The following is a 144,179-nucleotide window of genomic DNA, read 5'->3' as shown; positions in this document are numbered from 1 at the left end:
TATGGAAGCAGCCCAAGTATCCACTGAAAAATGAATGGATACAGAAGATGTGGTATGTATATACAATCGGAATAATACTCAGCCATAAAAAGAAGAAGATCTTGCCCTTTGTGACAAGATGCATGGACCTAGAGGGTATTAGGTGAGGTGAAATAAGTCAGACAGAAAAAGCTAAACCCCATATGATTTCACTTATATGTGGAATCTGGAAACAAAACAAATGAATAATCAAAGCAGCAAATAAAAAACAGACCCTTAAATATAGAGAATAAACTGGTGGTTGTCAGAGAGGAATTGAATGGGGGGATGGGCAAAATAGGTGAAGGAGATACAAACTTTCAGTTATAAAATAAATAAGTCACAGTGATGAAAAGTATGGCATAGGGAATATAGTTGATAGGATCATGATAACATCGTACAGTTACAGATGGTGAACATGTGGATTATAGTAAGCGTGAATGATGTACAGAATTGTCAAATGTAGAAAATTGTTGAATATGTTGTGTATCTAAAAGTAATATAACATTGTATTTTGATTATATGTCAATAAAAAATAAATAAAAATAAAATTACTGTTATTATTTTTAATCAAATCAAGATATTTTCAAAATAGCCCTATCTATGAAAGTTTTTATTAAATCTGTCAATAGGAAATTCTTTCAATCTAAAAGCAAAGAGCACTATTATTAAAGTAGTTTAGCTTAAAGTCTAATTCTCTTTCAAAATGTTTGGCTACTGGTGAGAGGTTATATCACCATCCATCATGGAAGCTAATAATTCACTTGAACTACAATTGAGTTTATGTATTAGGAATATCTACATATGAAAGAATTTGGAATTAAAGCAATTGCCTCTTTTATCTTTAAAGAGTTGTGTGTTTGAAGTAAAAGTGCCACTTTATTTTTTTAAAATTTGTATTATGTTCAGTTAGCCAGGATATAGTACATCTTTAGTTTTGAGGTAGTATTCAATGATTCATTAGTTACGTATAACACCCAGTGCTCATCACTTTACTAGAACCATCGAAATAATTTGTTTCTGCTGCCCTTCTATTTGTCAGTGTATCCAGAAAATTTGTAAATAAAATCATTTTATTCAGAGTCCAAACACACACAGACACACACACATGAATACACACATTCATATACATCCGTAACCCCTACAATTAAAATAAGACCATTCCTTTCAAAATAATTCCGGCCTTTAAGGTAAACCACCAGAACGCTAATGTGTTTGTGGATGAGTTAGAGAAAGAGCAGCTTCCCAAACTCGTGTGTGGTGTTTACAAGCCAGTGCCATCTGTTTACCCCTAAAACATTTCCTGAGGCCACTTCCCACCGCTTTTAAGACACTCCATCAAAGGGAATATCCAACTACCATTCTGAAATGTGAATGTTACAAATCATTCCACTCTAGCAAAATATTTTGCTCTTCAAATTCATGTTTGAAAAGTCACATAGCAAGGGCAGAAACAACAACCCAAAAGGCATAATTTCTAAATAGCAAAAGTAACAAATTCTCATTGTTGCTCTCATTAAGTCATTCAGCATAATTCTTTCTTCTGCTTCACAAAAGCTCTGGCCAGCCATTCACCAATAATTGTCAAGATGTCAGCTAATAAAATTTATTTTAACCTTAAGTGCAATTGGATTTTAATGTGAGATTCTAAATGAATTAAAATCCTTTAAGACTCACAGAAATAAATATCCTTTGGAAAAATTTCAAGCATCATAATCATTGGTAAAAGACTATTTGGAGTAGGAACCTTCCCAGAAACCACTTTCTGAAAACATTCTCCTAAGTGACTCCATTTCACTGAGCTAGGGGCCACAGGGTGGTGGAAAAGAATCCTGTATTGGCATCAGAAAAAACTGGATTCCAACAGCAATTCAAGTGTTGATTACAAACAGGACTAGGGACAAATGATAAAACCTTTCTAATCATTGGTTGGATTAACTGCATAATAAAAGAAAGAATATTTATGTCTCAAGGATATTGTAACAGTTGAATGTTTCAATGCATATGAAGTTTCTGGAGGATAGTAGGTGCTTAATAAATTAAAATTAATAGCCATAGCATTCACCCATTTGCTTCTTCAAGTAAATGTCAGAATGTGATCTGTATTGTCATAATTTTGGCTCTTTTTCATAACTATAGTTTAACATTCCATTATTTAGTATTTATAAATTTGAAGTGAACATAACAGAAACTGATTGCTGATGTTGCTCTGTTTTTTATTTTTTAGAGATTTTATCTATTTATTTGGGGGTGGGGGGGCAGAGGGAGAGGGACAAGCAGGATCCCCACTGAGCAGGGGACCAGACAAGGAATTCCATCCCAGGACCCTGAAATCATGACCAGAGCTGAAGACAGACCCTTACCCAACTGAACCACCCATGTGCCTCCCATTGTTGCTTTGTTATTGTGGAACTTTTTCTCAGTGATTAAAAGTATGTCTTTTGCCCTCACACCTGTCAGAATGGCTAAAATAAAAAACACAAGAAACAACAAATGTTGGTGTGGATGTGGAGAAAAAGGAACCTTCTTACGTTGTTGGTGGGATTGCAAACCGGTGCAGCTCCTGTGGGAAAGAGTATGGAGGTTTCTCAGAACTACCCTATAATCCAGTAATACCACTACTGGGTATTTACCAAAAAAACCCAAAAACATTAAGTCAAAGGGATACATGCACTTCGATGTTTATTGCAGCATTATTTACAACAGGCAAACTATGAAAGGAGCCCAAGTGTCCACTGATAGTTGAATGGATAAAGAAGATGTGGGATATATCCCACATCTGATGTGTGTGTGTGTGTGTGTGTGTGTGTATGTATGTATATATATATATCACATCTTCTTTATCTTTATAATATATACTAATATATATGTTTTATATATAAATACATGTAAATAATATATTAAAAATATATTTTTTATCTTTATCTTTATAAAATGTATATATGAGAATATTAATATACAATAAGAAAGAATGAAATCTTGTCATTTCCAACAACATGGACAGTGCTAGAGAGTATAATGCTAAACAAAATAAGTCAGTCAGGGAAAGACAAATACCACATAATCTCACTCATATGTGGAATTTAAGAAACAAAACAAACAAGCAAAGGAAAAAGGAGAAGTGAGACAAAGGAAAAAAGAGAGTGAGACAAACCAAGAAACAGAGTCTTAACTATAGAGAAAAAAACTGATGGTTACCACAGGGGAGGCAAGTTAAATAAGTGAAGGGGATTAAAGAGTATGCTTATCATGATGAAACAAATAAAATAAAATAAAATAATTTTAGAAAACATGTTCTTGCTAAGCCCTTTCAACTTCTACTCTGTAGTGGCATTTTGGATAAAACCAGAACAATATCATTGACTACTTGGATGTGAGTGTAAGCGGTACTGGAATTCTACATGATTCTGGAATCAGATTTTTTTTTTTTTTTTTGTATAATCCGAGAGCTAAGTGAAAATGGAAATACACACAAAGAGGATTTTATATTGTGGACAAATTCAACATCATAAAAGTATGCCTCTATTCTATAAAATATCCATGTTCAGTATCTAAACAGCACTTTTTTTTTAATAACTAGACAGTCCAAAGAAGGGAGACAATGGAAAAGAAATGATTTTTTTTTTTTGCTTTTTAAAATTTCTATTTGGAAGTAGCATTGTCACCAAAAAAATAAATAAGTAATTTACTATTTCATGAAGGGATAACTTAGCAGGAATTTTTTCATAAGCCATTTATGCACAAATTATGGATATCTGATTATGATATTTGCATATATATTAAGTTCTTCTCCAAAAAAAAATTATTACTAATGATTCTATTGTTTTGTTTGTTCTACTTTGTTTTCCTAGTGAGTCTATTATAAAGTTCATGAACCTGTGGGAGTCTGGTTGATATAATTTCTGTGAATAATTTTTTTGTGGGGTAAGAACAAAAATTCTTACCATTTCAAGTTTTTTATATGTACCAGATACTGTTCTAAGCACTTCATTTAATCCTTAGAACAATCTGTAAGATAAGTATGACTATTCTCATTTTTAAAAGGAGAAACTGATTATTTCTAGAGACAAAAGAGACCCATTTTTCCAATATCACAAATGTAGGGCCAAGACCCAAATCTGGTTAATCTGATTACAAAGCTTTCATTCTCCTTATATGGCCATGAGCTGATACCAGTGATCCCATTCATCTTCTGTATAAGATAGCTTTTATAGGGTTCTCACCTTCTCTGGGAAGCTGTTGGTGGAGCTGCCAGCCTTGGTCATGGTCAAAGTGCGAAGAAAAGTCTCTTAACGTCCAAAACAGCTCTCATAATAGCCTGCCAGGGCTTACTATGTGCAAATCTCCAGAAAATTAGGAAACAAAGTAAGAGCTCTACCTAAAAAGAAAAGAGAAAAAGAAAAAAAGTCATATAGGTGAAAGGTATGGTGAGCTGACAATAGGTGTGAACAATTATGTGTGTTTGGTTTACAAGAGAGAGACTGGTGTGTGTGTCAGGGCTGAGGGGAAATTAGGTCAGCATAACAGATAGATGTTGATTTTTATCAATCATTATAGCTTTCACTGGCATCCCATTATGCTTTCCAGGTGTTTCCTCATGGCCATCCTATAAAGCAGATAGAGCCAGAATGACCCCTTGTGACAAATTAAACATCAAACTTAGGTTGAACATTTGACTTACCTAAGATTTTATCACCATTTGGTTGATAAGATAGGGTAGAAGTTCTCAAACGTCTGGTGTGACTAAAATTTAATAGGAGATCTATTAAAATTCAGATTCCCAGGTGCCACTCTAGAGATTCAGATTCCTGGATGAAGCCCCAGGAGCTACATTTTAAATGTTCCCTCAGCTCTTTTTTGTGATAAATGACCCAGTCTGTGTTTGAGAAACAGAGTCTGTTGATGAGCTTTTTTGTCTGCAAATGTTAAGCTGATTAAGGACACTCTTGAGGAAGAATTGTGGCCTGGTGTTTCCTGGAGTGTCGGACTCCCGTTGGAAATATTACTTAAAGTATTTAGCAAACTGTTTATAATGGCTTAAATCAAGCCATCTGCCAAGGAACTAACTATCCAGGACAGTGGGCAAAGAAAGGCGTCTCAGATACCAGGTCCTAGGGACATCACAGGGAAGCTCTGTCCACAAAGGAAAAAGTATTAACTGATCACACAGCTAAGTTCTCCAGCCAGACCAGCCTCCTTGCTTGGTCACTATGAGGTAGTGGGGATACCTAGAGCCAAGTCCTCCGTCTGGTCTCCCTCCTTCTTTCGGTCTTAGGGATGGCTAACTCTTTAATGAAAATTGTTCTAAGGGAAATTTTTGGTGTTCATAAGAAACAGAGAACTAGGGCGCCTGGGTGGCTCAGTGGGTTAAAGCCTCTGCCTTCGGCTCGGGTCATGATCCCAGGGTCCTGGGATCAAGCCCCGCATAGGGCTGTCCACTTAGCGGAGAGCCTGCTTCCTCCTCTCTCTCTCTCTGCCTACTTCTGATCTCTGTCTGTCAAATAAATAGATAAAGTCTTTAAAAAAAAAAAAAAAAAGAAAAAAGAAACAGAGAACTAAACCAAAACTCTTTCTAAAAAAATTTTGACATATTTTCTTATAAAGACTTTCCTGATTTTGCCAGCTGAAAGCAATCATTTTTTCCCTTCATTTCCTATTGCATTGGATGCTCAACCCAATCATCACCATGATTGCTCTGTGAGGCATGTTAATTTATGTGTCTTTCCTATCCCTCCATATAACTATGGGCACATTATGGACAAGACCCATTGTGGATTCACTGTTTTATCCCCCAAGTATGTGTGGCACATACCTGGAACTTCTATGCTATTGTGTTCTGGGGATTTGAGTTAGTGAAGTTTTCAGAGACTAACTTCTTGCAGAACTGTTATCAACAGCCCTGAAAAGATAATTTGAGATTCTTGCCAAGCATGTGATATTCCAAAACTTCTTGCCAAAGAAAGAACAGAGTGAAAATCTCATGTACCAGATATGTTTTTCCTCTGATCTGAGACTTACGATATCATAATTTGTGAAAACAGTGAATCCAACTTGAAGTCCTTAGAAAGAAAACCATTGTCATTAGGGAAAGTAGGATTCTAGGATTTTTAACTCTCTTCAAGAGACAAGAAGCAGAGTTTCCATGGACATGGACTTGGCAAGAAGAAATTGGTTAAAGGTCTTAGCTTACTTGCCAAACCTTAACCTGAGCTTGGTTTGAGGGGAAGGCAGTGCACACATCACCACAAGGCTAAGTGCGTTCATTTAGTCTAAAGATCAGTTGTCAAGCAAAGATGAAGAGGAATCTTTTTCATCTATTGCAACAATAAAGACTTGTGGGTTGGGTGTGGTGGTCAGAATGGACTTATTCCCCTTGTGCATTTATTGAAGGTTCATGGAATCTAGTGTTGTTTAACAACTGGTGAGCCCTGTGACTTCTGTTTGTGGCCAGTTTTGCATAGGAGTGTCATGGTCGATACTAAAGAACTGTGGTTTGGTCTCAGTGATACCTTGGTCCAATAGTGTATCTTGGCCCAGTATGATGCATATTAGACAATTTGGTTAATTTCCCTAGTATGCTGCTCTAGAGGCAAAAATTTGTGGTGCCTTAGCAGTGCTTGGAACCTGGTAATATTTTCCCCTTGTACTTCAGTCAAGATGAAGTTTTAGTTAGATAGTCAGGTCATAGTAAAAGCTTGTAAAGCTCTCACTGACATGTGTTCTAGTATCCCAGTTACGATAGCTTTTAGACTATTGATTTGGGTCAATATGTAGGATTTAGAAACAACTCCATAATGTGATTTGTTTGAGTAAGGGGGGCAACATTAGCTTTCTGGTCAGTTTTTCCTACAGTTGGTAACTAACGCCCCACTTAGGAGCTCTTTTACCCCTGTGGGTGATGCCTACCTAAGGGGATCCTAGGCCTGGTAATCAAAGTCTAATGAAGCCCTGGTTCTACGGCCCTTAAATTATGAGGCCTTTGTCTGGTAATGGGAAAATAGCACAACGATGAATTTAGAAGGTCTTCAAATATATTGATAAAGCCTGTAGAGTCATCAAAAAGCCAACAATTCCCAAAGAATTCTCAGTGTCTACTATTGTATGCACCTGGACACTTGCATTTAAAATGTGAGAAGAGATACCAAAACTCCCTGCCACTTTTAGAACTTGTATTATTTCAGAAACTGTAACAATGGGAAGTTTGCCATGGTGACTCCATTACTCTCTAATCATTATGGTGACTGATAATAGTCATGTAGGTCCCACATTTGGGACCTGGTGATAATATCCCAGTAATTACACATCGATGTTACTGTGTGTAATGGAGTAATGGTAGAGCTCATCAGTTAGATAGTCAAATATAGCCATAGCTCTGGACACCTGAATCATCTTGGTGTTGTAGCTGTATAATTTTATGAGGAAGATATAGTACTGGCTACATTTTATATAGATTGTAATGTGTTTAGAAGGTGACTAAACATGAGAAGCTGATGTTTTTGCTTATCTGGGAGCCCAGATTTCAACTGCTTTGTTAAATGACAGGTATATTTTGGTTTCTGCCAATCACCTATCTTTCTCAAATATCACATTCCTATTATGGAGTGAAATTTATCCAGTGGATATCCAATTTCTGAATATCCAGAAATTTCCCAGAATATATGTAACATAAGTTTTTGGTGTCCTACCCAGATTCCTTTTACTGAGGCACTGTATTTACCCTTCAGAATCTGGAGAAGTTTTCTGTTAACAGTTCACATCAACACCTTCTCCAGAACACCATTAGAGAATGGGAGCAGTCTCATCTGGAGATGCATAGGGCTGCTCCAGAGCCAATGATGAATAGAACAGGGATCTAATAATCCAGTCTCCCTTGCCCATGGCCAGAGCAACCTCTGTAATGTGATTCATGCTCCAGAGTGTCCTGTGGGTCAGTCCAGACTTTTGTGGAACAACATGCTTGCCTAGTTTCTTCTTGATCCATCCCGTTTTCCTCATTCCCTTCAAAGTTCTTCCCAAGACCACTCCATCAGTAAGCTACTCATATAGGAATCTCAATCTCAGTTCTCTTTCTAAACAACTGGAATTGGGATGCCTGGGTGACTCAGTGGGTTAAGCACCAGACTCTTGGTTTTGGTTCGGGTCATGATCTCAGTGTTGTGAAATCAGCTCCTTGAGGATCTCAACTCTTAGCACAGTGTATGCTTGGGATTCCTTCCCTCTTCCTCTCCTTCCTTCCCTGACCCCACCCACCACCTCCCACAAGCACATTCCTTCTCCCTCTCTCTCTTTCCCTCAAATAAATAAAATCTTCTAAATTTTTTTAAATAAAATAAACATGTTAAATAAAACAGATTAGAAGCCAGGAAGACTGAGACAGAAATGAAAAAAAAAAAAAAATAGGGAATTTATTTTAGAAGAGAAAGATGTAATTGTGGCCACCAAGGCATAACCAGCCAACTCATCATATACGTTTATCCTTTTTTGACCTATTAAACAATGCTTTCTCTATGGACACAAATCTATAAGATCTATAGCTAGGAAAAATGTTGTTTTTTATCAAGGAGAATTGCCTCCTAAATAAAATCACACTCATACACTCACTGAAATTCACAATCAGCAAAAAATAATATTGGTGTGAATTTATCTGCTAAGTTAAAACTTATGGCAGAGTTATGGGCGCCTGGGTGGCTCAGTGGGTTAAGCCTCTGCCTTCCGCTCAGGTCACAATCTCAGGGTCCTGGGATCGAGCCCCTCACCAGGCTCTCTGCTTGGCAGGGAGTCTGCTTCCTCCTCTCTCTCTCTCTGCCTACTTGTGATGTCCCTCTGTCAAATAAATAAATAAAATCTTAAAAAAAAACAAAAAACTTATGGCAGAGTTAATCAAGAAGAAAGTGGAACAGTGTTAATTAAAAAAAAAAAAAAAAGTGTGGGTTATGCATGTTTGTTTCTATCTCATATGAACCGAAGTATTTTATTTATTTTTCCAGAGTGCTTTTGAGAAAATATGGACACACACAAATAAGCAGTTGTAATGACACCAGTTTTAATGACTCGCTTTGTAATCCCAGTACACTCTTCAACTAACTCAAAATCTTGGAAAAACTCCTAGTAAAAAGTCCCTGTTTCAAAGTTGAATCATTTAAAGTCTAAATCGGTATACTTTACCTATAACAAACATCGACGATCACTACCAAATACCAAATTGTCATAATGAGAGGTTATTAGAATACCTGTTATTTCACAAGGGAAATTAAGGGATGATTCAATCATCCATAGAATAAGTGCCCTTAGTATTTTTTCTCGGGTCATAAATATGGAAGAAATGTTTTTTGTTATTGTTGTTGTTGTTGTTTTGTTTCCCTTAGCAAGTATGTATTAAACCTTTTTGTTCAAAAACAGTATAATAGTAAAGCTTATTTAATCAATGTTACATTTATTAGACATTTAAATTTTTATAAAGATGCTACAGAAAAGGGCACCTGGGTGGCTCAGTCAGTTAAGCATCTGCCTTTGGCTCAGCTCATGAACTCAGCGTCCTGGGATTGAGCCCCACATCGGGTTCCTGCTCACCCGGGAGTCTGCTTCTCCCTCTGCCTGCCGCTCCCTCTGCTTCTGCTCTTTCTTTCTCTCTGTCAAATAAGAAAAGAAGAAAAGATACTACAGAAAAAAAAAAATGACAATGCTCTTTCCATCAGAAGAGGTTCTCTTAAGGGATGTGCAGGATCAGGGGGTGAGGGATGCCTTTAAGAATCAGATCTGAGGACCACGATCCAAAGAAATTTGATGCAACCCAGTGTAAAACCCGAGTATATTCTTCCATGGCCGTGACCTCCAGCCAGATAGTCCATAGTCCTTCTCAGCCTTATATTCATACTGAACATTATGTTCCCCATTCCTGATTAGAGACCTGACATCACCCTGGTATTACACAGGCCCATTGCCCATGTACAGTACATGTCAACCAATAAGACCTGAGAAACCGCACAAGTAAATGAATTGCCTAGGTGTTGAAGTTACCTAGCGTAGGAATTCTAGTCAACACTCTTTGTATCTACACTGAACAGGAGACTTTGATGGCCCTTTCAGTATGTCCCAGATTATTTTCTGATTACCCTTCCAAATCTATTTCTCAATCTTTTTCTCTCGACTCTCTATCTTTGGAGGCTAACCTGTATGGACTATATTAGTAGGCATCGTTGCCTTCTGGCTTTTGTTGGATTCGGTCAACAAGAGGAGGTAAGTTATTTACCTCCACAGCTATCTTCTGTTGTGGTTGCCTCAGACTGGCTGCATTCCTCAACCAAAGGGCAAAGCTCATGGCTCCTTTCTGCTGGATAACCCTGTCTATAGGCTCTTTCATCCCCAGGTTCTAGAAACTGATCTCACCTCTTTTCTGCACATGCAGGCTCAACAGTTACCACTGTCATTATGCCATTACCACTCCCTATCTTTTGATTCCTCACATCTTTCCCATTCATTTGCAAACAGTTCCTTATTAAAGCTTCCTGGAATGATCACCATTAAAATGCGTCATTTATTTCAGGCTGCCTGGCCTGATTGATAACTAGTACCATGCGCACTTTCTATGGAATTTTTAACATAGCTGAAGTTTCTCCCTGAGCTCAGGGTTTTAGGATTATATTTATATATTGTCATAGTTAAGTGGATTTGATTTCATTCATTAGAAATTTTAATATCTATGCAAGCTAAAATTGAGCAATGATTTCTGGATACCAATTATTTTCCTAATCTTGTGGGGATTTAAATCTAGGTATCTGTCTTTGGAATTGAGATAATTTAACTGAGGTCTGTATAAAGAGCCCAACACAATTCTTAATGCCGTGGCTGGCTGGGGGAGAGGTTGGAGGAGATGGATAGATGTTGAAAGAGACCCACTGAGTGATGCTTAGGAATGTGGTCACAGTGCGGTGATGGTGATAGGGGTACGTACATACAGGAAAACACACTGGACAAAAATTACTTTAAATGGTGATAGCACAAATTAAGATGAAAGGGGGAAAAAAGTCAATACTTAGTACAAGAACTAGTGATCCTAGACCTCAAGATTGAACTTCAAGTAAAAGCTTTTATTTTATGTGGAAAAAAATGAAAAGAATCTCAATGAATGCTACTTGAAGGGCTGGTATTACGTTCTTTCCTGGAAAAAGTTTCTCTTGGGGAGTGGAAAGGGAAGTGAATTCCAAAACAAATGGGTCTAGCAATTAAGGACACAATATAAAGAATTTATTCTCCATTGATTTCTAACATACTATTTTCATGTGTTACTTGTTATTGGAATGGACTATTTTGTTGAATTGGGCAAAAGAGGCAACATTCATTTCTATTAAGGGTAATAAGACAAATGAAAACTACATTTTGCCAACGTTCCAACCCCTTGGCCAATATGAGTGTCAAATGTGGTTCAAAATTTTTCATCTAAGTTCAAGTACAAAAGGGGAAATAGTTCTGTATTGACCAAGGTATTGGTGTAGAGTAGCATACAGATATTGTGGCTATAAAATAATTATTAGAAACTATTTTATGAGTTGTGTATAAATAAATAAATAAATAAGAAACATATGGCCTGCATTTCCCTGGAAATACAGTTGGATTTGAAAATTAAAAAGAAAAAAATAACCACTTTGGCAAAAAGCTGACAAGAGTTTGCCAAACCCCAACAGTTGGAAAAATAGCTTGAAACATTTGAGGAACCCAAACATGGATGAGTTTGCCCTAGTTAGAAGGCCTTTTACGGTCAGATGAATGTGGGTAACAGTGGAGGAGGGAGGACGGAAAAACAAATCACGAACAACACACAGTTTGGCATTTGTCCAGCCAATTTAATAGGAAACCAGATTAAAATATTCCACAGTACCTGACTCAAACTTTTATACCAAACAAGATCGAGAATTTCCCAGGTGGTTGACCTAATTTGAAATTACAAGTGTTAACAGCTTGGTATACTCACATCGTCTGGTGTCCTACTCTTTCAACCGTACACTACGAGCCTTAGTGATTACGATTTCAAAAAGCTCAAGGAAAAGTATATGAATGACCATACGAACAGGCTCTCTGCAGGGGAGGAAGAACTGAGAGGCCAGGTGATACATCAGAAGTAATTAAAAATTCTGTCCATGGAGAAGAAAGGAATGATGTCCCCAAGGCATTTCACAAATCTGGACAGAGAGCCCTTGGTTACCTGAGTATTTGCCAAGCAGAAACATAGAAGGGAGCATGCTGGTTACTAGGAAAAAAATTATAATGGAAAAAATTAATGAAGAGATGGAGCACAAAAATTTCTCTTTTGAGAAAAGCTAAGAATCATAAAAATGTATCATTCCCTCAACAACTATTTATACTCCAAGTAAAAACCAAACAGATGAGATACAGAACAAATTTGTGTAAATTTCAGAACTGAGATTCACAGGGTAGAATAAACTACCATCATATATGTTGTTTTCATTTTCCCTATCAGAGGAAGTAATTATCATACTCATGTGAATTCATTTCATTAAAATTTGAGCTTCAAATTAGCAAAAAAATTAAATATATATATTTATATATATGCCATATATTATATATATGCATGGCATATATATAATATATGGCATGTATATATATATGCATGGTGGATAGATAGATAGATAGGTAGATAGATAGATAGCAAGGGACATTAGCTTTTCAACATGTTACAGTGTCTAAGCCTGGTAAATTGTGTCGTAAGGATCTGAGCAAAACTACAAGAAGAAAAGCCAAGTCCCCATAAGTAACCTTTGGTAATTCATGGGAAAGAGGAGAACTGACAGAGAATAATATGTTTATTTTCATTTCCAAACTGCTTGAGAATGCAGAGTGAGGATTTCAGCATTGATAAACTGGTAAACTTATAGGACGTACTTGCAATACCTTAGAATATTAGCTCAAGAATAGTTCCCATCTTGAGAAATTTGACGTATTGGAAGTTTTCTAATGTGTAGGAAGTAACAATCACTAGATAATGTCTCTGATTCACGGTTCTAGGAGGGAGTTTAGAAGAGAAGAAATAGATATGAAAAGAGATGTAGAATAGTAATTGATAAAAATAAACTAATTTCAAATAAAATGCTATGGGGAAATTCAAATAAAATTTTAACGATCAAAAAATAAAAATAATGTGATGACATTATTTATGAAACAAACCATAAAATTCAAGCTCTACAGAAAGTCAAGTATACCAGAAGTATAACTCCTAGAGTGAGACATCATGCATTTGTTTATTCAGCATAAGGAAAATAAGAGCCTACTATATGTTAGAACCCATCCTAACTACTAGAGTACTCTAATTCTTAGTTTTATGTGTTCACTAGGCTATATTCCTCCATTCTTCAAAGAGCGATCTAGGTATTTCTATGAAGGTATTTTATATAAGTGATTAACTTCTATAATCATTGACTCTAAGTAAAGGAGATCATCTTTGGTAATCTGTTGGGCCTGATTCAATTAGTTGAAGGGCCTGAAGAATAGAACTGAGGCATTTCTGAAGCACACAAACTTTGGACTTCACTTCAGAGGGTGCTTGAAAAGTCCAGCCTGACTTCTAAAAGCCTGCATTAAGGATTTTTAGAGTGATAGAGCCAGCCACCAGAATTGGAAAAGCTGGTTCCTTGGCAATAAACGTCTCAACGTATATATCCTATTCGTTCTGTTTCTCTGAGGCAAGGTTAACTGATACAGATTTTAGTTCCAAAAAGTAAGATATTGCTGTAACAAATAAGTAAATCTCTGGAAGTGGCTTGGCAATTGGGTAATTGAATATAATGTGGAAGAATTTTGAGACACTTACTAGAAAAAGCCTAGACTGCCTTAACCAAACTGCTGGTAATAGATGTTAAAGCACTTCTGGTAAAACTCAGAAGGAAATAAGGAGCATGTTATTGGAAATTGGAGAAAATTTAATTCTTGCTATGTGATGGCAATAAATACAGCTCAAATGTGCCCTATAGTTATGCAGAAAGCAGAACTTGTAAGCCATGCACTTTGCTATTTACCTGAGGAGATTTCAAGCAAAATGTTGAAGATGCATCTTGGTTTCTTCTTTCTACTTCTAGTAAGATATGAGTGAAAAGAGATAATTTGAGGGAAAAAATCATTAAACAAAAAGGAGACCAGTATTTGATCATTGAGGGCATTCTTAGCCTATAAAATTATAGGTTTTAATTAGCAGGTTCATTGTTAGGAAACTGTGCTCCGAAGAGAAGGCACAAGTGTGGCCGGACAACTTTCTGCTCGTGCAAAGAGATGAGGCATAGGACTCACGGATCAACTTAGCCTTCTCAGGAGAACATAGGGAAAAAGATTGGATTGCACAGGAAAGATATCTGGAGGACAATTTTGCATAAAGGAGTGAATCCACATGACATACACCAGAGAGCCACAACATTTCTTAAGAATGTTATTTCAGGGGTGCCTGGGTGGCTCAGTTGTTTAGACATCTGCCTTCAGCTCAGGTCATGATCCAGGGGTCCTGAAATTGAGCTCCACATTGGGCTCCCTGCTCAGTGGAGAGTCTGCTCCTCCCTCTCCCTCTGCAGCTCCTCCTCCTTATGTGCACTCTCTCTCTCTCTTTTTCTCTCTCTCTGTCAAATAAGTAAATAAAATCCTGAGGAAGAAGAAGGAGAAGGAGAAGAAAAAGGAGGAGGAGGAGGAGGAAGAGTGTTATATCAGAAAAACAATAACAATAACAAACTGTCAGGACAGAATGAAGGAGGGTTGCCAGACTCCCAAAATTCTAGAAGCAGGAAATAGGCTGATAATATGATTCAGTTGCAGACATGTGCTACCATTCAAGAAAAATAAAATACAACTCCAAAAGCATAGCCTTTGTCCCAGAAGCTACAGCCACAGTTGGAAAGGCTGGAACAATGGGCACAGATGCTGGAACCATAAACCCAGGGATTGGAGCCATAGACCCGGAGGCCAGAGACTCCAAATCCACAGGGGATTATTCCCAGGCCTTGAAAGCCAAGGGAACATGCCGTTGGTTTTCATAATTGCATGAGACCAGCAACCCCTGTCTTCCTTTCATTTTCTCCATTTAGGGATAGGAAGTTTTATATCTACCATACTAAGTCTGGCCCACCATCATATTTGGTGAACAGGTCACTTCTTTTCTGGCTTCACAGTTGACAGTAGAGAGGATCAAGTTGGATCATACCCAGAGTCTCATCTATTCCTGATTTAGATGATTTGGGTGATGACATTTGGGACTTTTAATCTGATGATATTTGAATAAGATTTTTGGACTTGAGTTGATGCTGTAATGAGGTGAGACTTCTGGAAATGAGGGCATGATGTGACCGTGTTTTTTGTCAAGATGGACACGACACTTCGGGACCAGAGCTGACATAGTGAATTGAATAGTGGTCCCTTAATCCCTAGAACCAGTAAGTGTTACATTATTTAGAAAAGAAAAAAAAAAGTTACTTGCAGATGTGATCAAATTAAGAATTTTGAGATGAGGAGATTATCTAGGATTATGTGGACAGGCCCCTAAATCCTATTACACATGTCCTTGTAAGAGGGAGTCAAAGAGATCGGACACAAACAAGAAACGGAAAAGTGACCAGAAAGGCAACAGATTGGATGGTAGGGCTACAAGGCAAAAAATGCTGAAAGCTGGCAGAGACACAGAACAGATACCCCTCTAAAACCCACCAAGAAAGCACATCCCACTGTCACTTTGATTTTGGTCTAGTGATCCTTATTTTGGACTTCTGGCCTTCAGAACAATGAGAAAACAAATTTCTGTTGTTAAAGACACCAAGTTGTGATCATTTGTTGATGAAGCCACAGGAAACTACTACTACAGGTACAAACAAAAGTAGAGAAGATTTCTTCCACAGCGATTATCACGGTTTTATGGAGCCAGACACATGCCAAGCCCTTGCAACAAGGTCAGGTGCACAAAAGAGGTTTCTCCTTGGGCAAAGGAGCAGATCACAGCAATAGTTTTAGCTATAATTATAGGTTATATTCATCTTCTCCAGATAAATAAGAGAAAGGAAGTCATTAACGTAGCAGAAATAAGAAGTAAAAGGGCGTAGGGGCAATGAAAGTCTATGAGGTGTTTGAAAAGCAGAAAGCGATCCTATTCAACCAAAATGTGAAATGAATATAAGGAAAGCCAGCGATGAGTATCAGAGGCAATCTGGGGGCTTATAGTTGATGGTCTTTGATTTGGTACTGAAGATTTTAGACTTACTCTTGTAAAAAACTCTGACACAGTTAGTCAATAGGAGTTTATGATATATATATATACAGATAGATAGAACACAGAATGATATATATATCATTCTGTGTTCTCCCTAGAAGCTATACAGAGAAGAAGCTACAGTGAGGGCTGACAGATGAGATCACTTAAAAAACAAATGCAACACACCAGCTGAGATAATATGACAAAGGTGACAGAGAGGAAGAGATAAATTTCATTATTTTTTAGAGTGCAGATTACCTGGACTTTCTGACCAAATTAAATGTCAGGAATGAGGAGGAATCCAAGGTTTTGTTTTGTTTTGCTTTGTCTTGCCTTTTTTCTGCCATGGATTGGATGGATGCCAATGTTATGAACAGAAAAAGGAAAGATGGGGGAGCTTGCAGACTGTTTACTCAATTCATTCATTCATTTTATAAATATTTACTGTCCACCTACTTTGTCCAGGCTCTGGGCTGGTGACGTTCAGCTTGGGGTGATTCCAGGACCTTAAGAAGGTCAAGCAGCACAAGAGGAGTGAGGAAGGAAACAAGTCACTCAGGCAATGTTTAATTTTTTGTGTTTGTTTATTTCACTTTGGATTTTGAGTGGGTTGGCAGTGTGGAAAGTAAAAGATAGTAGGTGAAGAGGTTGTAGATTAGACAGGAGAGGTGGTAAATGTGCCATTAAGAAGGTGAAAGTTTGCTCAAACAAGAGGTGAATTGGTTGTCAATAAAAATGTTCTATCTCCTTGAGCACAAATGCAACATAGTAACTTTTTAATGATTGATTGACTTTGAAATGTTTTGGCTTTAAATATACATGGCATTCCATATGAGTCTACTCCTCCTTTTGTATGAATTTCTTAGACTGTAGCACTATATAACAATGTACAGTGATCTATGGATATGGACATCCGAGGATGTGAACATCAACTAGATAATGAGGCACACTCAGTATTGAGCTTCATTAAAATTCCAGGAGCAAACTTAACAAAGAAGTTCAAATAAAACTGCATTTGTAATTTAGTAATTCTTACACAGCAAAATGGTATATATAAAATGATACACATTTATATATAGTGAGATACTTATCACATTTATATGCGGTCCAAACACATTTAAAAAAATGTAGCAGTCTAGGAAATAAACCAGAATATTCCTCTCTTTTTCCCCACCCATGATGCAATGATACAGGATCACAAAAATAAACAATGATTATTTTCTTATTTTCTTTTTTGCTTGAAAGGCAGGGTCATTCTTTGTTTATGGGCTTGGTAATTCTTTTCTATTGATAATCAATCAGTGTCCAAAGCTTCACGGGCTAATGACCACATACAAACATCTCACAAGTTTGATGTCTTTGTTCAAAAGAAAGTAAATTGAAATAATAGAGAAACTTTCCATAGCAAGAATTATGTACATGGACTTGGCATCCTTTTTGTTCGGTGAATGGTTCCTTTTCATGAATGTAAATACGGTCCCATTCATATCCTGAGCTGAGTTCTAACTTTATCATATCCTTTTGGGAGGTACTCCACAACATTGCTTTCTATAATTTTGCAACAGAGGAAATTTTTTCTTTTTCTTTCCCTTTGTTTTTTTTGGAAAGAGAGGGAGAGAGAGCATGCAAATAGAGTGGGGGCACAGAGGGGAAGGGAGAAAATCCCAAGTAGTCCACACCCAGCACAAGCCTGGCAGGGGCCCCCAACCCAGGACCCTGACTGAGATCATGACCTGAGCAATTTCTAATTATTAAAGGCTCCAAAGTATCTATAAAAATAACTTCTATTTCACCCAACATTGCTGAAGAGAAATGTTATTGTAATAGTTATGGAAACTGGTAATTTTCTCATTTTAATGGATGAAGAAAATGTTATTTTGGACATTTTAATAGATGAGGAAATTTACCTGGCAGAATGGACTTTCAAACAAAACACGTGATTCTTCAACCCCAATGCCAAGCTATTCCTAGCACAGCAAACTACTTCATAAACACACTATTTAAAATAATCAAATAATTAAAGCACATATTTTGGGGTGTGTTTGACCCAGACTTTGTTCTTTGAGAAAAAATACAATTTTTCTATGACAAACAAACTTCAGCAATTTATGGATGTTCCTTTTAGTTTGTTTAAAGGACGTAAGTAGAAATCATGTTCATTTCAACTACAGATGCTATATCTTTGGAATTCAAAAATGTATCAATTTATTGATTTTTTTTATGTTATGTTAGTCACCATACAGTACATCATTATTATTTGGTGTACTGTTCCATGATTCATTATTTACGTATAACACCTAGTGCTCCATGCAATACATGTTCTCCAAATACCCACCACCAGGTTCACCCATCTCCTCATCACCCTCCCTTCTAAAACCCTCAGTTTGTTTCTCAAAGTCCGGTCTCTTGTGGTTCGTCTCCCCTTCTGATCCCCGCTTCACTTTTCCCGTCCTTCTAATGTCCTCCATGTTATTCCTTATGTTCTACAAGTAAATGAAACCATATGACAATTGACTCTCTCTGCTTGACTTATTTCACTCAGCATGATCACTTTCAGTCCTATCCATGTTGATGCTAAAGTTAGGTGTTCATCCTTTCTGATGGCTGAGTAATATTCCATTGCATGGATAGGCTACATCTTCTTTATCCATGTGTCTGTTGAAGGGCATCTTGGCTTTTTCCACAGTTTGGCTATTGTGGACATTGCAGCTATAAACATTGGGGTGCATATGTTCGTTCTTTTCACTACATCTGTGTCTTTGGGTTAAACACCCAGTGGTGCAATTGCCAAGTCATAGGGTAGCTCTATTTTTAATTTTTTTGAGGAATCTCCACATTCCTTTCCAAAGTGACTGCACCAATTACATTCCCACAAACAGTGTAAAAGGGCTCCCCTTTCTCCACATCCAAAATATACAAATTACCACCATACTTCATCTAAATAAAACTCACAGTATAGTAAGTTAGATGCGTTTTTTAGATAATGTTTTCATTTAAAAATTATTATTGTTGTTCTTCAACCATGCAAGATTGACCACATGTATTTACAGCCTCTCCCTTACCTTCTCAAGAATATACTGAAATAAAAATACTAAGCAATTTATTCTCCTACTTTCCTGCCTCATAGATTCCTCTCTCCTCCAACCTCTGACACCTCTTTCCCTTTCTTCGCTCAGCCAAAAAACTTGCTTCCCGCAAATTAAGAAAATGGGACTTTTCACAAACTACTGATCATATCCAAGCTTCTATTTAACTCTTAGGTATGGATAGGAAGGCGATTTAAGAGATCAATCTTTCGCTACTATAAGAAGTCATTGTGTGATTATCAAAACTGGTAAATCATTATTAGCCTACCACCAATCAATATGGACACCAGCATCAAAAGAAATAACTAAACATTTTAAAATAGTTGCTTCTGAAAGGCAGAACTATTAGGTGTGGAGGCATGGGAATACTCTTTTTTAACTCTAAGGCCTGTAGTATTCACTTCAAAATCTATATACTAAAAAACAAAATTGATAAAATTGTAAAACTAAAGGCTGGAATAAAATACACAAAAATTATAGTTGCCTTACTATTAAGATGTTATTCTGGGTGATAATTTTACCATGTTTTTCTCAATATTTCTAAATGCTATATAATTCATCAAATTTTCCAACAATTCCTTATACCAAATAAATTGTTTTTTATTCTATTTTAGAAAACATTTTAAGCATTTGCAAAAGAACTAAATCAGTAGTAGAAGAGGAGAGAGTACATAAATTTGTTGGTATATATTAAATCATACTCCTGTAGCCAGGATAAGAGATTATTCTCTTGTGGGCCCATCATTGGACAGAACACATGATGAGAGGGGAAAGAAACATTTTCCACGATTAACAGAGCTGCTGACTTTATCAGTAAATGTAATATGCCAAAGAAATTACATATCAAGGAGGGTTTCCAGATCTGAAAAGTGAGTGTGCCAGGACAATGAAAGATCCAGTTTCTTATCTGCAAAGCTAATGATCCAATCTTAGACCAGGAAAATTCACGAAGGCAGTAAGAATCTCCCAAGGTTTCTTGGTAGATAGTAAGCTGGTTTCAGAAGACAGTCCATTCACACCTCAGAATGATATACATACCATCAGAAACATCAACGAGAATTGTTTTTGACAAGGATGATGTCAAGGCATAAGGAACTGATTAGATTTCTGAATCTCTGATTTTAGGTCAATATCACATCGTCTATACCAAAGAATCAAAAAAATAAAGATGATTGAAAAAACGAAGATGAAATTTCTCTTTCAAAGACTTTGCCTTCTACTCGATCTTTTTCCTCAATTGTTATAAGATACTCGTTAAATGTATAGCTAACCACATGGGTTGTAAATGAAATGATTCCAGTTCCCTTTTGTTTTCCCATGGATGCCATGTTGTAATAAGAGGATATTTTCTAATCAATATCCTGATGCTCAATTTTTTTTCATAAAATGATCAGTTTCTCTATAAAACTGTTTCTCATTAAATCATAAATTTCTATACTGCACAGTATAGAAGTTGAGCAATATGGAGACGTTAATATACTTGAGTAATGCACTAACCAGACACACAAAAATACTTAGTTTACTGAAGGTATAATTCATAGAAATACTTTGTAGATAAAAGCAACCAAGGACCTCTGAGGGAATAACAATATTGTCTCTTAAGGATCAAGATCTGGAGTCAGGAAACTTGGATTAGTCTCCCCTCTGCCACATACCACTCTTTGTTTTTGCCCAAGTCACACATCATTTTCAAGTTTTAACATACCTTTAAGCAAAATAGAATTTATAATGTCCCTCTCCTAAATTACTTAAAAGATTAAATACATTCATCTAAATAAAATGACGCTATTGCGACTGTCACATGGAAAGTGCACAGTAAATATTTGGCTGTTGGTACCACTTGGTTAAAAAATGAAAGAATATGTTCACAAAGGTAAGTAGTAAAGCTTTTCATCATGTATCCTTTATGATTTTCATTAATTGTTGGTAAGGAAGACTTCAGGCCAGAAGTCAAAAAGAACCTGGGCAGAGGGAACTGTATAGGCGTGAGGAGGCCATCTGAAGTCTTAAGTGTTGGTTCACGTCTGAAAACAGACATTCTCAATTACATAACCATGCGTGGCCTCCTGCCGGAGCTCTGAGTAGTTGGCGGAACACTGAGCACGGGACTTATCAGTCCAATCAATGTAAGTGAGGAACCACCTGTTGTTTAAAACAAGTGCCTCATTGAACTTGTTAGAGCATGGGAAAACTCAGGGAAAAAGTGAGATCTCTGAGGTAAAGGGCACAGTCCTCCCCTCTACTTTCTAAGAATCCCCTTTGCCACACCTGTATCTGGTCAAAGCATCTCTGCTAAGCTTCCTCTTTGGAGAGGACTGGGAAGTGGGGGCTAAGGCTTCCTATGGCAACCCTTTGCCTAGCCTCTGCCTTCTTGAGGATCACTCTACAAAATTAAACAGGGAAGTGTTTCTCTTCAGTTTCATGTATAAACTATACTAGAAAGCCCTATCCTACATACTTAGCCTGAGTGCTGTCCCACATATAGACATTCAAACTTTAATTCAGTTTCCTAAACCAAACACCATCACCATCCAAAAACCTGTTTATTTTTCTCTTTCCCTTCAGCTTAGCTAAGGGAAATCTCTCTCTCCTTCTCTCTCTCCTCTGTCTCTCTCTCTCTCTCTCTCTCCCCCTCCGCCACTCCAGTTTTATTGAGAAATAACTGATGTACCTCACTCCTTAAGTTTAAGTTATACAGCATGATGGTCTGATTTACAGATACTGTGAAATGATAACTATAACAGGTTTTGTTACCAGCCATCGTCTTGTATAGATGCAATAAAAAGAAAAAAAATTCTCCTTGTGACGAGAACTTTTAGGATTTAATCTCTTAACATCTTCCCTGTATATCACACAACAGTGTTAGCTAAGATCCTCATGCTGTACCTGACATCCCTAGTACTTAGTTATTTTATAAAGGAAAGTTTGTACCTTCAATTCCCCCCAATAGAAAATTTTTTGCTTGTTAACGTTAAAGCTAAATCCTGCTTTGATATTGCCACACATTAGCTGGTAATTTTCTCTTTCTTCTCTCCTCACTATTAAAGCTCACTAATTCTATCTCCATCTGAGCCTGAATTAGCCTTCCTTTTTTTTCTCTCTCTCGTTTATTTATACTTAATTTCTATTTCACTAAAAAGCCTTCTGCACTTCTTATAAACTCCCCTTCCTTTCAGTGACTGAATAGAGGACCCCTAGACCATATGGGCACCCTAATCTTGGACATTGTTTCCAGAACTGTGAGAAATAAGGATTTGTTGTTTACAAGATGCCCAGCCTGTGGTATTTTTTGTCATAGCAGCTGAAATGCACTAACACAGAGACATACTAGGTGGGTTAAATCTTCAATGCCTTCTTCCAAGTCACCATCTTCAGCTGCATGCAGAGTATATGGGTGTATTGTATATAGCTTTACTCTCTGTGTATTGTTATGATCTGACATCCTAAAACAAACAAACAAACCAAAAAAAAAAAAAAAAAACCTTTCTGACTAGGGAGGCACTGGGCACTGTCCATCCCAGAGCTATACCTCCTTTATCTTGCTCATGTACTACAGAGAACAGTATTCCTCTGCCTTAATTATCCCATGGCCATGAATCAGGCCACCAGGGACCACACCTATGGCTCAAAGCCTGATGAAATGATCCTCGTTAGATAATCCTAAACTCTTTACCCTGCCTTGCCTTGCCTTGCCTTGCTGTGGAAACACCAGTAAAGGTCTCAGTGCTTGCCATCTCCTGCTTCTGGGTCCTGACCAGCACATGGTGTTCCCCCAGGCCACCCCTGGGAGGCAAGCTGTGCCTGTCATTCCAGGGGCAACCGGATTGCTAACCTTTTTCCAGTGGCATGGACCTCTCAGTATCCTCAGTCAGCTCCAGGCACAGAATATTAGTTTTATATTTTTAAAATGTATTTTTATTTCCCATATTTCTAATGTGTTCCTTTTTACACTCCCCTCTTGTTCTTTTTTATTATATCTTCATGCTGTTTTATAATATCCTATTCTTTCAAGTAAAAACTATTTATTCACAGACCTCCATGTATTATTGAGCACCATAGTTTTACCCTTAGTTCCTTATAGAAGTGGAGTCCTAGTGCCACTGCCCACCTGCCCCAGAGTCCAGAAAAACCTATGCCTTTATGACTCTGAATTTGTTTCTGGTCCAAAGAAACACCCTTTACAAAACACCTATTCCTATTTTTCTATTTTACCTCATCCATCTCTGTTACATTTTTGAGCAGAGGGATGCAAACATGTCTAAGTATAAACTTAATATAAGTTTATGTACTCAACATGTAACTCACATAACTTTGTGAGTTTTTTATCATAAGTCTCAACACCTTGTTAAAAATTACACCCTCTAAGTCAATAAGAATACAGCATATTGTTGTCAAAAAAAAGCATAATTGAGCAAATATTAAGTTCTGGACTATCACTTCATCTCCAATAACAATAGCATAAATACTAGGCTCACATACTGGACTAAGCTTTGGACAGCAGACTCAACATCTGGTGGGTTTACAGACACGGGAGGGTAATAAAGACATAAGAGGGTAATAACTTATCACAAACACCCCCTTCTGAGCAAACTGAGAAATAAGCTATAGACCCTGGTAAGGATCAAAATATAACTGTCACATGGGACACCTGTGTTGGGCAGTCTGTAAAGTATCCGACTCTGGGTTCTAGCTCATTTCATGATCTCAGTGTCATGAGGTCAAGTCCCAGGTTGGGCTTTGCACTCAGTGTGAGGTCTCCTTGGGATTCTCTTTCCCTCTCCCTCTGCCCCTCCTGCTCACACACACACTCTCTCTTAAATAAATAAATCTTAAATATATATTAGATACATATTTACTTTGTGTATCTACACACACACACACACACACGATTCTCCTTCCTTTTGACTTCCTTGTTTAGTCTTTTGGACCTACTTTTAGGAAGAATTATAAACCAGGTATTTACCAACCTTGCTCCATACAACTTTGAGCACAGAGAACTCACCCCACCAAACAAACAAACAAACAAAATGGTTCATCTAAGCATACTGATATTTACCATATTAATTATTCCCAATGGGGAACTCTGACCAATCCAAATTGGTCAAGCCAGTTTTCTTTTTCATTTACCTATTAGCTGATCCTCTCTTTTCGTCTAGGGAGACGTCAGTAAGAGATGCAAAGCAAGCAACAGTGTCCTTTGATTTGTATCCTAGAACAGCACATTTTCTCACTTTAATGAGTGTGTGACATATGTGGGGAGCTTCTGAAAATGCAGGTCCAGTGGATGTGGGGCAAGGCCTGAGATTCTTGATTTCTATAAGCTCCCAAGGGATGAAGACACTGCTTTCAAGTACTAGGTTCCTAGAGCAGTGTTTTTCAAACTCTTTCAGGAGATCCCTAAGATCAAAATATATTTTTTTAAGATTTTATTTATTTATTTGACAGAGAGAGATCACAAGTAGGCAGAGAGGCAGACAGAGAGAGAGGAGGAAGCAGGCTCCCTGCTGAGCTAAGAGCCTGATGTAGGGCTTGATCCCAGGACTCTGGGATCACGACCTGATCCGAAGGCAGAGGCTTTAACCCACTGAGCCACCCAGGTGTCCTGATCAAGGTAATTTTTATAATAATATAAAGACATCACACTGGAAGGTATGTGACTTATGATGTCACAGTGATCAAATACAGAAGCAGGTATGAGAATCCAAATTAGAGAGATTTGCAAAAATATAAAACAATACCACTCACTTTACTAAATGTTTTTCATTTTGGAGAATTTGGTTGTTTTTCAAAAACAATATATTACCTAAATTAGCATTGAATAGGTTTATTGTTGTTACTAGCAAACAAATCAACAAATATTTATTTTTAAGTTCTCATTTCTATTATCGTAACTATTAGTAGATATAACCACATATAGAGGACTGCTCATAAACCAAATTTTTAGAGGTTCTCAGTAACTTTTAAAGGGATAGAAGACTCCAAAATAGATGAGATTCCTGCTTTACAGAGGTTGGAAATTTATTTTCCCTGTTTCAGCAAAAAAATTAAGAAAGAGAAAGCATCCCACTCCGTCCTATGAAGAAAACATTGAGAACCCACACATTTTAAAATCCTACCTTAGCACAAAGTACTTGTGGACATTTTTGAAGGAAAAAATAAAAAAAAATTGGCCATGGCTTATACTCTTTTTAATGGAATGTCAATAAACATTCAAGGAGTTCTTATTCAAGTCCCTTAAGGTTGGGAAATGACAGAACAGGAAAACAAGTGAGTCTTAATCCCAAAATATGTTACATTGCCACAAAAGTAATGAGTCATTTTATCCTTGGCCTCTTTAAATTCCCATGTTTTCTTACCCATCTCATGGATGAGCATTTGGGAAGGTATTTTCCTTATTGGACATATTATTTCTTCTTACAAGCTTCTCTTCAAAACATCTGTGGGGCAATGAGTGAAATAATGCATTTGTTGACTTCACATGTGGCAAAAAATACAATGATTCTGGAAGTTTCCAACCAATATTTTACTCCAGGCATGCTTTATCCAGTTGCCTGTGTCTCGTCTTCGCCATCTTCAGCTTTGTAGAAAACTTTGTACTCTCTCACCTTTCAACCTGACTTTATTGGTGAGTCACTGTGGTGTACTTCCTGTGCATAACAATGCATTTTGCCATCTTGCAACTTTCTTCAAATGTTCATCTCCCTGGTGAGTAAACTGCATTGCACTAACCACCTCGAGGTTCCATCCTCCTTCTACCTCCTTTCCTTATCCTTCCAGAGGTGAAAACGTTCATGTGGTAGATCTAAGCCAGCACTGGATTCTCCTTTCAACTGTTTCTGTCTTCTTTTCTATCTTAAAGCACAGGCTTATTTATGTTCTTGTCACTCCCACCACCACCAATAGCAGTTAACCTCCTTTGAACAAAAAGCTGTAGGTGTGTTTCGTTGGTTTTGACTTCAAGCAACAGAAATGTGTTCTCTCACCTTCTGGAAGCTAGAAGTCCAAGATCAAAGGGCCAGCCAGGCCACACTCTGGAGGCACTAGAGGAGAATCCCTCCTTGCTTTTTCTAGAAGGTTCCCAACAATCCTTGGCCTTCCTTGCCTTGAGCTGCTGTGTCTCTCCAGCCTCTATATCATCTCCACATGACCATCTTCCCTCTGCGTATGTGTGTGTCAGTATCTGTGATTTTTTAGGACACCAGTTATTGGATTTAAAGGCTCACCTGATCCCAGTATGACCTCATCTTATTAATTATATCTGCAACAACCCAATTTCCGGATAAGGTCACATTGTGAGGCTTTAGGAGGTTTCTTTGGAAGAAACAAAGAGTTGTGGTTTTAGTTTTTGCTCAATCTCTTTACGTTATTTGCTTGTTATGTAATAATGAGTATTCAAAATGAAATAAACAAAACCCAGAACCAGGAATGCCAGACAGCTGCTAGGCTGACCACATTTCAAGTCATGAATCGCTGTGTACTATATACATAAGTTCTTCAAGGAACCACCCAGTGACTGGACATGTGAATACCATATCCGTTAATCCTAAGGGTCTGATATATTACATTGTGTGGTGGGGAAGACAAGGATCACTGAGTCTTTCCTTAAGTACCGACATCTGCCTGAATTCTCTTCTGGATGTAAGGGTCTAGAATCCAAAAGCATCTATTAAACTAAGTTAGAGTCATGGTTCTTTTCATGACCTGTAATTCTTTTTCTTTTCCTTCAATTCAGGCCAAGATGATAAAGAATAAGCAATAATAATAATTATTATTGTTATTATTATTATTACTATTATTATTTTGCTTTGTCTCTCCTCACTTAAATCTTGTGGGATTTAACTGAAATCAGTTAAGCCCAGGTCTGTTTTGGTGGTGCCGGAGGTATGTGTAGGTGAGGGTAGCAGTCCTCACGCTCTGTGATGTCAGGAGGGACAAAAAGACAAGCCCATTAACAGCTTTCATACTGTCAGGAGTATAAACACAGGAGGACACGAATAAGAGATACTGTGGTTGTTTTCTGAAAGTTCTCTAGGGTTCATCTGTGAAATATAGGGGAGAGACTTTCTTTCTGCAATACATGACAGTTTCCCTCTGTGAATGCCTCCACCTTTAGTCTTAATCTACACTATTATCTGAAAGAAAGCCACTTTATCTGTTAAAGGACGAAATGAAATGATGCCAAATGAAATAATGACAATGCGATTAATGCTTTGGCAGAAATAAACGAAAATGTGAAATGCAGAAAACAATGCTAAAGTTTATATAATTACCTGTAAATATGTGTTTAGTAATTCACATCTAACTACTGTAATCAATTCTAAAGTTATGCATCAAAAGAACCCTTGCAGGTACCATTCAACAGAGTCACCTAAAAGTTTTGGACTTAAACTGACATGGGCCATCAAAGACCTGATAACCTTTCTGGGCAGATCTGGTGAGTGATGTGGGAAACAGAGGCAAAAGAAAAATTAAATTTCCTTACCACTTATGGCTAGCCCATTGACAAGTCCCTGAAACAGACAGAGTGATCTTCCTCTAGAAACTCAGTTGCCTTGATGTTAATACTTTGCTAAGGGCAAAAGGCAGTCCTTAGACCAACCCCCTGGACCCTGTAAATCTACTTTAACATAAAAAAAATTCCTTTGGAAACTTCCTTTTTCTCTACTCCCTATCCCCAAGATATGTGTGGGCAATCATCCCCCAAGCATGGGATTTACCAATATACATCAGATGTGTCTCAAGACTAAGGTCTTATTAGACAGTAATAAGTGACATTTTCCCAACAATAGCTAGACCAATCAAGGTCCTGGAAAATTGCTTCCAAAACTCCTTAGAGACTTAAGCTGTCTCTAACCCCCTCCCAATTTGGAAGTATATAAGGGACACTCCTTGTGATCCCAGTACAGCTCTTTCTACCCATGTGTCCTGTCCCTTTTAATAAAATCACCCTTGTCCACCAAAGATGTCTCAAGAATTCTTTTTTGGCTGTTGGCTTCAAACCTTAACATCTTTCTTACATCAGTGAGGACTCCCTATGGATGATTCTGAACACAGATTTGAGTCTTATGAGTGACAAGTCTATCCTTTCTTACCCAGATCTGTTCTTGAAAAATTTGATGTCTTGCATGTGTGAGGGTCAAGAGGAATCTTGGTTTTATCATGTACCCGGACTGGAAAGGGTGTGGATAGATTGGAAGAAGATCCCAAAATGAGGAAAAGAGAGAAACAAAGCAAGAGTCTGGCTTTGGGGAAGAATGCAGGAAAATGCCATCAAAGATAAGTTCCCTGAACTAGAAATCAATCAAACTTTACTTCTCTGTCTCTTCCTGCTGCCTCAAGCTCATCTACTCCTAGTTTCAAAGATCAGAGACAGCAATCATGTTGGGACTCTGGAGTGTTCCAGCTACTAGGGAAAGGAAGTTTCCCACAGACTCAAGTCTGATTGGCCGGGAAGAGGAAAGGGAGAGAGTTGATGGTGATTGACATGGAAGAAGGGTCCTCCCTGAGACATAGAATCGCATCTTCGTTCAGGCAATAGTAATGGGGGCATTCTCCCTTGGCGTTTCCAAAATGATCCTGGGAACGAGAAAGGGGTGTAGGAAGAAGGACACCTCCTGAGTAAAAGGAAGTAGGTAAAAACCTCAAAGCCTTTACCTGAACCGCTGTCTTCATGGAGAATCATCTGTTCTTCCATCTGTTAGTGCCTAACTGGGAAAGATGTGTGTTAGAGAGATACGCATTAATCCATGGACAGTCATGAAAAAATGATACCAGGTATCTTTCTTAAACCATCGAAGGGACTTGCAGTGACCCCAGCATTGTGGATGGGAGGTAGGCCAATTGACTACATGGTTCCTGTTTCTATTTCCTGCCTGCCCAGTGGGGAGGAAGGCAGTAACTGATTGGTGTTTATCAATTTTGTTTAGATTAACAGGTCAGCATCTTATTTCACTGACCAGAGTAAGACAAAAACATTTAACAGAGAGATTGAAGTGTGTCAACAAAGACTGTGATACTCAGGAGCTTGCGTAAGGTATTGTTTCCATGAAAGTTTAACTTTAAAAAAAAAAAAAAATTAATTGTTGCTATGAAACAACTTCTACCTATTGCAATTACTACTCATTACAGAATTTGAAACCTTTGCTTAAACTTGCCATCATGAAGGAAAAAATAAAAACCTCAAGTGTTTCAAATTACTTTAGGCTGGAAATTCCTGATTTTCCATGTGTTTCCAGTAAGGTTTGATTTTGAGATGATTTCCGGAAAATAAAGGAGAAAAAAAAAAAAAAAGAAACTGGGTAACTCATAAAAGCAAGTAATATGCGCATAATTGTGTGAGAAAAGCTAAAACAACATTTCACAGCTGGTCAGCATAAAAACTGACTTGTCGGTTTTACTTTACAGATAGCACCTGTATGTCTTAAATAATACACACGTACATTATTCATTTGAAGAATTTTATACAGTATAAAATTTCTGTGTATAAAAGAAATAAAAATCTATCTTTTCAAAAATTTAGTTTCCATAATATTAAGTAAAATTAACTCTGAAGTATATGCTACCCATCACAACAGATAGAATGTTGTGTAATACATCTTAGGCAGATAGCAGAGGCAATAGTTTTATGTTTTATCAGGAATTCCAGTAAGTTTCGCTAAAAAAAAAAAAAAAAAAAAAAAAAAAAAAAATTTCTACTATGTCTGTCTCAAGAAAGTTTTCTTTGCAAAGGGTGAAGAGAAACTGGTGTGAAACCCTCTTATTATTGCAACTCTATTCTCAGGACTTTCTGTGCACAGGTCAGTGCAGCCTTGAGGGGAAACTGAGTTAGGGGTGACGGCGTGTGCGTGCATGCATATGCTGATGTGTGTTGTGTGTCCAATGTGTGCGAGATTGTGCATGCAGATTGGCGTGTCCAGATGCATGTAAGACCATTGTGGGATACAAGGGGATTTGGAGAAGGGGGAAAAGGATTGGGATTAGGATTCATATCGAAGCTAGCATAGTAAATACACTCCTTTCCATATTCCCAAAGTGTACTCTTCAGTTTTGTTTTGCTTTGTAGTAAGAACATTTAACACAAAACGTACCCTCAATACATTTTTAAGTATACGATACAGTATGGTGGTGGAGAGCAGATCTCTGGAACTTATCCATGTGGCAGAACTGAAACTCTGTACCCTTTGAATAGTAACTCCCTGGGCCCTGGCAGCCACCCCTCCCCTCTCCACTTCTGTGAGTTTGACTATTTTATAAGCGATTAACATGGCTGAACGTGGAGAACATTCTGCTAAGAGAAATAAGCCCGTCACAAAAGGACCAGCCCTGCGTAACTGCACTGTACAAGGTGACTGAAATAACCTCTAGTTTTGAGGCAAGTCTGCTGAGAACTAGAACTGGCAAAGCAGAGTGGTGCCTGAGGAGTCTAGAAGGCATTCCGGAAGGGCCAGGGGGAGGTGCTCCCTGCACCCACCATCAGGCCGCCAAAAGAGAGGATACTAAGGAAGCTCAGAATTCAGCAAGGCCTGGGGTAGGGATCTTGAAGCAGGAAAGGAAATTTACTGCAAGGAACTGAGAGGCTGTGATTCTCCTCCATGGGAGGTAAGGAGCAGGTGCTTGGCTAGAGGGGACTATTTGATTGTCTTACTTCCTCACCCTTCCCAGTAAAATCATAGATGGGGAGGGGGAGGAAATGACACTTTAGCAAATGGAAATTTGAGAAAATACTGCTTAGGAGGAGACCCAAATCCTGTGGACTAAAGTTGTCCTGGAAATACATGGCTGGCAGCCCCAGGAGGAGGTCTTCTCTCCCTCTCTTCCCTCTCCATTTGCATTTTCCAGCTTTTACTCCCGAGTATCTTCTGGTATCTCTGAACTGTGATCTGCTCTCAATGTTAATCACAGCTTATTCATGTCTATGTGCCTCCAGAGACCCTGACACAGCAGTTGGCAGCCAGCCCTCAACAAATATTTGTTAGACTGGATAGATTTTAAGAGGTGTGGTAATATGAACACCAATGAAGGAAGTAAAGACTTTAGGATTCAGGGGAGCTGGCCACGAGTGGACTTTTTATCCACAGGCAGTCACTTTGGTCTCTATTCTCAGTTTCGCGTTGGTAGATGGAGGAAGTTGCCTTACATGATCTCCGAGATAACTTCCAATTGTAACCGTCTGGTGTAGAAAGTCTCACTTCCTTTTGGGAAATGTGAGATTATGTATCAGGTGTGATCACATATTCCATAAATGCAGGAGAAAGTTCTCAGGAAAAATGCTCAAATAAAACTGCTTTTTGGAATAATGAAAGACTGAAGTGGCAATCACCTAAACATGATTGCTAATGTATTTTAGCTTTCTACTGTAAAAAGAAAAAAAAAACTTGGACGACTCTCATCCAGTGCAAATTACTTCCTTGGACTGACAAGACATTCATTGTTCTGGAACATAGCACTTCATCCTAACCCACTAGGGTAATATTTGAAAAGTATTACCAAATGAACTTCCTAAAGTATCCAAGTTACTTTCACAGAAAAATAAAAATTATACCCAACTAGAAATTTTCTGGATGTGTAAGAATTTACTCATTATATTTATATGCTGTATGAGTGCCTTTCTTTGTGAGTATGTGATTCTAATACTTAGTACCTGATACTCAAGTTTGGAGCTTTATCTGCTTCTGCCTTGTTCTCCAACATATTTCTAAATATTCAAATAATCTGAGTACAAATGACATTATGTAATTAAATTTATAAGCATAAAATTCAGAGGCATGATTCACTGAGAAATAGAGTGTTTTTGAAAAAGGAGAAAAACTTTCACTTAGAAGAAAATTCACCTGGAATTTCCATAAGTGCTAAAGACACCTCCTATCTATGAATACAAATCATCATAATTAATAAGTTTAAACCACTGTCATCCAAAATGCTTACCCCTCCGAATGATCCTTTGAGATTAACAATAATGACTTAACAATGTGGCTAAAATTATTAAATCACAGTTGCTTTAGAAAAGGTGTTTAGTGCCAAATATTGAACTACTTTTCAGTGAACTTGGTAGAACTAATAATGATGATGATGAAGTTTGCTCTCCACAGACACAAGGAACACAAGCCTTTAAGGTTACTGGAAGGACAGAGAAGACTACTGGAATCCAGGTTCTCTTTCTTTAAATTCTGATCCTGAACATCTCTGGTTCCTCACAACATTCAACTAGTAGAACTGGCTTTGGGCAATGGACCACTTGGAGACTGCGGAATGGTGGAATGAGAAGGGGATGATGGCCTTAAGCAACAGCAATTCCCTGCCAAGTCTGGAGGGAGTTCAGAATCTACTAGGGGTTGTTGGGTGGTCCCAGGTCTCAGCAATCATTTCATTTATTCAAGTGAACTAATTCTCAGGATATGCTTCTCTCTGCCTCCGGGGTGACTGACTCCAGAGCGTTCTCTAGGCACTGGCCAAAGGACTTGATTGCTGGGCAATTCTGAGATTCCCACCTGGAGCTGGCTGCTACTCTTAGAACCTCAAATCACCCCAGGATCCTCTGCTGCGCTCCCTGAAAAAAGTGACCAGGTGTCTCAGCAAGGATCTGGGGAGACCACCTGCAGCTTGGGGTCCACAGAAGCATCCTTGCTCTCCTCCGCTTCTCTGTAAATTAAAGGTAGGAAACAACTGCGCTAATCCTTACAGATTCAATTTTACTGCTGTATTCAGTAATGAGCCCCTAAGAATGAAGGGGGGTGGGCGGGGCTCCTGTCCTTTCAGTAGATCTTCTAACCACTACCAGATAAGGGGCTAGAAATTCCTGGTTAGAGTTAATAATTAGAGGGAAGGAAGGGGAAACCTAGTTCCTGTGAAAATGCCACTCACCTACCTGCAATCCCTTGTGCCCCACTTCCCCCCCCCCCACCCCAACAGGAATTTCTGAGAATGACAGTAAGTCAAGCCCTGGAGTGATGAGTGCTTGTTTTCGGGCAGATAAATACAAATCAGGGTATCTAATTTTTATTTAAGCAGGAGAAAGAAGAGGAAATGTGGACACAATTTTTTTTTTTTTTAATCTTAGGAAGAAAAGAAAAAAAAAAGCCCAATTTTATGCCACGGTTAACACTTTCTCGCCTTGCCTTCTTAAAGCAAAGCGGAGGAAGTTCCAATCACCCGGAATTAAGGAATCAGATTGCGGGCTTCGATGAAAGGCGCGCGGAGCAAGGGAGAGCCCTGGGCTCGCACACAAAGGAGCCAGCGTTCCCAGGCGGCGGGCGGCCCTGCCCGGGGCACAGCAGCACTCAGGGCGCAGCGACGCGCCAGGAACCGCCCGAGGCTCCCCGGCTGCCCGGCCCCTCTGCTGGTGGCTGGGAGAAGTTAGTCACCCGGAGCCCGAACCCGACCAGCGTCCCAGCGCGGAGAGGCCGGGGAACGAGGAGGGAGGAAACCCAGTACCCGGGGCGGCTGGGAGGAGGCGAGAAGAGCGCGGGGCGAGGGGCGCCCGGGAAGACCAAAGCCCTAGGCTGCTGGACGGACTTGCAAGGTCTTCGAAACCGGAGCGCACGGGCGTGCGAAGAGGAAAAACTTGCGGCAGGAACTTCCTACCGAGGGGGGTGGGGGGGGGGGAGAGAATAAAAAAGAAGCAGGAGAGAGGGAGGCAGGGAGAGACTTGAAATGTCTCAGTAACTTTAAAAACACAGCAAAACACCCCTTTCAGGAGATGAGGTAAGCCGGGGTTAGCCAACCCCGATTGGTTGTGAAATATCAGACAAACCCGGAGCCAGTGTGGCTTTAAATGAGGCCAAGGAAATCTGTTTTTCTTACCCCAATACTTTTCCCCCTCGCCCTTGCTCCCTCCATCGTCCCTCCTTCCACCTCGCTGGGTCCTTCGCGGTCTCCCTTTCCTCGATCACCCCCCCTCCCGCCCTCCCCCATCTGATTAGGCGCGGACCGGGAAGGGTGGGAGGGGTGGGGGAAGCTCTCCCTTTAAGAGGCAGCTTGCAGTGACGAATTGTTGAAATTGCCATTGCAGGATGGCATGCCGCTATAAATTCATTGTTCCACCTCCTCGCATCTTCACAGCGCTCGCGCTGCTCTCCGCGCTCGCAGCGGCCGACTGGGGATGACGGCCGGCGGGAAGACACTGCATCCGAAGGGACACGGACGCGCCGCTTCACGGGCTCCCCGCAGGCCGCCCCTTGCATTTTTTGTTTTAATTTTTATGGCTTTTTCTCTCTCTTTTTTTCATTTCCTCCTGGTTCTAGTAGAGTCAAGGAAACCCACAAAATAAAGGAAGTGGGCTCCGGAGCTTGGAACCCCCGCCGCCGGCGGGGACCGAGCAGCAAGGGGGCGGGAGGCAGCGCGCACCAGTTGCCCGCCGGGTGCGCGGCACCATCCTTACTTTTCTTCGTGCGGCGAGAGTGGCTGCACTTGGGGGTTGAATCTGGGTTAGTTTGGGGGGTTTTTTGTTTGTTGTTTTTCCCCCCTCTCCTCGTATTTGCGGAACCTCCACAATCCGGCTTTTCTTAATTTTTTCCCCTTTTTTTCCGGAGCACGAATCCAAACATTTTCCAAACCAACAAAGAAAAGTTCGCACGCTGGCACTGAAGCCGGGACAGGCTGGCGCTGACGCCGGTCCCCCTCCTTCCGACACTTGACTCAACCTTGCAAGCAAGTGTGTGTGTGCCCCCATCTCCCGCCCCGGTAACTTCCATAGCGAATAACAAATACCCATAAAGTGCCCGTGGCGCAGCCCCTCCCTGCGGGCAGCGCACTATGCTGCTCGGGTGGGCGTCCCTGCTGCTGTGCGCGCTCCGCCTGCCCCTGGTCGCGGTCGGCCCCGCCGCGGCACCTGCCCAGGATAAAGCCGGGCAGCCTTGGGCTGCTGCAGAGGCCGCCCAGCCCTGCCGGCGGCAGGGGGAGGAGGCGCAGGAGCGGGCCGAGCCTCCGGGCCACCCGCACCCCCTGGCGCCGCCGCAGCGCAGGAGCAGCGGGCTGGTGCAGAACATCGACCAGATCTACTCCGGCGGCGGCAAGGTGGGCTACCTCGTCTACGCGGGCGGCCGGAGGTTCCTCCTGGACCTGGAGCGGGATGGTTCCGTGGGCGCCGCTGGCTTTGTGCCTGCAGGAAGCGGGCTGAGTGCGACCCGGCACCACCGGGACCACTGCTTCTACCGCGGTACGGTGGACGGCAGCTCCCGCTCCCTGGCTGTCTTTGACCTCTGTGGCGGTCTCGACGGCTTCTTCGCAGTTAAGCACGCGCGCTACACCCTGAAGCCGCTGTTGCGCGGGCCCTGGGCCGAGGCCGAGGCCGGGAGAGTGTACGGGGTTGGGTCCTCGCGGATCCTGCACGTCTATACCCGCGAGGGCTTCAGCTTTGAGGCCTTGCCGCCGCGCACCAGCTGCGAGACTCCCGGGTCCCCGCCAGGGCCTCGCGAGCGCCCCCCGGCGCACAGCAGCCCAGACCGACGCTGGGCGCTGGCCCCGCAGTTCCTGGACCAGTCGGCTCCCTCTTCCGATGGGGCCCAGGAACCCCAAACGTGGTGGCGGCGGCGGCGCCGCTCCATCTCCCGGGCGCGCCAGGTGGAGCTTCTCCTGGTGGCTGACGCGTCCATGGCGCGCATGTATGGCCGGGGCCTGCAGCATTACCTGCTGACCCTGGCCTCCATCGCCAACAGGCTGTACAGCCATGCCAGCATTGAGAACCACATCCGCCTGGCCGTGGTGAAGGTGGTAGTGCTGGGTGACAAGGACAAGAGCCTGGAGGTGAGCAAGAACGCGGCCACCACGCTCAAGAACTTTTGCAAGTGGCAGCACCAGCACAACCAGCTGGGGGATGACCATGAGGAGCACTACGACGCGGCCATCCTATTTACGCGAGAGGTAAGTTCACCCTGTGCGGGTGGTCCAAGCGCTGGTGGAAAGAGGTAGGTGGAGGTTCAGCCTTGCCAAGGGCCTCGTTTCTCCCACAAACCTCCTGCCACTGCCGATGTGCTTAACCGCTCCTCGCAGGAAACCCAGTCAGCCTTCAGCTTTGCTCCTGCAGTCAGGGGCTCCCCAGCAGCAGTCGCTGCCTTAAATGAGTAAACGTGCATCCACCATCCATCAGTCAGGCAGAATGTGTCTAGTCGGAGACATGGTGTCCTAGATGCGTAAGTAGGATAAGAAGGGACTGGAATGCATGGGGAAATGTGCATAGCTAAATGGAAAGAGGCAGAAAGAAAGTTTGTCTTTGGAATGCAAGATATTTCTTTCTCTCTCTCTCTCTCTCTCTCTCCACCTTCCCTTCTTTCTTGTTTTGGTGGGAGAGAGCCTCTCCTTCCCAGTGAACCTCAGTATAAACTTTGTCCAACCTAATGGGAAGGGTTTTATTGGTTCATCCATTGTAGTCACTTTTATCCACACCCTTTCTTTGTAAAGGTCCATACCTTCTTCAGTGAACCACTTCTGTGACATAAGTTGAGGAAAGACTCTCCAGAGGAAAGACTCTTCCCTCCCTCCTAATCTGTCTGTTTAATAGAGTTCTTACATGTCCACCTGGTGGAATTTCAGTTTCTGGAAAGGAAGGAATTCAGGAGGGCAGGGAGGCAGGGAAAATACAGGAACCTAATGCTGTCAGGTTCCTCAGCAACTCCTCTCCGGAGTCCTCCAATGCCCCACAAGCACCGCCTGTCCCTCCAGAGCTTCCAGGGAAGGGTCACATCCAACTTGCATGTTTGGGATTTGGATGAATATGTTTCTGAAGCCCCAGTGTGGAAAGATCTGGGCAAAGAGTCAAGACATGAGGAAGGAATGTTTGCCCAGGATTTCCCTCTTTTAAGGAAGATGGTTACAGAAAGGGAAAGAAAGTGATCTTTATAGGTCCAAAAGTTCTGGGGCGCACACAGTATCTATTTGCTCAATCATTCCATCACCATGTGAAGTGTGACTTTCAGACACAGAGTCTGGGCTGTTTTGGAGCCTGGCTTGCCCAGAGCTCTGAGTCTACTTCATGACTCTCCTCTGATTGGCAGCTTTAAGTCATGCCTCTCAGATGCCTGATAGAAACTGCCTTTTAAAGCTCATTCTTTAAGTGTTTGGGATCCATCCAGGGTAGCTGAAGGATTCGAAACTTTGAAATATCATGCAAAAGCTTGGTATGAAATGGGGCATCCTAGCTAGGATAGGAAATGCACTGATGATGGCTTGCAGGAAGTTTTGGAATCACACAGCTCCACTACCTAATTCTCTGTTTTTGCTGAGGCACCGCTGGTATGAAGGAAAAGTGTTGATAAATTTGGAATGGAGAAACACTTGTGGTCCATGGGTTGGACACAAATGTAAACCACATGTAAACAAGGGTGCCAGAGGGCAACAGCTTAGGAAGAACCTGGCAGCCACAATGCTATGCACCACGGAAAATCTGCCTTCTCATTAAGTGATGTAAAACCATCCTTTAATTTCTCTGCGCTACATAAATCTTTGACACGGAAGAACATTTGTTTTGTAGCCTTCCATATGAAGTGGAGTTCTCCTGTAAAAACTAGCCCTTTCTTATTTGGTTTCTAAGCCTTTTTTTTTTTTTTTTTTTTTTTTTTTTTTTTGCAAGCAATTTTCCACGTCTGGATTTCTTGCTTTGCTGCATCACAAGAAGCTGCCAAGAAGAAGGCTTCAGAGAGTTTGTGGAAGGAAGTTCTCTAAAGACAGGAAAAAAATACTTTTGTAGGCACACTACTCCAAAGACTAGGTCATTTTAATAGTTCAGTTTCATTTTTTAATACAAATGCACATTCCACAACTTTTAAGACAAATAAAAATTAATAGAAAACCCTATTCCTCCCTACCTCCTGCCCCATCATTTTCCTAACTGCTTCCCAGAAAAAAAGAAAGAAAGAAAGAAAGAAAGAAAGAAAGAAAGAAAGAAAGAAAGAAAACTAGTCCATGGTTCTGAATGATCTGTCTGTTGCTTTTTCTGGATTTGTGTTTTATTTGGGAAGTTAGCAATTCCTATGTTCCAAGCTCTGAAACGTATCAGAAACATTTTAAGTAGATAGAAGCAAGGGAGAGAGAAATTAGCGGTCTATCTTAATGTTAATAAGTATTATAATAACATACATTTTCCAAACTAGTCTGCACATGGAAAATATTATACATGGGCCCTCCCTGGCCTCCCTGCCAAGCAGAAGCATACTTTTGGTGAAGCAAATCTCATTTAGCTTGCGGTTGGCCCTCTGGTATATACATCTAACTTGAGGGGAACCAAATATTTGAAAAAGCATGTGTATAGTGAATATACATACTTCAATTTGAAAGAATGCTGTTAATTCGGGGACAGAGAAAAATATTACAAGACCCTTTTGCGGCGTTCATTAAGAGTACTTCAAAATGTAAAATTAAGCTCCATCTAATACTTCAGAATATGGAAAATGAGAGAACTAGAGCCGAAATAATCTGAGCTCTTCTACCATAGAAATCAGATATCTTACGACCTAAAAAAAAATGTCCGTGACTATTTTTTTTTTTCAATGAGAAATGCCCACAGTTGGCACCAGGATCCAACTTTTACAACTCTGTTTTGAATGTAAGAAGTGCGTTGCTTAGCAGCCAGACGCCAAGCCATCAAATCCATGTTTTGATGGGCTCTGAGCACTGTTCAAATTTTGTGTCCAGATGTCTTCTCTTAAATTGCTTGTTTTTCGGGCTTGAAGCAAATGTGTGAGGATATGTTTTCCACTCCTGTTTACTAGCCTAGGCCACCTTGATCGTTGTGTCAAGGAGTCAGCAGAATAGTGCTGGTAATTCTTTTATCAAACTAGCACACTTCACTGAACCCCAGCACTGTAATTAGAGAAACTTTGCACCAGGCAATTCTCTGGCATAGGAGCCGTTTTCATTCTGGAATAGCATTCATGCTGGAATTCACACCACTTCTGCCATCAAACAGTAGAAATCTGATCTCCCCAGGATTTAATTTTGCTTTCCAGAATCCTTTCCTTGTCCCTGGCTTCCTCTTTTATATTTAAATAGGTTCTTTAAAACCCTCTTGGGATTTCACGTATTCTTCTCTAGAAATAAAAACCCTACCTGGTGAATGACAAAATCAGAGATTGTTTAAGGTCCCCCCATACCATACCTCACATGGATCAAAAGCATTGGACTGAAAATGAACCAGCTACAGATTTTGCAATATACAAGGTCCATTTACTTTCGTTAACTATGACTGTGCCAATTAATAGGCAGTTGTCTCTCAGATACACCTCTCTTTATGTTGTTCTGCCCTGCAGTGCTCTCCTCTACCAGCCAGCCCCTTGTTAGGTTGTGACAATAGGGAGCCCTGAAGGGGGAGGCCAGAAGCTAGGAAGAAGAAGATGGATGTACCTTTTCTTATTTCCTTGCTGATGGGATTGACTAATTCAGTTGCATATATGAGTTCAAATCCCATTTGAAGTCTGCAGTGAACTCCAGTCCAGGGTTCCCAGCCTATAGATCAATTCCAATCAACAAAAATCTAAATAACTCAGAAATGGGAAGATTGGGAGCAGATTAAACAGCTCCAGCTGACATTTTAAAAACACATGTGAATTGCAAGTTCCTAAGAGAATAGATCTTAAAGGCTGTCATCATGAGAAAAATACAAAATGTAACTATGCATAGCGATGGATTTTAAATAGACCTATTGTGGCAATCTTTTCACAACATAGACATGTATCAAATCATCATGTTGTACCTAAAACTAATATAAGAAGTCAATTATATCTCAATGGATAAAGAAAGAAAAAAAGAAAGAAGAAAGAAAGAAAGAAAGAAAGAAAGAAAGAAAGAAAGAAAGAAAGGAAAATATGCTAAGGAATCTAATGTCCATTACAGACAATATACCACAACACACAGGACGTATGTCATCTTTGTCTTTCTCTCTCACTTTTGGTGCATATCTAGAAGTGCCTTCCATGTGTGAGGCATGCATTTATGCAGCTGAAGGCAGCAAGATGGGATATACCTGCTCCCTACCCACCTGGGCTTATCACCAGGGGAATGGAAGCGGGTGCATACATGAATCTCCCTAGTGTTGGGAACTAACTTGGGTAAATGTGACCCGAGTTATAACAAAGGCTGTGAAAAGAGAGGGGAGAAGTGATCAATTCTGCCTGTGGATCTTTATATAGACTTTGATACAGATGTATGATTGAGTTAAAACTCAAAGGATGGATACATTTTATTTGGATTCAGCCAGATTTATTGAGAATTTCTTAGGTACTATCCATCATCATAAGCCATTTTACAATTAATTCTTTCTATAATCTGCACCCATACTATCATCGTAATTGGACAGCTAGGGTCATTCATGAAAATTGATAGTCTTCTAAGACTAATAACTGCCAAACGGCAGGTAGAGAAGCTAGCCTTGTCTAGTGCTCTCTAAACAAGATATTGTAACTAATTTATTCAGTCGGTGTGTTCCTAATAAGCAGAGAGGGATTCAGAAAATTTGAATGTGACCCCTTTCCTAAGAGTCTATTCCAGGAAACAGACAGGGAAATGGAAAATTGTTATATAGCATGATGATTTTTATGGTACATGTGGTCATTAGATATTTTGGAAATACATTAGAAGGTTTCCTAACCCATCTGAGTTCAATTTGGAAGAAGGCCTAGGAGTTAGCTATAAGGAGGAGATAAGCGTTGCAGACGTGCCCAGGATCTTGTGCAATGGCCCAGGGGCAACATATGAAATGTAGGGGGTTAGAAGGGATATGATAGACAATATAAGAACAGAAGGGTGACAGGGTGTAGAGAAGATGGTAACAACTAGATTAGAAAAGAAATTATGTGTCCAGAGAGAGAGACAGAGAGAGAGAGATCTCAAGTTCTCTTCATTTAAGGACATTAACTAATTCTATTGGATTGGGACCCCACCCTTGTGATCTCATTTAACCTTAATTAGCTTCTTAAGGGCTCTGTCTCCAAATACAGTCACACTGGGGATTAAGATTTTAATATATGAATTTGGGTTTTGGGGAGGGAGATGCAAGTCAGTCCAGAGCGCCACATTTAAGAGTTTAAATTGTAAATTAAATCCAGTGGGAATCTATGGAAAGGAAACAGCAGTGACCAGAAGTATGTTCCGGTATGAGCTGTCCAACATGAGTAGTAGAACTCAGCCCAGGGGGAGCCTTTTGCAGGCGATTTCAGTAACCTGCAGGAGGAGCCTTGAGATAACCAAAATTAAAGCATTAGCCTTAGAAATTAAGAAGCAGGGGCCAAATCAAGAAATTTTAAAATGAGGTGAATGCAAGTTCATTAAGCCTTTCTAGCAAAAGGAATGTTTGGGCTAAGGTTTGGCACCGAAGAGTTGATAAGATATGTAGGAAACTGTGGACAAGAGGGGTTATAACAGTGCAGTGGAGGCTGACAGGAAGCCTGGGTTGCGTTGTGGAAGGTGGACTGCATGGTGCAGCCTAATCAGATCTGGGCTCTAGAAGGTAACTGACTGCAGCATACAGGCAGGGATGTTACAGGAGACAAAGGGACCACTTAGAAGCCCCAGATGGCAGTGCAGGCAGGAAGGAAGAACGGAAGGAAATGAGAAGGAGTAGGCAGTTACCTGAAACATTTGGTAGATGGAATCAGGACTTACACATCAGATGTGGCAGGAGAGAGAGAGAAGTGCAAAGAAAAGATGTCCAGGTTTTGTACCCAAAACTCCATCTTCTTCTTTGGAATATCTTTCTCAGCACATTTTGTAAACTCAGTAGGCTTCTAAATTGAGTCTTAACGAATATACCATAGATAGAAAGACCATGCCATGGTATTTGTCACAGGAAAAGAATTTACTTACCAGGCACAGATTATAAATGTAAAAGATAACAGTAATGTCCAGAAAAACATGCGTGATGATTTACCAGTAACCTAGTGAAGGTGGTTCAGGAATTGGGATGTTAAGCTATAGGTTTGAATTTTGACTTCAGCAGTCTCAAGTTTGCAACTTTGGAGCTTTGCAAGCCCTGAGCTTTTATTTCTCCACCTGTAAATTGGAGTGTTTTTATTTAATATCAACACAGGGAGAACTAGAAAGATGTAGAGAACACCTGGTCCAAATTCCTTATGTTAATGATGAAGGGACTTTGTCTCAAAGCATATAAACATCTTAGGTAATGAGTCTTACTAATAGCATTAGAATTGAAAAGTGATCTACTTTAAAAACAAAACAAAACAAAACAAAACAAAAGTGATCTACTTTGTATTCACTGTGTTTAATCAGCTTCCATTCCCATTCTCCAAAATGACTCTTCCAAGCATCTCCGCCCCTCAGTCCAAAACTTGCTGCCTCACTCTTCTTTTCATCTTCCTTCACATTTATAGACAAAATGTCCCATGTTGGATCTCTGGGCCCAGACTGTCTCTCCAGCTTCCCCTGATTGGCTTCCACCCAATTCTCCAGTCATGACAAACGTCCTGTCATTTCGCCAAATAGAGCCTGCCTTTTACCATCCCCTGATGTATTGACCAGTCTTTCCTACCTAGGATACCCTTTAAGACTGTCAGACTTCTGTTCCTCCCTCAATATCTAGTTACTCTTGTGAGACACTTTTATTGATTCACTCCAGGAGAGCATGTCAGTTCCCTTCTGCATCCCCTCAAAAATCTGTTCATCATCGCATGCCATAATCTGCTTTCCTCTTGGCATATCTGTTCTGCTCACTAGACCATGGTGTGTCTTAAGGTCAAGATCGGATGATATTTATTTATCACAGTGTCAGCAGATTGTGAGCACATGGTAATTGTGTTAGGGATAAGTGAATCTGGACCCCTTGGTCCCTAATCCAGTTGGGCTCTGTATGTTTGATATTACCTAGTTGTACCCATAAGCGATAGAGATTGTGTAACATGGGTCCTTATAATAGTCAGACTAACTACCAGGCCCAATTAATGTAGTTTCTCTTGAGATCTAAATCAAAACCTCTACTATTGGGGGTTGCTGTATAGGTAGCCCAAAAGACAGATGTCACCTCAAGAATTGGATGCACAGTATAAATGTAAATTATGGTATGTAAATGTATGTATTTTTTGTTTGTCTTTAATATTTTTATGCAATCCCAATTTTTTAAAAAGATTTTATTTACTTATTTGAGACAGAGAGAGAGAGAGAGAGAGAGCATGAGAGAGAGAGAGAGAGCAGGAGCTGAGTGAGGGGCGGGGGAAGAAGTAGACTGCCAGCTGAGCAGGGAGCCCTGTCCGTGGCTCAGTCCCGGGACTCCAGGATCATGACCTGAGCAGAAGGCAGATGCTTAACCAACTGAGCCACTCGATGTTTGTATAATTCATGTAACTTAAATATGTACCACACCAGATTAACTCTATTACTAATCCCTCTTCATAGGAATTGAGACGAGAGACAGACATCTAAGGCTAGTTAAACCCTCTCTGTGTCCTTCTCTTGAGCTCCATGCTTTACCATGCTTACAAGATCATAATATCTATAGAAAAAGAAGTTGCTATTATTTAACTCCAGATTTCATTGTATAAGTATTCTTGGTTAATTTGGGCTTCCATTGCTGCAATTAAGATGACATCTGCTTTTCTCCCCTTGTGTTTCTTTTGGCTCTTTCCCTCAGCATGTTTATGCTGCTTGAAAGACCAGCCTCCCAGTCAAGGCTAGAAATCCTGTAGCTTCTCTTACTCATTCCACTTTGTGCATTCTCATGTCTGTTTGGTCCATTTTCCCAACCTAGTACCAACCATTGGGATTTGGTAAATTGTACTATCTTCTGGACATCTGCTTCTCAAGGTAGCATACTTCACTGGATCCCTGCCCCTGCCCCCTTCTCCATCCAAAGGATGTTACGAGGCCTTCTAAATTCCAGAATGAATCAAAGATATTGACATATTCTTAGTCCTCTAAATGGCCACATCTGGTGAAAGGCCACCATGTCAGAGATGTTCTTGTCAAGTCTTCATTGGTCTTGCTGACCACCTCTGCTGTATTTTTGAGTTACAAACAATGTTCCAGTCGTATTTCCTGGCCAACATCACAAGCCCACCTAGTAAGCCTCCGTATACTTTAGCAACCCTTTCATTTCACTAAATCTTTCTTTGCATTGCTATCTACACCATAGTGTTAAGAAATAGCTCTTGTATGAAAAGAACCACCTTTAGCATAACAAAGATGTAGCTTACCTTCAGATCTAAACTGACCAAGCAGAAAAACTCTGGTCAGCACTTGTAATTTAATTACCTTTTAGGGGGACAGTGTATGTGATTCACATTTTTCCAGTATTCCCTGCCTCCATATCCATAAGATGGATGGATGGATGGTAGACGGATAGATAAATAGAGAGATGCTATTGCCCCTTTAGTATCCTTACTCCTGTTCTGAATAAAAAAAAATAATCCTACAAACTTCAAATAAGGTTTGCAACTGTAAATGTTGTTATAAATCTCCACCAGTAAATAGACATCAGTGTGATGTGCTGTATTCTTAATAAATTTGATGCACAAGCTGAGGTTTAATACATTGGAATGAACATTGGATAGCAAAAAAACACAGGCATTCATTGCCAGTCTTGGAAATGAAACCGTAACGGGGTATCAAGGTTTGAAATTGTGTGAATGAGATTGAGAGGTTACTAGTTTACATAATTATAGTTACAAAAATATATAGAGTATGGCCGTGTCATCAAGAGGTTTAATCAGTGTGGTTTAAAAAAAAAAAAAAATTGTTTCTGTTGATAATTTTGTCACAGGCACCCATTGCTATGGCAAAGGGCCAAATGCACTTAATGCAATTCAAGGATAACAAGGAGCGTTGATAGCTTCTAACGAGCAATTGCTACAGCAAAGAGAGATATGAAGAATCCAGTTTAAACTCTATTGACGAGGGCCGTTTCCATTCGCTGTGGCTCTTCATCTGAGCTTGTTCTTGACATGTGGAATAAGAAGGGAAAACAATTCTTGCATTTTATTATCTAGATATAATGAACTTCAATTTGTGAAAATAAACATAAATCTTATTTTTTTTTAAATGTGTGCAGAAATAACCCATGGTGTCTAGCAATGACAACTAAGTCTGTCGTCTTAACGTTACTGAAATGATTGGAGAAAAACAGGATTAAAAATGTATTTTACTATATTATTATCTCAAAGACTGATTATTATGCAAAAGTGTATTCCAATTTCAATTTTAAAAACTACTAATTTGTTCTCAACAGCTGTAATTTGAGATCCCACGGGATGACATATGAGGATACACAGGAAAGTTGGGGAGGCTATCGCTGGTTTGGGGACTTGATTCACCAAGCCTACTTGGCCTAAATTTCCACTGTCTGAAGCTATAATAATATGGTGACAGCAATGTAATTCATCACAGCTGGGATCTCATAATATATGGAACACAATAAGGACCTGAAAATGTACTAGAAAGAAGATAATAGGGTATATCTTTTAGATATTCTTTACCTTGGCTGGATTTGTGTGCAGGAACATAGGGAAGATTTAGAAGAGTATATTGACATTGAGTAGGTGATTTTGGTTATGTAGTAATAGTATCTTACACTGACTTCCAGGAATCTGTTGAGATCTTGCTAGCGTGTTGCATATCAAAGTGTGTGAGCTCTGCATTGCATCTGACTGTATGTCACAATTCACCTCAATTAAGCAAATGTTGGTTGAGTTTGTAGCATAAGCCAGACGTGGTGATAGTTGGGGATGCAAACATGGTAGCTGTAATAGAAACAATACTTATTATTGCAATTGGTAAATAGTCATCTTTCATAATAGTTGATTTAAAAAAAAATCCTTTCCTTCTATGATTATTCACTCATGGCTTACTAGGATATTGTCTTGCTCTTGTGGATGTCAGTGTACATGATGTTAATTAATTTTCATTGAAAACAGTAGTCAAGTACTAGAAGTTCTAATGTCTTTTAAAGCTCAAATAGCATTTAAATGAAAGATTATTACAGATCTATCATGTCAACAATTTTGGTTTATATTTTCTCTTAAAGTTGTCTTCTGATGTCTCTTTCAATCAAATTGATAATTTTTAATGATCATTTTAAGGGGGTATGATCATGTTTTCCTTTGAGAATCTCTTAAGAGCTATACAGCTTCTCACTAGGAAAAAAATGCACACACTCACTTGTATAAAAACAATATATTACATATATTTTCTGAAGATTAATAAGATTGAGAAATCTACATGAAATCTACATCTTCAATCTACATGAAATGCTATGAGTACGACTGTATACATTTTTGGAGACACAACCCACCTCCATTTGGAAATCAGGAGATGCTCTTCCGAGGAATTATGCTCTTGGATTACAATTTAGTTTCCCATTTGAATTACGGACACACTGACGTTTTGTCACAAATAGGTGGTTGCAGTTTGCCCCAGTGATAGAAGATAAATTATTAGGCCAGTCTTCTGATAAATTTAGCATGAATTTAAGCCTGAAGAGTAGGGCTTTAGTAAGCCTGACTCTATGTGAAAGTGATCCCAGACAAATGTGCCTGAATATATGCTCCAGAGCTTTGGGAAAGCTACCGCGGCTGTTGTAAGGGACAAACCACAATCTTAGGACATCTTTTTAAATGTAATTGAGTCCCATCATCCTTCTGTGCCTCTGGGGCCCAGAGTAGCTGGGAAGAACTAATGCCGTTCGTTTGTCATTGGAACATTTCCAGAGCTGAACAGGTGATACCATAAACATATCCACTCTTGCTGTCTGGAGTGAGCAAGAGGCTCTACAAGGTGGCTCCTTCTGGATGGCAATTGATTTTAATGATTTCTTTCTTTCTCCGGGGCAGGATTTATGTGGGCATCATTCATGTGACACCCTGGGAATGGCAGACGTCGGGACCATATGTTCTCCGGAGCGCAGCTGTGCTGTGATTGAAGATGATGGCCTCCATGCGGCATTCACCGTGGCTCACGAAATTGGTATGCAGCGCCTTTTCCCTTCCCTCGCCAAATCAAACACGCATAACAGCTGCAACAGGAACCCAAATACTTGGCAATTAATCCCAGATTTCTCCAGGTTCAGACGCTCTGTTGGGGATTGCATTTGTTTATATTTGCACTCTCAGGGTTAACTAGTTAATGAGGAGGATGGCAAATCAGGCACCCAGGAGACATTTCCTTTTTGACAGTGTCATTGAAGAGTTTAAGAGAAATTTGCTACTGCTCCTGTCTTCTTAAGCTTCTGGCAATGACTCTTAGATGGAATTTGTCACAGTTGATTATGGTATGCAGGAATGCCCCCTCTTAAAAGCTACTGAGGCTCTACCGACTCATCCAGGGCTAATCAGTTTGCACAGAAATTTGTCATGTTTATTTCATTGTGAGTGATCAGAGCTCCTGTCAAAGGGGAACAATAGCTCACGATAAACAGTCCTATCTCCTTTTTAATAGCAAAGACAGAGAAACCAAGACCGGCAATCAACAGGGTTTGTCTTCATATGTCACCCGATTTGTGTGTCATAAGAAACACACCTAAATCTTAAAATTAGAATTTTCGGACCAGGCTCATTGTTGAAAAATATCCTGCCAGTTAGGATATGTGTTTTCCAGGTGATGACCCGGGTTCCTAGGTATATGAGTAGTTCAGTACTTTAGAATTAGATGTTGGAATCAGACACATCTGGGCTCAATTCTTGCTAGAGTACTTTCTACCAGTCTTATTATTGGTCTTATTATTTAAACTCTTGAAACTTGTTTTCATATCTGAAATACAGGAACAAGGGTGCCGATTTCATGGGATTATTTCAGGGACCAGATTGGGTAGGTTACAGATACCAGCTGTTATTTACACCCACGTACACTTCTGTTTTTGCTTTTTAGTTAACTAGTTCGTTTCGCTTTAAAAGTGTGTATCACCTTTAGCATCATCCTTTTGGGAGGAAAGTATGGTTTGATACTTTTTTTTTGCTGTATTTTTATTAAACGGATTTAGCTTTTAACCTAAAACCATAATTTTTAAAGAGAAACTAAAGCTTCTTTTTCACATTCCTAGTAGTAGGCAGAGAACATTTCACAAGGGGTAGATTTCTAGCTGCTATGTTTTCTTTGGAAAGTTAAAGTAACTTCAAAGCAAAGATGTCATTGTATAAGTCAATATATTACAGCAGTGAAAATAGAAATCAGTAGTTAAATTTCAATTCCTAAGTATTAATTGTGACCTTAATTTTCTTAACTGACACTCTTCTTACCCTCTAAGGAGAAAAAAAAAAGACACAAAAACATAAACCTTTAACATGAATAACCATCCAACAGCATCACTGATAATAATTTACACGTTATTAATTAGACTTCTTTAGCTTCAAGATGGAGTCCCTTCTCTGCCTCAGGGGTCTCTGTTTTGTCTCATGCAAGATATTCACATCCTCAGTCTCCATCTCTTGTATGTAAGGCAGGCGAACAATAAGGTGTGACTCTGGTGTGCTTCTCTAGAAGACCCGGTATATCCGAAAAACTTTTAAAAACACGTACGCCAACTGAGCTTCTGGCCCCTGGGAGTATGTTTTCACCTATCTCTCATTCATACCTATTAAACTGATAATAACCAGCCGAATATAGATCTTTAATCAGTATTTCTTACCTATCTCTATCAGTGTGCGGGGGGGGGGGTGGTATGTCAGTGGGAGAAACACAAGAGCTGCCCAAAGCAACATTCAGAATGTACGGTGGAAGCTAAGAAGAATTGGACCAAATCCTTAAGAGGATTTGGGCAGGGATGATTTCAAAAGCAGTAATCAGTCACCATTATTCAGAGTGATGGAACTTCCAAAAGAAACGTTCTCAATCCCTTGGTAGGCAAAGGCTGGTTCATTTTGGACTGGGGAAGCAACACCCTGATCATCATCTGTCCATAACGAGCCCTAAATCCTGATCTTCTCAGGAAGGGATTACGGAGTTCTTGAGGGAAGGGCTGTTTCTTCCTTCAGTCCTGCAGTGAACCACTCTCACAGGTTGATAGCATTGGGGAGGTTTCTCTGTAAGGGTATCACCGTGGCAGTAAATGCAACTTCTTTGGGGTTGCACTGACTCTCAAGGCAACTGGGCTGGAATGTAGAACCTTCCAGCATTACCTTTCCTGGCCCTCCTAAATTCCTAAACCAAGGGTAGACACCGGCCGACCTGAAATTGTGAGAGGTAGGAAGACAGGAGCTTATGAGAACAAATGTTTTATTAAAACTGTACATGTACGGTAAGAACTTTTCTTAACAGTGCAAGATTGGATACAGTTTTACAAGGGAATGGTGAAGGAGAAATGTAGGCTTCTTCTTCTTTTTTTTTTTTTTTAAGATTTATTTATTTATTTATTTGACAGACCGAGATTATAAGTAGGCAGAGAGGCAGACAGGGAGAGAGAGAGGAGGAACCAGGCTCCCTACTGAGCAGAGAGCCCGATATGGGGCTTGATCCCAGGATCCTGGGATCATGACCTGAGCCGAAGGCAGAGGCTTAACCCACTGAGCCACCCAGGTGCCCTGAAATGTAGGCTTCTATGTGAAAAATCAAACTTGAATCTTTGCTTCATGACTATGCCCTGGCTTCCCTTTAATGTCTTGGTTGAACCAGCTCTATTTCCTTCTTTAGAATTCTCTATGATCCATCCTTCCGTCAAACACTGCCTATTTAATTTGTCTTTCTGCATTACATATAGCCAAATCGGAGAAATTTAAGATCTGGGGAGGGAGGATATGGACTTAATTTCCCTTTCATAAGGGGATCTGGCTTTCATGTGCTCTATTTTCTAATTGCTTTATTATTCTTTAATTTCACTTTTTGCCTAAATATTGTGAGCATGTGTTACAAAGTACAAGCCTTAAAGAAATTAGAGATGATAACCTCACAAAATATTTCCTAATCATCTGTCTGTAATTACAGTCTTGCCTCCGCAGCCAGTGTGATCTTTGGTAACGCTGCTGGCAGATCTGTTCCCAGTGCTTTATTTTTAGATTGTTGCGTGAAAATATGGGTCTGAGCTAACCATGCTCACGTCTTCCCCCCTTGCCCTTCCACTCCATTCTTATGTCATTTCCTCCCTCCCCTTTTATTAGACACTTATGTATATGTAAACACTTTCCAGATTGGGAGGTTAAATGTACAGATCATGGATGGTGACAAAGTGACCTCCGTTTTGCCCAAGTGCCTTGAATCTTCTTGAGCCCATTCCCAAATGCGCAATCTGCATCGTGTACCCAGTGGAAATACATGACTGCGCTCAAAGCATAAGCAATGGAGAAAGTTTCCAGACTGTTCCCGTAATTTTTCTACTTTATTTCTCCTATACGGAGCAAGAGGATATATTTGGTTAAGATTAAGGCTTTAATGAGGTGTCTCGGTGGCTCAGTCGTTGAGTATCTGCCTTCAGCTCAGGTCATGGTCTTGGAGTCCTGGGATCAAGCCCTACATCGGGCTCCTGATCAGCAGGAAGCCTTTTTCTCCTTCACCCACTCTCCCTGCTTGTGTTCCCTCTCTTACTGTGTCTCTCTCTGGCAAATAAACAAATAAAATAAAAAGCTTAAAAAAAAAAAAAAAGAATAAGGCTTTCATCAATCGACTTACAGTTTCTCATGCAATGCTCTACCGTTGCTTCCTCGAGCAGATAGTGGTTGAAAATACAAAGTCGTTCTATCTGAATCAAAATTTTCCTTTGGCCTTTTATGCCCTCTACCTGAAAAATGTCCTAACTTGGAAATGAACATGTAAGATAAATAGCGGCAAGTCTGAAATACCTATCTTAAACCTTTTCTACCCATCATGTAAAAGTCAGGATGGTTTCAATGAACAATTATGAAAAGTGACTCTTCCTGGATCACATGTTAATGTGGATACATCTCTTTTCCTGCTAATTGTTTCTTAAAAAAGATGAGGTGCCTCGGTGGCTCAGTCGGTTAAGCATCTGCTTTCGGCTCAGGTCATCAGGGTCCCAGGATTGAGACCCATATTGTCTCCCTTCTCAACAGGGAGTCTGCTTCTCCCCCTGTCGCTCCCCCTGCTTATGCTGGCTCTCTTTCTCTGTCAAATAAATAAATAAAATCTTAAAAAAATTAAAAATTAATAAAAAGCTGGACTCTGGAGTTATATCATCAAATGATGCCAGCACAAACTTCTGGAAAACAGATTTTGATATGGATAGACTCTACAGAGGCAGTAATAATTTGTCTTCCCCATGGCTCTTATGTATATGTAAACATTAACTTAAATCATCAGGACAATTTAAAAAGTTGCTTTAAAGCATCAAGAACACGGTCCCCACCCCTGTGCCTTGACTGGAGGCAAGAATGTGGTAATGGCCATTTTACAACCCAAGTGTGAACTGTAGAAAGTTTTCAAATGAATGTAAGTTTACATTTTGAGTTTATATTTTTAACTTGTCAAACTTTTATTATTGGCTTGTAAGACTAAAGATTTCACCTGCTGCCCACATGGTTCTTCAGAATAATAATTTTATTGATGTTGTGCCAGCTTCTAATATGCTAGGGGGAACAATCTGATTTTATTTAGGCTAATGAAATCCATAATTTGTGAACTTGCTGAAGCTTGGCTTTATAGTAGTTCATTATAAAATGTGCTAAGTGAATCTCTCCACCATGAAAGACGCCAAATGTTTCCTAAGCCAAAGTCAGTCAACTTAGAAAATCAAAGCCAAGGGCGCCTGGGTGGCTCAGTCAGTTAAGTGACTTTGGCTCAAGGTCATGATCTCAGGGTCCGGAGATTGAGACCTATATTGCACTCCCCGCTCAGTGGGAAGTCTGCTTCTCTCTCGCCTTCTGCTCCTTCCCCCCTTAAGCCACCACCCCCGCTACTTGCTCTCTCACTTGTGTTTTCTCTCTCTCTAAAATAAATACATAAAATCTTTTTTAAAAAAAAGTCAGAGCCAAACATTCAGCTGGAGGCTGAGGAAGTGGCTGAGGCAACAGCATGGCTGCCCATGTTTTGCTGTGGTTAGACGGAGTTCTCTGGTTGTGCTGATCTGCGTGTGACTGAGCTCCCATGGATGATTAGATTAAACAAGGCTGGGTTTTGAAAAGCTGCAGAGGCCCTAGAAATACCGTAGATGGAAGCCAATTCCCAGAATCAGATGTCAAGACTGACTGTGAGATGTGAAGTGAAAGAAAACTGGATTAAACTTGGTATTTACCCCCCCAAACCTATAGCTTTAATCAACATGAACTGAGCCTTTTTTTTTTTTTTTTTCTGTCCAGCCTGGAGCAAGGCCACACTGTGTCTTTCTCAGCCCCCAGATGAAAGGTGGGAATGGGTCTATACTAATATGTCCAGCAGCACTGAGAGATTGTTTAGTGTCAGTTCTGTATTTTTAAAATCCTATCCCAATTTCCCTTCCTCTTGGGTAGGCCTAGAGATTGTCCGTCACACGCGTGGAAATCCAAGTTGAAGGTCGCATAAAAAGTAAATACATCACAAACGTAATGCGTGATTTTTTTTTCCTCTAATGAGTAGTCAATTTCCCCCTTCTCTCCTAAATCAGAAGTGTCTAGTAATATCAAAATTTATCAAGTAAGTAAAAACTGACACACAGAGATACAAGTGTTTTTAAGAAGTTTCCAGACCTGTCTGAGGCCAACAACTAGTATACAACAAGGGTCAGATCTGAACCCAATTCACCTGGCTCTAAAGCCCAGGGTTTTTCTGCTTTCCTATAATGGTCTGTTAGTGTTCATTTTTCAGGAGGTAAACCTGAATTTGATTCAAAAGGAGATGGACACAGCTTGCTATAAGGTGAAAAAATTGAGTTTTCTTCCTTCCAAATTAAATAATTGATACAACATGTACTTACCATGTATGTTTAATGTTTTGAAACGGGACTTTGGGAATTTTATCACTTCTATATAAAGATTTGCATTTGAATAGACGTGTATAGACGTGTATAATCCAATTATTAGAGCTCCCGAATCTCTTCTTCAAGGATTCTGGATTCTGATGCCATGTGAGTTGTTGGCTCACTCTTCAACCCCTGGCAAGATCTTCTTACACCTCAATAATCCCAGCTGGAAAATTAGGTAAAATAAAAACATGACCTCATTAAGAAACAGATGCTTCATCTGAGCAGTGCTTTCTTAAGTAAACACATTACAGAGCTTGTGACTTTTTTTTTTTTTAGGATGTGGTTCTGTGTCCCCTTGTTCATTGGTCAGTTGGGGTCAAGAGACAAGAGTTTGAAATTCTGTTTAATTTTCAGACCAAAGTTTAGAAAAACAAACAGATTTCCTTCCTGAGGTTAATGTGATAAGTCAGCCCTTGTGGTACAGTAACACCTGAGCTGAATAAAAAGCTGGACCAATATTTTCCTTTCTCGTTACGTGTCTTCATCCAGTGTACATGATCTCAGATTTTCTAACATCAGATTCATTTGTGAATTTAAGGAGGCAAAATACTTTTTAAGTCTATATTGTGAATATCAGTGATGAAATGTATTTAATGAAATGTTGCCTTTAGTTTAATTTAATGTTGCCATTTGCCTTTAAGAAGGTAATTATCATACTAGAGAAATTATCATTGACTAATTATTGGCTAATCCTGCGATAACAATATAATTCAGACTCTTATCCTAGAGACCTTGCTTTGACATAATTTACTGTGAAATTCCTTTCCTTAATGTTATCCAAATAAACTTGTTCCTGATGTCACTTTGTGTGATGGACATTCGTTAGCAAGATTGTTGTATTTGTGATATGATTTAATATCTATTAAGAATAGATCAGTATTTTCTCCAAAAGCATTTTCAACTTACATCTTGATTTTTACAAATGATTTCAAAAAGGAAGATAGAGTTCTGAGGTCTGCATCACGTGGGAAAATACTGGATTACACGGTTGCATTATTCTCTGAATTTCCCTCTGACTCCTATAATACCTTTTATTTCCTTCTTTTGTATATAAATACAAATGCTATTAACTAGTGCATCCACTACTCAAGTGTGTTGGTTCCTTCATCTCCTCAGGATTTGAGATGAGAGGTTACCAATTACACCAATCAAGAACTAATGATTGACTAAGAAAGACAGCATCATGAGCGAGATTACTTTAAGCCGACAAACTGGTCTTCAGTCTTTTGCATTTCTACTAATCACAGAATAATAATACCTCCAAATAAAAATACAAATACTAATTCGTCCTTAGAGCAAGACCTTGGGGCCTCTACTTGAAACCCTGACAGGGAACTGCCTTCTTAAATTTAGTACCTGCATTGTTGCTTCTCAGGATGGTTCTACTGCCTGAGCTTGGTTGAGCTTCTTCAAAACTCTTACCTTCAAAATTGCTCTGACTTCTCTTCACTCCTCTTTTCTACATGGACTCAAGAAAGAAATATCTATATTGCCTTTCTTTGTGGGTTTCATGGCCCTGTCACCCTGCCTCCTCCAAGGACCTCACGTCTCAACTAACTCTGCTCTGTGTTGTTCCAAAAACTCATCATGAGATACAGCTCGATAAAACAACCAGTTAATTTAGGGCTTGTAAACATTCTCTCCAACAATTCTTTATATTCTTCCCATGCTGTCTTATTCTCTGGAACATATTTTGTAAATCCCAGCTGTGCTAATCCTGCTAGAGGCTGCTTAGTGGAAAAATGCTTAGTCTCTAACCCACACCTGTGATTTTAAACATCTCTGTGGGTGATTGATGAACAAACTCTCACTGCAAAAGGCAGATGTCCTAGGAGATTGGTGACATCATGATGCATTCTGATTAAGCCTTTCACAACACCGGCTTGAACTGTATTATCGTCAGCTACAACATTATAGTTTAAATTTCTTGGATTTCTGGATTTTCTGTTCATAATCTTTTAGCACCATGGTGTGTTTTCTCTAATGTGAATGTCTTTTTAAAACAGCTTGTGCCTTTGTATATATCTTGCCATTTCTTGCTCAAAGATATGAGCAAATTTCAGACCAACATTAGATGTCTTAGCATCTTGATTGGGGGATCCCATTTGAAAATAACCAACTCTTTTGCTGTTCCCAGCCCTTAGTATGGCTGTCACGTTCCTCCTGAAGAGCATCCAAACGTCCCTCCCATTGATCTTCCATTTTAATTCCTGTCCAGCTCCTGAAGGGAAGTCACATGGGTCTCTCTCACTGTGTCCTGGTTGCAGTTACTGGAACTAGCTGCCTGTTTCCATGGGTGCTTAAATGTTCTTCACGTTAACCATGACTCCTGGTGTCCTTGAGAGAGCATGCCTCTCCCAGCAAGCTGACAGACTTTCTTCATGGAAGACAAAACATTCCTCCAAAGAGTCTGTCTCTCAGTTGACCTTCAAGCAGCCCGTTCCTGACTCACTTTGCAGAACTGACAAAATTCACATCTTCTTTTAGTTCTTGTTGAAGTGAAACTAAGGTTTGTTCATGCTCAGAATGGCAAACTTTTTGGTTGTCCATATAAAAATACCTTATATGTATCTTTGGCAGCAATTAAGTTACATTGATAAATTAGCAAATTTAGGGAGCATAAAATTCACAATATTATGCCAAGTCACATGCCAAAAGATTCATAAAACTGTACCAAAATATTTTTAAATAAATGGCTTTCCTTATATAATTGAAATCTTTATAAAATTAGATGCCTCCTCTTTCTGTATGAAAGAAAAATTTGAGGTACTCTGCCAGATTTCTCAAAGAGAATTTGGTGTTTGCGACATGGCCTGTATTTTATTTATTTATTTATTTATTTATTTATTTTTAAAAAGTTTATTTATTTATTTGACAGAGAGAGATCACAAGTAGGTGGAGAGGGAGGCAGAGAGAGAGGGAAGAAGCAGGCTCCCTGCCAAGCAGAGAGCCTGATGCAGGACTCGATTTTAGGACCCTGGGATCATGACCTGAGCTGAAGGCAGAGGCTTAACGCACTGAGCCATCCAGGTGCCCATACATGGCCTGTATTTTAAACCAGAAATCTGAAACTTATCCTCCAAAGGAAGTGAAAATCACTTGGATGCTATAATAAAAATTTATCTAGGGGCACTTGATGGTTCAGTTGGTTAAGCATCTGCCTTCAGCTCAGGTCATAATCCCAGCCCCATGTCAGGCTTCCTGCTCTGAGGGAAGTCTGCTTCTCCCTCTGTTTCTGTACCTCCTCCTGCTCATATTTTCTCTCTCTCTCTCTCAAATAAATAAAATCCTAAAAATATTCATCTAGAAAGTGCTAATTATTTACATATATATGGAGGAAAAGACTATTGCTTTGTTAAGTAAATATGGCGATCTTATGAACTAGAATTAGAAGTCACATACTTTTCTAAAATACAAAACCTGGATTCAAATAAATGTTATGTGGCAGAGGTCACCTTAGGCCACTTTCCCTCTTTCTTTTCTATGCCAGGGAAAAAAACCCAGGTGTGAAACTTCCACACAAATCCCACAATGGTAGCTGATAAAGATTCTACGGTCGAAAAGTTCAAGGAGCACAGGGTGCCTTCTCAGAGTGCCTCTTCTAAGAATTAGACGTACCAAGTAACTTCAAGTCATTTTGAGCCGGGCATGATGAAATGTTCGGGTTTTTTCTGACCTGTGGGTTGCAGGAAAAAGAAATCAACACACCACCCAAAACTTGGACGAAGCCCTGCCAGTCTGTTGCATATGACTTGGGCCATACTTCACAGACTCTGATGCGCATTCGTGCTACTGAGCAAATAAAACGTGAGAGCAGGACGGTTTCCCACCGAAAACTTGCTAGGTTGGCAAATGCTATTGAAGTAAATAACTGCATAAATACCATAAAAATGTGGAGCTTTGGAAGGTCACCGAGCCCTAGCTACTTAACTTCAGCCATAGCAGCAAGCAGCTGCTTCAGTGGACAATTTTGTTACGAGGTGTTGGTGATTTAACAAGTTGGCCAAAAGTACTTGGAATGTGGCATGAAAGATTTCATCTCTGTTGGGTTTTACTGTTGCATGCTGGACCTTTTTTTTTTTTTTTGGCAGCATGGCCAAAAGTCCCTGCCTTTGGCATACAGGAGCCCAAAAAGAATGCATTAATCACTTTTCTGTAGTATTTTATACACCCTTTTTAATGCTATGTGTACGATTCTATAAAGCTTTACTAAAAAAGAAAAGCAACTGAGATCTACTTGTCTGCTTTTTTAGAGTCTATACAAACCACTGCCTTGGAATTTTTTTTAAAACAGTATTTTAGATTTACTGGTGAGTGTCATTTTATCCTTAGATGATGTGAAAATTAATCTTATATAATAAGAAAACAATTTTGATGATAAGAATGTGGTTAGGATACCTAGCTTGATAGACTGGAAATGCAGTGTGGGATTGCAGAGACCATGTGTGGTGGACCGAGGCAGAATGATAAACTGATAAATTTGGACAATGTCTTATCTTTCTAGTATTTGTTTTCTCTTTAAGCTTTAACACTCCATGATGGCATCTTGGTATTTTAGACATTTCTACAATGTAAATGGGTGTGTTTTCAAAATATATCATTCCTTTGTGGGATTAGTAAACATGCAGAACTTTGCAAATGAAAGAACTGAAAGAATTGGAAGGGTGAAAGCAAGCTTATCTTTGCCTGGAATCGGCAAATTCATAATTTCTCTTTCTTTTCCCCCCAGATGACTGGGGCTCAGTCATCTGGGGGGAATCATCTCTCAGATTGTTAGCTACCTATTAACTTGGCCAAGAAAATAGAAGTTACTGATATTCAAAAACCATCTATTAAGTGCTTGCAACTTGCAGAACATTGAGTTAAATACAGAGATTTCAACAGTAGATGGAGGAGATGCTCTCTGATCTCGTGGGGCTCGTAATTGATCGGAGAAGGCAGAAAATTAGACAAGTAATCAGAATAATATGTAGTGAGGGCTATGACATAATCCCACAGTTGCCAATTCTGGATTCTAAATAAGGCCTGTTTCTACATGTCATTGAGCATGTGTGATCCAGATGGATTATGGGAGCATCCACTCCTTAATGTAATTTTTCAGTTTTCCCCTAAATGTTCACCCAAAGTGACTGCTCTGACTACACACAGCTTTAATTTCCCTGGGGGTCCAGCCTGTGCATGAGAAGGCAGTTAAAATGAACTCATGTACATTTGGAGGGGGTGGTGCTGGGAGATGGGAAACCAAGTGCTCGTATAATTGTCATAGAAAAGTGGAAATGCAAAATCACCCATTATTGCATTCCTTCTCTTCTTTGCTTTAGGACATCTCCTTGGCCTCTCCCATGATGATTCCAAGTTCTGTGAAGAAAACTTTGGTTCCACAGAAGATAAGCGCTTAATGTCTTCTATCCTAACGAGCATTGATGCATCCAAACCCTGGTCCAAGTGCACCTCAGCCACCATCACAGAATTCCTGGATGATGGCCATGGTATGTATCATTTAAGACAACACGGGCTCAATAACAACACTTAGGGGAGATTATTACCAGTGTTACTTTATGACATCCTCATGAAGCCCACCATGCCTCCTGAGACAGTGGTTGTTTAGATAGGGTCAGGAGAGGTGCAGAGGGATGGTCTGTTGGTGTATAATGCCAACGTCCTTGGTGGCATTGTAGCTATGGTATTTTTGCTTTGGAATTGAAAAGTTCAAAAGAGAAGCAGTGTGGGAGACCACACAGAATGCCTCGCCAGTGCCCTGAAAGCCTGGCTTTTATTCCCTCTTTCACCACTAGCTTCCTGTGAGAATGTTGGCAGACATCTTGTTTCCCTGCTATTAATATGACTCTCAGAATTATTTGTTACATGCCTATTATAGGGGTGTGGTTAAGACGTAGGTGACAATTCTGTCGGATCCTCTTTATGGCAACAGAAAACCAAAAAGGAAGCTCTTTAGATTTGCATTCACTGGAAGAATCTGGCTTCATCCTGACAGCAGATTCTCCGGGAAGTAGAGTGAAAACTGCAGAACAGAAAGAGAAGAATCAATTTGAATGGTGGGAAAACACTTTAAGAACTTCAAAAGAAAATCTTTGACTGTTACCCGCTAGATACAGTTCAAGAGCATAATCTATTTTATTAAATTCTGCAAATCGGGGATTGGTCCTGTAAATTACATAAAAATACCAAAGAAGTAGAGGTTTTTAGAAATAATAAATTCTGACCCTTAAGTAGTCTTCAAAACAAGCTGTTGCTAATTTCCTAACATCCCTTGGACTTGAAACTACTAGAGGCACAGGAGGATAGATGCGTTCGAGTCAAGTGATTCAACTACAGACGCCAAGGTAGTTCAAGTTTCTCATGTTATAAAAATGGACTTATTCTCATTCCTTCTTTTTTTCTCTTAAAATTTGTCTCTTTCCAAAAGACTGAGTATGGACTGAATATGACAGAAATTTTTTGATCATAATAACTGTCCATAAAATTATCTCATGATGTGTGGTTCAGAATTAGCTAAGGAGAGTCTCAGAGAGTTGTTTTTCCTAGTTCCACAAAGTTTATGGCCTATTTCATAATACTAAGATATTATAGCACGCTGACCACTTTGAACTTTGGCTGTGTAATGTCAAAACAATTGATGAATTCAACTCTTTTAGACAAAAAGGAATTCTGCCACACAGTTCTTCAGTCTCTCGGAGGAAAAATCTGTTCATTAACTCAGTTTTGCTGCAATAGTGGTGAACCAGTAATGTTTTGGTTACTTTAAACTTTTTAAAATATCCTATTCCTAAAAACAATTCACATGCCTAGCCTGGTTTAAAATTTCCCACAATACAGTCTGTTCTCTGCTCATTAAAAGGACATCCCAATAATGCAAAGATTTAGGAAAAAAAATACTAGGAATCAATGTATTAGGCTTTTCCTTTAGACTAATACTAAGTGATAATTTTCTGTGTAGCTCAATTTACAATGCTGATTTAATGCTGATAAAGTCCTGCAGTGAATGTTTACATAATTATCTCCCTGTCCACACTGACTAAGTCAGGATCTAATAAAGTCCCTCTTGGGTGGAACCCTAGTCTCCACTTTTAATATTGCTTTTGCTGCCTTTTATTTCAGGTTTTCTGAAAATGAAATAACATTAATATTTTATTTCAGAATCACACATTACACATTCCAAAAGTTTGAGCTAAAGTTTGAATCCCTAAATGAACAGATTTAGTTGCTAAGGCAGCAAATAGTTATGGCTAAAATGGGACCAATTCTTTTTTTCCTGTGCAAGTATTAGGTCAGCTAATTACAATGCTGTGCAGAATTTTGTTCCTTTGTGCCATAATTTTGGAATGATTCGTTTATTTCATGTTTGTGGAATTCATGATCTTACGTTCTGTGCAGTAAATATGCTTTCAGTATTGTCTTCATTTCTTAACATTACTTCTGTATTTAAAAGTCTCCACACTCAGCTTTTTAAAAGTTTTCCAACAAATGACATATTTTATACAGCTCACTGTGTCCATTCCAGAGATCCTCATGGTAGATAACAACCAAGGAACATACATCTAGTAGAGGTGGATTTTGTTTACTGGCACTGATATAATCTTTTCTGAATTTCCCATGGATATGTTGAATAAACTGATTAAATTAGCAAAATTCTTGGAACAATAAATACCTGATAAGCCTACTTATTAACTCATTTCATCAAGTTTAGACCCTCATTTTTTAATATATTGTTTAGGCAGTCCTGTGTTACAACCAAAACACGCACACACACACGTGCACACACACACACACACACACTAATTTTATCAGTAGCCTGTAATGAATGAAGTCATTTCAGAATATGGAAAGCCAAAGAAGGCAATGGTACCATGGTTAGGGTTAGCCAAGCTCAACTATGCTCATTTGAAAACAGTTCTCACAGATATTGAAACAGTGGTATGCTCTAAGCACTGTCATTTAAACATGAATTCAAATAATCTAGTAACTTTTACCCCGTCACCAGAAAACTGACTTAAGTTAAAGTGGAAGTGTGATGATAGAAACTAATAAACACAATTTTGAGATGTTTGAGGCTCTGACATTTCAACTTCAGAGCTTACGAGAGAACCAGGGAGAGCATCAAAGTCCTAGAGGAAAGGAAAAGAAGCACATCTTTCTTAGAAGACTCCACTGATACCAAAAAACCATGTAGTAAAATTGTTTTACATTGCTCCTAGGAAATGACTCAGACTTCCATCCCAAGCCATTCATTGAGTTAATAGAAATAGTTCTACTCTTTTTCTGCACTAATTTTATAGGCCATAACGATTTAAGCAATGAAATAGTTATGGTAGGGGGTCCGGGGGTGCACTTCAGACAGATAGACTGAGAGTGAAAAGGAATATCATTTGATGATAAGGGAGAAACCAGAAAAGCTGTAAAGTATAGCCCTGAATCATTGACAGTTCAGAGATCTGGCTCCTTTTCCCAAAGGGTCAAAAACAGTATCACACCACCATGATCCCCGAAGGTATCTCCATATTTCACATGATACCATTATTGATACTCAGAAAAAAAGTGATTTGCAATTCCTGAGGAAAACTGAATTGTGACACTAATATAAAGGCTGCAAAACCATTGCTATTTTGAAGGAGATATTCTCCCAAGAATTACAGAATTTTTCAATGGGACCTAAAGAGTTCTTTTTCTGGAAAACCCATTTATAGATAACAACCCATCTCTCCCTCTCACCTCCAGTGGCTCTAGAGAAATGAGGTCTTAAAGCACAACTAAGTTCAAATCATTTGATTTGTTTTTAAAATTATTAGCCATAAGTAGCTGGACATTTGTAGCACTCTCCCACTGCCAAATTTAAATTCATTAATCCTGAGTGTTTCCTGATTTAGTTCCAAGAACTATGTAGCAATTTGGTTATGGTTGAAAAATCTACATGCACACGCTAAAATAACTGTGCCTGCAGATTTGTGATTCAGAAAAGGAGAAGCCATGTCTCAGGGGAACCCCCCTCCCCAACCACCTTTGCCAAGATCCTTATAGACATTCTGCAGTGTTTATACAAGTTAGCTCTAGGCAAGCTGGCAAGGCCTCAGAAATAAAGGTAAGCACTGGCAAGGAAATTGTGCAGTGAAAGCAGGTTATTGAATTTCCTTTCTCAAATCCTATAACCTTGAAGCCAAGAAAGATAGCTGCCTCTGCTCCCTCCCTAAGTCCACGGTGCCAGGTGATGAAAAAGGCCACCTCCCAAACAGGCACAGCTCAGGAACCCTCTTGACAACAGACTGCAAAGGAAAATCTAGAGAGAACTGTGAAATAGTAACATGCAGCATGTTTGAAGAGCTAAGTTCACTGCATCCACTAAACACAGAACTTTGGAGATAAAAGGCTATTAGAAACCTGGCTCTCCCAGTTCTGTGAATTCTTTGTCCGTGGAGACTATAGTCTAGTATTAAATAAGATCTTAATGTTCAGTTTTTAAGGTAGTACTCATACATTTTAAGGTCCGTCATGATAGGATCTCAATTTTCACAATAAATATGTTCTTTGAAAGAGTCTGCACATAAGACATATATTGTAAGGACACGGTGACCTGTGTTAAACAACAACAACAACAACAACAACACAGCTATGCTTCATTCTTTAACAAGGACACTTTTCCATCTAATTTCCTTGGCATCACCTTTGCTAAACAGAGCCCTTAAAGCTTGTGACAGTTTCACAAACAGACCCCCAGGATCACTTTTGATCAGCAACCATGGTCTGTACATTTCAGCGCCTTTAAGTGTTCTCTTCCACCTTTCATCTGCCACTGATGCCCATAATACACCAGTTTCTCTTTCATGTTAGCCATTCAAATAAAGACCTAAAAGAACTTTGAGTTGCCAGGCCAGGGAGTTGTGCTTGGAAGTAAAAGGGGACAATCTGCAATGGATGAGTTTCATTAGGAATGTTGATTTCTGATATGCCGTGGATATCTGGGCTGATGCCTAATTTCATGCCTGTGTATTAGAAAGGAAGAGAGGACAGAAATAACCATAGCGTTAGAAACAGAGAAGAAAATATGAAAAGACTAGAGAAGAGCTAACTTTGAGCTGATAATTTTCATTAATCATTAAAATGAAGGACAAACAGTGCTGGCTGTCAGGTACAAAAAAGCCACGATTTTTCTGCTGTTTCCCAGCGGTCTGGCACACCTTCCATCACCCGTACTACACTCTGTGGCCACGGAGAGACTTCCACTTTCTTTCCTTTGTTTATCCATCACAAATCACTGCCTTTTACTTTTTAACTTTTTTACCTTTAAGCATTTAACTGAACACGGATGGCAAAAAAAAAAAAAAAAAAAAAAGGGCAATATGGACAAATTTGTATTGTCTTTTTTTTGGAAGCTATCCATTTTTATACATAGGAAACCTTAAAACAAAGAAAAGAAGGATGCAGGGAGGAAAAGAAAAAAAAAAAGTTGGCAATGTGTGGAAAAGAACAAACAGGCAAAATGTTGGCAACAAAGCCCAGATAGGATTTTAAACGGGGATAAAGTGAAATATTTGTGAACTAGGTAGGAAGGAGTGGTTGAGAATAAAAGTCAAGCAGATTCAGAAAAGTCAGCAGTAGATTGGCTACTTTTAGAGCTCAAGGCAAATGATACTGGAAGATTGACAGATTATCTCTTTCATTCTTCCCCCAAACTGTAGCATTTTTTTTTTAATGGACAATAATCCAGCATTAGATTTTAAATATTTCATACCATGAGATTCAGAATCAGGCTCTAGATTATTTTTTGTTGTTATTCCATAGTACAACAATGAAAGCATTCCATTTGCAAAAGCGGTCTATACCTATTTTATTGCAAATGGTCAAAATTCAATGTATAGGGTAAACAGAAACTAAGGCAGCAACACATCCTGATGAGAACATTGGAATAATAAATTAATGGCAATTCTGAAATAAATCATTTGATTATAAGCAGGAACTCCACCCCAGTTCCTTTTCTCTAAGGGAAAACCATAGAGCTGAGATACAGTATCTTTCGTAGCAAAGCAAAAGTGTGATTCATTTTTTTAAAACTTATACTTTGGACCTGAAACTAATGTACCATTATCTGTCAGCTATACTCAAATCAACAAAAACAGAACAAAACTTCTACTGTGGCATTAAGCTTTTTAAAGAGATGGCCACATCTTGAAGTCTACTTGTTATAAGTTGATTTCAAATTGAATTCTACATTTCTTTCTGCTCATATCATGTCCTCTGGAGGTAGAAAGAGGTCAGTGACTACAGGTCCACAAAGAGGTGGTGAGTTATGTTGGCTTGAGACGTACAAGGTGGATCCATGCCACGTGTACCCACACATGTTGAAGACTTCCCAGCTAATCCTTAGTGGTGCAGTCTTAACGGTTCTGTGCTTTTTAGTAAAATAAGAGTTTCTTAAAACAGCACTTTTGAAGAATTGGAGAGAATTCTCACTGTCTCAGAAATTTGTTGACAGTCTTGTAACATCAGCAATCTGTGGAGCATTCCCTGGTTTACACAATCTTCTTCCTTTCTTTCTTTTTTCTTTTTTTTTTTTTTAAGATTTTATTTATTTATTTGTCAGAGAGAGAGAGAGAAAGAGAGAGAGAGAGCACACAGGCAGGCAGAGTGGCAGCAAAGGCAGAGGGAAAAGCAGGCTACCTGCTGGGCAAGGAGCCCAATGCGGGGCTCGATCCCAGGATACTGAGATCATGACCTGAGCCGAAGGCAGCTGCTTAACCAACTGAGTCACTCAGGCGTCCCTTTTTTTTTTTTTTATCTTTTTAATGTAACAATGAAGATAACGCTTCTCTTGGAGTTGTCGATGCCTAATCTTACTAAACAAGGTTTAGTGAGGGTTTACTATCATTCTTTCCTATTGACTCGGTGTTGATGTTTTTCTTTTAACTGGATGTTTTTCTCCCAAAGTTCTCTTTGGCAGGTTACTGATTTTTAATGCTTTTTCTGGCTTGCCTTCAGAAGCTTTACCTCTTCAAACGTTCTGGCTTGGAAATTAAATAGGAACTCTGCTCCGTATTCATTTTCATATAATGCTTCCATCACAAATTGGCAAATTCTAAGGTATTCCCTTTGAAGAAACTTGAACGAAAATATTTGCAGTATACTTAAAACATGCTGACTCTTCCATGTCTCAGTGGAAAGTAGGATTGAAATGAGATTTTCTTTTGTTAAGTAAAAAGAATGACTCGAATATATCTAAAATTGTTAAATACGTTGAGCATAGTATCAACTGTCATTGCTTTGTATTTTTCTGGTCACCCTTTCTATCTGTTAGTCACAGTGAGAAGAGAGACATTTCCCAGAACTTGAAAATCCGTTAAGGAGATATTAATTAGTTTGGTCAAGAACACTCAGCCACTTGGTGTTTGGCCAGAATTAGACTTTAGACTGGGTGTTTCCACCATTAGACACAGTATCTGTTATTTGAAGGATTCCTCCACACACCTGCCAGGTCCACAGTAAAACAGGAAATCTATCCACATGCAGAGGCAAGATGATACGCGATGAAGAAGGCAGATTCTGAGCATAAACCCCTAATAGCTATGTGACCTTGGCTCAGTGACCAATTTTTCCATTTCTCAATTTCCTTATCTGTAAGAAAAGGAAAATACTAGAATCTGCTTTGTGGAGTTCTTGTGAGGATTAAACAAGTGAATACATATTTTTTAAAGATTTTACTTACTTATTTGACAGACAGAGACCACACATAGGCAGAGAGGCAGGCAGAGAGAGAGAGAGAGGAGGAAGCAGGCTCCCCCCTGAGCAGAGAGCCCAATGCAGGGCTTGATCCCAGGACCCTGAGATCATGACCTGAGCTGAAGGCAGAGGCTTAACCCACTGCGCCACCCAGTTGCCCCAACAAGTGAATATATTTTAAAAAGGGAGAATGGTGGGGCGCCTGGGTGGCTCAGTGGGTTAAGCCTCTGCCTTCGGCACAGGTCACGATCTCAGGGTCCCTGGAATCAGGCCCCCGCATCAGGTTCTCTGCTTGGTGGGGAGCTGCTTACCTCTCTCTCTCTCTGCCAACCTGTGATCTCTGTCTTTCAAATAACTAAATAAAATCTTAAAAAAACAAAAAGAAAAGAAAAGAAAGGGAGAATGGTGTAAATGTGTAACAAATGTTTTTTTTTTTTTTTTTTAATTTTTAGTACTATGAATAGTTGATGAGAAAATCCCAAAATCCTAAGTAGACAAAAGTGGGCAGAAACTGAAGGGCGATGTGCATGATCCCGTAGGCCCAGAGACAATTCATGGTGTTAACCACAGGTCACGGAGTCTTAGGGAAGCTTCTGAGGGGAGAGGAAGAAGGTATCAGCTTCTGAATTTGTTTTGCCCGAGTATGTGGCCACTTCTATTGATTCCCCCAAACTTACTCCCTTATATCCCCCATATTATGTAAGGAGAGCACCAACTTTGTGCAACATACTTCGAGTACCCAACAACTACTAGTTGTGTTAAAGAACAGACCCAAACGGTGACAAAGAAGAAGAATTAAAAGATGGGTTTCATTCCAAATTATCAAAGATAATGTCTTGTCTTTGCCCACTGCTCCTTTATTCTGTGACTCTTGAATTCTTTATTAAAATTCACATACGTCCAGAAGAAATACTTGATTTTTTCTGTTTTCTCCACCTTAGTGGGAGACCGCAGGGGTGGAGGGGGTAGATCTGGATTTTTTTGTGTGTTTTCCCAATATCTAGTATGTATTTCCCAATATCTAGTATTTCCCAATATCTAGTATCCCAATATCATACTATGTCTAGTATGCCAGAACATTGTAGGTGCTGACCAAATGCTTGTTGAGGGCAAGAATGAATCAGGTCTCACTTTTTTTAATTGTTTATGCAATTAATGGGGAGGAGACTTGGGTGGGCACATGAGGAAGAGAAAAGCTAAAAGTAGACAAAAGTATAGACAACATGGATAAACTCTTTCTCAGAGTTGTAAATGCTTATTTACTATGACTATTGTCATTGCTGTTATATCCATTATATTATTTCCTATAGGTCTGTGACAATTTCTCCTACTCCCTCAGCACAATGGCTATTTTCACAACTAATTATTACAAAATAATTTTATTTGGTCATCCCACTGCCATTATTAAAAATGTCCCAGAGCACATAGCTAGCCCACGGAAAATCCTGGAGGGGGTTCGGGAATACAAAGAGGTGTGCTCTACCGGCCCCGAAGGAGGCCCTCCTCCAGGGCTTCAGCCTGTAGATCTGTGAGCACTGAATTTTCAGATGCAGGATTTTAGTAGCTTCAAACCCAAACACAGAGCAGTGGTCAATCTTGGTTATTCTTTTAGGTAACTGTTTGCTAGATCTACCCCGCAAGCAGATCCTGGGCCCGGAAGAACTCCCCGGACAGACGTACGATGCCACGCAGCAGTGCAACCTGACTTTTGGGCCCGAGTACTCCGTGTGCCCCGGCATGGACGTCTGCGCCCGCCTCTGGTGCGCCGTGGTGCGCCAAGGCCAGATGGTGTGTCTCACCAAGAAGCTGCCGGCCGTGGAGGGGACACCATGTGGGAAAGGGAGGATCTGCCTGCAGGGCAAGTGTGTGGACAAAACCAAGAAAAAATATTATTCAGTAAGTGATTTGCTTGTCACGCAATGCCTGGGGACACAGGATCTGAAGTCCATTCCTGTGACATGTGTGGGCACTATCACAAGAAGGCTTTCTTCCCCAGTTAAAATATTTTTCCTTGAGATGCCCAAGCAGAGCATTTGCGGGCTCATCTCTGAGTTTCGAAGTCCCGAGGAGAGCACTAACAGAAGGCACAGTGCTTCTGTCTTCTAAGACTGTCCTACAACTGTGCATTCTTAGATACTCTGACAGCAGCCAGAAGAAATTCATCACCCAGTCCTAAGCGGAGGGGTTTATAATAGTCTTCCCTCTAGAAGTGTCTCTGCTTCCTGCTACAGAATGATAGACCCTGCAGAATGATAGACCCAGAGTCTACAACTCCCCTGTGATGTGGGCGCAGGTGGTGTGTGCATGGGGGGTGGGTGCATTTCAATATCTGTCATAGTCCCTCTCTACAGAGAAGGACTCTAGTCTAATGAGACTGAAGCCGAACTCAGGTCAAATGCATTATGCGTGTGACAGAGGGTCTGTCTCTGATGGGATGTGTGGTATCAACAAGGGAATGCAGAATATCAATGCTAAACAGGGAGAAAAAATGTAAATGCAACCAACCATTCCAGGCATCATGCACAATCTTTAGCATCATATATTTTGTCCAAGATGCAGGATCAGAGTTGACAGAAAGTTCGCTATGGTTCAAGTGGTTATTAACAGCAATGCACCATATCAGAAGGCACAGAGAAACCCGGGACTCTTTCTTGTAGCGTGCTCTGTTCTGCCAGGGAAACATCCAGATCCTAGTGCCAGGGGGCGGCAGGAAGCAGAAGCAATGACTTGCTTAGAATTGGATTTGCACTATAATTCCAGAATGTCCAATATCTGTGGCCATGTTCAAGTCCATGAAAATTTATACCTGTGACGGGATTTCCACTATGTCATCGGATGCAAGTGATTTCTAAATATATGTTTTGAATGTTTTTTTTTTCCTCCTTTCTGCATTAAAATGTCTTCTATTTTCTATTTTAGACATCAAGCCATGGCAACTGGGGGTCCTGGGGGTCTTGGGGCCAGTGTTCTCGCTCATGTGGGGGAGGAGTACAGTTTGCCTACCGGCACTGCAATAATCCCGCACCCAGAAACAGCGGCCGCTACTGCACGGGGAAGAGGGCCATCTACCGCTCCTGCAATGTCATGCCCTGCCCACCTAACGGTACGCTGCTCCCAAGTGTCGGCAACCACCATGTGCCACGTGTAATTTGTATTCTAGCAGTAGCAGATAGAGAGGGCTGGAGAAATCACCTGGAGAACTCCACAGTTCCACCAGTGTGAGAATCAATAACAAATACATGAGCGATGTTTTAAACTACTAATAAAAAAATCAGATATTTAGAGGGTAGGAAGAAAATAATTGTTGCTTTCAACTCCCATGTACAGATAAAACCCAGCACTGGTGTGTAAAGAAGCTATGAAAAAAAAGTTCTCATCTTCATGTTAAAATTACTCAAATGCACATGACTATGCCTGAGTTTCAGAAGAAACAAAGTAATAACATGACTTGTTTGTTTTTTAGGTAAATCTTTTCGTCACGAGCAGTGTGAGGCCAAAAATGGGTATCAGTCTGACGCCAAAGGAGTCAAAACATTTGTGGAGTGGGTCCCCAAATATGCAGGCGTCCTGCTGGGAGACGTGTGCAAACTGACCTGCAGAGCCAAGGGCACTGGTTACTACGTGGTGTTTTCTCCAAAGGTAACCGCACACCGACTGTCCAGAAACAGCAAGCGTCCTCGCCAGAAATTATTTGGTAGAATAAAGCCTAGAGATACTAAATATCAACCGTCATTATTTATTGGATGACTAAGTTTTGGAGGGTTTTATTTTCATCTCTGTAGTGTCTATATTTGCAAAACTTATATGAAGAACAAAAAATATCCTGTAAACAAAACAAGTTAATGTTTTAAAAGCTATTTTGGAAAAGTTGTAACTGTCAGGGAAGGTAAGGTGTGACCTTCACTTCAAAACTGCCATGAAAACAACCTGAATTTCCTCAGTACTTTGGTAAAGGAAACTGAAAGCAAGAAAGCTCTCTACTTTTCTATCATTTAATTAAGAATTTCTTTGGTGACTTATGAAAATAGGTTTCAAGATCATCATCTCTGACCCAGACCTTTAAATGTCTTGAACCCTTAATATGAACCAATGTCCTTATAGGTATTGACATTGTAATATATGCATGTGAAATTATCCCTTATTTTTCACAGGACAGCATTTTCTAAGTTACTAAGTTTTATTTCTCACAATTGGTGTTACGAAGCAACATAAAATAATGTTTTTTCTAATTTATAAACAGGTGCTACATTTAAAATCTGAATTTGGCCTCCAGATATGTGTGAAATATGACTGAAAAACAAGTTAACATCCAACTTAAGTAATTTTAAAATACTTTGTCTTTTTATTGCAAGATAATATATTTTCACTTAAAAAATAGGACAAAGAATAAGAGCAGAAATTTCAGCTGGCATTGCCACCAGCCAGAGAGCTGTGAGCCTGTTGACGTGTGTCCTGCTTCGGTTCACACACATACACACACGCACATACACGCACATGAAAAGAGTTGTATATACACAAGTTCAAAGTACATCTGTTTATTTACATACAAGACCGTATATATTTCTTATATATACTCACATGTACAAACCAGAGAGTCCATATATGGACTATTTTACAACTAGCTTTTTGTTTTTTAAGATTTTATTTATTTAATTGACACAGAGAGAGACTGAGAGCACCAGTAGGAGGAGCAACAGGGAGAAGCAGGTTCCTTGCTGAGCAGAGAGCCCGACACGGGGTCCATCCCAGGACTCTGGGATGATGACTTGAGCCCAAGGCAGGTGCTTCACCATCTGAGCCACCTAGGCGCCCCCATAACTGCTTTTTAAGAACATACTGATTCCTTTACTCAACATACAGTCAGAGTCTCCCAGCAAGTACTTTCCTCTGACTTCCCCAAACTCTTTCTACGCTAATTTGTTGGTCTCGATTTCAGCATCTGACAGTTCAGCGCACGATAGGGAATGCTTTCCAGCCATTAACAAGGTTTTGAATGTCAATTTCAGATTTTCAAATCTATTTCTATAGTAACAATCATGCCACAAAGAAGGATCTCCACAATCTGGAGCATGTTCATTTTCTGCTCTCCACACAAGTGACAAGTCCCCCAGGCTAAGGGAAATCGTCCTGGGGACTGTGCTTCACACAGCAGCAAGGGAAATGGGTACCTTAGGTCTCCTGGCATATTTGGAATTAAGCTCAAGAGAAAAAGGGCATAACCCAGATTTATCCCAAATCTGCTTTCTGGCAAGACATCAGGATTTTTCAGGCCACTAGGGTTTGGGGTTGGTTGGTTATTTTTCGATGCACTATCCCTATCAAACACAAAACTCCACAAATTAGAACTTGCTGTTTTACCATGGAAACCAAGTACCTGTGCACAGGTACCTTCCCATTGCTAACGGGGTCCTTGTTATTCAGGTGACAGATGGGACCGAATGCAGGCCGTATAGTAACTCCGTCTGTGTCCGGGGCAAGTGTGTACGCACCGGCTGTGATGGCATCATCGGCTCAAAGCTGCAGTATGACAAGTGTGCCGTGTGTGGGGGAGACAACTCCAGCTGCACAAAGGTGATTGGAACTTTCAATAAAAAAAGGTAAGGTGAGAGAATCATTGCCCTGACAGGCATCAAGCGAGGCTTTAGACTTGCACCACTGAGAAAAGAGGACTTGTGTTACATCGTAAGGTGTCTCTGGGAGGAGGTCCAGCATGGCCCTAGTAACATATCCTACGTATGACAACCAAAGAGGGCGTGAGAAAGCTCTGGTTGCAGAGTGCAAACTCCCACGGCTTCTGGAAGCAGAGAAACTGCGTGGCTCTGAGGTCAAGATCTTACAGCATGCGAGCACCGAAAACAAAAAGGCTGTGAAATCCCCACTAGCGATTTCTGGCAGATCTGTTATTCCTGAAACCTCATTTAGGGAAGGACGGCTGGTTTCTATCATAATTATTTCATTTTACAGACACATTTTCACTAAGCTGTATTTTTCTTGAGAAGACATGTCCCATTGCAAACGTCAGTTAACTGCAGGGCTGGAGGCAGCAGTGTCATTTATAGTGAGCGCTCCTGGTTTATATCGACTCTATAAAGAACGTACAATAATATCTGCTTCCTCTTACGGTCTTTGATTATGCTTTCATTTTAAATATGCAAGTTTATAAAGTACCAATTTCTGGAATTAAATATTTTTTAAGGTTTATTGACTTATTTTAGAAAGAGTGGGAACATGCACACACACACGTGGGGAGAGGGGCAAAGGGAGAGAATGTTCGAGCAGACTCCCCACTGACCTGATCCAGCGCTCTATGAGGGGCTCAACCCTGTGACCCATGAGATCATGCCCTGAGCCGAAACCAACCGATCCACCCAGGCATCCCTCCGTTAAATATTATGTTATCTGTGAGGATCAGGGAACGGCTAAAGGGTCTGCTGGAATGCAGGATTGTCTTTTTTCTTCACCAAACCACTCTTAGGCTGAGTGGTATTGGTCCAGTGCACCTGTATTTTTCTTGATGGGTGTGCTGTGTTCTTTTTAGCTGGAGGGTAATATGTAAACCTAGTAGCCATAAGGATTTATTAAAACAATCACGTGCCATGTTATTATGGAAAACTGGAAATTATCTTTCATACAATAAAAAAAATAGCATGGCTAAAGAATTTATTCTGACTTTAAATATGCATTACTAATCCTATTTGCTAGTGAGTTAGTAATTATTCATCCAATTCTATTGAATTCTATTTATAAAATATCCCACATGTCTACCGTGTACTGCAGTTTTATATATTGCAAAGGTGCAAGACACCTTAGAAATGATGAAGTCTAGGAAACTGGGACTCTGAAAGTTTAGGGCTCATCTCATTTTGCATGGCCGATGAATGTCAAAGCAAAGTCTATATCTTAGGGCAGAAAAAAAAGAAAGAAGGAAGGAAGAAGAAGAAATTCAGGAATCAAGTAGGAAATAAAATACCTTATGTAGGGGCACCTGGGTGGTTCAGTGGGTTAAGCCTCTGCCTTCAGCTCAGGTCATGATCTCAGGGTCCTGGGATCGAGCCCCACATTGGGCTCTCTGGTCAGTGGGAAGTCTGCTTCACCATCTCTCTCTGCCTGCCTCTCTGCCTACTTGTGATCTTTGTCTGTCAAATAAATAAATAAAATCTTTAAAAAAAAATACCTTATATACTAGGTACTATGTAGTGTTCCTACATAAACTTAGAAGCCACTTTTTCTAAATAGTAAATTTGGCATTTTGTTTTTTGTGTTGGCAACCAGTGTCTGCACATTTGTTGTCCCATGAAAAGATGAAGAAATTCATGAGAGCAATAAGTGGTGGGCAACCTGACAGCTTGCAAATTGATTTGACCAAGATTATATTATGTGGTACAAATGGTCTGTTTAACGTTTCCAGATAAATTACCTTGGCCTAGTGTAGTGTATAAAGAAGGACATTGATCTTGGAGCTGAAATCTTTGTAATCAAGCTCTGGTTCGGTGATTTACAAAGACTGTGATCTCTCGAGAGTCACTTCATTTTTATTTTTTATTTTGTTTTTTTGGTTTTTTTTACTATCAGAATTCTTGAGAGTCAAATGGAATTAATAGTAATGTTCTTGCAAGTTCATATTGCTGTGAGGATCCAATGAGATCATGCATATTAAAATATTTCATCAAGCTAAAGCCATTTCACAAATAGGACCATAACCTCAATTCACCCCTCTCTCAATGTTCTTCATCTCAGTAAATGGCAACTCAGTCCTTCTGTTGCTCAGTACCAGGAGAATAAGAGAATCATATTTTACTAAGGCGCTAAGAGATCAAGGCACCAGTCCTCCCACTGGCCGTGGCCTTGGGAAGCTCCGTCTGAAGACCCCGGAAGTGCTGCCAGTCCCAATTGTTTCTCATGAATCTGAGACAGGCTCTCAGGAATAAGCATTAAAAAAATGCTCTCCTACCAGTTTCCCTTACCCTGCATTCTTTATTTTCTTTACACTCTGATATGTATCATTTAAACTCTGAATACAACCAGAACATATTTTCACATGACTGTTAGAAAGTATGATTGGCAGAGGTGGGGGTGGGGAAGATTTCAGGAAAGGAGTAAACTATGAGTAAAGGGTCATGGCTTTAGAGCCTAACACTGCCATTGGTTTTAGAGTGCACTTGTTCAAACACTTTATATGTTTAATATATATACCTACACTTTGTATGTTTTCTATGTAAGATGATATATTCTCTCCAACATCCCTCCTGGTTTTGTTCGAAGCCACTGTAGGTTTGCATATGATCTCTTGCTGTTAGATATTTCAAATAAATAAGTCCTGTAACAAATTTAAACTGTATTACAAAACTAAAAATAATGAGTCACGCTGAATGGATAAGCAACATCAGTACTGTATTTTCTCTCTTCCCAGCAGTAGGAAACTCTGACCCCTGTGTAGCCATCAGTCCCTGTCCATCAGATGCCCAGTAGACAGCAGGCTTCCCTCTGGAGGAGCCTCCCCTCTAATTCAGAGGGAATGCCTGAGCAGGGGAAATACACTTGGATTTTCAGGGTATGAATCAGTTGCTCTATCACCTCCAAACCTGAATAAGAATTTAGTGGTAGTTAATTAAATTTCACACACATCAAACTTCACAGACAATTTATTTCTTTATATTCAAATAACTAAGAAAGCAAAACATGGGGTGACCTTATTATAAAATTACTTATAGAGGCAAAGGGTTTCACAAATGACTCCTTACTGGTATAGTCCCTTGGCACTTAATTGGCATTTCTGTCCTAAGCTACGGATACTAGAGATATTGATGCCTTTGTCCATTTTCCTGAACAGATGATAGCCCATTAGAGACCTACTTTATTTGTCACCCATCATAAAACCTCACTCAATCTATCATAGTGTTCATGGACACAAAAGTATCAGAGGAAATTTGCTATGGCATTAAAGGTTATTTTTTTCTTTTGATGATATTGGTAAGTTATGGTTACGCACTTAGAGAATTTTATATTTCATTTGTTTTCTACTCAAGAAATCCGCTATTCTAGTTGAAATAGAAGCAGAGCTTCTACTCTGTCTCTAGTTCAACAGTGAAACCTGTGGTTCTCCAACTGCTCTGCTCATTTGGAAGGACTCCCAAAGTCCTGCTGCCTATGCCCATCCTGACAGATGGGGTTTAATTGGCCTGGGGTCTGGGGCTTAAAATGTTTAAAAGCTCTCCACATGATTTTAATATGCAAATGAGTTTGAGACACATTAATTTAAAGCTTTCTGTGAGAGTGAGGGCAGATGTATAATGTTTTTGTAAATCTTTAAATGAAGTCGGTATACATTTAAAAAAAAGGTTGCTAACATCATCCTAATTTTGAACATCATAATAAAAATGTATACAATATCATAGTCTAATTTTAATTTTATTTTGTTATAAGAAAGCTAATCTTTGAAGCCAATTTTAAATGAATCTCTTAACTACATTAAAACTTTGTGTTACGGTAAGATTTTTAGAGACCTTTGATTTGTCGATTTATTAAGTGTTTACTTACGTTTTTCCTTTTCTCCCTCTCCCTCTTTCCTCTCTCTTTCTCTCCCCCTCTCTCCTCTGGGAACATTTTGCTTCCAGTAAGGGTTACACTGACGTGGTGAGGATCCCAGAAGGGGCAACCCACATAAAAGTCCGACAGTTCAAAGCCAAAGACCAGACTCGATTCACTGCCTACTTAGCCCTGAAGAAGAAAAACGGTGAGTACCTTATCAATGGGAAGTACATGATCTCCACCTCAGAAACGATCATTGACATCAATGGAACCGTCATGAACTACAGCGGTTGGAGCCACAGGGATGACTTTTTGCACGGGATGGGCTACTCAGCTACGAAGGAAATTCTCATAGTGCAGATTCTTGCAACAGATCCAACTAAAGCATTAGATGTCCGTTACAGTTTTTTTGTTCCCAAGAAGTCCACCCAAAAAGTCAACTCTGTCACCAGCCACGGGAGCAATAAAGTGGGCTCGCCCACTCCACAACTGCAGTGGGTGACGGGCCCGTGGCTCGCCTGTTCTAGAACCTGTGACACGGGCTGGCACACCAGAACGGTGCAGTGCCAGGATGCAAACCGCAAGTTAGCGAAGGGATGTCTTCTCTCTCAGAGGCCTTCCGCATTTAAGCAATGTTTGCTCAAGAAATGTTAGCCTGTGGTGATGATCTTCCGCAGAGATAACTGGATGTTTCATCACGGATCAGTCCTGGCCAATGGTGGTGATCAGTCGTGGTGAAAAGAGGCCTACCTAATGCACAGAAAGTCACCTTCGATGGCATTGTCAACAGGAGTCTAATTATGGGCAGAATCTGCTCTTGGTGACCAAAGGAAGATGTGCACTGTTTCGTGTGAACAGTGGTAACCTTGGAAACTAGAAACACTTGGGAGTTATTGAACGTCCCCTGGGCTACAAGAATGAGAAAAACACTGATGAATGTAGAGTCAGGGGACATTTGAAGATGGTGGAACAACAGTCTCCCCCTTGTCACCTACCTCTTCTAGAATGTCTTCAAAGGCATCATAATCATTATCATCCACAATACACCATAGCTAAATTTTACTGTTTGTAAATACATTCTCCCTTGGTATGTCACTTTATATCACTTGGTTCTATAAAAAAAAAATGTGTGTGTGTGTGTGTGTGTGTGTGTGTGTGTACCCCCCCACACACATACATATATATATTTCTATAAAAAATGTTTGACCAAAGTAGGTCTGCAGCTATTTCAACTCCTAGTTTCCAGAAAGAGCTGTGGATGTTTTACTGGAAATTAAGAATTTGCTGCTGTTTTTAATAAGATTTCACATACTTTCAGATTACAGGAGATCAAATTTTAGTCAAAAACCATTTTGACAGCAAGCATCTTCTGAAAAATTCTAAACAGAAAAAGGATCTCAGTGTATCTAGTCATTTAAATACATACACGGGTCCATTTCCTTAAACTTTCGACTGCCTGCATTTTTCCAGGCAGCAGCCAAACTGATGCATAACTAGGAGGTAGTAATAGTGTTTTTGTGTGTGTGTGTGTTACGAAGAGTCTGAAAACTAGTTTCTCACTCTAAAAACTAGTTTTCTTGTGTTAGAATTTAAAAGGAAAAAAAATCATATTTCACCATAGTCATTTGTATTTTCACACCACTTTCCCCATTCAGAAGCTTTCATCTGATACCTTATATTGTGTAATATTCATGCAAAACATACTGCAGAATTTTCTGTTCACATCCGACACCTTCAACACTGGTATACCTCTTACCAGCAAGCCTTTAAAATGCGTTTGTTTTCGCTTGTCTGTTTGTTCAAGGGTTCTGTAAGACCTTCAGTGTTTTGTACTTCTTGCTGACTTAGTTTGAGAGGAGTATTAAAAATCACTTTGTAGTTAGCCACATCTAGAAGTGGTGATCATTAATGTGGCTCTTGCTTTAAAAAAAAAATGGTTAATATTAATAAGACTGTTTCCACACCATACAGGCAATAATTCCTTGCATTTTCTTTTTAAATCTGAGTATAGCAATACCATACTTAAGATTTTTCCCAATTGGAAAGCATTTGGTTGTACCCATAAGTGTTTGAGTGATGAAATGTGATGATTTTTGAGAAGTTTGTTGCTTCTATTTCCATAGTCTGTCTAGGTAGGTTGTTAAGTTTGGATGTTAGATATGGAAAAGTTTTACAATCATATGCATAAAAATATATTTTTTAAACAGAAAACTGCACCCCTGCACCTCATAATTCAGAAAATCCAAAGTGTTCAATTTCATTGGGATTTCTTTTTCTTTATGAAATATTACAAAGCCAATTGTTTGTTATAAAATTTTATAATAATCATACCAAATGTGCCTACTATTAAAGGTTTGCATATAAAGGTGTTAAGGGACCATTGTTTGAGTTCCCTTAAGCTCACAAGAGTTTATTTTTATTAGAAGATATTTTTAATATAAAAGAATTATGTAATTGATCTAGCTATATCACATTCATTTCAGTGGGTGTGAAGAATGGATGTCTCACTGTTTTAAATATTTTCTTAGGAAATTATTTGGTAAAACAAATAATTGTTTTACAAAACTGATAATCACCCTTTGGCTTTTCATAGACTCTCTTTGCTTTAGACTTGGTCATTTATTCTTAATAAATTATTAATTAGAAAAGTGAGGCCCGTATAGAACTTTTGGCCTCCAAACATTTGATGGAGTTCAGCAGATATCAGGGAGAGGTAACAATGCTATCCAAATCAGTCAGAAAAAAAATGTTTATATCACACCATTTGACTATTGCGAGAGAATTAGTAAAAGGCCAACATTACTTTTTCCCAATTGCAAAATAATTTTAATCAATTAACTCAATCCTGACAAAGTTTATTTTTATCTTTTGTGGTTATGTTCATGGCAACATTAAGAAGTAATAGAAGGGCAAACATGCTTGTCTCCTACTCTGCTTCTCTATACTGTATTCACACTTATTTTTCCCTGATCTAATGAAGTTTTATACTTCTCAATGAAATGATCCAAGAGAGCTTAAAAGGAATAAACCACTATTCTGTGCTTTTAAGGAGTTTCCTTTAGATTGACTGAGGAATGTATGTCTATCTAAACTCCTGAGAAAAACGATACAGACTGGAGACTGAAATTCAGAAAAATGAAGAGTTCAGTAGATATAAGGAATGGTAAGGGAAAATCCTCCGTCATGAAATCTAGTTCAGACCAGTTGGATGCTGGACTATGCATTTCACCTTTCCAAACTTGCATCGTGAAAAAGGTGTCTGCCATTTGTGAGGCTGAGGCTCCTTCCTTGGCGGGGAAGAAAAAGTTTGTCTGAAAATGCTCAGGTTAGTAAGAATCTAATCCCACAAAACTAAACACTTCAGATTAAGTTTCACTGAATAAAGGGAGCACAGAAGAAAACCACATTTCTTTCTTCCAGAACAGAAAAGGCCAAATTAAGCCCTGCCTTGTTAAAAGTTTAAGGGCGTTATTTTAATCGAGTCACTCAGTTCAACTTCCTTTGCCTTCCTGTGGAAACAGTTTTATCCCACTAAACTAAGAATTAAGGGATTAATCACAAACAAAAATAAAGTTGCAGCACTGAAAAAAAAAGTAATTTATTGTTTTTGCGACTGGTATGTGAATTTGTGTGACAAAAGTATTTATTCTTATTTAACAAAAATATGTGCAAATTCTATATTTAAAATGTTTTGCTGTTGTCCTACTTTTAATTTATGCTTCATGTTTGTGTATAAAGTACACTTTGTGAGTTTACATAATATACAGCACTGGTTGCTTTTGTATTTTTTTACAGAACGCTTTCTGCGTGAAACAGGCATATATGTATATATTCCCCACGTATCCTTATTCTAATATTCTAGTTTTCCTCTCTAAGGAAGTTTTAAATTTAATCTTTCTTGACTAGTAATGTTCATTACTTGTAGTGACATTAATAGCTCTTTTGGGTTTCGTTAATACTAATTTTTTTTCAAGTCACAGATAAGAAAAATCTTATTCAACCAACGAAGGTCTCAGTTCTAAACTTGAGGTATAGATATCCTGGAAGCTTCCACAGAAGCCAAGACACAAATGAGAACCAGGTCCATTCATTTCCTACTGATAAACTTGGACAAGGAGCTGTTGAGTTATTCCATAAAATTTGTGTACACACAACCTCTGAGAGACATGGATGATAATTAAACCAAATTTTATCCTTTGCTGCTTCCAAAACACTCCTTAAAAGTGAAAATCATTTAGTCTCTAGTATTGGTAAGATTTGATAGTAAGAGTAAACAAATTGAATTTAAGTTTTTCAAATATTAGTAGTCATGGCTATTTCTACAAATATGGGGTCTCCACTGATAGAGTGTGACTTTGTACTACTACTAATAAATCTCATGGAGTGCAAATAGGACTTGGGCAAGGAAGGTCACCTTTGATCACATCAGCTTGCCTCTGACTAGGATTTCAGTCTGGTCACAGCAATAAAGCAAAACACCCTTGGAGATACAGCTGACTAGCTCAATCTCTGGTTCCAATGTTTTCCCCCTTGACTCCTTCCTTAGTAACAAGGTCATCGTAATAGTTTAGGTGAGCATGGCAACCAGATCCAGTGAAGTCCAGAACTTGTGTATGACTTAGAGTTCACTTCTTTTGTGAAATAAAATTGAATTGAATAATGGCCAAATTTTATTAATAGTTTATGGCTGAGGATTGGTGAATAGTACTAATCTATTTATAATTAAACTTGAGGCAATAAAAATCCGTGATATTTTTTAACATTTCGAAGTTAAGAATAACCAAGAGTACAGAAGTTATCGTAGAACCAAGGTCAGGGTCCAGGTGATCTATCACTTAGACACATAAACAAGGAACTGGTATATTTTCTCTATCATTTTTCTTATTTGCCAACAACCTGTAGTTTTAGACTGTCAAACAGGTAGATCAAGTTAGCTAATTAGTGCACTGAAAAACCAATCTTCCTAATAGTCTTTCTGCCAGCACTAACTAAAGAAATAACTTCTGAAGTTATATGATCACGAAACATATCAGTCTATAATGTATAATCATCTAGTCCTTTAACATATGGGAACATATTGAAATAAGAATTTATTGCATTAGTGAGACAAAAATGGAAATATACGTGATGTTCAGATCACAAAAGTATCCGATCTGCCAAATGTCTTTCTGGAACAATGATACCATAATTCTCAATGCAGATTTTGTGGGAAAAAATAAAAGCATATGTTGTTAGAAGCTGTTGATTTTAAAAGAGATTAAGACTGAAATGTACATATTAGTTAACCCAGTTAGTTGCACCTTCCTAATCTAGTAGCACTTTAGCAATAAGTTGGCTACCTGTGGTTCTGATCCTGGAGCTCCACCAACTGGTCCATGTGGACTGCCAGAGGTCAAATGAAAAACCAAATGGCCCATCGTCTAAGACTTGGCCACATCAGAGTGATCCAAAGTCTAACACTGTGAGGAGAACTGTGATTTGTAAATAAAGAAGCATTCTTTTTATTTTTTTTTTCATTTTCTTTTAGCACATCCAATGAACGATTGTAATTTTTATCAAGGTGCTAATATCTTCAGCGATCAACTGTCAGGTGTGGTATATCTGAGTTACTATTTTATTCTACATGATTTTTCAATTTGCAAAAGAGAACTCTAAGTTTTGGGTCAAGGCAAAGCACAACTCGATACTCAGTGTTTGGGAAATTGCATCTGAGGGTCAGTCTGATCAGCAGGGTTCAGTGACATAAACTACAGGTACAGCAAGGATGTTTAAGATGACGTCAAAACTTGAAGAGTGTCAGGCTAGAGGAACAGACCTTCAGAAGAGTCATGTTAACATCACTTACTAAGCCATTGGTGTTCCTGTCAAACCTGCCTTTCAAACAAACAAATTTGCTTCCTATACACAAACTTGTGTTTTAGCCTGAATTTTTTAGCTTTGTGATATTTTATGTCCATGGTAAACACTTGGCTACAACTTCTGAGTCTTTCATTCAGCAATGCACAGCATATTAGAAGCCCTTCAACCCAGACTGAGTATAGGAGAATAGAATAGGAGATCATGTTGGGTGTGACTTTGTAAGACTAGATTTTTGATTAAGAAAACTACATTGTGTCTGGATGGTGTTATTGAATTACACGCTCAGGCATGACTTACATGTAAGGAGTTGACAAATACTGATTACATTTTAGTATGATATATGAGCAGAAATCATATACATGCTTTTTAAATAGACCACAGGTAATTAACAGATTGCAGAAATGTATTTAATTTGATGTAACCAGTGGCACAAATATTTGATTTCTGTATTAGAGTCTGGGAGTAAAGACAGGTGATCTACCTAAGTGGGTACAACTGACATTTTTTAAATCATGAAGCATGATTTCAAGGTAGAGTAAGATATTAAAGATTGACATGTTGATGTATACAAATGGTAAAATGTCAGCTGCTTACTATCTTCAATTTTTTCAGAAGTGATGGTGTTTTTCCATAAATGTAATGTAGTTGAAAAACCAAAAATCTTGGAAAACTAAGACGGGTCTTGTTTAAAATGTCTCTTCAGCTTTGGCAAATTTTGAACCTGAATCATCTATTGAAAGCATTACTGTGTCTTGTAGCCTGCATTCCACAACAGCTCTGTTATTCAGGTAAACCACTTGAACTGAGTCATTTGGGACCTATACTGTAATATTTTTCATTGAGGAACAATATCCTATTTTGTAAAGCATTTCCCTATGTGTGACTTTAAACTGTAAAATTAAACATTGGCTTTGTGGTTTCAGTGGGCATAATAAATGTTAATTGTAAACTAGGTTAAAGTATGTACTGCATATAATATGTTTTAGAATTGGAAACTATTGTCCATTTATTTTTAATTTTCTCGTAACAACAGTAGGTCTTAAGCCAGGTCTTAAGGAAGCCCTAGGCTCTCTGTAATTTCTACCATTCTTCTCCCATTTGGCATAGACAATTCATACTTCTACATTGGTTATAGGACTTTGGACTTAATTGTTTTAAGTTCTTCTTACCAGACTGTCACCCCCTAAAGTATTTCTAGTGTTGAAATTCTGGTGTTATGTTAGGAACAGCAAGCACTCTAATCTACCTGTTTTGTTTTTACTTTTTTAAAGATAAACTTATGCCACAAAGAAAACAAAAGAGTCAGTACTAATGCATGCATGGAAATTCAAAGCGAACTGGCATTCATTCACTAGGGAAATCCTGGTTTGCTAACAAGTTTATGGCATTAAGGTTCCTAAGGACATTGATTCCTTCTAAACCTGAAATCGTTACTATTAGTGTATGCTGCAAACACTGAATTTCTCCCTTATATCAAATAATATTTCAGAATTCTGGTACCTTCAATTCCCTTCTTAGTAGGATCTATAGACTTTTAAAAAGTAGTTCTAAACACCTAAACGTTTAAAAGATGGTGCAGAAACTCAATCAGCATCATAATACTGCTAAGATCAGTTGGCCATATCTTTGGGTCACACCCTGTGCTAAACATCTCACAAACTTTCCCCCATGTGTTTCTCCCCATGACTGGTATGAGGTTGGTCTGAAGATCGTGGTATTGCTGATGACGATCACGTTGTAGTAACTGTAAATGGTGATCCAGCGATTACCAAGTGCCAAGTACTGGGATAAGCATGATCGATATTTCTTAGCAATTTCTAGCTTCTTGAGGCACTGAGAGTCTTCAATCTGCATGGATTATGAGTCTGAGGGAGCGACTCTGGTGAATGGAAGACTATGAGAGATGGGAGAAATTCGGGGAGTGTTTCCATGGCCCAATATGCAGTGGGCCCCTTGAGTAAATGCAAGAGAAGTCCTGAAATTCCAGTAAAAACAGCAAGGAAACTATGGAGAGTCAGAAAAGCAGCAAGAACAGAGGCAAGTGCTCAGAGTGTACAAAGGACTGTTGTTTAAGGAGAGAGAAGAGGGAATTTGATTTTGAAAACTAGCAAATTGCTGGGAAGAATTTTTTTTTTTTTTAAATTGGTATTTAACCTTGCAAACTCCTTCACAGCTCATAATGAGCTGGTTCAGACAAGGTCAAAGACATAAAAAATGGTCCTGAGGGGAGCTTTGAGATTTGGAGTAGAGTCAGCAAAATGGTTAGAAATGGCACTCCGGACACTGGAAAGGTCCAAATCATCCATGATTCCTAGATTTCGTGGGAATCTTTCTTGATGTCTTATTGTTTCAGCTGTTCAACTAAACTCATGTTTTCCCACAGAATGAATGATCACCTGTGTCTAAATGCAGACACAAGCAAAGGGTGTAACTTCTCTTTCTCTGTTCCCCCACCATGCCCATGTCACGGGTGAAAAGAATAAAATCTCAGGATGATCAGCTACCTGGGCTATTCCTGGAAATGGAGAAAGCTATGAAGCAGTCCCAGGACCTCATTTGACATGAATTCATAGACTTTGCTATAATATTTAATTCTTTTTTCACTTCTAGCTGCCCACAGTACCTTCTCTCCCTATTTTAAGTCTTCTCAGGGTTTGCCTTGAATTGGAGTTAAAGACATTTTGTTGTTGTTATTCATTACTGAAAGCATCTCAATCCTGGAGGGCAGGAAAGTGCATGCCTTAATCACTTGGAAGTAGACTCATTCCAAAAACAGGGGCTGAACTAGTTTTAGGTTAAATGAATTCTTCATCTACAAAAGTGTTGGGGGCTGTTAACCCACTTGTCTTTTAGATAAGCCTGGTACCTACCAGGCATTGTAGGAATGTACCTACATTGTTTCTTTTCTCTTGAGCCTCTTGACTATCTCTTTGCTTCTTCAAAGGTGTTTGCTTTCTTTCCCTCCTTGAATCTTCATTGTACTGTTTTAGTCAGTTTCAAGATGAAAGCTCAGACTTTAGAGCTGGGTAAGACTGGGCAGAAGACAAGACACAAGGGTCTACACAAGTGGAACCCGCAGGCGGTGTCTGGAGTTGTGACTGCGATTGGCGTGCCAGATGAGATATTAGTGCCCAGGAACAATCAAGAAAGGTCCCTTTCCTCCAGGTTTTACTAAGAACAGCTCCTTGATAGTTTGCTCTGCTGCTATTGTCTTTGTCCAAGCCACCACCTTTTCTACCCTGAGCAACAGCAAATGCCTCCTGTTTCCTATGTCGCAGCCAGACTGATCACAGAAAGCCATGAGTCAGATCAGTTAGCTCCTTTGCTAAAAACTCTCCAACACCTTCCTATCTTAACCAAAGTAGGAAACAGTCATATTTTCATGGCCTTCAAAGTCTGCAGAGATGCGGTTCCTGCCTTCTACCTGACTTTCTCTCTTAGTTCCCTCACCCTGGCACTCCCCTCCAAGCATGAACCCTGTCCAGAGCCTTTTGCCTAGAACATTCTGCCCCAGAGAGACCCTTGTTTCTTCCCTCCCTTCAGGTCTCTGCTTTAATATTACCTCTCAGGCCATTCCTAACCACCTTAAATCAAATAGAACCATTTCTCCTTCATTTTTCCTCATGACCTTTATCAGTGCTTGAAATCACATTACATAATCATTGCGTATACATGTCTGGTATCATGATACATACATTTATATGTGTGCATAATGTACGCATTCGAGGACTCTTTTTGTTCTTTTCACTGCCATATCACCAGCTTCTAGGAAGATGCCTGGCATTCAATAAGTGCTCCATTAGTCCTTGCTGAATGGATGAAAAAGAACGGATGAATGAAGAGATGGCAATCCAGGCAAATACTCATCATCGGGGGGTGTGGGAAACCGTCAGTGGAGATGAAGGAAGTGGGCACCATATGGTAAAGGGAATATTTTAAACAGATCATGCTGACATTGTGGACAAAAGGCAGGCCAGTTTGGGCCGGGGGAGCAGAGAAGCCAAGGTAGTAGGGTGGTAGCAAGAACTCAGTTCCTTGATTACAAGACCAATCTTTATTCAATTCCTGAGATGATAGGTTGTAGAGGGAAGAATACTAAAGCTATCCCTCTATAACTCCCATCGCTCATTTATTCAATCAAACACTAATGCAGAGACTGATGTGAAGTATTTTGCAGACAAAATTAATGTTACCAATTCACAAACCTTCAAATCGGGTGATTATTCTGGGTTCACGGGGAAACTGCTGTAATCACATGAATTACGCGCAGAAGAGAACGGCCCAAGGGGAAGTCAGAGAAATTCCAAGGATGTGAAAGATTCCCTGTGCCATTGCTGGCTTTGAAGATGGAGAAAGGTATCAACTAGTCAAGGAAATGCAGAATCTAGAAGCTGAGAATGCCCCCAGCTGACAGCCAGGGAGGACACAGGGACCTCAGTCCTACAATGGCGGGACATGAGATTCGAGCAACAACATGAAGAAACTTGCAATCGCCTTTGTCCCCAGAGCCCCTGGAAAGGGATATACTGCTGTGATACTGTAATTCCAACCTGGTAATACCCAGAGCAGAGACTCACCAAAGCCATGCTGAGCCTCCACATCTATAAAACTGGGAGATGATAAATTGGTGTTGTTTTAAGCTGCTGAATATGTGGCGATTCTTATGGTGCCTACAGAAAATGAAAATGCAAGTGAAAACGAGGAGGGATCCCAATCTAGAACGGAGCATCAGAAAGATGAGCTGATTAGACCCTTAAGCAGAATGACAGGGGTAAGGCCCAGTTATTGGGGCTACAATACAAAGGAGAAACACAAGACACAAACACAGTATCTGAGTTAGTAGAAATAGCATGAAGGCATGAGATGAGACCCCCCATTTAAGCTAACTTTGATATGGAGTCACAGGGGCTGCTGGATGAGAGATCCATATGTACTTGGGGACCCGGTTAGTGAGAAGCTGGCTGTGGAGTGAGAATCACAGTGATGAGAACAAGCAAAAACAGGATGAGAAGAGACAGCTGATGGATGGGAAAATCTGTCACCTGCAACAATGTTTTCCAAAATGCAGATAACAAATCATTTGTTGCAGTATATACTGAAGAGAGGTTTTTGTCAAATAAGTTAAAGATTTAACAGGGATGTTTTGATTCTATATTGCTATTAACAAGTCATCCCAAAACTTAGTGGCTTAAAACAATGGTTTATTGAACCTCGTGATTCTGTGAGTCAGGGCTCCATTGAACAACATGTCTGCTCCTACAGGTCACCCGGGGTCATTTGGTGAGAAGCATCTGGTGGCTGCCTGGAGTGGAGGGGCCAAGATTGGTTCACTCACATGCCTAGTGTCTTGGCAGGGACAGTCAGAGGGTCAGGGTCAGCCCCTCCTTTCCCTTTTTATGTAATCTCGGGCCTTTCTCCAGTGCTATCTTCACCAAGTTATAGTCAGTTGTCTTACAAGGTGGTCCTGGGTTCCAAGAGCAGGTGCTTCTAGACAACCAGTGGAATCTACAGGGTTCCTCATGGCTGAGATCTGGAAGTCTCAGAACATTCTGTTTTGACACAATGAATTAAAAATTCCATCATGTGTGAACTGGCCACACTCAAAGGTCTTTTCTTGATTCTTCCAAAAGTTGATATCATACAATATGCCACTTTTTCTGGTTTGGTTAATCAACCTTTTAAAGTTAATTTTTCTCACTAACGTATCTTTTCTACACACATAAAAATGGAGGCTTTCATTTCAGAAATGACACTGTTTAGAATTGCAAAGGCATAATAGTTAACAATTAAATGGAAATCATTACTCTTTATATTTATTTTTGTATAAAACAAGCAAGCTACAGATAATAAGTCACACAGTCTTGTAATCAGATTGTTGTACTGGCCCTGACTCTGGGGAATCTCCCTGGTTGGGTGGGGAAGATGAATTGATTTTTATTGTTTTTTGTTTTGATTTTGTTTTCACAATCCACATGCCTTTCCCTAAAATAATATTTCAACATGTCTAAAAATTGTTGTCATTCTGTGGACCACAAGTGCCTCACTTAAGAAGGCACCAAATTTAATGTTGTAAAGAAAGACTTTGATATCAATTGTCAATGTGGAGTTGAACACATAATAAATCTTCATTTTCCAGAATATATTAAGCCAGATGTATACAATAACACAATAAATTGTTCAATCACCTACAAGTCATTTCACGAACAAGTAAAAACCCTCTACCTTAAAAGGATGCGGACTCAGTAGATGTGTCGTTTAAGTGATACAAACAGCACCTAATACAGCTCTATTTAATGTAATGGTCAGGTTCCAAATCCTTTAAAGTGATGGACCTCGCTTCTAATCCCACCAATTCTTCCACCATTGGTCCTACAGAGGGCCAGTCAGATATATAAACCCATGAGCACAAATTTTAAAAGGTGTGCACTGTTGAGCTTTTAGAAAGGACTCTCATGTATCACATCTTTTTCTTAGCGAAAGAACAAAACCATTTTAATATTGGAGTAAAGTGTTTCTGGAGCCCATTATTTGGGTCTATAATCCAATAAAGATAGATTCCTAAAACTCTTGTTTGTTGTTGTTGCTGCTGTTGTTGTTTTAATTCCACCACTGACTAGTGTCCAGTGTGTGAGCTCATGACAGAATTTGACATGAAACCCAGGCCTGTCCCTGAAGGTGTTTTTCTTTGTTTGTTTGTAACTTTAGGATCATAGGAAGAAACGGAAATCTCCAACAAAGATTCCTTTCTGGTTGTCCTATTTTCCTGAAAATAATCTTCTCAAGTACATTTCCTTTGATCTTCCATTCATCCTTTTTCTGGACAAATCTATATTGTATGAGAAACTCAAATTTCTTGAACTAAATAACACTTTAATAAGCTGATTAAATCTGAGATTCGCTTAATAAATGCAATGCACACAAAATATTATATATCATATCTAGAGAATTCATGGACTTTCAGAAGCTAAACAAGTAATTCCAATGTAACAAAAGGAAAAATAAACATGTTCTAAATGACAATTTTCTAAGAAACAGCTTGCAAATGAAAATTTCACTTATGTGTAGAGCATATTTAGTACACACTGGCAATTTTTAAAAACTAATGTACTGATCATTTGTGTAATGTGGCCTGTAATAATTTTGGAGTATGATAACAAACAACACAGAGTTCCAGGATTCAAAGATGTAAAGCCGGGAAGAAAGCATACATAGGTGACAAAGAAATTATATTGTAGTAGAATCGTTTCTATACTACACTTAAAAACAATGTCATTTGGGACTCCTGAGTGGCTTAGGAGCTAAGCATCTCCCTTCAGCTCAGGTCATGATCCCAGCGTCCTGGGATGGAACCCTGCATCAGGCTCCTTGCTCAGCAGGGAGCCTGCTTCTCCCTCTGCCTGCTGCTCTACCTGCTTGTGTTCTTTCTCTGCTCTGTCAAATAAATAAATAAAATCTGAAAAAGGAAGTGTCATCAAGAAAGGATCTAGACTCTTGAAGTGCATTGATAGAACTCAACACAGTGATCTTCTTCCTCTTCTGCATGTTACAAACACTGCTAATGCTAACATACATTCCCACCTCCTTCCTATGTCCATATGAACCATGGTGGGGCAGATGGTCAGGGAGATACTGGGTCCTTGAGCAGTTTAACCAATGCCAACAGTCAACAGTCTATGAAATTCTTGTTCAGTGGGAACTTTTTAAAGGTGTTAAGTCCTTACTAGATTTTCTTTTTCTTGCAGACAAAAGCATTTTTACTTGATTCGAGTTTTCATTCTAATCCTGGAAACCTTAATTTAGGAATTATATCAGCAGACTGAAACTCCATTATAGAAAAGAAGTGAGAAAGATGTAGGAACTTAAAACTAAGTTCTATTTTGTATGATGAAAAAAGTTGGAAAGGAACTTCAGAACAGCATAGCATATGTTTTCAAATAGTTTACAGGCTAATCATGAGGAGGAAAAATTATGATTATTTTATATAACCAGGAGGGTAGATTTTAAACCAGTGAGTTGGTCGAAATAAGGGCCAGTGTAGAAAAACATCTCTATTTTTCTTACACCCTAATTTTTCTTGCAAACACAGTTGAGTCAAAATTATCATAACTGTGAAGGCTCACTTTTACCCCTCCTATCCCCCATAATAGTTTTCCAAAAGTGTCAATGGATGCTGTGTGGGTGTATTATTTTTAAGTATATTTAATAAATATTTGTCTTAATCTCTTTCATCTTATAGATTGCTATATACTTCTTGCATTCATTCATTAGGCAGTGCTGCCCATTGTGAAAGCTTAGTTTTACTTTTTCCCAAGCACAGTGGTTCTCATTCAGGGGACATTTGACCCACCCCGCCAAATATTGAACTCCCCCAACATTTGAAAATGTTTAGAGATATTTTTGATTGTTACAATAGAGGGAGGGGAGATGTTATTGGCTTCTAATGAATAAAATCAAGGGATGTTGCAATGCACAGGATAGCTCCTCCCATGACAAAAAATTACCCCATCCAAATGTCAGTAGTATTGAGGTTGAAAAACACTACTTTAGGGGCAACTGGGTGGCTCAGTTTGTTAAGTGACTGCCTCCAGCTCAGGGAACTCCAGGATCGAGTCCTGCATCAGTCTCTCTGCTCAGAGGAAAGTGTGCTTCTCCCACTGACCCTCCCCCCATCATGCTCTCACTCAAATAAATAAAATATGTAAAACAAACAAAAAACCACACTGCTTTAAAGGACCCCCCCGTCTTACTCTGCCTGTGTGATCCACACTCTCAGGGGACTACTTCTTACCTTCTAACAAGATGTGTGAGTCAACATGTCTGTGACTGTTTTCTCCTCCCTGTTAGGAAGTTGGAGCAGCAGGGGCTGGGGGCCCGTGCTTCATTCTTGGAACATTGGCACTGGGTGTGTATTTTGTCGAATTAAGAACCAAATAATCTCAGGTAGGTTAGGAGCCTGGGCATCGCCAAGACAATCATTGGATTATGCAGGTGAACATGGCATAGACTGATGACAGGCAATTGGTATAAATCACTGTTTGTCTTACTTCTAGCCACAGGCAACTGATTGTAAGAAATGTATAGAAACCAGCCCTGGCCTGTCCATTTTAGAAAATTAGTCTTGTGCCCAAAGCCAGGTTTGCACATTTTTCTGAATGAGCTAAGCGGAATATTTTCCATATAGCCAAGTGAAAAGAATTGAGAATAAAGAAAGTTTTGTTCCTTCAGGGGCACTTTAACACACTATTTTATTTTAGGTGCAAATAGTATTTATTTTTGAATAGTATGGGCTATAAATGAGCATTTTTAGTTTTTAGGGAGTGTTTGAAACATGAAAACTTTAGAAAATACAAAAATACAATACTACAACAGACAATCCCAAGTCAGTTTTCAATGTAAACCACTAATTATAAATATTGGGGTTTTTTGTTTGTTTGTTTGTTTGCTTGCCTGTTTGTTTTCAAGATTTTATTTATTTGTTTGACAGAGAGAGAGAGCACACACCAAACAAGCAGAGAGAGCGGCAGGCAGAGGAAGAGGGAGAAGCAGGCTTCCCACTGAGCAGGGAGCCCAACTTGGGGCTCCATCCCAGCACCCTGGGATCATGACCTAAGCTGAAGGCAGGTGCTTCACAGACTGAGCCACCAAGGAGCCCCTAGATATTAGGTTTTTGTTTTTTCTTTAAGAATCTTTTTTAAGAATGACAGTTGTATAAAGACTTGCATAGGAAGATTTATGCCAAAATATATATTCTCAAACTTGACTGTTTAGAATAGCCCTAATGCTATTATAATTGACTAAAGAGGGGAGAAAGTGGGGTTTTGTTTTCTTTTTCTCTCTCTCTTTTTTTTTTTAAACCACAATTTTGAAAGGAAATCACCAGCAGTACAAAAGCTGGAAATTTGGTCAAAACCAAAAAGAAGCCACAAACACAGTCTCTTGAAGACGAAGAAAAACGTGAGACAGAGTGGGGTGGGGCAGAGACTGTCACAGGCATTGTGGTTAAAGAGCAGGTAAGATCAGGGGATCAGGGGCGGACACACTATGAAATTCTGCTTACATTTTCATGAGGCTATTATTCATTTCCAGATGTATACAGTGTACTTGCCACTGGATTCCATCAGCCAAACCAGAAGGATTCCTGAGGTTCTCGTTTATTTCTGCTGTCTAAAACCATTACCTTCCACCTCCTAAAAGACTCAACACCACAGCTTTCAAGTCAAGGCCAAGGACGCTACATCTCTAGAAGCGAGTGTACCACTTGAAAAATGATTGCACTTTGATGTGCTTTCTCTCTCACAGAAATGACTTTCAGTCATAAAGGCCCATCTTGGCTCAATTCGAAACCTGACACACAGCGACTGGTATGCTCACACAAGTCATCAAAACTGAGAACCATCTCTGAAAACATATTACCTTGCTTCTGAGTCACTGTGCATGTGATATACAGGGGGTGACTAATTCCCTTTGTCAGTTCAAAGCCAAATACTGAAAGCAGCATGTTTTCCTGGATATTTAACTAAATCTTTTTGGCTACATTTACCAGGATAGAGCTACAAACTTCCATAGTGCTGTTGCATTCAGAAACACAGTGGGTTCTCATCCGTGGGGATTCCACACTTTGAAGAGTATTTACAGGTCCATTCTTCACCCTAGAGGGTCTGGCTCTGGAATCTAGTAAATGATGGATGGTGGGTACTCAGAGCATTTAAATCCCAACCAACTTTTCCAGCCACACATCTGACTCTCATATCTGATCATGCTACTCTGTATATCATTATGTATATTTGAATGGGAAGTTGGAAAGAGCTATATTATTAAGCATGCCTAGTGTGCTAATCCAGAAATCTTAAAAACTTTAAAAATCAGAAAAAAAAAAACAAATCTAGAATTCCGGTGTTTGGTCTACATTGTGTAATGTTACATACCAATTTAGGAACTCTCTGTCAATTTCTAGGACCTCTAACCCTGGTGTCTTTGCCTTATGCCCAGATCTCTGCTCCTGAAGCATTCTTCCGCCTTGTCCCTGTGGAAGCTTAGGCTTTGTTCATTCAACAAGCCTGGTTCTGAATATTAAATCTACAGTGCTAGGCAAGTTTTCAACCTCTCAGCCCTACTTGCCCAATCTGTCTAATGGAGTATTTAGCATGCTTATGTAATGCATAACACAGAGGAATAACTCCATAAACATTGATCGTTCTTCATTTCTCCCTCCTAGCATACGCACTTTAACTTCATGGGGCTCCTCTTAAAATCGTCAGTGTCTTCCAAATATCAATTATTCAGACAGAACTCCTAGTGCTGGCAGAGTCTACGGCAAATGCAAACCTAATTCCACCCCCCCACCATTTGCCTTTGTCGTGCACCATAAGGTCACTCTCACTCATCTAATAAGAGTTGGTCCTTCACCCTGTCCTAACATTCAAAGACCCCATCCCTTCGGAAGGGAAGACTCTACCCCATCATTTTGTTGCTGAAATTGTACTCTTTTTCTAGGGGCCAATTTAACTGCCACTTCCTCCAGGAAGCTAGGAGAACCTCACTCCAAATGCATTCTTTCAAATTTAGAGACTGAAATTCACCCTCTGCTTTTTAAAATCAAGTCAAATAAACCAAGAACACACCGAGAATTTATTTAAATTCATGGTAGAGTCAACAAATGGAATAGAAAACAAGTAAGCCTGAAAAAAAAAAAAAAAAAAACTCCATTTGTTTCATTTTAGCTTAACTTTTTGTCACTCTAAAAGATGAGTTTGTGTTTACATTAATTCTCAATGTCGATGAAACTCTTAGATCCTTGAGGGGTCTGGTATACATTCTGTTTGCAGACTAAGGTTTCTTCATGAATGGAGAATAAAATGTGCATACACAGGTCTGAAACAGAAACCTTGCTTTGGGGCACTGCTATTAGTTTCAATCTTTTTAATCGGCATCTCTGAAACGTTCCACTTTTCCAAAGTACAAAGCCGGTTTTCATAGTTCTCTCTTAACTTGTTTTCCTAAAGCACTCCAATCAGTTTGATGCCAGTGAATTTCTGTTGTGTTTATTATATTTTGTCTTCTCTCCACCCAGCCCTCCCCCACCCTCAGCTCCCACATTGTGAGCAAGCCTTTGAGTAACCAAAAGCTTATTAGCAAATTTTCCAGCAAATAGAGTTTTTTGGAATTTTTTCCACCTTTGGTTGATGGGCTTACACTGAAATAAACCAGTCATGTTTGTGCTAGACTTCTATTGGAACTTTGCTTCCAGTCACATTTAATGAATGAATGACAGACTGGATATACCAATAAAATCAAGCCACGAGTAAAAATAGAGAAAGGCAGAGAGACACTGAGTGAAAGAGAAAGAATATGAGAAGGAAAAGTTGGGAGAGAGAATGAATGCTCACTCTGGACTCCTGTAACAAAAACTTAAAAAAATATAGTTTTTCCTACATTTAATATGAATATGTACATGTCCGAGAGAACTAATTTAAGTAGCTAAACCCTTATTTTCTTCTCATGTAGATCTATTATGTGACTATGACATAAAAATATTGATAAACCTACTGATAATGTAAATGTTAAAAGTCACAAAATGAGCATGAGATCACAATTAACTGACTTTAAGTACTAATGAGACATAATCTAGGTGAGTAGAGAGTCACGTGAACATCAAACAAAATGGCGGGGAGCTGGATCTAAACTTCCTTATGTCTGAAAAGTTTCCACCCCACAACTATATTCACTGCCTTAGTATTGGGTCACACGTTAAACACTTTCATTTATTTATTTTTTTTTCATTTGATTTCTCCGCAACTTTCTTATTACCTTTCAAAATGTACCAAAGAACAGTTTCAAACTAAGATGAATAATTTAAAACCAATGGGAAAATGAGAAGGAAAAAAAAAAGAGCTACCAAAGAAATAACATCTTGTAAGTGGAAAACCTTGAAAATGGTCACATTTCCATCCTTTAAATCACAGTTCCATATCTTGACTCAACCTACAACATGTATTGTTAATTTCACTGAAATTTGTTTCAGGGATCTGAGAAGACCCAAGGTGATCCTCAACATCTACATCCTTACCTTAAGTCATGCTAACACCTAACACTTTCTAAATACCCCAAGATCCTTCTAAAACCTCCAGCTATTAGATAAATAATAATTCCTCATACATAAGATGGTACTGTGTATTGTTTTATAATTGCTTTCCAAATATTGCATCATACTTTGATTCCAGATGGGTGCTAACTCAATGCTTGCTTCATTGGATTAAAATATATAGAAATTGTGAGAGGAATTCAAGAGTATTATGGACCTGGGAATGAAAAGTCAAAGCAAATATTAGGTTAGAGACAGAACTAGGTTTGTATGCAGCCAACTCAGAGCTAGGGGCCAACCTCGTTGGAAGAGCTGACACAGCAGTGCAGCTGGAGTTAGTTTATTTACCTGTAAAAGAAAACACGTACACAGAGAGATGACTAGAAGCTGATGATGCCAAAACTAATTAGAAAATGTGTGGTCACCTGCCCTTTCGCATTTTTACGGAAAAGATCAATAATTCATGACTAGAACTCAAATAACCTGCCAACACTGTTAATAACATCCTTTCATCTACTGACTCAAAAGGATCAGGTCCATATTCATGTCCTCAAACACCTCACATTTCCATGTCACATCAGGATGCTCTTCTGTGGCAAGCATGGTATCATGCCCAAGCTTTCTCATTGTTCCCCGCTCTACCACACTGACCCAACCCAACACCTCTTTGAGCTTCAGGGATTCAGAAAGTACATAGGACTTCTGGTCCTCACTAGGAATCTGGAGTTGTCCCACTTAAAATCCTGCCTCTGTGATGTGTCAGTCTGATTTAGAACAAGAGCAGACAGAATGTAAGAAGGGAGAGTAGATAAGGGGATCAAAGTGAGATTGTAACCAGAGTTGGAAGCATTGGGTAGACATGATTGTGAACAGAAAGGAGTCTCTTTAAAGTCCTGTTTGGGGGCAGAATACTATTTAAACTTCCAAAGAGAAACACTAAAGCTCATCTTTATATATTATATTCCAGGGGGTACTAATGTTTTCTTGTCTCTTTTGGAAGTGTGTATTTGCATGGCAAAATGATCCAAGAAAAAAGAAGTTTGTGTTCAATACATGGTTTTATGTGTGTGTATGCTGATATTCTAATTTTTTTTCTTGTCTTTTTATTTCTTTGCTTTGTAAATTAATGCAAGAATATGATTCTAATATGCAAAATAAGATAAAGGAATGAAAATCTTACAGCAGCACTAATTTATTCTAAACATGAATTTTACTTTGAAACTTGTAAATGCAAAAGTGAAAGAAACAAACACATTTTGCTGCTTTGGGGGATTGGTTTGTTAAAAGGTTTTGGTCTTGGATGTTGTCATCAAAGTTTAAGTCATATGATTCAGACAGAAATATCTAAGAAATTCCATAATAAAATCTTCTAATACTACTTCCACTTAAGACAAGTGTGTATGACAAATGTGGATTTTGAAAGTATACAATCACAAATTATTGTTTTGACACAGATGAAAATTAAAAAAAATTAAAAAGATTACAATTTTAACAAAGGACTGTCTCTTCTGCCTGTAACCCAGTCATAAGAACTGGAGTCACCCTCCCATTATAAATAACAAGAAAACTGAAAAAAGTATGCAAAACACCTATTTTCAGGCATTAGACAGCTGGCAGTCTAGGATCATGTTAATGGAGAGAAGGGAAACACATGAGGTGAGCCGTGTGATCACTGCAACTTTCCTCCTGGAAGCACTTGCTCAATTTCAAAACAGGGAAGGGGAGTCCAAGCAATGTGTGGCAGTCCATTGAGTTGATTAGATTAGAATTAGAATTTGGAGATGAAGGCAGAGTACTGATGATGAGGAAGCTCAGAGAAATAGCTCTAGAAATCTGTATGGGACCCCTTGAGACCTTAACCGAACAGTAAGTAATGTGTGCAGAGGGTAAAACTAAACATGGTGCACAGTAAAACACAATAAAACTGGCAGAGATAAAAAGACACAAAGGAAGTATAAACTGAATAAATTCCAAACTCACACAGGGATGGGAGACTATTTTGTCTGACCACTCCATCTGGAGAAAGTTTGTTGAGTGCCTGAGGCATTCAATAGACACCCCAGAAAAATGTCTTTATGGCAGGGCTACTCCATGCTACCCCAAACAACTTGAAATATAAGCTCAAAATAATCCATAGGTATCTACATTTCCTGCCAAAATAGACTTCAAAACTCTTGAACTGAAGACTGCAAAACCCATACACCTATCACCATAACACATGCCATGTCTATAATTATAAAAAAAAGTACTGAACAGTGGGCATCTGAGTGGCTCAGATAGTTATGCATCTGCCTTCAGCTCAGTCATGATCCCAAGATTCTGGGATGGAGGCCCTGTGTTAGGTTCCCTGCTCAATAGGAAGACTGCTTGTGCTCTTTCACTCTGTCAAATAAATAAAATTAAAAAAAAAAAAAATACTGAACAGGAAAAGAAGCAGGAAAATTTAACTCATAATCAGAAGAAAAGTTGATTAATAGAAATAAACTGAGAAGTGATAGATGATGGAATTAGCAGACAAGCATATTAAAACATTTATCATAAATATTCTCAAAGATTTAAATGAAAATAAAAACATAATGACAAAAGATGGGGAAGATTTTTTTTTTAAATGTGATTTATGGAGTTGACAAGCATATCTGGGAGGAAAAATTAACAGTATGGGCTTAATATCAAATTAGAGACTAGACAGTGAAAGATTAATGAACTTGAAGACATAGCAGTGGGAATGCAAAGGAAGTACTAAGGAGAAAAAGCTTGAAAATAAATAAATAGAACCTCCATTATCTGTGGAACAACTTAACTGTCAGAAAAAAGAAAAAGAAATTAAAGTGCAAAATAAAAAAATAAAGAAATAATGGCCAATTTCTCCATAAAACTGTAGTAATCAAGACAGTATTTCCAAATAAAGTGGATTTCCAAATGCATAAATGCATTTGCATAAATCACTCAAGGGAATATGATAAAAGTCTTAGAAATAATTCCCCACATCTATGATCATTTGATTTTCAATGTATTATGCTAAGGAAATACAATGGGGAGAGGAGATCGTTCAACAAATGGTGGCAGAACGACTAGATATCTATGTGGCAAAAAAGAATGTCAACACTTACAACCATGGAGACAATTTCGAAATGGATCATCAACCTAAATGTAAAATCTGAAACTACAACCTTTCAAAGGAAAACTTGGGAAAAAGCCTTTAAGAAACTTGATGAAGACAAGGATGTTTTAAGATAGAAACAAATTGTTGTTTACCTATACAATGGACTCAGCAACAGAAAGCAATGAATTTATATGATGCACACAACAACACCGTTGAGTGTCAAAAATATTCTCCTAAGTTTCAGAAGGTACAAACGATACTGGTGACTGGTGCATGACACAGGGACATATAGCCTACACTCGTCTGCTCAGAAAAATCCACCAATCATCAGTTTTGCAGCTTGTAAAATAGAGAAACAGAGGTGGTAGGGAATCCCTTGTAATGTTGGCTGCAACCACATATATTTTCCAGACCCCAGTAGAAGTAGTGCCTATGAAATCTGATCTGCAAGTGGAGGCTGTATAAGCTGAGACACCCTCTATGCCACTATCCGTGTCTGTGCTGTTACGGCTGTCTCCCAGCTTCCTTTGCTCATGACACTTTCCTGTGCCTTGTTCTTAGCCTTTCTGGGAATTCCATTGAGTTACGCAACATCCATTCAATATCCTTTTCTTCTTGAGATGGTCAGTGTTCATTTTTGTTTGCTACTAAGAATTCTGATTAATACAAATTGTGTCAAATACCATGTATATAATGATGACTTGAAATTGTATATGTCTAGCTCTGATTCCATTTACAGACACATTAACACCTCCTTGAAATGTCCCTTGGATACACACTCAACATCTATAAAACAGAAACAGAATCCTCAATCTTCTCTCCCACAAAACAGTAATTGGCTAAGGTATACTATTTCCTTTCCATAGTACATCAATTCTCAGCAACCAAACAGCTCCTTCTTTCTTTTCATTATCCAAATTATCAAATTATACAGATTTCATACAATCCAGTATACCCCTTTCTATTTGTTTCTCATCCCAATTCACCACAGATAAAAGCATCAACAGAATTCACCAGCAGGCCAGAGGTTATCACCCCTTCACTTTATCACAAACAACTCTGTTGTTTGGAACAACAAGGAACTCTGTTGCCATCTGGCCATTGCATGATCCAATTCTTGACTCTCATTCTGAGTCAGCTTGCTAGAACCACTTTCATACCTAGGATTACTGGCAGAGGGTTGGACTCCCCAGAAGCAAATACTGAGAAAAGGATATTTGAGAAAGAGATGCATTTCAAATATGTCTAGCAAGTAAGTAAAAGGGTAAGGATGTGAGACCAGAAAAGGAAGGACAAAAAACAGTGGGGTAGCAGCAAAGCCCCACAGAGTACAACTTAAGTTCAAGAATTCAAAGACACCCTGCCCTCCTTGTAGGTCTCACCTCAGAGTTGGCCCCTTAGGGGACAGAGTATTTATATTCCCTCATGCATCAGCCAATGGCTAAGAGCTGTTTCTAAGGAAAACAAAATTCGCAGGCATTTCCCCTCTCTGTGCTTGCAGGCAAGGCGGGTTCGAGCAGCCTGGCCCAAAACCCACAAGTGTTTGTTTTTATGCCTCTCCCATTAGACTGTGGGTCACGGGAGGTCAGAAACCAGGTCATCCCAAACAGTTCTGTATCAATACCGAGCAGGGTGCAAAACAGCAACAATGCCTTTTGTCCCCAGCCTGGCACTGATCTGGGCCCCTAGAGTTGGGGTGTGGAAGTAGGTAGATATTACTTAGGAAGCAGCATTCTGAGGAAGGCCAGGTGAAGTCATTTAGATCAGGATTAACAAGTGCCTCTGGGATGTGACAAGGAGAGAGAACACAGGTTTAAGGCCAAGTTCCGAAATCTGTAGAAATCAACACATTATCAGGACTGAAGCACATAGAATTAAGAGAACCTGAAAGTATTCCCAAATCCAAAATTTTAGCACAAAATATTTTTAATGCCATGTTCATGGCTGTTGGCATGGACATGTTAGCATGGCTGTTAGCCTGGAGAATTAAGGGGCTCGAGGAAGAAAGCTAACTTTGCCTATCTGTTAACAGTGCTCAGAAAAAAAAGACAAGCTACTCTCCACGGAACTGGGAAATTGCATGGAAGAATCAGAGTCATTTCTCCCTAAACCAGTTATTAAATCAATTAATGAAAAAGAGATATATAGCTGTCTTTTTTATGGGGGACGAAAGGGGGTGAGATTAAGTAATGTAGACATCTTTGAGCCACTACCGAATACAAGTGCTGTCCAATAGAAATATAATGCAAGCCATAAAGTAATTTTAATTTTTTTGGTAGTTGCATTAACAATAAAGTATGAAGCAATGGGTAACATTATTATTAATAATATACATAATATACTGTATTTAACCCAATATATGAAAAGGTTACCATCTTTACACATAGGCAATTTAAAAATATTAATGACATATTTTATATTCAGTTTTTAAATTTAAAGAAATTTAACAATTCAACTGAATTGAAAATTCAAATATCACTAGCTACATTTCAAGTATTCAATGATTAACTATAGCTAATAGCTATTGCATTGGACAAAGCAGACTAGAAACAAATATAATGACAATGTGAGACTATCTGAAAAACACTGCATTTAATGATTTTATCTATTGTTTATATCAGTGAAATTCTTACTCTTCTTTCAGAAGGGCACATTTTTAGAAAATTAACTTATTGAAAGCTTCTTAATGGCAGATTATCAGTGAGGCTACTATAAAAGCCAAAACAATCATCACTTACTGAAGAGCATTCTGAGTTAAATGTGCTTTTATTTATAACTTGGGGCTCTCTGAAATGATCCATGACTTCAACGTGGTCTTTCCACTCAGTTTCCAAATGTGTTGCAGTATAGTGGTCATGTGCTCACTGTGATCAACCCATGAGAGGAATATAGCATTCTAAATAGTTCTGATGTAAGTATCACTGAAAATTTTGATGCAAGCTTCTCAGACTCCAAATAAATATTGTCAGTACTATCTTACCCAAATCAAGACACAGCAACACAGGAAATACACATTCTAAAAATAAGGCCAACTATTAAAGCTTTCTCTTTTTTTCCAAAGATTTATTTATGGAGGAGGGGGGCAGGCAGAGGAAAAGATTCAGACTCCCTCATTGAACATGGAGCACAACACAGGGTAGGGATGGATTTTATGAACCATGAGATCATGACCTGAGATGAAACCAAAGGTAGAACACTCAATGGACTGAGCCACCCAGTCACCCCCCCCCAAACCCTCCTATAACAACTTATTATGATCTTTCTCCCACTTCCCCTCTCATTCCTTCTCCCACTCCCAGGGTAGGGAGGAGAGAATCAAGCAAAGTCAACTTACTACACACTGGAGCACAACTGGATTTGAAAACTCCAAATTGGGAATTTATTCTTATAAAATCAAGCACACCCCCTACCCATGAAAAATGATGAGGAAATATAATCATGAATACAATGTAATTTTTGTAGACATTTCTCAGGGAATACAATTTTTTATTTTGATAGATAGCTCAAAATGCCTTTTGCTCCAGTAACTTCCATTTCAAACCTCTCTTGAAAGAATCCCCCAAGTGAACAGTCTCACAATTTTGTCGCCAATGGTAGCCTAAATTAATTTAGTTCAAGGAATTTCTCCAAATTGTCATACATGTTTCATCACTCTCAATAAATGATGACCTGAAAAGAATGTAGAGATGACCAAGGAAATTCTGGGAAAAATTTGACCGAGATTTACTGGGTTTTCATCCCCAACATGCCCCTCCATATTCCATATCAGAAGCTATCTTGATTGCCACCTATGGGACAATATCTGAACATTCACATCAATCATACTCTCCCTTCCAGATTGAAAAGGAGAAGGATCTATCTTGAATTCTGTTTGATCTCCATCTACCTTCTTGTCTCACCTGTATTATAAAAAAGTAGAGTGCGCTAGACAAAGGAATTAGTGCAAAGGGATTTAACCCTGCTATAATCCTATTCCACGTGAAATGGGTTAGAAAAGCAGAATTATAATAATCAGTCATTGGTGGCTAAGTTGGTTAAGCTTCTGCCTTCAGTTCAGATCATGATCCCAGGGTCCTAGGATTGAGCCCCTCATTGGGCTCCCTGTTCAGTGTGGAGCCCACTTCTCCCCTTCTCTCTCTTTCCATCCTTGTGCGCTCTCTCTCTCTCTCTCTGTCATATAAATAAATAAAATCTTTTAAATAAATGATCAGTCAAGTATCCCTCTTAGGATAGCTTGATGGTATCAAGAGCTGTCTTCATCAGAGCTCTCAGCTCTTTATCAGTGACACCTAAAATTCATTAAAGACATATTTACATGTACACATACATGCATATATGTATACATCATTTATCATCATACATATATGTATGTAAACAAAAACACACAGGCACACACTTACGTAACTCTCTCCAGAACAATCAAATTTGAAAGCAACTGATAAAGTGAAAGTTCCAGGACTTTTTTGGATCAGCTAATACGTATACTTCGAGCTCTACAAAAGACCACGTGTTTGTAACTCACGGATGGCATCTGACTCCATAGTTGAGAGCTGATATTCAGATCTAAGCAGTTTGGATCACATCCTTGACCACAAGAGCAACATAAATATTCATCTTTGGAATTTAAGAGTCTCCCTTGTCCAACTCACAAATCAATGTTTAATGTGTTCAATATCATCCCTGACAGCGTATTAATAATTTTCCTAGCAGTAGGGATAGGAAAATATTTCTGAGGCAGAAGGGGTATGTCAAAGTCCTTTTTTCTTTTTCCCCTGTGTGACAAATTAAAATAATCTAGCTATTCCTTAGGCAGTTCTGTTCTCTGATTTACAAATTTTGAAGAATTATCCCTCCCATCTGCTGTTCCATAATCATTTTTTTTTTTTTAAAGAAAGGAAAAGGGGCACCTGGTGGCTCAGTGGGTTAAGCCTCTGCCTTCAGCTCAGGTCATGATCCCAGGGTCCTGGGATGGAGCCCCATTCGGGCTCCCTGCTCAGCAGGGAGCCTGCTTCCCCCTCTCTCTCTGCCTGCCTCTCTGCCTATGTGATCTCTCTCTGTCAAATAAACAAATAAAATCTTAAAAAAAAAAAGAAAGAAAGGAAAACTCACATACATGAGTAGTGAAATAATAAATGTAAGTCAATGAACTATCATTCATTATATATTTTCTAAGACATCTCTGTATCTTGGTGGGGGGAAAAAAACGAAAAAGTGTTAGAGTGAGTTATAACATTAACTGGGCAGATGAGTTAAGTCCATCTATATAACATGTCTAATACAACCACATTTGTCCCAGAAAATGCTAATTAGGTTTTCAAAATTATTTTTTGCACATTATGACTCATGTGTCTTCTCCATTTTACCCCATAAAGGAATTCAGGCTTTCTCAAGGTTGAGATCATTCCTTTTGCAGAAAGAGAACAATTGTTGATATCTAAAAGAATGGATTAGATGGGGCGCCTGGGTGGCTCAGTCATTAAGTACCTGCCTTCAGCTCAGGTCATGATCCTGGGGTCCTGGCATCAAGCTCCGCATCAGGCTCCCTGGGGGCAACTTCTCCTTATCCCACTCCCCACTCTCCCTGCTTGTTCCCTCTCGCTATGTCTCTCTGTCAAATAAATAAATAAAATCTTTTTAAAAATAAATAAATAAAAGAATGTATTAGAAATGATAGAAAATACAAACATCACCAAAATTGTGGTTTCAAATACAGACCAACTTAAAATCCTTCCACAGTTTTTGGAATCAACCCTAAAAGCAGCTCTATCAACAAAAGAGATGGGGTAAGGCACTTTGTCGTATCTCCAAGCAAAACTTCCAATAGGACTATGGTCTCGCTCGCTTCCCACTTTTATATAAACATCCTTCATGGTGGTTCAATGGCAGCACCAGGACAGTCTGGCATCCCAAACAAAGTCATAGTTGGCACAGGTATCTCCCTAGTTCTGGAGTGAGATTAGAGATGGAAGAAATATCAACATCTCCCAAGGCCAGTGGAAGCAAATTTAAACTCTCTCCTACCACCAAACAAACAACCACAGTGGCATCTTAAAAGCTGCCATCAGATTGATGGTTCGGGTCCCCGCAAGCCTGAAGTGGCTTCTTCCATATCTGCGTCCTGTAATTAGTTGCGGGTGTTTCCTCCAGACACTCAAGAGTTAGAGATTTGGTTTGAATGTTGTTCTGAAGTCAGTCCAAATCAGGCTGGATTTTTTCTTCTGTGGGTGTTCTTCCCTTCCCTTGCATGTTTTCTACTCCCCCGCAACTCCCTCCCTATTTCAATTTTCTCCTGCAAAATCTATACATTTCCTTTGAAGTCCAGAATGTCCTATTGTGTCTCATGAGTTTAGTGCTTGTATTTTATTTTCTAAATGTTCATTTTACTTTCCACAGACGAAATAAGAGATTAAATTGTTTGTCAAAGAGCGTGGCCACACTGAAAAAGATCCAAGTCTCTTTTAGCCAGAAGACGAATTACTCATGCCCATACTTCACAAGCTTCATTTTTGTTTTTAAATTTTTTTTATTTTTGAAACAGAAGACGATAAAGGCAAAAATCAGCATTGTCTGTATTTGCCTGGCTAGCCACCTTCATCTCTTCGTAAGAACACCACGATTCCCAAATGTTAGAGGAATCCCCCACTTCTTCTCTTTTGGGATTCTAATTAGGGCCCCAAACCTCTTGTAGTTAAGGAATGGAGATGTTCCTCAAGGTGGGCAATAATTTAGAGCCCTCTGGAACTGGAATCTTGAACACAGAGACATAGGAACAGAAAGCTGTAGTTCAGGGGCACCTCGGTGCTCAGTGGGTTAAAGTCTCTGCCTTTGGCTCAGGTCATGGTCCCAGGGTCCTGGGATCAAGCCCCTTATCAGGCTCTCTGCTCAGCAGGGAGCCTGCTTCCCTCATTCTCTCTGCCTGCCTCTCTGCCTACTTGTGATCTCTGTCAAATAAATAAATAAAATCTTTAAAAAAAAAAAAAAGAAAGAAAGAAAGAAAGTTGTAGTTTATCTATTTCTACCTTGGCTTCCCGAGTATATCCTCATGTTATAGAACACTTCCTGGGGTCCTTGCTTGGTTTTCTGCATCTGCTTTTCTTCTTTCCTGGTTCATGTTAGAGTCAGTTTCCACTGCCCGTAACCAGTGAATCCCAAGTAACACTCAGTTAAGACCTATCCCTCATTCTTAGATGGATAATACAAATACTGGATTCACGGGGCTATGTGTAATCAGTACTGTTCTTGGTGTTGGAAAAACTGCAAAAGAAAAGGAAGGCTGACTTATTCTGAGGGGGGTTGCTGTAGAGTTAAGATTACTCCCCATGCAACAGTTACTATTCCCAGGTGCACAGAGACCTCCGGAGGAATGTGTTCGTGTTCCGAGCAATGACTTTTCTTGTCACCCACTTAGTTTCACAAGCCTAAACCTGTAACTCATCCTAGACTTCTCCCTCCTCCTCACCCCACACATCTAATTAGTCACAATTCACTCAGTGAGAAAATATTTATTAGCAAACCATGCGGACTGTGCTGATTTGATGTCTCCTACTTCTTTCCACGGACAAAGCCTCTGCTTTAATTCAACGCCTCACGATGCGTTTCTCACCCAACTCCAGCAACTGTCAAACTAGCACCTCTGATCTCTGTCTTTTCTCTTTATGGCTCCTTCTCTTCCAAAAAGACAGCATTTTCTTCCTAAAGGGCAAATCTTATCAGGTTGCTCTCCTAAAGCTTGCCAGCATCTTCAGAAAAAGCTCCAAACGTCTTCGTATGCTGTTCACAGCCCTTCAAGGCACTTGAAAACTCTCCTGGAACAAAGGGAGTTAGAACTGAACAATTGAAAAGGCAAGGTCATCGTGACGTTGGCTCTGCTTGTCCTTCTAGCTTCCTCTTTTATCCCTCCGTTCCACAGGCATATGGAGCTACTTACAGGTCTTCCCAGAACAATCATCTCATCTCCTGGCTTGAACACCTGCTGCTCCTCTACCTGCAGTGCCCTTCCTGCTCCCTGCCCTCATGTCACCTAACTGACTCCCACTCTCCCAGCCTCTGAGCCTAGGAGAGCTACCCTTCCTTCATTACCCCCTTTGTCACTCTGTGACACCTCCCCCACACCGCAGCTCCCTATATCATAATATACACACTAGCGCTCTATATTACTATGTTCTATTCCTTTGTATGCCTTTCTTTTTAGAAGGCAGATTCTGTTCTTCAAGTTTGGAAACACGGTCAGATTCATTTTGTATTCTCTGTGCTTAATAGAACACCTAACACGTGAAAGCATTCAATAAATGTTTCATTGACTGAATAGATACACATAAGATGTTTTCAGAAATAATGCCTGCAGAACCTTTTCTATAAACCCACATAACAGAGAAGACCTGGATAGAATACATTTTCAGGCATTCTATTTATAAACCCAGGAAACATCCTAATACCTAGATTTTTTTTAGGAAGCTCTAAAAATGCCAACCCTGAATCATAACAAATGTATTACCTCAACAAACAAATAAATTTTCTAGATTCATGCAAATTTCCCATAGACTGAGTGCTCCCTGAACTCTTATAAAAACATCTTTAAAAACTATAAAATTTCATAAAGCTTTGGATTTTGTGGTTTAATATTTCATACATTGATGCATCACGCATACTTGGAAGTGTAAGCCAGTCCAGCAGGATGAACTTAGCCAATCTGTTACAGCCAAAGAGGAAATATGCAAAATTTTTTGGACAATATTCTCTGATTAAATGAGTCAAGACAAATGGAGTGGAGAGCTACACAAGAAACAAGAAACAAGAAAGTTGTTATTATGATAGATACTCACCTAGCATAAAGTCAAAAAAGGTACAAAACAGGGCTCCTGGGTGGCTCAGTGCGTTAAGCCTCTGCTTTCAGCTCAGGTCATGATCTCAGGGTCCTGGGATCATGTCCTGCATCGCGCTCTCTGCTTGGCAGGGAGCCTACTTTCTTCTCTCTCTCTGCTTGCCTCTCTGCCTACTTATGCTCTCTCTCTATCAAATAAATAAAGAAAATCTTTTTTTTTTTTTTAAAGCTACAAAACATAAACATGGTTTCAGAGGCATTTGTAACAATAAAAAATAAAGGCAACATGCATATGGTAAAATGTGGCTATGTAGGTATACTGGTCACAAAAGATAGTTGTTATGGTCCTTTAAGAGCTTGTCCTCCTTTGGGGGCACCTGGGTGGTTCAGTGGGTTAAGCCTCTGCCTTCAGCTCGGGTCATGATCTCAGGGTCCTTGGATCGAGTTTCACATCGGGCTCTCTGCTTGGCAGGGAGCCTGCTTCCTCCTCTCTCTCTGCCTCCTTGTGACCTCTCTCTGTCAAATAAATAAAATCTTAAAGAAAAAAAAAAAAAAAGAGCTTGTCCTCCTTCTTCTACCATGAACAGGTCTCCATCATCAGACCCATCCTTCACAAAGATGATTTTCTCTTCTTATAATTACTATCTTGAGCTGTTAATGACCACCACTTAGCATTAATCCCAAATTTGTAATTCCTTCTCTAGCTTCTAATTCAATTTTATATACAGCTTTCCTTTATATGCCACTACCAGATAAGTTGGCCCTTATCACAAATAAAATTTATTCAGTCATCTTTTACCTAATGTCAGCACTTCATTCCATCACCTGTTTCTGAAGATACTGCCAATCTTCCAATACCATACCATTCTCAACTCCTTTTTCATCCTTTGTATCAGACCTCTCTCTCCCTCTATGTGTGTGTCTCTGTGTCTGTGTCTGTCTCTGGCTGCCATCATTGAATGCTCCAGAAAATCAGTTTGTATGGTTGTAAAATATCCCTTATATGCCAGATTTTTCTGATACTAGAGAATTCAGTGGAATATCATCTTATTTACATATTGTCTCACTGCCAAAGTAATGCCCCTGAACAATTGTCTACTGCTTTCCTCTTTTCACTTCCACTCATCTTTCTCAAAGACATTCTATGGTTTCTCTGTCTTCTAACTCTAGATTCATCATACCCATGGAAATTAATCTTGTATAGTGTTAGAATTTAAATTCTTTCTTTGGGTCACCTGGGTGGCTCCGTTGGTTAAGTGTCTGCTTTTGGCTCAAGTCATGATCCCAAGGTCCTGGGACTGAGTCCTACAATGGGCTCCCTGCTCAGCTGGGACACTATTTTTCCCTGCCCCACTCCCCCCTACTTGTACTTTCTCTCTCTCAAATAAATAAAATCTTTTTTAAGAAATAACCTTTTTCTTCTATCTAAGCCAATTTTACTATATCACAAACATTTCCTTTCCCACCTTTGGTCAGACTCCCCTTCTCAATAGACCTCCATGTCTCTCTCAACTTATCCCCAATTCTACCTGTCTTCTAAAAGCTTGGGGTGCCTTGGTGGCTCAGTGGGTTAAGCCTCTGCCATTGGCTCAGGTCATAACCTCAGGATCCTGGGATTGAGCCCCGCATCGGGCTCTCTGCTCAGCAGGGAGCCTGCTTCCCTCTGTCTCTGCATGCCTCTCTGCCTACTTGTGATCTCTGTCTGTCAAATAAATAAATAAAATATTTAAAAAACAAATAAAAAATTTTTAAAAACTTGCTCTAATCTCAAATTTATGAAGATTTGCACAAGTTCACCATTAAATCCTTTCTGATAATATAATAGTACCTCCAGTGACCCACGCAAACTAACTTGGATTCTTATCATACATAAAGTTTTGGATAACTCTATTGGGCAAGATAAACTCATTTATGCTGTACTAACAACAACAACAACAAAAATCCCTGAATTTCAGCAACTTAACAAATGTTTATTTCTCATTTATGCTGTATATCCCACGTGAGTCATCAGAAAGTTCTACTGTGTGATCACTCAGGTATCCCAGCAAATAGAGACTCTAATATCCTCAGTTGCCATGGCAGGGAAGAAGGAAACCAGAGAATGATGTAGAGGATTTTCTTTGCCTCTGATCAGAAGTGGCATAATTCATTTCAGCTCACATGGTGTCACCAAACTTCAAGTGGGCCATGAAATGTAGAGGAACAACAGAATACTTAGTGAGCCCTGCTATTTCTGTCCCAATATGTTTATATTAATAATACCAGCTTAGCTTGTGTAAAAAGGGAAGGTCTCAACCCAAGCATCACAACATTTTACATTGGAACGTTACTATCTACAGGAAAATAATTGAAGACTATGACTGCCTCTCCCAGAAGACCCTGTATGTTTCCTGCTGTCAGAGACCAAATGGAAAGCAGCATGGGTAGGAGCATAATCTTAAAATCTTAAACCCAACAGCCTAGGCACGTTAGTAGTTCCCTAGCCAAAGCAGCTCTTTACAAAAGACTGCCACTTACTGATGTTGAGTTATGCTGACCAATAAAGATGGTCTTGAACATATCTGATGTAATACAGCCAAATGGCCTCCAACTTCCAGAAATATATGAAAGATAGGAGTTAGCAATTGTTTTGTTTTACTATTTCAAGTTTCTATGTATTCTCTGTATTTAGAGAGAATTCTGTGATCATAGGAATTTCTCAAGATAAATTCCACTTTGTGCTCCAGTACCTTATTAGCAAGAAGTACTCAAGGCTGCTTCATAGTGGACAAGAACCACTCCATTAGAAAGACCGTTTGAGGAGGGGCAGGAAAGATTTCTTTACTTCTTCTGTATGGAGAGGGTTCCATGGTTAGAATACTCCCAGCTCCCCTGACTTACGCTCCTTCCCACACAGCTTATCTAACTGGGGACTTCAGAAAAGGAGCCCAGGCTAGTGAAACCAGCATCTTCTCTTCTTCTGTTGTATGTTCTACTTTACTTCTCTGTGGGTCAGCTGTATTTTTGGAGGTGGTGCCCAATCACGCATGCCCATGAGTAAGGTGAGTAAGGCTACATATAACTCTATATAGCTCCATATGCAGAAGCCTGCATCCTCTTGGATGCATTCTTCAGTTTCAGTTTGAACTTTAATAAGGATGATATTTTTGTTCTTTATATGTTGGCTCATGTATTATATTTATTGTTTTTATTAATCGATAAAGACTTTAAGTGGGAAGGAAGCTAAAATTTGTTACATCCCCCAAATAACCTCTAAAGGTAGCATATTGCTTTATATTATTTACTTAAATACATTTGTCGTAAACAATTATAGTAGACTTTTTTTCTACTGTTAACATACTACAACTACTACTTTAGCATTCAGCGATACTGACACATCTTTGTCAGTTATTAGAATGTTCAGCTACCATAAACTTTTCATAGAAATTTGTCATTGAGTATTGAATAATATTTGAAATAAATATTTGCTAATTTAATTTGTCATATACACGCATTATATTCTTAATCTACTTGTATCATAACTTGGTTATTTACATAGAGACAAAAAAGAGAAGCAAATAATAAAAATCAACTTTAACATAACATTTTTTACTGGCATTTTCTATAACCCATAGACATGTAATAATGTATTCATTTGGATTCAGGTAAGAGCATGTTCACTCGAAGTTTATGGTAGAAGCAAAACTTCAGAGAAAATCAAATTAGCCAACAAATGTCAATGTTTTCTGATGGAAAAAGAAAAAAAAAAACCCACTGGTCTTAAAAGATATTAAACAGCTACAATTCAAATCAACTTCCAATGTCTCATGCTGGATTAAAAATAGAAGTCATTTCTTTAGTATGTACAGTCTACAAGCTGCTAAGACGATAACGTATACATTGAAACACAAAAATAACTGAAGTTTGTCAACCACCTCTCTCTCTTTGTTCCCCCCTCATTAAATTACATTTACTGGAAGGTCACGTAATGACTATCTGTTTTTTAGTGCCACCTTTTGGGGGGGTTTTGTTATTACATAACATCAAAATCAAAAAACTAGAAATTCATGTGTTAATTAAACTCTATCATATGAAGTTTACACTTTTTATTTTTCCCATTAACTGTACAGTTTATCAGTATAAGCAGATATGTAGTTTAATGAATATCTGCTCCGTTATATTCTGCAATGAAACAGGAACTGAAAGGTTTCCTTAGAGTCTTCTGACTGAAAGGGTTCAATCCCCATCCATCCCCGAAAACAAACCCGAGCACTTAAACCCATATAAACTCTGATCCAAGCCATGTCTACTCTTCCCCCTGTAGGAAACTTAAAATTCAGTGGACAACCGTGGACACTGAGGAACACTGTGTCATCGATTGACAGACAGAGGCAGAGAAAACTCAGTGACTTTTCTAGTGCCTCATGATTTGCAGGTGGTGGAGATAAAATCAAACCCAAGGCCATCACTGTACTTCTATGCATCACATTCACCCACTTCAAAGAAAATACGGACTCTAACAAACATCCTCTGGTACTCCTGTCCTGGTAAAGTGTGTTGAACTCCAGGAAAGGTAAGAAGACTGTTCTCAAAATTCCACAAACCAAATAACAGAAATGCTGGCTGATGTTTGGTATTTTTAAAATCACGGTTCTGAATCTGGCCAATGACAAAGACTGCTTTGCTCTAAGTTGGAAATGGGAAACATCGTTGACCGACCCAACCGTACCTTCCACTGACTCCCCGAAGTCATTCATGGAAGAGTCTGTTTGCTGTATTACCACCCATTCATCTAGACTCCCAGAGTCCTCTCCTATGACAAATTAGGTCATTGAAAAATAAGAACCCTAAAAAGTGTTAACTTAGTTGACATAGAAAATATTTCACAGATTTATAATATGATTTTCACAGCCTTCAGGTCAGTAAAAACATGATCTCTTTACATGTGATTTTAGAGTGTGTTGTAAAACCATAGTAGTTGGCCACTTAAGTCTAACATTCTTTATACAAGTACTTCTTTTACATTTGACTCCTGGGGAGAAAAAGAAAAAAAAAAAAAACAGTTGCAAGTGAGTTTGTATTATTTACATTATTATGACTTTAAAACAAAATTAGCCTAAATCTCTTTGCCTCCAGGCAAATGAAACTTTGTGCCCAATTAGGGTAACTAAATAGTCTCAAGTACTTTTCCACTCTTTACCGTTGACCTTTGTTCTGTTTTGTTTTCATTCCCAGTTGTTCTACCTTACCCTAAGTCTACTTTTAGAAATTGTCTTAAATCTTGTCGGATGTAACTCAAGTGCCAAAATGAAGGAGTTAATTCAGGAATCCAACTCCAGCAAGGAGGTTGTTGTTACCAGAGCTTAGCATCATTTAGGAGAAGCATGGAAGAGCCAGCCACTCCTGAGCCTTCCTCGACTTCTTGGGTCTTAGCTGAGGCCATGGATAATCATGGCCCAGGGAGAGGTAAACCGAAAGAAAATGACAGCAAGTGCAAGCAAGAACCTGAGAGGTATGCACCCAACACAGTGGGATGATAGGCAAAAAGACTAGCAATCTGTTTAAACCGAGCTAAAGATTTTTAAGAGAAGGCTTATGAAGCCCCCTGAGTCTGAACAAAAAGCTGGATTAGCAAGAGTTTAATTACCAATGAGAAGTCAGGGTGTCGTAGCAGAAGCAACACCGTGGTAGTCCAGTGTTTACTTCATGATGAACTGCAGAGGTCGAGGTAACACTTGAGAAAGGGTCCAGTGCTTCCCTCCTGGACCCATCCCTTCTGAAAAAACACTGCCTCCATGTGAGAAGTGAGGAATAAGTTAAAGGAACAATACAAATCAATGAATTGTATAAATGAATATAATCGATGCAAGAAAGAGTACAGAATGGCATCATGTTCACTGGTTTTTCTAAACTTTGGATCTTGTTTCCATATGTCACAGGGCATGATGAGGCACAAATTTGCTTGGAAGTCTTTGTCTTCAGGAAGCATAGTTTGCCCACTTTGGGTTTGTGCATTGACAAAAATTAAAACCAATCAACTATGTGCTATACACTAGAGTGGAGAAGAACATTGTTTAGGAATCCATGTAAGTGTCCACAAACATAGGAAAAACAAATTTTCAGATTCTTTTTTTAAAGAATTTTTAAATTTATTGGAGAGATAGAAATCACAAGAAGGCAGAGAGGCAGGCAAAGAGAGAGAAGAGGGTTTGATCCCAGGACCCCGGGATTATGACTTGAGCCAAATGCAGAGGATTTAACCCACTAAGCCACCCAGGTGCCCCAACTTTTCAGATTCTTATTTGCTTTAAATTCAGTGTAGTATTTAAAAGTAAACACATTAGGAGTGCCTGGGTGGCTCAGTTCATTAAGTGAGGTCAGGATCTCAGGGTCCTGGGATCAAGCCCCAGGTCAGGCTCCCTGCTCAGAGGGGAGCCTGCTTCTCCCTCTCCCTCTGCCTGCTGCTCCCCTTGCTCGTGCTCTCTCCCCTCTTTCAAATAAATAAATAAATTTTTTTTAGGAATTTTTAAAATTAATTTATTTATTTTCAGCATAACAGTATTCATTATTTTTTCACCACAACTGGCGCTCCATGCAATCAGTGCCCTCTATAATACCCACCACCTGGTACCCCGACCTCCCACTCCCCCACCACTTCAAACCCCTCAGATTGTTTTTCAGAATCCATATCTCTCATGGTTCACCTCCCCTTCCAATTTACCCCAACTCCCTTCTCCTCTCTAACTCCCCATGTCCTCCATGCTATTTATTATGCTCCACAAATAAGTGAAACCATATGATAATTGACTTTCTCTGCTTGACTTATTTCACTCAGCATAATCTCTTCCAGTCCTGTCCATGTTGCTACAAAAGTTGGGTATTCATCCTTTCTGATGGAGGCATAATACTCCATAGTGTATATGGACCACATCTTCCTTATCCATTCGTCCGTTGAAGAGCATCTTGGTTCTTTCCATAGTTTGGCGACCGTGGCCATTGCTGCTATAAACATTGGGGTACAGATGGCCCTTCTTTTCACAACATCTGTATCTTTGGGGTAAATACCCAGTAGTGCAATTGCAGGGTCATAGGGAAATTCTATTTTTAATTTCTTGAGGAATCTCCACACTGTTCTCCAAAGAGGCTGCACCAACTTGCATTCCCACCAACAGTGTAAGAGGGTTCTCCTTTCTCCACATCCTCTCCAACACATGTTGTTTCCTGTCTTGTTAATTCTGGCCATTCTAACTGGTGTAAGGTGATATCTCAATGTGCTTTTAATTTGAATCTCCCTGAGGGCTAGTGATGATGAACATTTTTTCATGTGTCTGATAGCTGTTTGTATGTCTTAATTGGAGAAGTGTCTGTTCATATCTTCTGCCCATTTTTTGATATTTTTTTATTTTTTAAAGATTTAATTTATTTATTTGAGAAAGAGCCAAAGATAGTGAGAGAGCATGGTGGGGAGGAAAGGGAGAAGCAGGCTCCCCACTGAGCAGGGAGCCTGACAAGGGACTTGATTCTAGGACCATCATAAGCTTAGCTGAAGGCAGACACTTTCCCAACTGAGCCACTGAGGTGCCCCCAAATAAAATATTTAAAATAAATAAATAAACACATTAGCCCATGCAAATCTCATTGTCTTCTCTTTATTAGTACATCAAGAAACGATTGCTTCTAATAGTAGGAAAGAAATACAACATCTGTGATAAAGGAATATTTCCTCTTCTATTTATAGATTCTACAAATCAGCTGGTTTGTTGTTTACTTAAGTAGAATCCTCATATAACGTTTACACACAACCCATAGATGTGTCTTCATATTTTAGAATTTCAATATGTTGATTGTTCCTCTTTCACAAACTGGAAATATAGCCTCAGAAATTACTTGATTTTTAACAAGTTCATTCAAATTTGACTTGCTCATTGAACTCTAGGAAATTTATGAATTTAATGTTGCTTTTGTGTTTTATGTATTTATATGTTAAAACCCTAAGGAATGTCCACAGTTATTTGTTCTGCCCATTTGACTCCCAGCAGAAGATCTGGTTGAAAATTAGAGATCTTTATCTGAAATTTATACCTGGACTTCTAATGTGTATTTGTATCTTCTATAGGCAACTATATGTTTTATATTGCTCAAATAAGGAACATTTATGTTATATGACTTCTAATTGTAAAATTACATGAAATGCAACCCAGTTTTCAGGAAACACAGTTTAAAACATTAGTTCAAAACTAAAAATGATATTCATTATTGTATACCACATATAATAAGTTTACATAATAGAAAAATACTAGAAACTACCATTAATCTATAAAAGCCTAAATATTAAATGAGGTACCTAAAAACTAAATTTCTAAGTGTTTCTTTTATTTGTTTTGTTTTGTTTTTAGAGAGTGAGGGACAGAGTGGGGAGGGGAAAAGGGAGAGGCAGGGGGCAAATCTTAAGCAGGCTCCAATAGGTTTTATAAAACTTAGAAAAAAATTTAAAATATGTCTCTGATTTTAGTCCAAAATTTTGGTACCTCTAGTATAATTATTATTTTCATTTGCTCTCAGTTTTTATTAATTTACATGAGTCTATTGTAGAAGCATAAAATCATACGAAAATATTGAAATAATTTCTCGAGCTCTGAAAAAGTGGAATTTTTATTGTCACGTGTTTATTATGGTGTTATTTGCACACTATATAGAAGGAGGCAGTGAGATGGGGTAACTGGGTGATGGGCATTAAGGAGGGCAAATGATGGAATGCGCACTGGGTGTTACAGCTGATCCATCACTGAACTCTACCTGTGAAACTAATAATACATTATATGTTAATTAATTGTATTTAAATAAAATTAAATTTAAAGAAATAAAGATGGGTTTCCATGACCACAAACTATCTGGGTTAGGAAAAGGACGATTTACACAGAGATTGTAGATGACATATCTGAGAAAGTGGAGAGAGAAAAAGAGGGAGAGAGAGAAAGACCTTAGCCATATAGCTTGGCTATATCTAAGGAATTGTGAATAGAGAGCTCTTACAAAGACTTTCTGGAAATTGAATCTGGAACCACTACCTATGGACTTGTAACTGATGTCTTAGTGGGTATAGCATGCAGGAATCAAGAGGTCATTAATCCATTGCACTCAGGAGTTGTCAATTATACCGAACAAGTTTTTCAGGCCAAAAAGTTTAGAAAAACTCAAAAACCAGAGGAATCATGCAAATACAGTTAAATGATTAGAAAACACGATCTTTATGACGTGAAATTATTTACTCTTAAGAAAGAAAGCTAAAATCAATCTTCAGTTTGAAGCTTGGCTACTACCCAAAGGACGCAATTACTACGTCCAATTCACCCATAACAGATGGAATTAATTGTAACAATGGAAAGATGTATGTGAGATAATAAAAGAATAACTCTTTCTGATTGTGGAAGTTATTAAACTGTTGAAAGTTCAACAGTGTTTTGGTCTTAGTAAATAAAATGAAATAGCAATTTTAGCAGAATAGCATGTTTACCATGTCCTTGATTTTCTTTGGATTGCCACCACTCAACGCTTCCATCCTTTAACAATATGCCCACTTCTGGGTGTTTCTAAACTTCATACAAATAGAATGATACTGTATATATTCCACAATCTTCCACAATATATGATATTGTATATATTCCACAATATATTTGTTTGATTGAAATTATATTTATATAAACTAATCCATCTTATGGTGGGGTTTTTAGGTTTTGGCATTTTGGGGTTTTTTGTTTGTTTTTTCTTTTTTCTTTATAACAATCATATTTTCTGCCACCATAAGGTATTCTAAGCACATCTTATATTTCCCTTTCCTAGCCAACCACTTCACAAGGAGCCCTGGTTCCTTCTATTGCAAAATAATATTTAGGAATCAAGATCTGGGCTCCAAGTGTGCTTATTTCTAGTGGGTTGTCATTACTTTTAGACCTGCTTAGCACATAAAATGCAAAGATATGTTTATGTGTACTAACCCATGCATACATACACATTCTATTTATTTTTGTATCTACTTATTTGTGTATTGAAAACATAAGTAAAAATTTTAGAAGATGAGATGTAAGTATACACATTGAGAACACTGAAAATATTAAGCATTATTCAAATATATATATCACAAATTGATACAGATATTGCCAATTCCTATCCAACACCACAGGGTTCCCTCTTGCCTTTCCCCTTTGCCTGTTTGTAAGGTTTTCCTCAGACAATAAGAAAAAAAATGGGCTCCCATTTTCTACAATATATTATCTATTCAATCATAATATAAATCATACTACATAAAGTGGTTTCATAATTACTAACCCATACCCCTATGAGAAACAAATTTACTCACTACAATGCATTATTTGTGTAATGCTTTTTTTTTGTATTTTGTAATTTTTTTTGTATTTGTATTTCTTTTGTATTTAGATTGTCTACTTATTTTTTGTGGTGTATAGTTCTATTGATTTTTAAAAAATGCAAAAAGTCATGTATCCACCATTATTGTTGTGACACCAAACAGTTTCAACTCACCCCAAATCCTCTGAGAGGATTATTGTGAACATCTCCCTTCACTTCTTACCCTAGCAACTATGGATCTGTTTTCCAGCCCTATCATTTTGCTTTTTCCGTAATAGTATGTAAATGGAATCAAGCAATACATAGTCTTTTGCAGTTGGCTTCTTCTACTTAGAAAAATACATGTAAGATTTATGTATATTGAATAGATTGATAGCTCTTTCCCTTATATTGCTAAATAAATATTCTATTTTATGATTGCACAACAGTGTCTTCATTCATTGGTTAAAGGACAGCAGAGTTGTTTTTAGTTTTGAGCAATAAAGAATAAGCTGTTGTCCACATACATGGGAAGGTTTTTGTTACTATAGGCTTTTATTTATCATGTGAAAATACTGAGGAAAAAGATTGTTGAGTTATGTGGTACGTATATGTTTAAATTTATAAGAATAAAGAGTTCAGTGATATTCATTTAAATTATTCACACGGTGTTAATGTAGTCCAATGGGGAGAAGAATGCTCTTCTCAGTGTGATGTCATGGTGGAGAAAGGAGAGCCACAAATTTGTAGATATCCCTTCCCCTGAGACAGTCCGTCTCCCTTCCCTTGAATCTGAGCTTCTTGTGACTTTTCTCCCCAAGAGAGTCTGAAGGAATTGACACTATACCAATTCTTAGACCTAAGTGGGCTAGCAGTTTTCACCTTGTTCTCTTGATGCCATGAGCTACTATGTAAGAAGGCCAACAACTTTGAGAATGAGAATGAGACAATGAGAATCCCAAGGCACATTAAGAAGCCCTCATTGAGGATGAGCCACCATGTGAGGTAGAGAGCAAGAGAGAAGGGTCAAGGAGACTGATCACCACACATTTGAGCAAAGAAGCCATTTTAGAAATAAATCCTTTAGCTCCGGTGCCTCGGCTAATAACAGAAATCAGAAATGAACCACCTTACCAAGGCCTCCCAGAATTCCTGATCCAAAAAGGTTTTAGGGGGAAAAATGTAAAAGTTGTCTCCTATTTCATTTTACATATTCAAACATTATTTTGAAATGGATTATGACTCTAAATGTAAAAGGCAAAGTTAGAAAACATGTAAGTAAAACGTTGGAGAAAATCTTTATGACCTAGGATTAGACAAAATTTCTTAAACAAGATTCAGAAAACACTAAACATAAAAGCAAAAGTTGATAAATAGTACTTCAATAAAATTATGAGTGCTTGGGTGGCTCAGCTAGTTAAGCATCTGCCTTTAGCTCAGATCATGATCCCAGGGTCTTGGGATTGAGTCCCTTCTGTTCTCTGCCCATCAAGGAGTCTGCTTCTCTCTCCCTCTGTCTCTCCCCCACCACTCATGTACATGCTCCCTCTCTGTCAAATAAATACATACAATCTTTTAAACAAATTATAATTTCTATTTTTCTAAAGACACCATTTAGAACTTCAAAAGATTTACCAACAGATTGGGACAAGATACTTATAAAACATAAATTTCTTTTTAAAGATTGTATTTATTTATTTGTCAGAGAGAGAGGGGGAGAGCACAAGCAAGGGGAGTGGCAGGCAGAGGAAGAAACAGGCTCCCTGTTGAGCAAGGATACCAATACGGGACTCTATCCCAGGACCCTGGGATCATGACCTGAGCTGAAGGCAAATGCTAAACTGACTTAGACATCTAGACATTCCTAACACGTATGTATATATTTTTAAAATTTTCATTACGTATCTTTTTCCGATCTTCATTTTCAATCCATATATATTTTATGCTTCTTAATTAAGGCATAAAAACATGGAGATGTGTTTCAAAAAATATTTTATTCTAATTTTTATCCAGTTTTTGGGGTTAGTACAATGGAAACAATGGTCCTCTCTTACCTTCTGTATCTCATCAGAAACTCTCCATATTAATTTTTCTTATCAGATAAGATTTTCCTTTGCAGGCATGTGATGTGTCCCTCTCTTCTTTCTTGTAAATTTTAGAATCAGTTTGTCAAATCCAATAGTAAACTTTTGAGGTTTTTATTTTAATTGCATTTCATTTATTGATCAATTCAAGTGCCAATTATTTTCTTTAAATAATGTTTTTCAATCCATAAATGTATTATATCTGTCCATTTGTCTTCTTTAACATCTTTCACTAAAATTTTATATTTGTAGGAGAATTGTTTGTTTGTTTGTTTGTTTACTTATTGGGGGAGAGAGATTGCAAGCAGGGGGAGGAACAGAGAGAGAGGTACAAGACAAATCTGTGCTGAGCATGTAGCACAGAGCCTTATGAAGGGCTCAGTCCTATGACCTTGAGATCATGACCCTAGCAGAAACCAAGAGATGGTTGCTTTAACTGACTGAGCATCCAGGTGTCCCCAGACTTGTGAATCTCTTATGAAATTTACTCCTACATACATTTTGTTTCCAATATAATTAAAATTGGCTTATTTTATTTGATTTCATTCTGTTTATTAGTATCAAAATGCAAATTAGTGTTGTATATTAACCTTATATGCAAAAATTTTACATATTTTCTAGTTAAATCCAATTGCCTACAAATTGTTTTTATTAGATCTTCTATAATGACCATCACATAATTTATGAGTAAGGATATCTTTCTTACTCTCCAAAAAGAATGTTTATTAAAAATGGCTATAGCAGTACATATGTGTAATATTTCCAAATCTTCTGAATTAAGTATAATTGTTACTATAGAATTTTTATAGAAACCTTTGGTTAGGTCATAAAATTTCCTTCTATCCTTGGTTTCCTATGAATTTATTTACAGTGAATTGATGCTAAGTTATACTCACTATTTTCCTGTATCTTTTAATACAATTGTCACATCTTCCCCCTTCAAATTGTTAATGGTAGTAAATTGCATTCACTAGTTTTCTTGTATTAAACTTCTATTGCACTTGGACACCAGGGCAAACAGTATTTATCTCATTTTTTATACATTGCTCAGTCAGGTTCGCTAATTTTGGCTAAACATTTTTGCATCATTGTCACAGAAAAATAGCCTGAAATCTTCCTCATTCACTCTTTTAGTCTAAAACATATGCTATTCTTATTTAATGAGTTGGAATGTTGTCTCTTAGTATATACTCAAATCACATTTAAGTTGTTGACGAGCCTCCCAGGGCCCTGTCCCCAGAAAAAAATTCCATTTGGAATGATGTGCCTTTTTTCATGTACATATTTTAGATTTTCCTTACAGTTTATTGCAGGCAAATTCTTTTAGGTTTTATCTTAAAATGCCACTATTTTGCCTCATTCTTGTCATATATCTAGTACACTATTCTGCACTGATAGCTATTTTTTTTTCAGTATATTTAATGCATTATTGCATTTTCTCAGTATATTAAATATATTATTGTACTTTCTTTCACTGTTGCTGTTAATAAATCCTCTCAGAATAATTGTGGTTAACTCTAAAGGTTACTGTCTATCCTACTGGCAGACGTTTTTAAACTATATCTTCTGATCTTCTGAAGCTGTATTCTTCTGTTTTTTACCCTATGGGCTCTCGTACATTCATGGAAATTTCTCCATTATTTCTCTCCAGTTCACAGATTTGCTCTTCATCTTTGTCTAATGAACTGATAAACTCATTTTATTTAAATTTTATGTGCATTTCTATGGACCCTTACTTATATTTTATATCTATTAATTCCAATATCTAATGTTTTTGTAGGTTTGATGCTGTAATTTGTTTGTCTGGTTTTTGTTTTAGTTTTGATTTGTTTTTTGTGTGTGTGTGTGTTTTTTTCCCCCTGCTGGTTCTCACTTAACATGGTTTGCTTAGTTTGTTTTATTTTGTTTTGCTTTGCATTGTTTTTTATTTTTACTGTGAGCTCATATTACTGAAGATGTTATTTGAGCCCTGAGTTGAAATGTTTTTGTTTTTTGTTTTTTAATGAGAGAAGGCTTTTGTCCCACCAGTCCCAAAGCCTCGCTAATCAGGGACCACTGTACACTGAATATTTGTATGTTCAACATTGAGACCACCCAGGAAGTATGAATTCAGTCAGTAAAACTAAAGTCAGTTGGCTGTGGTTACTAAGTAGAAAAGAAAGATTTTATTCCTCTCCATACAGTATCAAAGTTCAAGGAATTAATTTTCTTGTCCTCTTTCAACAGGTGAAGGTATGGTGTATAGAGATGCAGTTCGCTGTGAGCATCCCATCTTGTATATACTTAGGGTTTAGCTGTGTTGCCCACTTCCAAACAGTTGCAGAAAACAAACTTTATCCATACAGAAAGCTCCTTTAAGGGGAACTGATACAGGGGTTTGTTTTCCTCTGTTTATTCCCTGACTTCTAAGAATTCCTTACTTTCTTAACTCTTCACAGATGCATTCAGAAAGATTTTATTTTTAATATTTCCTCCATCTCTCTTTAGTTGTTTTCAGCAGAAGGGGTCTTAAGGCAATCTAATTCATAACACTGCCTGAAATAGAAATAAAATCTTGTTCACATTTAAATCCTATATTATAAATTGACACACCAACTCTCAGTTATTAACTCTTGTATTAGAAAGTTCTTGTCAAAACTGAGGGTCACCAGAGGGGAGCTGGGGGATAGGGAAAAATAGGTGATGAGGATTGAGGAACATACCTGAGATAAGCACTGGGTGTTGTATGGAAATGTTGAATCACTATATTGAACACCTGAAACTAATATTACCCTGTATGTTAACAACTGCAATTTAAATAAAAACTTAAAAAAAGAGAGAGAACAGACCAACAATTGAAAAACAAAAAAAGTAAAGAGCTCTTGTCTACAACAATTGAACAGTAACTTAACAACTATTGTTTTAAATTGTGAAAGATCAAGGAAAACATTTAAAAATCTGGCCCCAAGTAATTCCCTCATCATAAAAGAATTCATTTAAAATATCCCCCTCTTTGCCTCCCATCATGGGCAAGCATCATTTGTATATTAGTCTTAATAGTTTTCAGTTCAGTTCACCTGAAAGAAACATTTGTTGGTTAACTGTCTATAATTTTAAAGAAAGAAAGAAAGAAAGAAAGAAAGAAAGTTAGTTGCAGGGAAAGGACTTTACCCTCCAGTGAGAGATTCGTATAAGTAGCCAATTACCAAAATTTGATGCATATAAAGAGTAACAAAAGAACTATGGATACAGTAACAAAAATAGAAGAAGGGTGCTTGTTATTACCTCAGTGTGTCTTTTTGGATGTGGGGGAGGAACTGGCATCATCCCGCATTTTTTCACCATGGAGTCGTCATAGAAGCATATTGAAAGTAAACAAAAATTCTCCAGCTCAGAAGAGGCTAGAGGGTGTTTGGAAATCCAGGAGCGTCAACTAGAACAGAGAAAGGTACAGAGATAGAAAGCAGCATTGTGTGTGCAGGAAACTACAAATAGTGTTTACCTTGGATTCAAATGGCAAGGAGGCCTGTGAGAGATGAGATTGTACGCATTGCCATGGGTCATGGGAAGGAATGTGAATTTTATCTGCCACATGAGTAGGAAGCATTGTTTTAAGCAGCAAAGGAGCAAAACACTTTTGTAAAACAGGTATGTTAATTAGGAAATTTACGCAGGACGGAGGAAAGAATATGTGGGACATGCCTATGTGGTTTTTCCTTCATTCTTTATTGTATTTCTTTGTTTTTGGTTTAGCATTTTCTACAAATTCTTCTATGTATTTCTGTAATATTTACTTATCATTATAATGGAAGTATATGATTTTATCACCTAGAAAATTGATTTTATACACACATACACACACCCATTAGAAGTTTTATATATATATATGTATATCTACATACACACACACACACACATATATATATATATATATCCTATCTACCTATACATATCTATAGATGGATGGATAGACCGATATTTATATATAAAGTTTCTTTTATGCATGTGTACATAATTTTTTAAAGTATACAGTATAAAACACACACACTTCACAATGTTTTGTAAACTTTTTATTAGCTTAAAAAAGATACCATGAAAGGGACATCTGGGTGGCTCAGCTGGTTTAGCATCTGACTCTTAATTTCAGCTCAGGTCATGATCTTGGGGTTGACCAGCACATTGGGCTCCATGCTCAGTGTGGAGTCTGCTTGAGATTCGCTCTCTCCCTCTCTCACTGCCCTCTCCCCAAATCACACTCTCTTGAAAAAATAAATTAGTAAATACGTAAATAAGTAAATAAAATCTTTTAAAAAAGGTACCATAAAAATTTGCCAGATCTTTAAGATTTTTTTCCACAATATTTTAATGCTACATAGCATGAACTCATATATCACTATTCTAATTTATTTAAAAGTACTTTTATTGGGATGCCTGGCTGGCTCAGTCAGTGGAGATTGTGACGTTTTATCTTGAGGTTGTGAGCTTGAGCCCCACATTGGGTATATCTAAAAATAATTTTTTAATTACTTTATCTAATTGTATTACTTAAAATAATTTTAAAATCTTAAAAAATAAAATAAAGTAAAAATAAAATTGCTTATATTGGAATACATTTTGATTTTTCATGATTGGTAAAAAAAAAATCACACAGGGAAACACTATTATATATAAATGCTTTAGCATACTTGTAGGTATCTCTTTAAATTACATAAATAAAAATGGAATATTTCCCAGCTAAAGGTGAAGAACGTGTGGAAAACATTTGTGGCACTTTGCCGAATTGACCTCCAAAATGTTATGCACGTTACGCTGCTCCAAAGAGTGCCAGTTTCTTCATACTGTCTTCAATACGGGAATGTAATTTGAGATTTAATTTAAATTTATTTGGTTATTAATAAAGGGTTTCTTGATATTTATTCTGAGGTCAATTATGTTTCTTCTTTGGTGAATTGCTTATGTCATTTTTTTTTTTAAAGATGTTATTTATTTATTTGACAGCGCACAAGAAGGCAGAGAGGTAAGCAGAAAGAAAAGGGGAAGCAGGCTTCCCACTGAGCAGAGAGCCCAATGCAGGACTGGATCCCAGGACCCCAGGATCATGACCTGAGCTGAAGGCAGAGGTTTAACCCTCTGAGTCACCCAGGTACCCCTGCTTATGTCATTTTAATTTTTTTATTGCAACACCCAAATTTTAATAATTGTTTATAAATGAGCTTTGTGTTCTAAAAACATGAATACTTTGTCATACATGTGTTAAAGAAAAAATATGATTCAGCTAATAAAGAATAGTGAGGCAGCCTTTATTCAGGGGACCATAGCAAGAAGTGTAGGGACCCCTGCAATCAGGTTTTGTGCTGGTGAGAGAGACGAGGTTCTACTGCAAACACAGCAAGGAAAAGTAAGAATTAGCGCCAAGGAGTCCTGTAGGGCTCTGTGGATGGAAAATTACCCAGAGGAAACAGCAGGGGCGAAAGGAGATTTGGTGTAACTGGCCCAACAGGATTCATTGCTAAAGGCAGGGTGGTCAGACATCACGTGGGGGGTGGTGAGGAATGAGGAATCTGATCAGATAAGGAGGTTAGGGGATTTCTCGCTAAACTGACTTAGCAGGGTTCTTGCTAAAATTGGGCATTCCAGAGACAAACATGGAAGCCCCCAAATGAAGGATTACATAGAATTCAGAGAAACTTGTGTAGAGTTTGGTCAAAGAGGGACCTTTGTCAGTTTTTTTTTAATATTATCTCAATTATGATCAATCTAATTTTTTCTTACATTTTTTGACATATGACAATTTTTTAAAGATATTATTTATTTTTTTGAGTGAGAGAGCACAAGCAGGGAAGGGGCAGAGAGAGAAGGGGAGGAGCAGACTACCCACTGAGCAGGGAGCCCAATGTGGGGCTGGATCCCAGGACCCTGGGATCACGACTGGAGCCAAAGGCAGACGCTTAAGCAACTGAGCCACCCAGGTGCTCCAACACATGGCAACTTTTAAGTTAAATCTATTGGTAAACAGGTATATATGTCCATGTTCTTGTTCTCTTCTTATTTTAATTTTTAACTTTAGTTGTTAAAATTCCACTAGGATGTGCTTGGTATGTGGTATTAGAAAAAACAACTTACTTCTTGACAATTTAGCAAATTTACTAAAGTGCAATAGTAATATAGTCTCTACTTGATCAAAATATCACTTTTGTCATAAACTGATTTTACAAGTAATCATAAGTTGTTCATAGAGTTTTATTTTGTGGAATAACTATTCATGAACTAGTTGTTTGAACAAGAGTAGCATTATGACATTGAATGTCTACATTCTCCTTCATTGTTGTCAAAGACTACTTGCCTCTTCTTTTTTTTTTTTTTTTATTTTATTTTTTAAAGATTTTATTTATTTATTTGTGAGAGAGAGAGAGTGAGAGCGAGCACAGGCAGACAGAGTGGAAAGCAGAGTCAGAGGGAGAAGCAGGCTCCCTGCGGAGCAAGGAGCCCGATATGGGACTGGATCCCAGGACGCTGGGATCATGACCTGAGCCGAAGGCAGCTGCTTAACCAACTGAGCCACCCAGGCGTCCCTACTTGCCTCTTCTTATCTATTAATTCTTGTATACAAAATTCAAAATGATTTGTCATATTACAAAAGAAACATCATTTAACCCCTTCCAAGGGTCAAAATGTTATTACTTTTTGTCCGCATAATTAAAAAATAAAAGGGATGGGCACGGGGCGCCTGGGTGGCTCAGTGGGTTAAGCCGCTGCCTTCGGCTCAGGTCATGATCTCAGGGTCCTGGGATCAAGTCCCGCATCTGGCTCTCTGCTCAGCAGGGAGCCTGCTTCCTCCTCTCTCTCTCTGTCTGCCTCTCTGCCTACTTGTGATCTCTCTCTGTCAAATAAATAAATAAAAATATTTAAAAAAAAAAAAAAAAAGGGATGTGCACCAGCGTGGCCCAGTTGGTTAAGCATCTGCCTTCAGCTCAGGTCCTGGTCCCAGGATCCTGGGATCAAGCCCCGTATTGGACTCCCTGCTCAGCGGAAAGTCTGCTTCTCCCTCTCCCTCTGCCACTCCCCCTCCCATTGTGCTCTCTGTCTGGAACAGGTGTGTGCACTCGCTCTCTGTCTCTCTCTCAAATGAATAAAAATCTTAAAAATAAGTAAATAAATAAATTAATAAATAAATAAAAATAAAAGGGAACAAAAGTCTATAGAGTGACATATGTCTCCTATTTGCTCCCAAATATTGAAGTCTCCTCTGGAGAGACAATCAGTGTTAATTATTGTGTATCTTTAAGGTATATTTCACATATATATATTTCAAAATTCTAATCTATTTGCCTTTCTAGTGATGTGAGAAACAAAAGCAAAAGAAAAATCCAATTTGCTCACCTCTTACAGTCAGTCCATTGACAAGTCCTTGAAACGGGCAGAGTGACCCTCCTCTAGGAACTCAGCTGCCTCAGAGTTAATACTCTACTAAGAACAATCTTAGCCTATAAAGATCCTGAAAGTTTACTTTACCATATAAAATTCCTTTGGAAATGTCTTTTATCTCTACCCCCAAGACACATGTTGGCAGTCATCCCCAAACATAAAATCCACTGATATACATGTGAAGGGTCTCAAGACTAAGGTTTTATTAGACAGTAAGAAATGACCTTTTCCCAACAATACCCAGCCCCCTCAAGGTCCTAGAAACCTTGCTTCCAAAATTACTTAGAGATTTACACTATCCCTAACCACTCCCAACTTGAAAGTATATTAAGGGGCCACTCCTCAAGACTCCTTTATCTGCCCACATGTCCTATCCTTGTGTTTTAATGAAACCACCTTTTTGCACCAAGGACATGTCAATAATTATTTCTTGGCTGTCAGCTTTGAACCCCAACATCTTTTCTATATCACTACCATACAGGTTTTTTTTTTTTTTTTTTCCTGTTTCTTAGAAAAGCATGGATTTCTGGGTTGAAATATTTATTTCCTTTTTCAGTCCAGGAAACATGTCATTCAATTCTCTTTGAGATTATATCGCTGCTGATGAGAATTTTGCTGTAACTTTGATATTTATTGCTCTGTATGTAATGTCTCTTTTTCATTGTGTGCCTGCAGGATTTTCTCCCCCCCCCCTTTTCTTTGGCGGTTTACAAGGTATCTAGGGATTTTTTTCATATTCTTATTATTTATCACTCTTGGGGTTTTCTGTGTTCCTTACATCCATGATTTTTTTTTGTCTTTCATTAATTTTGGGAAATTCTTGGACATATATTTTGTTCAAAGATGTCTTCTGCTTTATCTTCTTTCCCCTAATGGCAAGTGCACTTACTTGTATGTTAACAGTTAGAATATTATCCCACAGATCTTGGATGTTCTAGTGGTTTTTGTTTGTTATTTTAAAATAGTTTCTTCCTATTTTAGTTTGAATAATTTTTATTGGCCTATTTTCAATTTTAGGGACTCTCTCCTCAGCTCTTTCAGTTTACTGGTAAGTCCATCAAAGAGTTTCTTTATATCTTATGCTGTGTTTTTATATCTTGCATTTTCATTTTGCTTCTTTCCACCTCTCTTTTGATGTTACACATAGTTTCGTGCATGCCGCCTAGATTTATTCATAGTTGTTTTGAAGTCCTAGATACCTTAAAGAAGTGTCATTCTGGGTCTGGCTCTGTTTACTCTTTTACCTCTTCATTTTTTGCTCTTGTTTTTTTAGGACACATTTTCATTTTCCATTGAATGATGGTTATTGTGTACAGAAAAGTAGAAACCAAGGTAACTGGAATTTATTATAAGAAATGGATACACCTTTTTTTTTTTTTTTTGTTCAGTCATTGTATGGGGGTCAAGCTACTTAGTTAGCTTCTGTTACCTTCAGTGCACCGTAGACTTCTACCTTGTGCTAAAAATGGTGTGTAGGGTACTGAAGAGTTTCTATGTGTTAGGTCCATAATCAAAGGAGTGAGACTGATACAAAGCAAAGGTCAAGCAAAGCTTTATTTTGCGCCAAGCATTGAGAATCAAACTAATGGTCAAACCGACCGTTGGGGGCTGCCTCTTACAGAGAGTATGACCCCTTCCTGCCTTACAGACTAACTTTTATAGAGCAAAGAGCATGTGGTTGGGCCTGGCCACACACAGGTGGCCCATGAGATTCCAACACACAGAGAAAGCTGCACAGTCATGCTAGGTCGCACATGGGTGGCCAATTGAATTACAATTTACCCTAGTAGATATTTGAACTAGCCTATCACATTGGTCAGAATTGGCGCCCCAAAGGCGGGACCCACACTCCTTGGTAGCTAGGGAGACAGTATGCACGCCCCACTGATTGGATGTCTCCACCTGGCCTGATCTGCCCTTGTATTTGGGCCTTGTTACTTGGGACTGATTTCCCAGACTTGTTTTTAAGTAAGTTTCCTTGGGGGCGGGGCAGGGTCAGTTTAAGTTTTATTGCATAAACAACAAAAGCACTGTTTAACCGGATGGAATTGCTCTGGCTAAATAGGCCCTTAACACTATAATGTTGCGTCTTCCTTGGACACGGATATGATGTTATTTGACCAAATCATTTTATATCTTTCAAGGGTTGTTCTAAATTTGTTACATTCCAGTGTGTCCAGGTGGCTCAGTTGGTTAAGTGTCTGCCTTTGGCTCAAGTCATAATCTCAGAGTCCCAGGATCAAACCTCACACTGGGCTCCCTGCTCAATGGGGAGCCCGCTTCTCCCCCTGTCCCTCCCCACTGCTTCTGCACTCTCTCTCTCTCAAATTAATAAAATCTAAAAAAGAAGAAGAAGAAGAAGAAGAAGAAGAAGAAGAAGAAGAAGAAGAAGAAGAAAGAACACCAGAAATATTCCATGGACAACATCAACGATTACATGAACTCTGTCTTACCTATGGAACACCAAGCAGGTTGGTTAATCTCTCTGAGCTGTTGATAGTAATAGAATATACCCCATGGGGCTATTTTGAGGGCAGATGAGCTAATGCACAGAAAGTCTTTAATGTAGTGCCTGGCAATCCAAAAGTTGTCTATACACATGAGCTGTCTTCATTTCTACCACCACCACAATTGCTATCATCATCATCGTCACATAGCCAAATCAATTTCATTCATGTATATTTATATATGTTAATTTTGGATTATACAATATTTTTAATTATTTATGTCTTTGACTCCACCAAGGAGAAAAACTTACATTTGATCATGATTATTTTCTTAGTTATTTTTGATGATTTGGTGACCATTCTGGGCCTGTACATGAAGGTCTACTTCAGCATTTACCAGAGAGTGAAGGGAAAAAAAGGAGTCGTGTTGAATAAGTGTTTTGTTTATTTTCTTTAAAGATTTTACTTATTTATTTAAGAGACAGGGAGTTTGAGAGAGAGCAGGAGTGGAGTGAGGGGCAGAGGAAGAACCAGACTCCCCACTGAGCAGGGAACCTGATGTGGGGCTCAATCCTGGGACCCTGGGATCATGACCAGAGCTGAAGGCAGAAGTTTAACTAACTGAGCCACTCAGGTGCTCCAGTAACTGTTTCATTTAAATGGCACTTAAGATACATTTTTAAAAATATAAAAGTGCCAATTCAGAAAATGGGCTCAAAACTGCAGTATTATTACAATTTGTAAAAATAAGATTGAAGGCATATATTGATTTCTTTAATATATGTGTATATAGTATCACACCAGGAATTAGTTGTAGGATAAAAATTAAATTATAGTTCACAAACTATTTTTGTTCCTTAGTAGAAGCATTTTCCTCTAATCTGAAAACAGATACAAAGGAATCTATTTTTCTTAGGAATATAAGATTCTCTTCATAGTTTCACTATTTTGTTCCACCATTAGTAAGAATCATTAGGAAAGGGAGGAAATGCCATGTAAAGAGCCCTAAAACTTATTCCTATTACTTTACTCAATCCCTTTTAAAAGAACAAATAAATCACGTGTAAAGGAGAAAATATTAGAATATGAAAAATATTAAAAATTTTAATATTAAATTTAAGTCTTCAAGCTTAAAGGTTTGTTTTATTTTGTTTTACAATGCTCCAGTCATTCTTTACACCAAATAATAACATTTTATTTTAGTCTTATAGGTATCCATAATCTTTTTTGTTCAAAAAACAAAGAAACACTGATAACATTCCTGAATGATACCAAAGATAAGTTTTGCAGAAATGCAGAAAGTTAAACAGTACAAATTACTCAGTAAAATTTCAAAATTAGATCTTAGATAATTTTCTTTCTTTTTACTGCTAAATGAATCTAAACTGAATTTCTCAGTAACTAATCCCCTTTCTTCTGTGACTATCTGCGAGTTATCATACCAATTCTATGTTCCTTCTATACAAAATGATTAATAAGGATCATTTAGTGGAATGCAGAAACTAAGCCATACCAAACAAAACATGTTAGGCCAAAAGACAGAAAATAAATAGAAAAACTATTTCTAAAGTATATGACCCTTTTCATAAGAAGACAATTTTCCCATGCTCTTTACCTTAGAAGAGGCACAGCAGTGGTAGCACTATTCCCATATGATGTATTTTTATGATGTTTCAAAACAATGAAAAGAAGAAAATTATATTGAAAACTCCTCTTTTGTGAAATCTTCCCTGCCGCTGCCCCCTGCCCCTGGACAAGGCTATGCTTCCACCTTCATGCCATCCCCTCCACCTTATCTATATCCCCCATGTAGCCCTAACGACGCTGGGAGCAACATTTGTATACGATACATTCATATTTATTTTAATTTAAAATAAATTGAATTAGCCAACATATAGCACATCATTAGTTTCAGATGTAGAGTTCAACAATTCATCAGTTGCACAGAACACCCAGTGCTCATCACATCGTGCTCATCCCGTCACGGGGCCTCCTTGATGTCCATCCCCCAGTGAGCCCTCTCCCACCCACCCTCAGTTTGTTTCCTAGAGTTCAGAGTCTGTCATGGTTTTTCTCCCACGTTGATGACTTCCCATTCAGTTTTTCCTCCCTTCCCCTATGACCCCCTGTGCTGGTTCCTATATTCCACATATGAGTGAAACCATGTAATTGTCTTTCTCTAATTGACTCACTTCACTCAGCATAATATCCTCAGTTCCATCCACGTTGATGTAAATAGGAATGGCTGATAGTTGAGTAATACAGTCCATTGTATATCTACACCACGTCTTTATCCATTCATCTGTTGATGAACATCTTGGCTCTTACGACAGTTTGTCTATTATGGACATTGTTGCTATGAACCTTGGGGGCAGGTACCCTCTCCAATCACTGCATTTGTATCTTTGGGTTAAATACCCAGTAGTGCAATTGCTGGGTTCATAAGGTAGCTTTAAAACAAACAAACAAACAAAAAAGGAGGGCACTTGATTTAATGAGCACTGGGTGTTATATGCATTGGTAAATCATGAAATTTTACCTCCGAAGCTAATTTTTTAAAAGCGCTTTCCATTAGGAATCACAAGTGAATCAAAATTAAAATTTAACTTCCCTTGGGTGCCTGGGTAGCTCGGTGGGTTAAAGCCTCTGCCTTCAGCTCAGGTCATGATCTCAGGGTCATGGGATCAAGCTCCACTTCTGGATCTCTGCTCAGCGGGGAGCCTGCTTCCCTTCCTCTCTCTCTACCTGCCTCTCTGCCAACTTGTGATTTCTGTCTAATAAATAAATAAATAATTCCGAAAAAAAAAAAGTCGACTTTCCACATTTACAAAATAATGGAGAAAACTTACATTGCCTCAATAGGTTAATAAAATGCACAAAATAAATAAATGTATTTGTATAAGATTCTCGAAAGCAATTATTTAAACAGTCCTGTATAAGACTGAAATTTCAGGGTGCACGGCAAATATCATAATGCCCGGTACAGCAACTGACACAGCAGATACGTGATAAACATTGTAAATTTAAAAAGGAGAACACAGAGAGAAAGACCGGGAAGTGGGAGAATGGAAGGTGAGAAGATTGACAGTCGCACAGGAAAAACTTGATACAATTGTTAAAAAGCCATTTGAATTGGTAACAAAATTTCTTCTCCCATTTTTTTGGCCTGGATTTTATGCCTACAGAGAATGACTTGGAGCTTTCACCAGCCAATTAAAGCGAGTAATATTCCTGGAAATAGCAAGACGGCTATACTTGTTGTAATAGAATCAAACGTAAAATGTAAAAAGGGAACGAAAAGTACCGATATAAAATCCTAAATCTTCGGAAAGAAATGGCTGACGAGCTTCAGTGAGATCTTCACATTGTGCACTCACTTCTGATGTGCAAAGTATGTAAACAGAGATATCTCTAATTTGACATATTGCTGATGGGGGGAAAAGAACTTTTTTTTTTTTTTTCGGTCTTTTTGGTTTCATGATATGAGTTTTATACTGTCCCTAAAATCATCAAGTCTGTTCTTAGAATTCAGGTAAGAATTGCTTTACCTCATGGTACCTGGGCTCAAAAAGCAATGAGCGATAGTCTCAGTGTTCTGTCCATATCCAAAGACCCCAGCTACTCAGAAATGACATCTGGGTTAGAAGATTGATTCATTATGTTCTTTAAGATTGTATGATTTTGCCTTATACCTTCTGCTCATTCCATGTCATGTCACTAATCTCCTTGTGTTTTAATTTCTAATTTTCCAAAAGAGGAACAAATGCTTGACTTGTGCCTTCTCCCTCTCTGTAGGATGTTTCCGCATCACCCAGTGAGCTTGCCTGACCCAGGCACCTGTGCCTAACAGGTGTGTCTCTGCAGCTCTCTCGCAACGTTCTTTTGGGTTTCACCTACTTTCTTTTATTTGACTTCTAATTTTGAATGAGACATATATATAGTCTATGCAGTTGCCATGAGTTTGGATGAACATCAGTTTATCCATTAAATCCTCTGTCTTCAGCTCGGGTCATGATCCCAGGGTCCTGGGATGGAGCCAGGATCCTGGGATGGAGCCCTGCATCTGGCTCTCTGCTTGGCGGGGAGCCTGCTTCCCCCTCTCTCTCTGCCTGCCTCTCTGCCTACTTATGAACTCTGTCTGTCAAATAAATAAATAAATCTTTAAAAAAATTAAAAAATAAAATAAATTTAGGAAGGGCTTTTTGGCAGAGCTGTAGTAACATGGTTCAGTCTCTGTACCTGAGTATTCAATATATGTTAGAGATGAGGATGGTGTGGATAGATTCCAGAAAACATTACATTTACCTACTCAGAATCCAGTGTGCTTATTTTAAAGTTACAAAGCCATAAAACTGAAGACTTTGTATTTTCTGACTTGGGGGTACAATATGGAAATTTGGAATCTATTCCTTCTTTCTGATATATAAATATATATACACATCCATACATAATATTTATATTTATACTTATATGATGCACATATACATATATGTCATTTTCAACCAGGTCATAGAATCTACAAGACGTAGCACTGAATCCTTTGGAAACTACGTCCCTTTATGCCATCATATTCCCCAGTTCTTTTATAGGATTAATTCTGTAAGACAAAATCATCTTATTTGATGTCTTAATTCATTACATCTTCACACTGGTGACAAAAATACCATTAGTCCACAGTGGCTTCATAGAAAAAGAAAAAGCAGGTCTGGTTTTCTCATATGAACAACATTCTAATTATGTCAAGATTTCATTGACCTAAAATTACTGAATAATTACCTCATCGAGGACACAACATATAATAAATTGCTTGCACGGCAGAGCTATACCATAAAACACATATACAGCAATTTGGATACCTACTGTCATTCTAAGTGCTAAAATTGCCTTTAAATTACAGAATAGTGGAGCTGGCACTGTCCAACCTGCCCATTTCACAGATTTAGAAGCTAAGTTCCAGAGAGTCTATGACTAAGGTAAGTGAGCAGGTGGTTGCACATCAGCAATCAGTTGCCCTGACTCCTACCCAGTCCTCTTTCTTCTATACTCTCACCACCCTTAACAAGTTTTAACTAGAGTTGTCTGCATATTGTGCTTGATTGTATTAAAGGCTGAAAGAATAGATTACCTGACTCTATCAGTCATTGGCTGTGTGAGCTTGGCCAAATCCCTTAACTTTTGCTGCCTCAGCATCTGTGAAGCAAAGATAATAAGAACAATGAAACTACAGGTGAGGATTAATTAGCTTAAATATGTAAAATATACATGGCACACAGTGAACACTAAAGAAATGCCACACATTACTGTCATGGGAAAACCGAAGAAAATGTGAATTCTGATATAATGTCATTCACAACTGGCTCCCTTCCCCTGCCTATATATTTTGTTTTGTTTTGTTTTGTTTTGTTTTTTTCTAGCATACTGGAGCTCTTGAGGAACAACATTTTAAAAAAAAAAAAAAAGGCACAGCTTATCAGGGAACAGCAGGCAGCCCCTTTTCAGAAAACAGGGAATTGGAAATGGAATAGGAGTTAGCCAGGGGTGCCTGCATGGCTCAGTGGGTTAAGCTTCCAACTTCTGATTTCAGCTCAGATCATGATCTCAGGGTGGTGAGATCAAGCCCCCGCATGGGACTCTGTCCTGGATGTGGAGCCTGCTTAAGATTCTCTCTTCCTCGCCCTCTGCCCCTCCCCCACCTCTAAAAAGAAAAAAAAAAGAGTAGGGGTCACTTGTCTACACACGCATACACACACACAGACCATCGGTGTTCTCCTAGCCCAATCTCCCTAGATCTGAAGGACAAAGACAAAGCTTCCTAGAATCATTACTATTAGCCTAGCCTAGAAATCTCAGACAGGAACCAGACGAGAACCATCCCCATGGATAGGAATCCATTGTGGACAACCACTACCAATTCTCAGAGAGCAGGTGGGACTAATCTGTTTTTGGTTATCTCTTCTAGACCCCCAGAATTTCTTGTTAGCTAATTGCATATACTCCAACAAGCCACACCATTCACCTTAAAATAAATACAATTCTGCATTTTCACTGCAGATTTTGTGCATGATGGCGAAATTTTTCACAACGGTACGACAAACTCTTCCGTAATGTCATACATATAACCAAATTGTCTTATAACTGTCTTAATCAAATATAATTTGATAGTTTTGCCGTTACTATTGCAGTGCTTTTGACTAGCATTGTTTCCACTCCTAGATTTTAGAAAAAAAAAAAAAATTGGGGACCCTAATTTGTACGACCATCGTTTCTTCAAAAATTTCCTCCAGGAAAGAAGAGCCTAGAAATGCAGGAGAGGGAGCAGACATTAATGAAGGAAAGCATCTTTCAGAGAAGGGCCGCTGAGAACTTCAGGGTCTCTTGGCAACAAGAGGCTGCTCTGTGGTATCAAAGAGGCGATACCTGCCTCTGACAATCTGGAGGGCTCAGAAGAATGTGGAGCGTCTGGATTCTCAGGCTCCATCTTAGGTCTCCATCTCGTGTCTCAGGGCCCCACATTTTTCTATGAGGACCCTGACTTCCGCATGAGGCAACTATCAGATGAGGCATTTCAGATTTTCAGCGGTGTCTGCGCTCTGGCTGCAGGAGATAAGGATGACTCAGGACATGCCTTAAACGTAAGAATCAGAAAAACAACCTCTCTTCTCAAAAAAGTTTTCAAGGCTTCTAGAGCAGGAGTTACCACTTTTTTTTTTTTTTTTTTTTTTTTTGTAAGGGGCCAGATAATGAAGTTTTGGGGCTTGTGGGGGACATTGGCCCCTTTTGCACTTGTTCAACTCCACCTTGTCATGCAGATGTAGGCAGAAACAACACCTAAACAAACGACAGTGGCTTCCTTCCAGTAAAATCTTATTTATAAAAATAGGTGGCCGGCCCACAGGCTATAGTTGGCCAAAGCCTGCTCTGAAGCAATTGTCAAAAGCCATCCAACCACATGCTCTTCTTAATTACTCTTTTCCTCAATCTCTCTAAAAGCCTGGCTGCAAAGACCTGCCACCTCAGACCACAGAGTCTTTGCCATTAGAATGCCACTGCCTGGCGCAGGCGACACCACCCCACCAACAGCAGCGGTCCCATCAGGGAGCAGGCCAGCTACAGCAGCTTCAGATACTCGTGGTTTGACATGAGTCGACATTCAGTGGAGGCCAGAAAGCAGCCTCGGGAAAGGGCGTGAGGGCATATAGTCTTTGAGGAGGTCGGAAGGGCAAGGAGCAGGTAAGCTAGCTTAGGAAGCAGGGGAAGGAGACAAGGAATAAGGTAGGGAAGGGACAAAGCCAATGCAAGAGTGCATTAGAGACACTTGGAACTTGGTTCTATCAGGACCCTCTGAAGACACATGTATAATGAACCTTTATACTGTCTCCAAGGAAAAGAGGAGGACTACAGAGAGCAAGATAGAGTCGCTCATGTCAAGCAGAGACGCAAGCACTGAAGCATGTTCCAGCTAAGATCATTAATAGAGGAGACCCAGCAGCATGGTAAGACCATCCTTCTGCAGCTCAGACGGGCTCCAGATGAGAAACTGCCAGGACATGCGGTGCAGCTGGGAAATACCACTAGGTTACACCTGCCCAGAAGTGTTTAGAGCAGCAATGGCCAGAGTCGAGGGCTCAGTTAAATAAGGGCCAGGAGAATGGGAAGTAGGCAGCAATCCTAGGACTTTGAAGATACTCAAATGTCAGTAATTGTGAGCTACTCATTGCCATGGCAATGGTGAATTATCAGTAAACCACAGAACTTCATAATGAGGTCATTGGTAATTGATAAAATACAAAGGAGCATTGGTAAGTCGTAAATCCTTCTTATAGGAAGGAAGCTTATAAATCTTCAAATTTGCTCTTTGGAATCTCAAAAATTACTTTCAAAATATCTGGACAATTGATTTTCCAGTCTCTGCTTAAATAGCTGAGGGGGGGGGTGGTGCAAAAACAAAACAAAAAAGCTTCTATTTCATTGAGCTGATCAATAAATTATAAGCTAGGTGGGAATAGTTTAAATTTCTTATTCTGTGGTCTCATGTGCCTCCTACTGACTAAAATTGTCCACTTCTAGTTCCAGAATTTATTAAAATAGAGATACTACGCTAGTATTAATTGATTTTAAGTAATAAAATACTCTTGATACAATTTTAAGTTCCTGTGACATTTGGAAGTCACTTACATTTGGGGTGGTCAAACATTTGCATGAGGTACTGGCCCATAGGACTGATTTTAAATTTTATCCTTTGTCACCACCTGGTGGTAGAACATTTTCTCTTCTTCTTAGAATTTTGCGCTTGAAGTTCTTTTTTGTTGCCAAGGAAAATCTCTAAACCAAGAGAGGAAGTTTAGCAAGTATGAAACTTTAGCCTTGATAGTCAGGTATAAATGTATACTAACCATACTTACGCACTTAATAATAATATTTGCTTAGTGAATGATTTTTTGTCTTAGTAAGCTGCAATGTCTACGATTTTTCATTTGAATTGTAAAAAGCCCTTAAGTGTGACGAATGGAAGTTATCCACAGTATTATCTTATGAGGTAGTTTCCTTTTTTTTTTCCCTAAGCTTAATTGATTTTTGGTTTAAACTGATGGAGCTACATGATTAAGGACTTAGCTAAGGCATTTTAATACTGTTTTAAGTTTTATTAACTACACTTAAAGTTACAATATTTAAAGGATATTTTCCATGATACCAAAAGGCAAGAGGCAGCTGAGTAGAAATGTATTAAATAAGATTGCAAAGGTGTTAAAAACTTTAAGTTCCAGCCTTGAACTCTTTGGACAACCGGCTTGAACATCATTTGTTGTAGAATGTTGCCACCTCGTGGATAAAAAAAGAAGTACTGAAGGCCGTGGAGTTTTTAAGGTGGAAATTTCGTGTTGCCAGAATAAAACTCAATCATTGGAAACAACAGTAATGACAGATCTGACAACATACTTACTTACCAAAGCAATTAATTGGTTAAAATTCCCAAAGGCATTTGATGAAAAATAATGAGCCAGAGTTATTTCTAAGTCTCCAATTTGGCTACATCTTAGGCAAGACACTTAACCTCTGTGAGGCTCAATTCCACATCTGTCAGACAAGGGCAGTGGATTAGACAGATCTTACTCTTCGGTTTTTGCAAATGCATGACTTTGAGGTCATAGCTATTTTAAGTCCAAATGCAATTTACAACAATTTTTCTGGTTTTTTTTTTTTTTTTTATATTTGTATTTCTGGGTATGTAACTGGCTTAACATAAATGTTTTCTATCTATTTTCTCATTTATAATCAAATAAAATGTCCACTGGTCCAGTGTTACTTTGAGCCGTATGTTTCTTCCCAAAAAACACTAATGTTAAACAGTTTCTTTTTCTAATTGGTAAATCCTCCTGTTGGAAAATATGAAGAGCATTACATGTTTATGAAATATGTATATCATTTCTGTACACAATGTTTACACTAGAATGCTAATAGCTCATATATTTTACCAGATTCCTTCATTTCATGGCCATTTCAATACTTAATTTGGTGTAGACTTCTAGAGAATTATAAATTGAGTATTGTGTCTGTAGTATATAAATATATGAAACACATACAAACATGTAAAGTATAAAATAAGAATGAATAACTGTTTATTTCTTGTACTTTAAAATGCACAAAACTTTTTTTTTTCTCTGTTAATAGAGGACACAGATGCTTTTAAAAGGCCAAACTATTAATTGTAAAAATACTTTTATGTCAAATATTTTAACTTTTATTAGGTCATCTCTACTAATAATAAAAACTGGTTAAGGTCTATAAATTAGAGCATATCAAGATTTATACTTCCATAAGCACATATGTATTCTATAAAGAGGAAACCAGAAATATGGTAGGGGGGAATTCAGCATGTGAGCATTGGGTACACGTTTAAATCGTTTAAATCAAGAAGCAAACGTTTTATGAGTGGGAGTACAAAACTGACTAACAAGGATCCAATATCACATGTCACTTTTACTAGCACCATGTACAAATTTGATTCCTTTGGTCTTGTTTCTTCTCTAGTAAAGTATGTTTTTCAATTCACAATTTTGTTTATAAATATATGTATATATTCATGTCACACCACAAACTCCTGAACAGAGTGCTGGTCCTTAAAAACAAAGAAGTAAGTAGATTAAATGTTCTACTGAGCATGGAAGGACTTTTTCAAGCTTAGTAATTGGCAACTTCTACATCCATGACTCTGTTGAAGCGATTAAAAAAGAATCATTTCCCAGAACTACAGGTGCACAACAGATTGGAGTCATTATGCAAAAGAACAGAAATCTGGAGAGAAACCCAGTGAGTAAAAAAGCCATGTTCCTGGCCATTCTTTTGCCATTAGTTCTCTGTTTTTTCAGTTCTATTTGTATATACAACATGAAATCTGCAAAAATTATAACAGTTTTGAAGTAAACCATTCAAGATTAGAAATGTATGCCTTGAATTAAACAAACTTCCCATAAGAAGCGCACTAGAGGCAGAAAGAGACTAAAGGCCCAACTTGCTCTAATATAAAAGCTAAATTTTACGTACGGGAGTTCAAAGTTGGGAATGTATTACACGATTTTTTTTTTTTTAACTACACATTTTTTTCTGCTGATTTTCTGAATTTCCCTGTCCCCATTCAAGCAAGTCACATTGAACCTTACTGCTCTGGTAAGTTTTTCAGCCCCTAGACCACCTCAGGTATCTGAAATCTTCATCTCAAAACCAGTCGGATCACCACCTTCTGGTCACCATCTATTGTTTCCAGAACCCTCCTCTAAGCAAAGGGTCTGAAAACTTACCCATGGCTTTGCCATCGTGTTTTCATGATTCCATAGTCAATATCTTGTAGGTGGAAAGTGATTATTTTTCCTCAAATGTTCTCCCAAGTGTCTTACCTTCTTTCTAGGTAAAATGAAAGAACAAATGAATTGAAATCATTAAAAGGCGGCACGTTTAAAAACTAAGAGGAGAGAGATGTAAAAATGAAGAAGAAGGAGAAGGAAGAAGAGGAAACGGAGGAGGAAGAAGAGGAAGGAGAAGAGGAGGAAGAACAAAGTCTGGAAACCAAACCTGGAGAAGCAGGGCTGTTTGCATAGGAAATGACACTTAGAAGCACAGCGAAGTGAATCGCTTATTTCCAAGATGAACAGAAGCTTAGGTTGGACTTTGTAGAAATGAATGAGGCCACTCGTGAGTGTAGGTTGATATGAAATTTGAAGGACAAAGGGAACCGAGTAAATGCGCTGGGAAGGGGGGCTGGATGGGAGTAGAGGGGCAGAAACACAGCCTTAAAATGTTAGCTAGATGGTGGGAAAAGTGGAACAGCAAAGACAAGAGGGACACTGGTCATCGACACACTTTAACCTGCTATTAAAATGTATTAAAACATCCTTCTCGGGTGGATCATTCAGCATTTAACTATGACACTGACCTGAGCCAGAGAAAACTGCATTCCAGAACGTATCTGTCCCTCAGCGGGGTGGGGCCCCTGGTGACTGCCTTAGCAAGTGCGAAGCCCGTGTGCTTCCCTGTGCCAATCCTTCCCATTGGAGCTCTCCTAGAGAGAGGCAAGCAAGGCTTTTGTGTTTGTGTTTGCCAGCAGGCAATCTAGAACTCTGACAGGAGAGGAAGCTGGAAAGTATTCTGAAACCAAAAGTTGTAAGAGGGGCGTATGGGAGGACTGGAGGGGCGCTTCGGGCTGGGGCCGGATGAAGTTGGGAAGGTCTGGGGAGGGCAGAGGAAAGGGCTGACCCCAAACTTGGTGCAAATGAAGAGGCGGGAGCGGCGAGACAGGACCCCGGGCGAGGAAGAGGGAGCCCGCGCGCAAAGGGATACAGGTCCGTCCGCCTTGAGGCGGCCGTTCGCACCATTGTCCCCTGGTTTTCCGCCTGTGGAAGCATTATGAAACATTTCCTTCCTCTGTGTCATTGAGCCTCGCCCTCCCTCTTTTTCGATGGAAGCGCGGCTCAGCTTTTTCTTAGGAACCTAAGAGGTGGAAAGGCTCCTCTTTGCTCGCTTTCAGAACGCGGGTGCAGACTTTCCCCTTCCCGGTGGGAAGAGGAGGGAGGGGTCGGGGAAGGAAGCGAAGCTCCCAATTTCCCCACCGCACACTTTCTGGCCTCAGCGAGCCCGCGGGTCCCTGGGTGGAAAAGTGGGGTTCCTTCACGTCCCGGCCCGCCTGGCCTACGTTCTGCGGCAGCTATTAGGTAGAGGAAGGCAGACTGGGCGGGAGTTGATTCTTTCTGGAATGAACAAGGGAAAGCGCAAGTCCCTCCTTAGGCTCTAGGAAATTAAAACGCGTTCCAGATCACCTATTCCGGAAGCACGAGCCTGGTCCCCAAAGAGAAGTCTTAAAAGTCAGGAGATAACACGGGTGGTGGTAATAAAGTTCAACGAGAACGCATTTTGGAAACCTAGAGCCCGGGAAGTGACCCCCAGACCTAGGCATGCTTTCTAGGGAGGCACTGACCAAACACGCTTTCCCCCAGAACTGTTGGGGCGAAGAGAGAGCAAGCTGCACAAACCGGCCGAGGCAAGCCAGCGAGATGGAGAGGTGGGGTGAGGTATTTTTCTGGGAAGGCTCATCTCACAAAGTGGGGAGTGAGGGGTTGCGGGAGGGGGTGACGTAGGCAAGGGGCATAGTGACAGCCCCCAGGCAGGGAAATCTTGGAGAAGGGATTCAGCTCTCCACCCCCACTGTCCCTTCTGGGAACTGCAGCCCAGCGCGCGAACTGCGCTCCCGCACAGGGGCTGCGAGAAGGGAGGGGGGGTCCGGAAAGCCCACGAAGAAGAAGGCGCAGTGAAAGGGGGTACCTTCTCCCCGCTTCAGCCCCAGACGCACAAAGCGCTGGTCACAGCGCCCCTCCAGCGTCTTCCGCCCCCAGATTGACGAGGCCTTGGCGCCCTGCCACCGCGGAGGCCGTCCCCTCCCCCGCCCGGGCCCGCGGCGCTGAGCGCGGTTCAGCACCGACTGAGTTTGGGGGCGGTGTCTTTGGGATGGAAAGGAGGCCAAGAGGGAGAGAGAAGGGGGGGGAGGGAGGTGGAGATGCAGTCAAGACTATAAAAGGGCTGCCCCGGCTGCCTGGTGCTCGCACTCGCTGGAGAGCGGCTCCACGCCAGGGGCCACTGCAAAGCCGGCGCAAGAGTAGGGCCGAAAGGACCGAGTCTTGCGCAAAGCCAGCCGCCCTGCGGCCAAGGCGGAGACCGAAGAGGGGCTCCAGGCACCGATCCTCGCGTTGCCCGTTGCCCGTTGCCCGCTGCCCCGGAGGCGTTCCAGGGCACTTCTAGTCTCTGCAGCAGCCTCCCATCCAGCCCCTGCTGCGAGGTGCCTCCAACTCTGCGCCAGAAGAAAAACTTCCCGCGCTCCCGCAGAACTGCAGCGCCTTGTTCCCAGTGGCTCCGGAGTCCTGTACGCGGCCAGCTCTGCGCGCACTTTCAAAGAGTAACTGTAATTGTTAACATCCCAGAGCGAGGCCAGCGAGGCTCCGTGCTCCCGACCCGAACAATAGTCCCCTCGCCCGGTGCACTGCGGCGCGCGGTGCCTCCCGGGACTCGGGTGCAGCGACCGATCCCCGCAGGGTTTCGAAGGCGCACAGGAGGCAGCGACATGGGGAACGCGGAGCCAGCGCGGCGGCCTCGGGGCTCACAGCCTGCGCCCGCGCTGCTTCTACTCGCGGCGGCTACGACTCTGCTGCTTCTGCCGGGCGCGCGCGGGCGCCCCGCAGAGGAAGACGAAGAGTTGGTGCAGCCCGCATTGGAGCGCGCACCGGGACACACCACCACGCACCTTCGCCTGGACGCCTTCGGCCGGCGGCTGCACTTGGAGCTGCAGCCCGACCGCGGCTTCCTGGCGCCGGGTTTCACACTGCAGACCGTGGGGCGCAGGCCCGGGCCCGACGCGCTCGGTCCGGACGCCGCCGGCGACCTGGCGCACTGCTTCTACTCCGGCACGGTGAACGGCGACTCCGGCTCGGCCGCAGCTCTCAGCCTCTGCGAGGGCGTGCGCGGCGCCTTCTACCTGCAGGGCGAGGAATACTTCATCCAGCCCGCGCCGGTCGCCGCCACCGTGCGTCTCGCCCCAGCTGCCGCCGCCGCCGCCGCCGCCGGGGAGGAGCCGCCGGAGCGACCCCAGTTCCATCTCCTGCGGCGGAGGCGGCGGGGCGGCGGCGGCGCCAAGTGCGGGGTCACTGACGACGAGACCCGGCTTGGGAGGGGCGAGGGGCCGGCGGGCGAGGACGCCGGAGCGCAGTGGCCGCGGCGGGACCCGGCGCCGCAGCGGGCGGGACAGCCGACAGGTATCGATCCCTGGAGAGTTGCTCTCCCTTGTCTCTCCATTCATCCCACTTTGCCCACCGTCTCTGTGCGGCGCGTGCGGAGGGTAAACTGTTCGCAGGCAGGAACCGATGTCAGGGGACCGGATGGAGGCCTAATGTGGGTTGAGGTTTGGGTTGGTGAACTAATCCCATCCTTGCTAGAACAGAATCCCGTTTGCCCGAATAATGAATGGTCAAGGGAAGTCAGACAAATCCACGATTTTCTGCTAAGGCGCAGCGTTTCGACAGGGAAGGGAAGAGCTGATAACCCTACTCCTTCCACCTTAGTGCAGTGTGAGCGCGTGTGACTTATTTCCGTCCTGCTAGTTTCTTTTTAACGCCGGTACATGTGTTCTTGGGTCGGGTTGCAACTTTGCGCCCAGCGTCTTAAGTGCCAGTGCGCGTACCCTGCGCCCCGAGGAGGGCGGAGGAGCGACGGCGACCTGGCGGCGCGCACTTCGCGAGCCTGGACAGCTGCGCTAGAATCTCGGTTCCGCGGGCCTCCGCCTTCTCCCCCTTCCCCCTTAAGAGGCTGACCCCGACCGGCTGGCGGCGGCGGGGCCCCTCTGCAGAACCTGCTTGGGAGGTCTTAGCGCAGCGGGCCCCGCCTCTCCGCGCCTCCCGCTCGGCCTCCCAGTTTGCGCTCCCTCTCGCGGCCAAAATTCTGCTCTCGAGCACTGTTAGTCACTGCCGAACCTTCCTGCAACGCCTCACCCTCACTGTTCGAGTTGTGCGAGGTGATTACTGCCCTGTCCTCTTCATTCTATCGCTTGGGTGCCTCTTTTCGTCCTTAACTTTCTCACGTGTCTTGTTTTCGAATTTTCATGTTTTCCCCCGGACATCAGCTCCTGGAAGCCCGTACACGGTCAGCGTCCAGTTTAGGGCTTCCCTGGGGGCTGGTTTTCAGTAGAGAGTCAAAGGGCTCTTTTCTGAATAATCAAACGTGGCCCCACGGCTCAAGGCAGGAACTTAGTTCCCTGGGACAGTGGGAGTAGGGCAATAGGCTGCTGGGCAGAGTGTGTGGTCCTTGTGCCCGGATTTGGCAAGAGCAGAGCATCCCCAGGGACCCCTGGAATGAGAGAGCAGAGCAGGCCGAGATTCCTCCAGGCCCGGCCCCTTGGCAGAGGCCCCAGCCCTGCCCTGGGCCTTCCACGTGGAGTCGGATGATCTCATTCAGGATTTGAGTACTGGCCTGTGAAAGAGTGACTCAGGGGCTCTGCCTGCTTCCCTTGCTCCAAATTTTTACTACAGCTGGGCAGGGTGATGTGCACACTGCCTTGGTCAGCTTATAGGATTTCAAGGAGGACAAAAGAAATCCTGCTTAAAAAAAAAAAAAAAGTAGGAAGCCTCAGTG

General features: G+C 39.5%; 2 protein-coding genes across 3 annotated transcripts in view; both read left to right on the top strand.

The window, feature by feature from the left end:
- Positions 1–33,510: 33,510 nt before the first annotated feature.
- On the top strand, positions 33,511–82,205 carry ADAMTS5 (ADAM metallopeptidase with thrombospondin type 1 motif 5). Of its 2 annotated transcripts, none has more exons than XM_059164532.1 (8): positions 33,511–36,192; positions 47,094–47,226; positions 58,462–58,629; positions 67,479–67,762; positions 68,786–68,969; positions 69,330–69,505; positions 71,288–71,468; positions 75,485–75,566. In XM_059164532.1, the coding sequence occupies exons 1-7, from the start codon at positions 35,086–35,088 to the stop codon at positions 71,465–71,467; spliced, it is 2,232 nt and encodes a 743-aa protein (XP_059020515.1). In that variant the 5' UTR covers positions 33,511–35,085; the 3' UTR covers position 71,468; positions 75,485–75,566. The 2 variants fall into 2 exon arrangements, with proteins under 2 accessions (XP_059020515.1, XP_059020514.1); XM_059164531.1 differs by having other exon boundaries at positions 33,512–36,192; positions 71,288–71,463; positions 75,481–82,205.
- Positions 82,206–141,592: 59,387 nt separating this feature from the next.
- The window catches only part of ADAMTS1 (ADAM metallopeptidase with thrombospondin type 1 motif 1), a 9,190-nt gene continuing 6,603 nt past the window's right edge, over positions 141,593–144,179 (top strand). Inside the window, exon 1 of the mRNA XM_059164530.1 lies at positions 141,593–142,807. Coding sequence (XP_059020513.1) covers positions 142,120–142,807 — 688 coding nt within the window. The 5' untranslated portion in view covers positions 141,593–142,119. The remainder of the gene's footprint in view (positions 142,808–144,179) is intronic.

This window comes from Mustela lutreola, chromosome 2 (genome assembly GCF_030435805.1).
Source record: "Mustela lutreola isolate mMusLut2 chromosome 2, mMusLut2.pri, whole genome shotgun sequence".
Taxonomy (NCBI): Eukaryota; Metazoa; Chordata; class Mammalia; order Carnivora; family Mustelidae; genus Mustela; species Mustela lutreola.
The sequence above is the reverse complement of the archived record's forward strand: the minus strand, read 5'-3'. Positions and strand labels throughout refer to the sequence as shown.

What these genes read in the sequence shown, in the direction of transcription:
- ADAMTS5 (XM_059164531.1), top strand. Translation starts at nt 35,086, where the DNA reads ATGCTGCTCGGGTGGGCGTCCCTGCTGCTGTGCGCGCTCCGCCTGCCC. An exon ending in CCATCCTATTTACGCGAGAG is followed by an intron (nt 36,193 to 47,093) that starts GTAAGTTCACCC and finishes TCTCCGGGGCAG; the next exon opens with GATTTATGTGGGCATCATTC. An exon ending in CATGCCCTGCCCACCTAACG is followed by an intron (nt 68,970 to 69,329) that starts GTACGCTGCTCC and finishes TTTGTTTTTTAG; the next exon opens with GTAAATCTTTTCGTCACGAG.